The 144179-nt window shown below is 42.1% G+C and overlaps 1 protein-coding gene across 1 annotated transcript; it reads right to left on the bottom strand.

The window, feature by feature from the left end:
- Positions 1–592: 592 nt before the first annotated feature.
- LOC118795494 (collagen alpha-1(XI) chain-like) lies at positions 593–101919 on the bottom strand. The gene is made up of 67 exons (XM_036554018.1): positions 101622–101919; positions 92748–92912; positions 90639–90852; positions 86786–86948; positions 73246–73371; positions 70031–70135; positions 69262–69366; positions 65112–65417; positions 62920–62985; positions 62346–62387; positions 62036–62098; positions 58704–58778; positions 57996–58079; positions 57267–57323; positions 56096–56149; positions 55733–55786; positions 54908–54961; positions 54403–54456; positions 51904–51957; positions 51555–51599; positions 50725–50778; positions 50585–50629; positions 48754–48807; positions 48223–48267; positions 47542–47595; positions 47127–47171; positions 46705–46758; positions 46565–46609; positions 43932–43985; positions 43716–43823; positions 42904–42957; positions 40302–40355; positions 38528–38572; positions 38307–38360; positions 37893–37937; positions 36574–36627; positions 36244–36297; positions 33925–33978; positions 33186–33293; positions 31718–31807; positions 30018–30071; positions 28452–28559; positions 27739–27846; positions 27014–27067; positions 26214–26267; positions 24345–24452; positions 20980–21033; positions 20235–20288; positions 20047–20100; positions 17906–17959; positions 16445–16552; positions 14643–14696; positions 14094–14147; positions 12615–12668; positions 8841–8894; positions 7214–7321; positions 6457–6510; positions 6298–6351; positions 5351–5458; positions 4965–5018; positions 4826–4861; positions 4662–4715; positions 3787–4033; positions 3189–3301; positions 2672–2740; positions 1578–1811; positions 593–1062 (listed from the first exon to the last, which is right to left on the bottom strand). The coding sequence occupies exons 1-67, from the start codon at positions 101734–101736 to the stop codon at positions 916–918; spliced, it is 5475 nt and encodes a 1824-aa protein (XP_036409911.1). The 5' UTR covers positions 101737–101919; the 3' UTR covers positions 593–915.
- Positions 101920–144179: the final 42260 nt, after the last annotated feature.

Below are 144179 nucleotides of genomic sequence, written 5' to 3' on the forward strand. Positions count from 1 at the left end.
AGAATGTTACATGTTAGCTGGAGCTCAAAATAAAGTAAAGCAAGAATGAATGCCTTGATTGCTTAAAACAAGCGCATGACACTTTTGTGAAACAATCTGATTGGACCGTGCCAGAGTACATTTGTCTGTTGTGCCATGTGAAGTCATGAAGGCCATTGCAAATAATCCAAAGCTGTTTAGGTGGTCAATATATACAAGGGGGAGTGTATTATAATTAGAAATTAGGAATGGTTTGAATGAAAATGCTCATTTTATTTGCTTAATAACAGGTACACAGTATTCATTAACAACATAATTATTTACTTATTAGTGTATATAAATACACACTCCATATATACTAATATATACTAGTATGTAAAATACACACTAATAAGTAAATATATATATATATATATATATATATATATATATATATATATATATATATATATATAATATATAAAAACAGAATGAAAGCCAGATGCAATTCTGAAACTCATGCAAGTTTTGAAAGTGGATTCAGTTATCACAGTATTGTACAAAAAATAATTACAGTTTATCAAAATAACACCTTATTTAGCACCTCAGAGTTTGTGTTCAGAACAAGCACCGTTGTAACTTTCTCGTGCAGCACCTGGAGACTCCAAAATGGGGTGGTTATTCCCACTGATCTGGTGACCGCCATGTGTTGTTGCCCGCGCCCCTCTCTCTGCCACGCCATCGTTAAAATTGTCCTTTACAGGCTTCCATAACAGGTTTAAGTCATGTGATTCTGGCCCTACAAGGGCAACGAGTATTTTCTAGATAGCACGTACATACACGGCAAGACATACTCTCCACTCTGTTCTTATTCGAAACTTGCATGTGGCGAGAGGAGGGTCAGGGGTGGGTACCGCGTTCTCGGCTTGCTCGATGATCCCGCTGTCTCCACTGCATCTACCCGAGGAAACAGACAGGTCCGACCTCGAACCCAAATCTCTGGTTCGGATCCCCAAAGTCATTCAACATCACGTCGATGATTGGCACCTGGTCGATTTTCGGAGTGTTGATCTCCATTACAGTCTTTCCGTAGCCCTGCCTTGACTGCAAGAAAGAAATAAAAAAAAAAATGGCTTCAGTTGGGACAAGTCAACAAATAGCCCTTTGCACCTTTCCCCCATCAGAGATAACAAACTTGTTACTCTGGGGCTCATAATAGGTTCGAGCAAGCAACCAGCTATAATTAATATTGTCCCATTCAATTTTAATTACATAGATACCAAATTATTCAACATCTTGATTCAGTTCCAAACAGTTGTCCCCACTTCATTGGAATAACTTGTTTGGCTGTCTACATTCACTGCAGGAAATATTGATTGTTCTACTTATGATATGCAATTGACTCTTAATGATTGCATATGCTTGGAACTGTTTCGACATTGTGCACTTTAACTGGAGTATGTACGTATCAGGAGGAAGTCAATTGGTGGAATTGTAATGAGATCAGCTGCACACAATTATGCAATTATACACATCGATGCACATATATGGAGTTGTGTGTGTATTTTAAGCACAGCCTCAGCGAGGCCAGCGTTCAGAGCTCAGGGAAGCGTACGCACCGCGCAGCCGTCTGAGAGGGCGTTGATGTAGGGGTTGTTGTCGTAGGACATCTCCTCATCGTTGGATCCCAGGAACCGCAGCGCTTTGTCGTAGCTGTCCGTCCTGGCATCGTGCCAGGCCACCGACTGGTGGCAGATGTAGGTGAAGTTCTGTCTGGCTGAAGCGCTCAGCAGTTTGAGGAACGTCATCTGGACCATGTTGATGGTATTCTCCTCAACATCCACATATGAGAGCTGTGGGAGGCGAGGACAACAACATACATGGGAGCAAGTTCAAACTCCATAAACTGAATGGAGAGGAAGCTATGCCATTCATTTTAACTGGCTGAATGTCTTACATCCCTAAACTACGATGCAGTTTAAATGTACATATATGAAGAACTACAGGAACAATTTATTCTGTACATTTTTAAAATATGCAAAAAAGAGATGCTATAAGTGTCATCTTACAACATACCCCAACATATATATAAATGTCACTATATAACTTACACAGTTTTTCAAAGTTTAAAGAGTTTATATATAAAAGGTAAAATATTTCACAATGTTGCAATGTATCCTATAATATCCATAAAATAGTACAATAGAACAGTGATAATAACATATAGTTTTTACAAACTGTATGTATTAGGTATATACAATGCATGTCAACACACATTGCTCTTTCTTGTAAAGGTGGTCAGGAATCAAACAGCAAAGTATGAAGGGTGAACACACAGTTTATGCCCCAGACTCACAAATGCAGTACAATACTTAATAAATCCCGTTACTTTCCAGCATCTGCCGAGCGGGATATAAAAAGAACAGCACTGTGAGTGTGGCCAACGCGGCGAGAGCCGGTGAACGTTCAGTTCTCGCCGGGGCCGGCAGCCTCGGTTCACCTCCTGCGCCGCACTGGGCCACGTTCCACTGCCGCTCCGTGCTGCTATTTCCGTCCCGCCCGCCTCAGAGAGGTACTTAGAGATTGATAAAAAAAGGTGGCCCGCTGCGGCTGATTAGCGGCCGCAGAGACGTTTTAGCTGTGCATTGGGCGGAACAACCGGGGAGACTTAGTAGGGGGGTAGCGGAGAGAAGAAAGCCTGAAGTCCACTTACTATTTTACCACGTTTGAATTCGCTGAACCATGATCCCGGGGCCTCCTTCGGCCAGGAAGATATTCTGACCTATTGTGGCAAACAAATGACAGAGATGAATGGCCACACAAAGGGCGCGTTCCCTTTCATCCACTGTTAATGCTTTTGAAAAATATGGGAGACAGTCTATTGGTCCTAACTTTATAGGACAGCCAATATGCAGTAGGCGGCTAACACGAACAGTACATAAAATCATATTAGCGATGTAAAATTTACACCACTTGAATGCCAACATCTGTTTCTGATTAGATATCAACATGAATTTACCAAATGTTAAACATTATGCAGTTTAATGGTAGAAATTGAAAATGTGTAATCTAATAAATTAATAATAGCTCAATATGGGTAAACTAACTTCCATCAAAGTAATGAAAACAAAAGGGTTTTCCAATGCTCAGCATTCCTGGTAAGAAATATTTACAGAAATTTTCCATTTCCTTGTCCTTAAATCCAATGGCATGAAATAAATGTCACTTACTCCAGTGGACTTCTTATCTGGGTAGATGCAGGTCTCTCCACCCGCTGTGAAATTGCAGAACACTTTGAACGAGTCTCCTGAACAGCCCTGGTTTGGATCAATCCAGTATTCACCTGAACATAAAACCCATATTTTAGTTTAAAATGAAGTCCATTCAATGAAATGACATAGACATACACTATGAACCATTAATCAGGCAAACTAGGAAAGCTTAATTTAAAGAGAAAACACAACAGTAATAGGTCAGATGTTAGATGTTTTCAAATACAGTGCTTTAGATACTTTTACTAAAAATGTAACTGAACAAAAGTGAAAAAGCCATTTTAACCCCATAATGAATGGTGCTATCACTTAATCACAGATTTGAAACACAAAACAATGAGTGTTTTGCTATGGCGAGCAAAAGGTTCAAATCAGCCAGTGGCCAGGGGTTACATCACTGAGTGATTACATCTCTGGCATTTCCCCCAGTTGTCCTTACTGGCCATGATCAGCAAAAATTAAGGTACCACCCCTGCCCCCCCCCCCCCCCCCCAGACCATGATCAGAGCAATCGATCTATCTCATGGATCACTGGCCCAGTTCAGAGCTCACTCACCATCGGGGAAATCGGGCTGACTGAGCTGGAGGTCTTTGCAGGTTCTGGCCGGGTTATTCTGCGAGCCCACGGGGAACTTCAGGCGTTCAATGTCCTGCTTGAGGTTGTTAAGTGACCCGAAGATGTCCTCCATGCCCTCGCCATAGTCCGTCATGGTTCCGGCTTCGTCGGCCTGGGCGTCGGGTGAGCGGCGGGTCTTCTTAGGAGACTGGATGGGCAGGGGCTGGATGATGTCACCGGGTGGACCCTTCAAGGGAGGAGCAAATGATCAACAATAAACCTCTTGTGCTTTCACATGGTTCTGTGATCACCCCTGTATGTCTGACTGTCAATGGCTGACATTGATGAAGTTAAGAGGAAATAATAGCTTAGCAATAAATGGACTGCTAGGTGACCTTGACAACTATCATGGGTTACGGTAGTATGAACTCCACTGAATGCCCCTGTGGTATATACTGTATATAGGATGTACCAGGCTACATCATTCAGTGTTCAGTCCAAACAACGTCCTGGCTCCAGTCAGGTATAACTTGTGTTACTAATGTATTTATGATGACTGATACCAAGCAAAATACCCAGAAAGTCTGTCCACCTGCAAGTCAAGAACAATGGTTGAGACTGAAAAGCTGTCATTCCTATGTAAAAAAGCAGTTGCAGGCTGGAGTGACTACAACATACAGCAGCAATATCAGTGTGTGGAAAGATAAAAGCACACAGCACAGCAGTGGGAAATATGTTTAACGGCTGCTGCATAAATGTGTACGTAAGTATAAGGGTGTGGTCAACGGATGCAGAAGATACTTTTTTCCCTGGATGACTTTCCTTGCCTAAGACTCCACCTTGGCTTTGAAACAGTGATTAAAAGGGTCACTTACGGGTGGACCAGGTGGCCCGATCATTCCTGTGTCTCCCTTCTGACCAGCAGGACCCTGTGAAGGCATGGAAATACGTCATTAGTTCAGAATGGTGCTGGTGCAATAAAACACAGCGTGATCATTCGGGGATGCCCCCAATATCAAAAAATCCAAAGCGAACTCACAGATGAACCCTTAGAGCCCTTGGGACCTTGAGGACCCTAAAGAAAGGAAAGAGACAGTGATGAATGAGCATGGTTGCAATGATAATGTTTTATCACAGAGGTGAAAAACTGTAGCGAACAACAATTATGGTAAACTTACAGGCAGACCTGGAGGACCAGGTGGACCGAGAGGGCCAGAAGCTCCACCAATGCCCTGTGAACAGAGAAGACATCAGTGAGATATTGGTGAGACATCAGACAGGGCTGGGTCTTCATGGCAACTCCAAGGTCAACTCAAGTCTCCCACAGGATTTGCATATTAAATGGAAGTGGGAGAGATCCAAGGTTTTGGCAGAGATATAGCAGAACATAGAAAGGAAAGACAATAGATCCTTACAGTAGAATTCTTACACCTGAATGTTTTTGGATGTCATTGTGTCCAAAAAGCAGTCATACATTATCTTGTGGTGACAGAACATTCTTCCTTTAACTGCTAGGACAAAAGTGTTTGCGTTCAATGTCGAGGACATTTAATCCGTCACTTACAGCATCACCCTTGGCACCTGCAGAACCCTGTTGACCAGGCAAACCTCGGTCTCCCTTCTCTCCCTGTTCACCAGGTGGCCCAATTAGACCGATTAGACCTGGGTGACCCTGGAGGACACAGACACAGAAACAGAGATGGTAATCATATATCAATAATAATAAATAACAACAACAAGATGCATATTACTAACAATAACATTATTAGTGGGTAGGATGGGCACATTGACTTAGAACTCTGGAAGTGAGGTCAAACACACATATTGGTACAGTCATGTTCCGACATGCTGTGATAAGCTTTGTGTAACTATAACATATATAAACGTAGTTAAGTTAAGCAAAATGCATATTAACAAAAAATAATAATGATGCATTTAATACCCATCAAAGTTGACCTCAGAGGACATGAGCTACCTGCAACAAAGATCTGTTACAGAACATTTTATCACAAACCATACCACCGAAGTATTATATACTAAAGTAATGAATGATTGCAAAAAATCCTATTGTTTAATGTCATCCCCATCTGGTGCTGTACCAGTTTACCTCAAGATAACCCCGTTGCGTCACATGGACTGTCCTTAGCCATACCACTAAGAGTTGAAAATGACACCATCGCTGGCCTGATAGACAATCTGCTCTCACATGTATTATAGATGGTACTTGTGGCATCCCTCTGCCATCTTTGAATGAACAAATTGCATTTTTGTGCGTGTTACCCTTTGCAGGGAATTCAAAGTGCTTTACAGTGACAGACCAATGTATACTGTCCACCTGGGTGAGGTATGGTTGAGTCAGCATCGCACTTTATGGTGTCATCCAAAAGACAGTGTCTTGCACAGCATCACTGCAGCAGGGCATTGGTTTGTACTCAGCCCATATGGAAGACTACAGACCCACAGAAAATAACAGAAACAAAAACACACTAATCCTAAAATATGTGGTCTTACCTTTTCACCCTTGGAGCCAGGATCACCCTTCAAGCCAGGAAGACCAGGGGGGCCCTAAATATAAAAAAAAAAAAAAAAAAAAAAAAAGCAGACTGAGAAATCAGGGTGTCTAAACAGCATGTCTTCAGGGGGTCTGTATGAGATTGTCTCTTCTCTTACCATGGGTCCAGGGGGGCCATCTTGTCCAGAAGCACCAGGCAGTCCTTGTTCACCCTGAAAAGATCCATTCCATTTTATAATGTATTGCTTTTGGGCATCCTTATGAAAGAGTTATATGCTTTCATTGATAAATCAATGACAAATTGATGTGAATATGCTTTTCAAGATACATTTGGCTTAAGGGATTTTAACTTTTATTAAGCCTTACCCCTTAAATATGCTGACCAGGTATAAAATAATGTGTTTCTATTTTCCCAGTGGGATCAAGTGGGATATGACACTCTCTGGCTTGATGATTTAGTTACGGTGTAATGACAGATAATTTCACTGCTTGTTGATGTGAAATACATACCTAATACATACATGCAAACATTAATAAAACAAATACTTTTTGATGCACAGGACACAGCATGTCTGTTTAAGGACATGAACATACAACCTATTTGTCCTTTTACAAAAACAAAAGTGCAGTGCATAATCATATTTTCATATTGTAATGTAAGGACACATCAACGGTGTTAATTTGAAGATTTACATTGAGTAATACTGACAGAAACCTCTGTCAAAATCCCCAAAACATAGATATGGAATTTTGAATATACAAGGAAATGCATTCTCTCTTGAACATATACAGTGGTATAAACTTACCAATATGTTGTGAAAGGCTATACATTAACTTTTTTATCAAATTATTGTACAAATTATGTACTGTATGAATGTTAGTAAAAACATGTAGCAAATAGATTTGTTAACTTACAACGGGGCCAGGGATTCCACGAAGACCCTCCGGACCGGGCTTTCCTGAGGGGCCCTGGGGGCCAACTGGCCCGGTTTTGCCTGGTGGACCCTCAGCTCCAGCTTCACCCTGTGGTTAGGAATTCAATTACAAAACAATACAGAGCTCTCATAGGTCTTCCATACCAAAAGAAACAGAACTCTCATAGGTCTTCCAAACCAAAAGAAACAGAGGTCTCACTGACTTTCCACACGAGTAGTTACTTTATAGACAACTGGGCTCCCTGCATTTTGCAACTGCAGGAGGCCCTATATGACTTTCTGCCTAATGTGTAACTGCCCGCTGTGGTTCAAAGCGTACTGCATCCCTTGGTAGTTCCTACTCTAATTGACTGTTTATTTGTCAGCACCAGTGGACCAATGTATGGATCTGCAAAGACCAGGTAATCCCTGGCACATAATTCTGGTTTGTACAGATAATATTCAAGTTGTGACTGTCTTGAACTGTCACAGGCAAGATTTGGTTTGGGAACTGGGTCCAAATCCAAATCTTACTGGCCACTGTGATCCATTGATCTTCCCATGGGACAAAAAGAGTACCATAAGCAATATGCCTGCATAAGCCACTGTGTCACTGTAACAACATTCTCTTCCCAACATCATCACTAAAGTGATGGGTACACAAATCTGTATTAGTGACTGGGACTTTTCAAATTTTGGTTTTGTGTATGGCTTGGCTAAACAGTATCACTAGAAAACTTATGAGAAAAGGTTTTGAGACATATGAGACCAAAACTGTCTATTGTGCCTCGTCTCATGAGACCAGTGGTGAAGTTCAGAATTGCCATGGATTTTATGTCAATTTGAATGAAATAACTTGCGCATGTGATAAAATTGTCTTGACATTTAATTATGCCAACACTTTGCTCTAAGTTCTTTGGAAGTCGGATTCATTCATCTGAATCGAAACCTTTCTCACTGGAGACTTTGTACCATTAAGATGATCTAAGTGAGACAATAATATGCTGCAGCAACACTGCCTCATCTAAAATTGACACTTTTTTAAAAGAGATTTTACCACTGCAAGAAAGGACTGCTGGGAAACGGCAGGTCCCTGGGGACTACAGCAGGTTGCAGTCGCCTTGGCCAGCTATTTTCAACACGAATACACTCACAGCCGATCAGACGTTTCTTCAGTCATTCCAGATAAGGACATCTACCACTACAGACTCAATTTGAGGCTCTTCCAAGGCAATCCAAACGTGGTCAAAAATAATTTAGGTAGGGTGGGTTTGGTGCTGTTTCCATTTTAAGCTTTCTGTTTGTTTTGGCGCCTGGAAAAAAGCCTACGTGCTTTGAATTCAGCGAACAGAGACAAAGGCATTAAACAAATGTCAACACAGAAATACCTGCAGGCTAAGCTCCACTGCTGATTTTATATGCGCCTGAGCATCAAACAGACTGGTGGAGTTTTTGGAACATGGAAATGCATTATTGATGAAAAAGGGTGCACATTCATACCTTTCCATCTAACAATTACTGAGCTTAATGAATGAAATCTTCTCTAGCACATTAAGTATTTTGGCAGAAGGAAAAGCACAAATCTGTCATTTGTCTTGTAGACAGACAGTGATTAGACAATGTCTTACCTTGGCTCCTTTTTCTCCTTGCCTGCCTTCAGCACCAGCAGCGCCTGGGGGTCCCTGGACAAAACGAAACAGCACACAGCTCAAAACTTGCAGCAGTCCCCACGGGTCCTTGGAACCATTGCATGGAAGAGCATGCATACAAGCATTTTGCATTCGGGGGCAACACGCATCATGAGGAATGACAATAACCACATTAGGTTAATGTCGTACATTCGAGCTAGCGGAATAAACCGCAAGTGAACACCAGAGGCATGATTGGCCACTATTCTCCCCATGCTGCTAGGACTGAATAGCAATTAGCTGTCATGGGAATTACCAGTGGGTATAGACTTGTATGCATGCTGGGTGCCATTTTAGGTTCACTGACAATCTAATGGCTCTCACAATGGCTTATGTATGGCTTAAAAGTGAATAGAGGTGGGGGGTAGGGGGTTATACATTTGGTCATTAGGTAGAAATCTATGCCCTCTGTACTATAGCCTTTGGTGCAGTGTACATGGATGTGTTTTCAATGGTGATGCATCCATACAAACTGAATCCGAAGCTTGTTGTTTTTTTTTTATGTGTGTGTGTAGGCTATAGGCCTAAAAAGTCAGAGTAGTAGACACGAGGGTGCTAATGTTGTACAATTAATTCAAAACACAAAAGAGTTATAGATATCACAGAAATCAACAGTTTGTTCTGTCTGGACAGATAACTTTGCGGTCATCATCACAAGGAGAACATTTTCTCTGATTCCAAATAACCTCAAGCGATCATCACCGCTGAAATGAAAACCTCAAACGATCATCACCGCTGCAAAGTATATATGTGATTCCAGTTGGCTGTGTTTTGATACAGAATTCACACCCTCTAGTGCGCTCAGAACAAAGCAACACCACGGCTTTCTGGACTAGACGGTGCTAATGGCCCTCCAATTATTTTGAGGTTTCCAGGTCATTGGTTCTCCCAATCGAAACCTCTCGAGCCTAAAAGAACTCTTTCAACTCGTTGAGGAGCCTCTGCATCAAAAAAACACCGGCGCGTCAGGCAAGGAGATGGAACAGAGCAGTGTGAAAGGCCAGCCAGCTTTCTGATTTCACAAGGATCAGACAGCAGGCCCCCCTCATAATTGGCCGAAAACACCTTTTTAGGGGCACGTCGTCTTAAGAACAACTACTTATCAAGCAGTTCTTTTCACGTAGCTAACAAAATAACTGCTGCCAAGTGACAGGGAAAAAAATAAAGTAATAAATACGCTTAGAACTACTGAGACAAGAAAACAGACAAATGAATAAGGCATGCGCCAGACGCCTTCGGTATTCTGAGCTCGTGAGGGGTTTCGGCTTCATTTCAAATAGCTGTGGGCTAAATGCTGAGGTAGCAAAACTCTTTGCTTCTAAGGCATGGCTAGTCCTTATGTGTGCATTATGAATTCAGGGCAGTGAATTCCCTGAGACTCACAGAAATCATCAATCTATCATTTGCAGGGTTTAAACCAGTGAATGATGAAAAAGCAGCTTCACTAATATGTTCTATGTGACATTAGTGGTTGGACCAGCTGATACAATACCTTTAATATTCATCACGTAAATGCCACATGTTTCAGAGAGCCAAAATTGCTCCCTCCACATTGCTCTCACTTATACCTTTTAATGTTTGTTGCTGCGGAACAGTTCAACGCATTATAATATTGCCTTGACATTTATCAAAAAAAAAAATGCATGAATTGCAAATAAGAAAAAATCAATGAAGTGATCTAAATCATATAATATGTGATCATACATTTTTGTGTCATTTCATAGATTTCAAAGTGCAAAACATTCCTAATTAATAAAAATATCTGTCACTATCATTGTGTGGGCAGTTGGGTCCTCAAGGTTGGGAATACAAGTGCAACACAGGTTAATATGTTTTGAAGGGTAAAGATACTGACATCATTAGTACTGACAGCATAATACTGAATATATACATAATAACTGAATATATCCTTGACCCAGCTTGTATATTGTCTTGTCTCTTGTTGAACAGATTGCCGTTCTGGAAAACAGGCATAGAAGGAATAGCTTTTTGTCACTAAGACCATGTAAATCCAAGAAGAAGGAGATGTAAGGATATAAATGTTCTCTAATTGATTGCTGTACAATTTAAAATAGGGGGAGAGGGGGCGCTTGTGTGTATCTGTGTATGTGTTGTGTGACAGACAGAGTGTGTGTGTATGTGTATGACTGAGAAAGAGAGAGAATGGCAAAATCCCTGAATTAACATGTGATGGACTAACACCTATTCATTTTTAAAAGCTGTCTTTTTCCATATTACCCTAAGCTTTCATTTGACTTCAGCGGTTAAATAATTTACTGCTAACTCAACTGTGAAATAAAAAGTTCTAGCTTCAAGGTAGACCAGTCAAAACATGTAATACTGCCCACAGCTATATATATATATATATATATATATATATATATATATATATATATTGCATTATGCCACAATTTTGACTTTTCCGTGTTTCAATCAGCTAAGATCAATATTCTATTAAGAAATGATCTTCATATATCATCCTGAGTGCTCTACCCAAATACGTTTGGAGGAGAATTTGTCTTTTCAGCACATTTTCAATTTCACATATGGATTTAATATCAGCACTAAATTGCTTTCTCGCTGAACTTTTGATATATTTTTATTTCCATTTACCAGCCATTCAGCACAATGACCCTCTTAAATCTCTGCTGCCATTTTCAATCTCTGCTATAATGAGACAGTTATCAGTTATCACGCCTCTGTGTTACACAATTAATTGTATGAAATAAAGAAAAAATATATATCTATAAAAAAAATACACAATCATTATACATTATGTATGATGCAGGTTGAACAGATTTCAGTGTGCAGAAATGGATAAGTTCCACTTAAGTGTTTAGATTTCACACTACGAGACACCAACAGTGCGTTGGGACATCTAATTGTAAAACTTTTTCAAACAGAAATAACTGCCCAAAATGGTCTGGTAATGTGTTTGAACTCACAAGTCATGCTAATTTAGACAATGTCTCAATTGATGAATTCACACACACCATAGTCTTGATGCTCTAGCTTTGTACTGAGCTGTTTGTCACAGTCCTGAGTATTTCAACTGAACTCTCGCCACTGAGTTTCCATAATTGTGTATGCAGCATCTCATGGGACTGCCACTTAGCGCTTTGGAGATATGCTTCATCACTGTCCTAAATCCATTTTCACCCTGATGATAAATTTAATGTATTATCATGTTCTTGCTTTTTAACTTGGGGAAAAGAAAAACGTTTACAATGTATTGGTTCCCAGAAAATTCCGGAACATGAGTGATGAGCAACTGCATTTGTGAAACATTGTCAGGTATTGCATTCATATAATTTGTTACGGAGATGTAAGAACACCGCATGCAACAATTGCTATAAAGATCACTAAACGACTAATTTCCTGCTCTCTCAGACTAATACAATCCTCCCAATTCTCCATGGTTACAAGTGTTATTTCCACTGCACTTTTTTCAGATATAATGTTTTTGTCAAGTGGAGAAAATGGCAAATTATGTTACCCTTATTTTCCAGAATACTGTACCCCAAACGAATGAATGTTGACTTGAAAACATCTTGGCTGCTCTCATCTGATCCTTCCCATTATCTCTTACGAAATTGAAGAAATTGTGACAAGTCATTTTCAATTTTGAACACTGTGACTGATACCTCAGTTATATCTTGTAACAACACTCCTCTGATGTCACTTCCTGCGCAGAGTAATGACACAGGTACTCACTCTCTTTCCTGGAGGTCCTGGAGGGCCGGCTTCACCAGACGGACCAGGCGGACCCTGAAACAGCAGAGAGTTGTGAGCTCTGGGGGAGATGATCCAATTTTCAGACAGTTGCCCCCTGGCCTGACTATAATCATCTGAACAGCAAGATAGTGGAGTGCATGTCATAGCAGCCTCAAACGACAGAAACATTAGCAAGGCTGCTAATGCACTGTGTTGTGTGTATGCGTTGACGTATAATGCAGCTGTAAAAATGCTAACATTGGCTGTAACATGTGTTTCAGATTGACACAACAAACATTGCCTTGGTGGGATAATGTACCACATAGGCATGTCTGAAATGCTTTACATAAAACTGTATTTTACTCCAGTCACACAGCACTGTTTCTTGAAGTGGAGCTACTTGACTCTGCGTGGAACTATAACTTCTTTCAAAAACATAGAAACAAGGTTCTACCTGCATTTAGCAATACATTAAAATTACAGGCAGACCTATTCTCTGTATCCATTATCACTGCAGTATGTACTTCCAAATAGGGGACAAAAGGAGCTTACATTTACATTTATTCATTTGGCTTTTATCCAAAGCAACTTACATAGGTTACAGTTCTTTACAATGTTATCCATTTATACAGCTGGATATTTACTGAGGCAACTGTGGGTTAAGTACCTTGCCCAAGGGTACAGCAGCAGTGTCCCAGCGGGGATTGAACCGGCAACCTTTCGGTTACGAGCCCTGTCGGCCAAGTTATGCCACTAGCCCTGAATGTACACCAGCACTGTTTGTGAGGTTAAATTGGGTGTCTGAACTGTGGAGATAAACCTGTGAAACAACACAAACTGTGTTCTTTTGTAGCTCCTTTTTCAGATAAGCTAAATGATAATGGATGCCAGCCAAAACACATTAAGATGAACATAAAAACCACTAAGATGGATAGAAATGCACAAAACTATTCAGCTGTAAGATGGGTGGATATTGAAACTTACCACTGTTAATCAGTAATGAGAAATGCCCATTTTAAATCTACCTTCCTCAAACCATTAAAAAGTGCTTTATTTTAATTACTCTCTATAGCCTATATTCTCAGTATATCTGATTTTGAGGCAAAAGGCTACAAATCATTGTTATGATATTAAAGATATTGAATTTTGTGCTATGCCAGCAAGTTTAAATTATATTCAAGTTATTCGACCGAAATGTAATATATTCTCTAACTAGGAGCTGCCACTGTGTTGTCTGAGTTTAATATCTGTTAATAATATACTATGAACCAAAAAAAGAATCAAATGTATTCACATATGAATTGGTCACAAACTATGAACATTTCAGTTTATCATATTAGTGCATTTATGTTCCATATACATTTGCAGCAGTAAGCATAAAGTAACCATAATAGGTTACTTACTGTAATTATGCTGTGCAATGACTGCATGCAGTTATTGTTTTATACTTTACGTAGGTACTAACAAAAATAAACTTACAGGCTGACCGGATTCACCATCTTCTCCCTTATCTCCTGCAGATCCATCGATTCCCTGGAATAGTAATTAAGAAACGATGAGTGTGAAATCATTCAGTGACCCACCATCTCTGTCCTCCGTCTCAGCCTGCAATGCCCGAGACACAGGTCTCTCTCACAGTGATGCGATGAAAACACTGCCGCTACAGTAGCTCACAGCCAACTCATTTTCTGCAAACTGGTCCCATAATCAGTGGTCCATTTATTGTTTTAATCAACCTTTCTACCTCATTCCATACATGTCTCCTAAAGATAGCATGTTAGCAAGTTATCACATTTTAAATTCAGCCCATGTCTACATCATGTGGGCAATAAGAATGCCAGTTTACTGAAGGTGCAAGGATATCTTCCTCTTACAGTACTGTTCAGTAGATGACTGTAGTAGATTTATTTTCATCTCATAGACCACTTAGATACTGTTCCAAAAGTGAGCAAGCACATAATTATATTCCTCTAACAACCATGAGACAGCATGTGGGTTGATACCTTAAAGTTTATTTATTGTACTTACAGCAACGCCGGGCTCACCAGGAGGACCAGGGTCTCCAGGGAATCCGACAGGTCCCTAGATAGGAAGAGGTAAGATCAGAAACATAATTAAATGTTTGACAGTGGTAATGTCCTTGGCTAAACAGACCCTGCTTTATTCAAAGCAGGCCAAACTGAGGTTTTCATATGACAACCTTGTTCAATAATATTTCAGCATTATTCACTCATGAGATTATTTCCTTCTTTTCAAATTCCTAAACAGCAATGTCCACATTCAGGAGGTCACCAAGTTACTAAATGCGTTATATAGCATAATTTCTTAAAACCAGAGGATCATAACCATTTAGGGGTTTGGGTATCTTTCAAGTTCCCCCCCATGAAGTAGGGCTGGGCGATATGTATCTCTCTATTTTTAGGATGAATGGCAATACACAATATATACAGTATCTCGGTATTTTCTAGGAAGTGGGCCAAATGTTAAGTTGTAAGTCAAAGCCACATGTGAGATGTCACAAGCACTTTTATTAAAACAGACTGTGATCAAAATAAAATGCAAAGACAGGGATTGCTTCCTTTGAAAATATACAGCTGCAAAACATGTAAATGAAAATTATATAAAATCAACAGCCTATATTAAATAAAAATAGGCCTATCTCTGAGAATGTCCCTTCAGTTGTTTTCAGAAACAATAACAGACTGATTAAAATAGAGTACAATCACAGGTTTTCCTCTCCTGCTTAACAAAACACACAGCTGTACAAATAACAATAAAAATGTACACAGAACAAAAATAACAATAGGCCTACCCTGTTTGAAAATATACAGCTGCACAATATATCAACATGTAAATGAAAAAATATATAAAATAAACAACCTATATTAAATAAAAACAGGATTATGTTGGTAGCACTTTCTGATAAGGTATTTCAGGCTATCGAAATATGCTACCTGTAGATTTATGTTGGTAGCATTTTCTGATAAGGTATTTCAGACTATGGAAATAAACTACCTGTAGATTTACGTTGGTAGCACTTTCTGATAAGGTAATTCAGACTATCAGAACATTCTAGAGTTATACCCTGGTAATCCTTTCTGATAAGATTTAGAATATCAGTACATGCTACTTAAAGTTTTACGCTGGTATTGATTGGAGTGTGTTGATGGACAAACTAGAATGCCAGCATGTAAACTAGACTGTCAAAATACATACAGTTTATGTAATGGATAAATTGTAAGTATTATTCTTATTATTATTATTATTAGTATTATTATTATTCAAATTTACTTGACAGAATTTTCGAAATTGCTGTTGGGTGAATTAATGAATGCAATAATGTAACTAGCTTAGAACCATTTTCTGATGAAAAAGAATTACCGACTTTTTTGGCTTCTAAGGTAGCACAACCTACTTGTGGTAGTATTTCCCAATAGGGTAGCAAAGATTGATACATATGACTATCAATCTACGCTACGGTAGGACATTTCGAAAAGGTAGGACAAATCGACAGAACACTGGGTTTGCGCACAGACGCAGAGGGAGAGCGGGGGCGGGTGCGCAGAGAGCGTGAGAGAGGAGAGATGCAAACACTGGCACGGCTTTACGGAAGAAACGGGTTATGTAACACAACATCAAACTATATCTATAAAAACGGTATTGTCCCATGCTATATACCATTTGAAAATATATCAATATACCTTAAAAAGTCGATATACCTCCCAGCCCTACTGAAGTCACACTTACATGTAAGTGGATAATTTAGCCCAACCCCTCCCTCACCCCAAAGAGCAGAGCGTTTGAACAGAGGCATGTCTGGGGTGACTTACAGGGTTGCCCTTGGGGCCATCGTCTCCAGGGGGTCCCTTGGCTCCAGGGGGGCCAGCAGCCCCAGGTGGACCTGCCTCTCCCTTCTCTCCACGTTCCCCTTTGGGTCCCTGCAAAGGAAAACCACACCATCAGCACTTTATGATCAGCACTTTTCTTATATTTGATAACGGGACATTCCATGCTCTACTTCACGAAAAAGCTTTAAGTAGAGCCATGCAATTGTAACACCTGGCTAGAATTCCTGGATTGAATGGTAATGTTATACTGTTTAGGCAGATATTCTACCTCAAACACCCAAGGTAAAACTCCATCTTGAAAATTAAAATTCAAGATATTTTAATTACACAATGTTCATATGGCCATATGCGCAAGGAAAATTCCTGATAATGACCTTTTGCATTTTATCACCTACAGGTGAACTCATTCTCCTCAGAGAGCAAGATGAAAAAACACAAACTAAATCACAGGCCAAATCACGCAAAAAAAAAGGAAAAATTGGGTGGTTTCACTTTGTAATAGCACTTGCTCAGTATGTGTCAGACACTGTGGCTAGAACTGCATTAGTATAACCGCACTCAATTTTGATGCCAATAATTTTAACGGTAGACCTACTTTTGCAAATGTTGCTTCTGAATTACGAATACGAAAAACGCTACATGCACAGACCTTGCATTGCTGTATGCATGAAGCCCTTTTTTGTGAGGATGTACACACACTTGTAGTACACAATCTACTTTGGCCGTGTCTCTGTGTTGCGGATCTTCTGTGGTAGACGAGGCAGAATAAATACAGTGTCTAAGACGGGATGCCGGCACTACCATTAAGACAATGCTCTTCCAGTCAATGGCAGAGCGGCTGCTTTTCAATCAATAGTCCCGGCTCCACACGTCCATCAGTCAATTTAAACGATACAAATGAGGCAGACACCACATCAATAAGACGTGACAGACAGGTTTAAGAATAACCGGGGAGCCGTGGCGACGCCGAGCCGGCTACACAAGGGGGCCGTTCAACAAAACAAGATTAATGACAATGTCACGGTGAATTACGCGATGTATAGGCCTCCGCGCAATATGTGTAAATATTGATAATAATGTCTCCTCTCTCGCGGAGCACGCAAAATGCTACCTGGCTGGGTGAAGTATGCTTGTCTCAAAACACAGATGCTACAAAGTCCTCTTTTAAAAGGTTTCCTGGGCACTGTGTCAGGTGTTATGCAGTAAAAGTCTGGAGTGATGGCCCTTTAAAAGGTTCCAAATCTGGTGGCTGTTTGTGGGCACAGGGCCATAAACAGCAGTTCTGAGGTTCTCCTGCTGTGGTGGAGCTTGGCCCATTAACACGGGAGGTTCACAGGAGCATTTTAATATGTTCTGCAAAGCATTCGCACACACACACGCATACACACACACACACACAAGGACAAACAGACACATTAACGACATCAGCAAGGTAACACTCACTCCAGTGCCAGGCTCTCCAGGTGGTCCTGGGTTTCCAGCTTCACCGTTTTCACCCTGTGGGAGATCACATTGGTCACTTCATCATGGTAACTCAGCTTCATGGGATCTAACCTGAGGCCAGTGACTTAATAAAAACCCATTTTTCCTTACTTAAGTCATCATGGGAAGATCAATAAAAACAAAAAAAATAAATAAAACAAGTACAAAGGACAACCTCTAATCTTAAATGATTTGAACAGGATTTTGAAATTTAACAGTATCATCTGAGGTAAAGCAATCAAATACAACTGTACGCTTACAATGCCTATTCAGTTACAATTACTGTTGTTATGTTGTTATGAAGAACAGATGCTTTCAAATTATGGTATTACATAAAACATTTCACCACGGTTTACATTAACTCTGTTGAAACAACAAATCATAAATGGAAAAAAGGAAAAAAAAAAAACTATAGAACTGAGCATAGATTTGTCCTTAAAACCTAAGCAACACAACTTCTTGGAGCGAATTGCTCATGATTCCGTGAACTGTCCTGCAACAAGAACTAAAACAATACACCACATCTTGTGGACACAGAAAACTGCGTTTAAGCAGATGTCAAGGGGCATTAGCAGAGAGTAGCTAACGTCCACATGCCAGCATCAATTGGATTGAAAGTAAAACAATAAATTGGGCGTGGGGGGTGGGGGCGGCTATAATTAGCTAAGTAATCAGGTCAATGACCACCTCAGCATGTCAAACCTGAGTAGACTGACTATGACAATGACCTCAGTGCGTGACTAATTAAGGCCACTGCAACCACTGCAACCTGGTAGCTCAGGAGCAAACAAACAAGGAACTGAGAGGTGAGGATGATATGAAACACGACATCATTCAGAGAGACCTGGTTAGGATGTTCAAGGAGACGCACACGGCTATTGCCAATTTACTTCCCACACACATTTACTCCTTTTCACTGGCTAGATGAAATGGGTCAATTTCCCTCTGTTTTGGTTTCATTACACGCAACATTACAAAAGTAAAGTACATCTTCCCCACTGCCATTGCTGTATGTAGTGATAAAAAAATATTCCATCAAAAGTAATGTATGATTTTTTTTTTACTTCCAGAGTCTAACCTTGAAGCCTTGCTGAAAATCAGCACCTATGATGATTTTTTTTTATTATTTTTTACTTTTGTATATATATTTTTTACCAATATGCATGCAGGAATGATGCAGCCCTGAAGGAAGTGGAAAGTAATCAATCAAAGTATTTTTCTGGGGTCTCCTAGTCTCTGATTACTGTGCATCTCAGGATTTTCATGTTAATTTTGAGTGTTCTACTCTGAATGGAACAAAAAATCTGTCTTTGAGCAAACTCACAAAGTGACTCGAGGTCTTTTTGTTTTGGGCATTAATTGTTTTTTGGGAAGGGCTGAATATTTTGATTTCTCGGCTCCTTCTCTTGGCTTATTTGATTTTTTGTTACTTGCTGTCATCTCCACACTAGCTAATGAAAACAGTTTATCTTCAGGGTCAACGTGTATTCCAGATTAATCCTGTAGCTCTAATTGTGTAATGATGCTAGAGCTACTATCAACAAACATGCTCAGGAAATATGGCTTTCAGATGATCAACGTGATTGTAACCTTAACTTTATTTTGCAGATGCACTGCTACTGCTAATCACAATATGATGGTGTATGGAAGGCTGCCAAATGGCTAAAAAAAACTGAGACTGGCCATGGAAACATAGTGAATTACACATTAACAGCGCCTGGGATTCCACATCAGTTTCAGGCTGCCAGGTGTAATGAGCAGTCTGCACGGCAGAACTGGGCTTGCAACCAGCAGGTTGCAGACTCACTTCCCAGATGGGGCACAGCCGTTGCACGCGGGAGCAAGGCACTTAATCTAAACTGCTTCACTAATCGCCCAGCTGTATGAATGGCTGTGTATAAATGTAATCCTTGTAAATTTCCCAAAATGAGGGGATCTGGTATACAATTACATAGGTAGCTACAAAACTAGTCACTATGTCCTACACCATAATGCCAGTACACACGGACGTCTGTCAGTATGAATGGTTCATGTGCTGGCATGGGTGTGGTATATTACTGGAATGTTCCTAAACAGCAGACTCCTAAGCAGCGGACTCTCACCTTTTCTCCCACTCCTCCCATTGCACCCACGCCTCCAGGAGGACCTGGCGCACCCTGTCAGAAAACACAACAGCACGGCAGTCATTACAGTTCATCACAGGAAAATAACACTGGTACACCTGTAAAAAAAAAAAAAAAACAGAAAAGGAGACAGTCCTGAGGAGTGTAAATGTGGCTAATGTACTTACATCAGCACCGCTGGGACCCTGAGGACCTCTTGGGCCAGGGGGACCGGGTGGACCCTGTGGAGTGACAAAGGATTCAGGTACCGAAGAATAAATGCACCTTTAAATTCCCTGATGGTTCTATGCATACCAAGAACATCATGGAAGCACATAGCTTTTCCATCTATTTTTAACATACTATAAACTACTGATGTCTTCATTACAGAATAGCAGGATTGGTGACCAATTGGTGACTTAACTTTTTGTAAAGGAAACTCCTCTATTGACTGTAAATTTGGCAACAACATTTAAACATGACATGGACAAAATGTAATGATATTGCTACACAAGGATACGAAAGAATGGATATGATTCTAAGTAACATGCATATAGGTGAGAAGGACCAGGCAAAAGTAACCATGCTGTCCTATTAAACAGGGCTTATCAAAAGCTTGAATTTGACATAATCAGGCAAAGAACACAGTGTGAGAAAAGTATGAGATGTGCTGAAACAAGTATATACGTTTGTGCACCTGATTACGCAAAAAAAAAAAAAAAAACATTTTTACTAACCCTCATTGAAAGGAAATCTGAGAAAAAAAAATGCTCAATAAAGATCCTAGGTAACTGGTTACATGATGGCTAATGGCAACATTACCTTAGCTGTTAAGTACATGATGTGAACACTGTGTAAAACATGGTCGGTATGCTAGAGGTTTGGGAAGAACAGAAATCATTCTGTCAATCCCAGACAGAAAGGGTGACTCACCATCGGGCCAACATCTCCGTTCTCGCCTTTCTCGCCTGGTGGCCCAGGCAGACCCTTAGAGGAAACAGGAAGTGCTCAATTAGATTCGCTTCATTGAAGACATGCTCACGAGCAGCGTTGGCACATATCAGCACATATCAGGGGAAGAAAATGTCATTAATTGATCTTTTATCTGCAATCAGTGCCAATAATTGAAAAACCTGCCTTTGACATTGACGGTTGTTGGATTTGTAGAGGAATATATAGTTAATAGTGGAGATATCTTGAAAGAAATGAATTGATAATCCGATTTCTGAAAATTGTGGTATAAATGAGACATATACAGTAATAATAAAGTGCGTGTGTGTGTGCATGTGCATGTGCGTGTGCGTGTGCGTGCATTTGGAGTTACAAGCATATTAAAATGTATATCAAAGCAGAGTTGTGGTAATTCAAAACACACTTTGATTATAAAACATCTGTAGTTTGATTATGAACCATCTGTAATTACAAATTGATACCTGAACATTTGTTTATACCTATTTAAAAAACAAAAAAATATCTTTGTGATTATGTATAAACACACACTTTGGAGAATGTGCACAAAAGCATACTGTGGATTTAAAGCTCATTTAAAAATGTTTGGGCCTCAAGTACACAGAAACATAATTAATCAAACACTGCACTGAGGCAATTAGCATTAGCAAAGCTTTGTGTGCACAATTACTGTATTCAAATGAGATCGGAAAAGGAAAAAAAACTGTGAAATCAAAATGAAAAAGAAAGAAAATAATTATCAAAGCTGATGGGAAAGTTATTTGTTTTAGTTAATTGTGCATGACTAAAACAGTTTGAATACATCCGTGACAATGGATCCATTGTGAACTGCTGACCTAAGATCGGTCATCCAATATTATTTTCTCTTAGCTGTAATTAGTTGCTAGGTCACTTGTTAAACCTTTATCACTGCAAAAGGAATTCACTAAATGTATTCATTGGAATGGTCCTAACTTGCTCCTGCACTAGTTTCTATTTTCTATTTTTTTGAATGATTTCATAAATTGTAAGTCAACAAGTGGTGATGAAAAAAGTGATTCAGGAACACTAAAATATATGCTTGGTTATGACATCCTGTATTATTGCACAGGAACATTACGGAAGGAAAAACAGTTTTCTTTTTAGCAGTACATCAAATAAAAATGGATGAGGCCATGAAATTATTCTGCAACAAAATATAAAGGCCAGAACAAACTGGCCATAGAAAACTGAAATAAACTGATCAAGACTGAGTCACCGAAAGACAGCAGAGACCTTCCTCTAAAATTGAAGAGAATGGGAGGGCAAGCCATATGGTGCATGGGGAGAGATATATAACAGCCACAGCTTTATTAAATGTAGAGAAATACCCGATACAGGTGCTGATGCACAGACACACGGAAAAACACACCCACTCAGACACCCACACACACACACACACACACACCCACACACACACGCACGGGCACACACCCAAACAGACACCCACAGGCATACACACACCACAAACACATGCGCGCACACAAACTCAAACAGACACCCACAGGCATACATACACACACGCACGCACACACACACACACACGCATATCACACATACACACATGCAGTCTCACACATGCACACACGCACACACATACATCCCCACACAGACATCCCCAAACAGACACCTACAGACACACACCGAAACAGACACACACAAAAAATAATGTGCATATACACACACCTTTTGGCTTCTTGCCAGTTGTTGCCTGAATTCTGCCATTCTGCATATGAGCAGCAGAGAAATGGAAAATCTCCCCTCACAAAACCCCTCAGATACTGTACCTCCACCCCAGCGAGCATAATTACAGCACCACTGCACACGGACAGCAGCACGGGTAGAAAATTGAATTAGGGCTCTTAATGCCGCTCTGTAAAAGACCATTAATTGGAACAATAATTACAAGGAATGCTAAGTATCCAATGGCAATCTGCCGATTCAAGAAGGGGGTTAGCCAAGTCAATTAATAAAGCTGTAGCAGTGTACTTTCTGCCCAATTAAAAAGTCAGTGGCGGCAGATGACTAAAGGATCCGGTCTAGCGTAGACCGCGAGTCCTCCGTGTAATTTCATTATAAAAAGGAGTTAAGGCCAAATTAATGGCCACTCCACTCAAAAATGATGCGCTAAGTGTTATGCCTCCTCTCCTTCCCTCCCCTTCAGGCAATGAGATGGAGTGGTACACCTGCGCCTCTCGCCATCTTCATTAGTCAACCGCGTCGTGACCGCGGTTCAAAGCGCTCGTGCGTCACCGGATGCCCTGTCACCGCCACTAGCAGCCCCTTAGCGAAATTCCTCATTATCTTTCATCCTCTGTGCCCTTCGGTTTCGCAGTTAAGTGGCAAACTGGCAGCTATGTAATTTTCGCTGGCACCATCTCTTCTCCGGAAAAATGTACAAATAATGACGTGATAAGGATGTGACCGATAACTTTAGCAGATGATAATACGGTACGAAGAAAATTCCACTGAGCGGTGGATAGAGTTTGGAGGTCAGTCCTCAGTCCACATGGAAAGACTACACGAGAAGCCAGAGGTTATCCAAAGCATTTTTCTGGAAGGTAATGGATTAATCTCTGTGTTCCATTTGTGAATATTACACCCGTGTTCCATATCGCAAGACATCATGTCATTCACTGGCTACAAAGTGCTCTGTGCTATTCAGACAGAAAAAAAAAACACAATGTATTTTGTCCATAACTTTGAGCAACAAATCTAAGCAAACCTATGCACACAACGTTATGCTTTCGTGAAATCAAAAACATTGCGTAAGAGTGGAAAGAAAGCAACTCTATTAAATCATTACTCAGGGCTAAGGTTAATGCTTGGCTCATGTACAGTAAGTAAATCTATAAGAACAGGTATATCTTTTCATTGCTTTCATTCTACAGATCGTCTATACCACAACAGTATGACTGTCTTCTTTCCTCAATGGAGGTACGAAAAAATCTTGTTTTGATACCTCTTCAGACTGCATGCTGCTTTGCAGACTGCTGGGTATTCTTTACAACTGCAGGGTATGCATTACACTTGTTGAGATTTATTTTAGCACTCCAGTATTCATGACAACACTGGTCATTTTGCTTTGAGATAGATTGACAGATGTTCTTATGTGGTATTTGGTGTCACTGCTATGACTTCAGCACTTGTGTACCCCTGATTTGTAAGCTACTCTGGATAAGAGACTATGCCATGAGATTTTGTGTATATGTGTTCATGCATATGCCAGTGTGGGTGTGTGTATGTGGTTTACAGTGTGTGTATGTGCATGTGTTCACACATATGCCTGAATACGTGTACATGGCACTCACCTGCAGTCCGATTGGACCTGGGGGACCAGGGAACCCTCGGGGTCCTTCGTCACCCTTCTGGCCGAACATGCCCTGCTGACCGCGGGGTCCTGGCTCTCCATCGCTTCCCTAGAGGAGAGAGGTCACATGACCCAGCTAGGATTTAGTGCATAGTAACAGGAGGCTATGCAGTAATGTGGCTCATTTCAAAACTCATGTGGAGCACCAGCTCCCCCCACCCTGCTGATTCTGTAGTGACAGGTGCAGTATGTACCCAAAAAACACTGCTGTTTATAACAGGTTTTAAGCCCATAAAGAGCCAAGAAAGATAAATCAGTTTACCTAACCATTATCATTTAATACATTCAGGACATTTACTCAGAGTTGGAAAGTAATAAAGTTGGAGTCTGGAGCTAAGTCAGTAAGAACTTGTGAGTGAACATCCATGAAAGGATTTGGCAGGATGTGTTAAACGCACAGTAGATCAAGGTACTTGGGAAGGCTGGCTTACTAATATTCAGCATGCCTGGTGAAACGCTTGCGCTAACATATGCCATTTTCCCAGAGAGCAGCTGCAGGTGCTTCATGAAGCAGAGCGAACCAGTAAATCGACAGCCGAAATGTGACACCTGCTGATTGCACCTGACTCCGTTGGCCCCGCCCCGCAGAACGAACGCAATGCCTGCTCCGAAGGCCTTGAGCGAGGCTATTTTGCCCCCAAAACTCGAAGGCTGGAAGTTGCTGACTCCGTTCCTGACAGGCAAAGCAACGCGCCAGGGAGCCCCTGACAAAAAGCAGCATGCTTTCTGAGTTCAAACGCGCATCGGATTATCTGCATATGAAAGAGCTGAGAGGGGTAAGGTTGCACCCCGGGGAGCGTTGCCTGGGGCGACAGCTGATTTTTGAGGAAAAAAAAAATTCAAGGCTCATCTCGTTCTGGGTTTCACGTCAATAGTCCACCAATGGGAGACCTCTGTGGTGCTGTGTCACAAACAAGACAAGGACCATAGAGCACCTCAGACTTCCTATCATTCCCTCCTTTGCTCCTGATTGTGTGCTGGCTCAGATGAAACAGACTGTGTATGATTTGAAGACAGTGAAAATAGTGCAAATGTACAGTGCCTTGAGGCTCTCTTCCCATTGCTTAGCGACAAAAATGCTATGTTTTTTTCATTACTTGCTGATTTTTGTGAAAGAAAACACAGCAAGGTAAAGCAAAAGTTTTTCCTTCTGAAAACATGTACAGTTGTGTACCGTATGCGTTGTATGTGTAATCTAATTGCAGCTTGGAATTCATTCGAAGAATCCTGGAAGAAGTCAGTAACTCTTTGAAAACGACCCGGTGGAGCTGGGTGGTGGGGTGTGACGGGAATGGTGGGGGAGGAGGGTTTCGTATGGTGCTGCAGAGCACAACTCAAATCAATGGGGCTCAAAGGGGCTGATGTATGCATGCTCCATACATCCAACACTTTCTCTGGATTTCTACTTTATAACCACTTTAGGTGCCTTGTATGCAATGGCTTTTGTGCACTTGGGTTTTAGGTGCTACTTGAGCAGCATATTTTTTTTTAGTCTAGCTAGAGTATATAAGGTCCATAGACTTGCACTCTATGGAATTCATTATTGTTGAAGAACATGGCTTTGCCCTGTGCAATGCTAAATAGCAGACACGTTCAGATACACACATTTTCCTGTTGTAATGGTTTTTGTTCTAATTTCATAATACTTATGAATAAATACAAAGGGTACTATGCCTATGTACATACATACAGTAGCCTCTGTAGATATCCTCCAGGCAAAAAAAAATCTTATTTGCTGATGCTATTGTGACTCATTGTACATTTTTGGGGGGGTCACAGGAAGTGGTCTTGCATACGGGCAGATACTCACCGCAGGCCCGGGGGCACCAATGGGACCCTGGAGACCGGCTGGACCTGGAGGACCCTGGAGGTGACAACAAGATGGGACAGAGTGAGGGAAGAGGAAAGTTGTCACTGCACACGAGGGGTGTCCCAAGAGGCTGCCAAAAATCCGCTCGGCGACCGTAGTTGGCCTAAAGGCAGCTTGTATGCATCCACCCCTGGATTGCTATTTAGAAAATATGGCCTTGAGGGTGAAGGAACACAACCATTGTTTGCGCTGCAGGAAAAAAAAGGCCAGTTCAGCAAGACTTGCATTTCCATTTGCTATTAACCTCCTAAATAAATAAATCAGCCGGCAGGCCACTGCCAAGAGTGCGCAGTGCCCTGAGTTGGGCGTGCACAGCTTGAATGTCAAGTGTCTTCACATTTTAACTGAAAGCTCTTGCTCTGAGCACCAAGGACTAATACTGTATTTGCTGATATGGAAACTGTAACGCACTGGTCATGTAAGATGTACTGAGAAAGATTGTCCGATTGAATGTCATTTAAATGCAGGTGACCAATGGTGTGTGACCGCAATGGAAAGAGGCTCATGGGGAAAATAAAGGAATCAGAGAAAGGTCAACGGCCTTTTCTGCTGTTACAGCACCATGCTTCATTTTTTGATACAGTGTTTTTCCATGGCACGAAGAAAAGGGTTATTTTTAAGCCATTAAGATGTTAGGAAAAAAAAAAAAAATGAAAAAACAGCACTTCAGGAGGACCACGTGGCAGGCTGATTGCGTGATTTCGGCTACCAAATACAAATAAGGCATAAAAGAAACTCACTTGTTCACCCTTGTCAGCTTTGCTTCCTTTCTGACCAGGCTCTCCAACTTCTCCCTTGAAAGAAAAGATGAAAAGGACACGTTTTCAACTCACACACAGATTCCAGCCCTCGTTCAGAGCCTTAAAAGGACACCCTCAACACGGCCGCACCATAAGCACGACCCAGGAGGATTCTAATTTTGACCGTGCCGCAAACACCTCAGGGCAAGGTCTGCTATTAATTGATTTCACGGCTTGCTTTCTTTGTTTGATCCACGGCGGTATTGACAGGAAAGATGTGGTGCCGAAAACGCCAGCGGTTGCAAGCATGCTGCACGTCCTAAATGCATTATAGTACATTTCATTTTACATTAGCCAGGATGTGTTTTTTTTTCTCTTTTTCCTGGCCTTGGGCTGTAATAAACCAACACAGGCCAATACAGCTACGTGTCTCTGGCGAATCAGTTGTTGACCATATTTCACGCAGCTCATAACATGAAGACAGAGGATAGAACGCCAGCATCGTTTCATTTTTATACCTCTGCTAATGAGATTTTATGTCACATTTGGTTATGATGATGGATGGCAGAGGAGTGTGTATCTATGGTGCAGATGGTCCGAGTGTAGAACTGTGATGATGATTGATCGTAGAAGTGTGTTTCTTTTTTTTCCCCCTGCTCCGTACAGAAGCGGTTCCGCCAAGCCGTTCTCAGGCTGGGTGCGTGCCCTGGAGGATTCGGTCTCACCTTGTCACCATCCTCTCCAGGTGGTCCTTGAGGTCCAGCCGGGCCAGGCAGACCGACCGGCCCTTGGACGCCATCACGGCCTGCTGGTCCCTGAGGGCCTCTTTCACCCTGAACGATGATAATGAAATGAATGTCACATCGTAAGTAGGCAGGGGAACGGCACATTACCACCCTCACGGCAAAATCATTCTGCTCAATACAGCCACCCATTTCCACAGCCATTTGGGCACTCGAGGCTGATGGAAAGCATGTTAGTAAAAGCACATGTTTTGGGCTTAATGTGCAACCACCCAACAATATTACACAAATGAATATGCATGGTTCAAGGTTATTACACTGTGATGTTTTTTAAGTGGCTAATCTAGCACCAGTGGCTGGTACAAGCTACACAATAATACATCCCAAGGGTCTCTGATTTCCAAGTCATATTCTTCTGTATGAATAATGGAACAACTGATGCACCTAATTGTTTTACTCATTTTATTTTGTATTCGTCTACTTATGAGTCATAAGCTTCCTCCTTCAATGAAGTGAAAAACTCAATGACACATCAGTCACGCTGAGGTCAAACAGAAACATGAGACAAACAGCCCCAGCAGGAAGGAGGGGTCAGGGTGTAAGGGCCCACTTCTCATTGGTGAGTGAAAAGCAGGTGAGCCAATAAGGAAATGTGACTGCTGCTGTTGGTGTTGAACACAGAGGGCAGTACTCACAGGGCCGCCCTTCTCTCCAGCTGGGCCCGGGGGACCTTGAGGTCCTGTGCGGCCAGACAGACCAATGGGTCCTGCTGGTCCGGCAGCACCTCTTTCTCCAGGAGATCCCTATGACAGAGAAGGGGGGAAAATCAACCATCGCACACGCTTTTGGTCTTTCATTGAAAGGGCTAATGAAGTGAGATAATTGGTACAGCTAATGGCCTGTCCTAATGGCTAATGACCCAGGCTTAAATGTGGGTGAAGTGAAACAACAAGTGACAGTTAGCCCGCCAACACACACACACACAAACATCCATTCACACACTAAGAAATGGCCCGTGGGAGACCATCAAACGGCCCGCTCAAGTCCGTGAGTCAGAATCACATCTGCCTCTCAAGCCGCCACCTGGTGCTCCGCTGCTGATCCCAGAACAGATATCTCTTCTGACACAGACCTCGGGGCATAGCGCCAGAGCGACGCCTCGGCAACACACCGACCGCACGCACTGACTCAAGACCCAGCTCTCGCCTGCCAGCAGGACACCGATTAAAAAAAAACAAAACAGAAATAATGTTTTTCATGCAACCTGATATGCAACCTGCTCAATGGTGCAGAACCTCAGCGACAAGCAGAATGTGCCAAAGGGAATGGTACGTTTGCGATCGCTTACTCCATTGTGGCCCTATTCATAGCTTCATATCACTAATGACATCTGAGGTCTCCTGAATCACGCACACTGTATAAAATAACACAGTCCACACTGTGTTTCTTAGATCAGCATTAGGCTGTCAGTCTTAGCAAAGAGCCATTATATGAGAACGGAGCACCTCTGTTCCTGTGAAAAGGAAAGAGGGAGAGCGCCTAACTGCCATTTAAACCTGGAGAGACTTAAAGAGGTTGAACCTTTGTGAATTGCATTAATTCCTTCCTGGCAGCTAGAGAGGTTGAAATGTCAAGAAATAGCAATTACAGCTCAGCTACCTTATTCGTCCTGGAAGAGATGGCCTCTCAGAAGGCACTCGCACATTGTTGGAGGGTAATCAAGTGCCCTCTAGCGCTCGCATTTGTCATTGCAGGTTCCAGCAGATCTCCCAAAAAAACCGAGCATATACAGGAATTGCACCCAGAGGCTGGGAAAACAATTCCCTGCCACCCCTAACAAACACACACACACACACACACACACACACACACACACACACACATACACAGACACACACACACACAGATATGCCCAAACAAACCTCTTACAGTTCTGAAGAAAGCCCATTTTTTTGGGCTTGTTCATTTCCAAGTTAACCTAGAGGCACAGAGAGCCAGCAGATTCCTGCCGCCCAGTATGACATTGTCTCACACTCCGCGTAATGTGGCAACCTCACAGTACCCGCCCATACACTGGACAGGCAGAGCAACACTCTCACCCCAGGGGGGGTGGGAAAGGTGATTCTGGAATGATCAGCTGTCACACCTGGAGCAACCTGTCTGTTTTCCGCTGTTGGAGTTTCACAATTTCCCTACAAAGCCAGAGCATCGCTCTGATGAAGTGGCTGTTCGGTGGGTTGCCATGGCAACAGGACACTTACAATGGGGCCGGGTGGACCCTGTGGACCCTCTCCTCCCTTCAAGCCAGCTGGACCCTGGAAAGAGAGCAGAAAAACATTCAAATGGAGGGAAACGACACCGCTGGACCATCGTCATCACATCTGCTAAATTCAATCTGCAATTAGGATCTAAATGCAGCATACAAGAACATGGCCATTTTGGACTAGATAGGAATTTAATGCTTTCAAAGACATGTAGGGCTGTCCTAATTCTAAGCAATAAGGCTGAGGAAAAGGCTCAGTTTGGCGTAACAGGCATTTGTTAATCAGACCCCAAAATTCCACTGACTTGCCGTGCGCGCAGATCGTCAAGCTTATGACTTTCTGGAGGAGGAAATTTTCTGAAATTTATTCACTTTTTATAGAAAGAGTCTGATCTATTTCAGGATCCAACTGAATTTTCTTGATAAACGACAGCTAAGCATCTGACTCTTGTCAGTTTGTCAGAGGATGGCCCTGAGCGCCCTTCTTTCAGACCAGACACCGTTTTGCTGTCCACTGATTGTCCCAGCACTCTTAAGACCGCCACGGCCACTTCCTCTCCAGATGCTGACTCACTCTCCCTCTGAAGCTCTGCTTCCTCCCCTTCACCTGTGATTTGGGCCAGCCTTCCCACATGGGGAACCCATAAGAGCTGGAGCACCGCAATACTGATTTACATTTGGGATGGGACCCATTCGTTCTGTTGCGATGTGACAGAACCAAGAGCGGCTGTCTGTTCTCACCACCTTCAGTCTCCACCCATAAAAAAGAAAGGAAGCCAAACGACAGCTTGTTGCACAGTGCTGCCCCGGCATCTTTCCACAGTGATAAGTAATTTATGGGCAGATGGAGTATCAGAGCTGGGGTGGGGATGTTGGGATGTTGGGGGTGCCTTAACAGGATCTCTCACCCCTGCAGTCCCTTTTGGTAGCATACATATGTAAAGTGCTTGGATGGACTCCAACTCATGGCTACTGAGCTCGTATGTTTATAGGCCTGTGTACTGCCCCTCAAAGCTCTTCCCCTCCCTCCTCCCATCTTGCCAGACATTAAACGTGGAGCGCCGGGAAGGTCGGCTCCTCGAAGACACGCCGCACGGGCAGGTCGCGGTAATGAAGCCTCGCAGCGGTAAATTACCGTGACTCAGAACAATCAGTGCTGCCTAGCCATGACTCTGACCTTGGGGGCTCACTGAGGTGAAATCAAACACCTGTCCGCCATTCTAATAGGTAGCAGCAACAACATCCGATTGCACAGCGGAGCAGCACAAGAGAACTGTAATTGAGTTCAAATTAGAAAGTGGCACCAGCCATTCAGGGAACCTGGCTTTTTTCATGTTATAATAGCCTCAAAATATTTGTGTAATGTATTTATGCATACATATGAACTGAAACTGAAATTTTGTATTCCACATTCCAGTGCATTTCTCTAGAAAGAGTAAAGTGGGTTTCCATGTAACACCAGAATGCTTTTGTAATGACTTATATGTCATGTAAGAATGGTAAGCTGCCACATGCCAGCAGTTGTCCTGTTGGGCGGGCTCAGATTGTGGGTGAGTCACTTCTTAGTGTATGTGAGCGCCCTCTATGTATCAGATGAAGTCAAGGCACATATAAGCATTCTTTTGATGGGGAAGAACGCCTTCTGGATGAGCATGCATGCTTTTTTGATAGGGCTGTTTTTGGGGGAAAAAGTCTTACCATGGCTCCAGGAAGACCCCTCTCTCCGGGGAATCCTCTCAGACCAGCGGGGCCATCTTTTCCGGGGCCTCCCTGAGGACCTGGGTCACCCTAAAGGGACAGATAGGACAGTGTGAGCAGAGTCCACCTGGGTGTGACAAGAGGATGGACGTGGGACCAGGTCCAGAAGGGAAGCAACGGGAATGGTTACTCTGAAACACAGTGGCCATTTTGGGGATAGCAGACATCTTGAAATACCCACACCTGTTCAATTGCTTGGTTTCAATCTTAGATTGTCCTTACAGGGCAGCTGTGTGGCTATGGCTTGTTATGAATTAAATGTATGAAAAAAACATGCACTTAAATTGCAGAATGACAGACAATCCAACCAGGAAAAAAAAAAACAGGAAACACAACATTAAGACACTGCTACTCTGCCTCCATTCATTAAAACAAACCACAAACTGAAGAACACAATCAAAAATGTCTGCCAACGATTGCATTGCCTTTTATACTTAGAGGACTAATAGGAAAAGATGCAATGATACTGGGATACGTGAATTAAACTTCCTCATATTGAGCCATCTAAAATCGTTACTCGCCATCACACTGTTAATTATCCATTTATAAATATGAATATGTGCCACTACTCTTGCTGCTGATAGAAGGGATACTGACATTAATGAGCATCACTGATCTTGGGGCTCCAGTCAATCAAATTGTGTATGCAAATCTGACAATGGAGTATAAATGATGTAATAATAGATTAACCCAGCTGGAGCACTCACTCTGAAGGGAGGTCACGAGAAACAATACTTATGTGAGCAGCACAGGGTGATCTATAGGATGCACAACAATACAATCATCAACTACTTTATTCATGATTGAATAATTCATGATTCCTGTTTAATTTTGTATTGCATTGTAGTAATTTCAATCAATCCACCATCTTTTGCAAATGTGCAGTCAGTAAAACCCAAGTAAGATGCAGCAGGTAATTTTCCTCTGACATTGCACTCTCCAGTTTTTTGAGACAGAAATATATTTTAAAGGTAATGCCATGATAATCTCATTTTATGCAGTATTTTAATGACATGCAAATCAGGAGTAGGGGCATTGTGATCAATGAAACCATCCTCAAAGCAAATGCCAAACTGGACATGAAAACTCCCCCTATATATCTTTATGTATCAAATATTAATGTAATATAATATAATATAATATAATATAACATAATATATACCAGGTAATATATGCCAGGTTTGGCATCCCAATTTGCTGAATTGAATGTGACTGTAGAATAAAATCATATGCTGAACACATACTTCACATTTACAGAAGATGATCAGACATGTTGGCATTTACTTTAACATTTACTTTAGATTGCATTTGTTCTCAGCTAGTTAGGGTGCAGCTGGTTTGATAACATTAGCTTTAGCATATATCTGTATGCTCCAGGTCAGGACAGAGAAAGTCAGGAGGAACATACCTTTGCTCCCTCTTTCCCAGCAGCTCCAGGAAGACCCTGCTCTCCAGGGGGACCTGGGGAGCCAGGATGACCTCTCTCCCCAATAGGACCTGTCTCTCCAGTTGGACCCTGTTGGACCACCCCGATACAGCATTATTTGAAACTGAGGTATGAATACCAGCAAAGCACAGCAAGCATATCAACAAAGGGTAAAAGAGAGTTAAGTTTATGCGAAAAATACAACACATTCCCTACTGTGCAGTGAAGGCATATATACAATTTCATCACAATGTTAAGAGTTTAATCTCAACAAATTTAACAAGTGCTCTGTTTTCTCCATTAGTTATAGAAATATATTCAGTAATGTCTGAAATTAAACAACACTACTGGAAAAAAATACAAAAAAAAAACTTGCTTAAATTTCAGGACAAAAGGCATTGCGGTTAGTTTAGAATCTTGGTCTAATTAACAAAGGGATGGTCTTAAAAAGCATAGCCAACGATCGACATGAGGCAATTTAAATTAATGAGGTGGCTCTTGCTACCTCTTAGGTTTTTTTACAGCACAACATTGTAAGATATAAAGGTACAGTCTTTTCCAACTTCTATTACTTCACCTCATAAAGTAGGACACAACATTTGTGGTAGTTTCCATGCTAATGGACTGTTTCAGGTCAGTGTAATGCAGTAGTGGCCTTGGCTTATATTGTGCACACAGACCTTGCAATGAGGTGATGTTATACGGTGGGAGATAGTCTTACCTGAGGGCCTACCACTCCTCCAGGGCCTGGTGGACCAGTTTTTCCTTGGAAACCCTGGGAAAAGCCGATAAAAGATTAATACAGAATATTGAAGTAAAGATCTTGCTGGGCATTTAACAGGCAAGGAAGTCTGTTAAATTTCCCAAAATCCCCATAATCCCAAAACTGACCACATAATTTTAATTACATCTGGAATTAACCCTTACTCTGAATCAAAACATTTTCTAAGCATGCTCAGATTAAACTAATGCTGATGTGTTTAAGCTATATGCATATAAAGACACACATCTTGATGATTTTTTGAGTCTACCCATTTCATTCATCATCCATCCATATTTCATCCATTAACTCAAGCAGTTCTGTAGCAGTCTGAATCAGTTTCAGGGTACAACAATAGTATTCAGTTGTTTTATTCAGCAGTTGCACAAACCATGACAAAATTACACCTATGTCTCTGTATAAGACATTTGAGAAACCTCCTTAAACTCCATCCCATAATTTGATTCTTGCAAAGTATATTACATTTATTTTAGTGACTATCTTGTGTGGACATCAGAACATGTCAAATGATGCAACGCTTGTCCACGGTCATTTCTCAGAACTATGTATGAAACACTGCCACAGATGGAAGGTTTCTAGTTGGGGTCTAGCTGAGCACTTAAATCATAAAGCACTGTTAAATCATATTTCAGACCAAAATCATCCCTCACCAGTAAAGCCCACACCATTTCATGCCTGATGGCATTTCACGGCTTTGATCGATTCTGATATCCGAGGCTTGTTAAGTCGTTTGCCGCCAAATAAATTAGATGTTATAAACATTGATCTGGTGCCTCGTTAGCATGCAGGAAATGGGATGTGCTGGTCCTGAGGCTAACACATCGTTTGGGAGAGGGAAGGCTGTCAGAGAACTCCTTACATATTTCAGGACTTTATTAAAGCTTTTAGTGTGAGCTTTGGAAATGTTGGACCAACGGCGTGCAAAAAGGCAGATAAAAAAACTGGTCACAATGGTCAGATAGAACTGATGCTATGGTATACAAGACCATCTCTGTTGAAAGCTTGACCCTCTAAACTTCATCTTCACTTGAGTTTACACGCATTTACCATATGTTCATTACAATGAATACCAAATGTTCATTACAATGAATGTCTAATAGAAGAAGGTTAGGAATGTTTCTGCCAAGACATGTCAAATACATACACATGTCAAAATAGGCTGCGTATATAAGAAAACATGCATCAGAAGGTTCTGGTCAGCACCACTGTTGCTATATCACCCAGTGGTCCACCAGACACAGCGAGTGTTCTTTCATCAGTGTGTGACCTTTCATTCAGCATGACTATTGTTTCCAAAAGAAAAATAATAAACAACAGCAACAATGAGTGAGCTGGATTTTTCTCCGGGTCGGGGGATGTTATTGGCAACACGCCTGTCGAGCTCGGAAGAGATAAAGCGGAGGAGTGAGGGCGTGGAGCAGGATGCAGTGCTGAGAGGCTCTCTCCTCATCAGACACGTTAGGCCCTAAATATTACATCAAAAAGGAGGCGCACCTCAGGTTGCTCTATGAAGACATGAAAGCCAGGGAGAGGGGTTGGTTACTAACAGATTGTGTGTGAGATAAGCACACTCTATACTGTAAGTTGCTTTTGAGATCCTTTGAAAGCACTACAGAGATGTTATTCATTCCTTCATCTATTCTTTCATTGGTTGGAGGTTCCAGGAATTAAATTGTTGGCCTGGTAAGAACCCCTGACTTGATCTGTGCCCAGCGCAGCCAACCACAGATTTTCCCAGGGGTTCAGTAATTTTCATCTTTTTCCAGAAGGTTTCGAACTCACAGCTCTGATTAGATAAACATGAAATAATGACGCCATGGTAAATTACTGATCCTGGAAACAGCAAGCCCCAGCAGTGCTCTTTAAGACAGTCTCCAATTGACCTACAGCTGCAAGGACACCTATACACCTAGAACATCATCTCATTAGGAGATTCGATTTAACCTCTTAGTTGCTGCCGCAGTGTTGGTATCCCTAGGTTGGGCCAGCTGACTGGGGTTTGGATGCATGGCCGCTGATGACTGTGTGACACGTGGTCACAAACAAATGGATTTCTGCTGTACTGAAGGTGGTCAGGTTGGCTGTTTGACTGTCATGCAGCACAGGGGAGAAATGTTCACCAAGCAAGCTAAGCCCCCCAGATATCATTCACAGACACTGATCTGATGAATATGGATGTGGTTGGTTAAACAGTTTGGTCGGTAAAGGGGTTCGATGAGTGGCGTGGCACATCCAAGAGGCATGGTCCTGGTCACTTACGGTCTCTCCCCGCTGTCCTGGGTGACCGGGCAGCCCGTCCTTTCCAGGTGGTCCCTACAATTGCAGAGACAGAGCGTCACATGGTCACTCTCTGTAATAATCACATCCTATTTGTTCCTTCCATACAGTACACATGCCTACCAGAGTTACAGCACATTGCTAAAAGCATCCTCAGGAAATTCTACTAGGAAAGATTTCACTGCAGAAGGATTTTTTCTCCCTAAAGACAATGATCTGACTGCACAACACAGTGGGATTAACCTGAACACCAGCTGATATGAGCTAGACACAGAAAATGAGTATTAATGAGTATTAATTGAGGCTACTTACAGGGGGCCCCTTTGGTCCTGGGAACCCAACAGGGCCCTGTGGTCCTTGAGGTCCCTGGGAAACACAGGAAAGAAATTAGACACGGGGATGCAAAGAGCACGGCCATACTATGGACAATACCAGTCCCCTGCTGCCATAGAATATAGAATCTTAACAAACAACTACTGTCCTTGAAAAGCTAGAACACTGCTTTGAAGGGGAAAGGGTAAAGCAACCTGTAAAAACCTCTATTTCGGGGGCTTTCTATAATGAATAGAGCTTACGATTTGTAAAACTGCAGACGAGGAGAGATTTTTAATTAGTTTCTCATCTGCAGAGGGTTTTTTTTGCCAGCAACCAATCTTAGGAAAGGCAAAGTGTGGGACCTAAAATAGCTTTTACAGACCTTTTCCATTTGTTATTTCTTTCTTGACGTGACATGCTCAAATGCACAAAAGCAGATAGAGAGCCATTTAGCTTCTGTTCGGTCAAACATGTTTGAGTAGGGCTTGTCTTGGTCTTGTTGTCTTTGACTGCAATATAATATCTCAATAAAAAAGGACCCACTCTCCTTTCACCCTCCCTGCCTATCAAACTATCAGAGGAAAATAATCTGAAATTCTGAAGAGACACAAAGCCAAGATTTAAGCACCAGCTGTCTGCCTGCTGAAGACTACATTGATGGCCAAGCATGATTGTAGCCATTAAGCCCGACACCTCTATGTAAATATGATGTGAGATTTTGGCAGCGGCTGTCACTGCTCTGTTTTTTGCACCTGCCCTTAGACCTTGGTGACAGTCACATCACATGGAGGAGCTGCACAGTCAAATGAGGTCACGTAACTGACATCCCGAGGCCAGCATTTTTTGGGACCCAGTCGGCTTAGAGTACGAACCCATGATGTGGCAGGGGCTAGTTAACATGTTTATCCTTTTTTAACTAACACTTGACACTCTCCATTATCTCCAATTTCACACATGATGCAGTCTAAATCATACCTAATGTATGAGCTGATCTGGAATCCAAAACCAGAACATAACCAAAAAAAGCCATGTCTCATATGTGGACACAATGCGTAGGTGGTTTTTTGTTTTGGTTTTTAGCCCCAGGGCTCATGTTGTATTGCTGCTCAATACCTCCTTAGCTCTGCCATTGAACTGACCAGAATTCAGAGCAGAATTCTAACTAAGTTGGCCTTCCCTGCTCCTGCCAGTCACTGGCTCACCCCACATGGTGGGGAGCCGCTGGACTCCGCCCACATTTTAAGCCACAGCCAACTGCCACGGTGTTGAGTGTCAATCTCCTCCCCTCAGGCAAGTGAGTGGGTCACTGGACTTACTCTCTCTCCAGGGCCGCCTGGGGGTCCATCGTTACCCGAAGTTCCCTGCGCAAAGACACAAGATCAGAGTCGGATCCAGGTTATTGCTGCATTCCTTACTATCGTCATTGTTGTTTTTGATGTTGATATCTTTGTTAGTATTATTACTACTGCTACTCATATTTTAAGACATCCTTATCTAAAGAGAACATCACATGCAACTGCACTATAAAAACAGCAAATGAGTAAATGCAAGCACTACCAATATAATTCAGAAGAAGTAGCTTCAATATCCAACAAGAACAATTTATCAGGTGCAGGTGCAAGCTACTGACTCTTAATAAGCAGATCTCCATCAAGACAATACACATGAGGTATACTGTAACTGGGATAAACTACTGTACTCAGGGAGGTCTTGGACAGGAAGTTAGTTACCTTGGGGCCTGGCTTTCCAGTGGGACCTCGTGCACCTCGTCCGCCACGTGGACCCTGAAAAATTAGAAGAAGCACAACAAGAAAGTTTAGTCAGTTTAGGAAGTGGATCAAGGGGTGATAATATGGTAATGTCCAGATGAATTCAGAGTGGAATGGAATGGAATTAAATGAAATGGAATGGACTGGACCAGAATAGAAAGGAACAGAATCAAATTTATTACCGTTGGACCTCTTTGCCCCCTTGGCCCAGATTTGCCTGCGACACCCTATAAAAAACAGAGCGGTTGTTATAGCAGATGAAACATCCTCCACTCACCATCACAGAAGAAACATAGGTGCAGTACCCCATTTTAGGACTAGCACATTGCTTCAAAATCATAAGCGCTCACTTAAAATACAGGTAAGCACTGTATCAATCGTGGCCTCTAAATGTCTGTCACGGCCATCCCTCATGTCACACCGTACATCAAAACAAAACATTTGCTTCAAGGCTTCAGTCATCAAAAACAGCAACAATAACATTCAGTAAAAAAACACAAATTCAAAGAGATAATAACAATAGAAAGTGGAGTTAAAGGATCTTTTTTTCGTAGCTGATGGTTGGGCAAAGTATCGACAGACATGCCCCCCCCCACCCCCCTGGCTCTTCAAGTCTGAGGGAAGACACGGCCAGCTTGACAGAGAGCAGCGGCGTCTGCCCCACGGGATGCTGGTTAATGGGATAAATGGCAGATCTCAGGCCCATTTATATTACGTCTGGGGCTCAGGGATGGACATGCCGCTGAATGCTGACATTTCCTGCCATGCCCATCCGACCCTCCCCATCAGATCAGAGATTGATTCCAAAAGGTGCCTGGGGATGGCTCTATAGGAACATTCCCCCCTCAGGAAAAGTGTTTGGTTGGAACAAATGGGCAGTTATTAATCGGCCATGAAAGGGGGATTGACTTGATGTGTGCTCGGTACAACACGTCCAACAAAATATTTTCCCCGGGGTTAGTTGTCAAGCTTGTATTGGAGAAAGATATACCAGTTTACTTCAAGTTCATACATACATGTAAAAAAGATCAGTTGTAAGTTGAGTCACTGATATGTCACTAGGACTGACTTGCTACACATTTGCATGTTCAACAAAGACTTCTGGGATACAGCAAGACATCTGATGCAGTTAGATACATTGACAGAAGTATGCACATAATTGTGTGTCGTACATTATGCAAATAACTCATAAATTGATCAAAGAGATCAATATAACATTTTTAACTGTTATTATTTACATGATGTAAATTAAAAAAAATGTTTATTTTCATTCCAATCCTTCAATTGGAACTGTTTCTTTTACAGCAACTAACCATGAGTGAAGGATGACATCAGGTTGCAGTACATTTAAGTAAAGACAGGAAAATAGCTGAATGTTTAACTGAGGGAGGAGACTTCAGTAAATTTATTAATATTACTTCTTGATATTTCATTAATTCCATCTCCACTACCAATGGAAATAATTGGCTGGAAAGTTTTGACTGAGTACATGATAAATTACAGTATAATGTAAAGCCTTTTTGGTGCTGGCACAAAAAAAACATCCTTTAATTTCATGAAATCAATATATTACATTACGGCTTCATTATCTTTAAACATAACAGGCATTTTTTTTTTAATTTGCAAGCAATGAAATCAAAACCTTTCCCCATTATTCAACAATTCCCTTACAATGGAATATTAGCGTTAGCATTCTGAACTCAATATTCCATTTCTGAAGACAGCATCACAGCCCATATGACTTTTTTTTGCTCAGTGATTGAAGGCCTATGAGTGGATTTGAATAGCCAAGGCTGAGAACCCGAAAGCTAATCGCTGTGCTTACGATCATTAAAGCATCTGTTCCCCCAGCTCGCAGTACCAATCCTTTCATAATGCAATAAAAGTTATTTAGTTTGTTCCGCGGGCCTGGGTTTCCATACGTGAGGCACCAGGCTACAAAGCAATCGCTCTTACCCTGGCTCCTTTCTCTCCATTGGCTCCTGGGAATCCGGGGAAACCGGTTGAACCCTGCGGATCGAAGCGGAAGATTAAAGAGGAGGGTTAGAGCTGTGGTTGAGTTTGAGAGGTTTTCCCAATTTTTACTTTCACCAAGGAGACGCTGTCAGGTCTGGTCAGACTGCACTGGTCCAAACGCACTGTAGACACAGCGGATCTTTCAGAGAGCTTTACAACACTCAAAGCGTGCTTTATTCGCCATTAGTTACCTCATAATTGAACTTCTGTAGGGCACGAGTTTAAGAATTAAAAAAATGTTCACCTTTGGTAATAAGTAAATGTGATTCGCTGCTCATCAACAGAAGATTGTCACAGGCAGCCTAAATCAATTTCAGTCAATACATGAATTATCTGTCTATTTCTTAGTAGATCAATCTCTCTGTATTTCCACCCCTACCCCGACTCCCCCCAAATCCATCCAGCCACCCTTCTATCGATTGTGAACCATCCATAATTATTTTTGGCTAGAAACAATATTATTATAGGGAAATCTGTAGTGCAGTAAGATCCTATGCTGAAGCAAAGAAAACACATTTGATCAAAACTACAGTTTAAACAGTATGCCATCACAAGGTACCGCATATCCCATAAACCCTGTAGGTTATTACAGTGCAGACCAAATGAGCATCTTCACAGACAGCATGAAGAATCTTGATCTCGGCTTATTGGTGGAGGGAATCAAACACAGCTTACCAGCTTGCTTTTAGTCCGGGCAGCATTAAAAGCATTAACAGAGACATCAATGCAGAGCTTTACATTTTCCCTTTAATCTCATTTCCTGTACACAACCGTTAAGAGAAACACCAATTTAATGCATTGATCCTAATTACACAAGCCAAATGTAAGCAAACATGGCTGATGCTTTTTATGCAAGGCACTGTAATCTTGATTAATACTGCCACTGACTTAAGCAGTGCTACACAAGTCCAAAAAATGCAAGGCCAAGATTCAAAAATCATGGAGGCGGGACTTTTACAAAGCACTTGGTGAATAAAAGTGCTGGTATCTTAAAGCCACATGCACAGGATTTAGACAGGCAGCTGTGTGACTAATCCCGTCTGCGTGACACCCTAGTCCAGTAAGACATCATGACCTGACCTGTGACCTGATGACAAGAAGTCTGAGGAGACAGCAAAGGAGCACGGTGGACATGAAGATTTGGCTCGGAACATCTAGCTCCTGCAGACTTCCTCCCCCTTTGTAACAAAGGCACAAGAGGGTACTGCAGTCTGAGAGAGAGGCCATTGTCACGATCATTGGGCCATTGTCATTATCGTTATCATGTGTCATTTTCTTGCGGGTCATTTTCCCAAAATCATCTCCTTGCACATGATGGGAAAACTGAGCTGGTTTAGCCACAGCGACTTCTGGCTGCAGTCTCTCTGTCAGGACTCTTCATGGTGAGAGTGCTTCAGTATGCCACATGGGCAAGGGAGGGGGAACACTTCCACACTATCATCTCCCCTACATGGAGCCCAGAGGCAGACTCGGGTGGTGGTCGATTTGCCCTGGGTTTAATTTTGCTCCATCATGCCTGGATGTGAGAGGGACAGCCACACCCGTAGCCTGAGAAAAGGAGGACCAAAAAGGGGGGCGACATCACCTTGCAGGAAGACTCTGAGTGGCACAGGCCACAGCAAGCTGCCTTAAGAGTCTGAAAGCTTGCAAAATCTGACAACAAAAATGCTCAGTTGACAACCGTGTCATTACATGACAAGAGAGAGTACCCAAACAGAGACAGACACACCTGGAATGTGGCAGAGAGACACTTTCTCAGTAAACTGTAGACACACTAGGAAGCCAGTGTGATTATAAGAAGGAAACAGCACATCACTATCTAGCCAAAATGCAGCCAGTTCACCCAGACAGTGAACCCCATTCTTCCAACATTTCCCTTGTGATATATTTTTGTTCTTCCGCGAGATGCTGTGCAGTAATGGTGCTTTGAAAGAGCTTTGAACAATACCCTGAAATAAGGGAAAAGTTACTGAAGAGAAAAGTGAAAAGAAAAAGAATTAATCAATAATAGATAACAAGATTAGGAAGGAACAAAGTTGTTATTAAGAACTGCAGGAAGGAAGGTCTGCTGTAGTCTTATATTTTTCTCAGCTCAGAAAAGGGGGGCATGATGTTAGGCACTTGTCAGTGCTACACGATGAAAGAGAGACCCCTAGTGGTACAAGATTGTTAATGAATTTATTTATAGACGGCTCACCGCTTTTCTCAGTATTACTAATAAACATTACCCTTCCTTCACATGACATTATCAGCTTTAACAAGGCAATAAAGTCCCTATACAACAAGATCTAGGAAGCACAGACACAACCACAGACACAACCTTTAATAGCCAAAATTTGTCAGAAGACCCAACAAGCAAATTAAACAACACATAAATTCCATTTTCATAAGATTTTTTTTAGGGAATTACTAATTTGTTTGAGTTGTACTTTAAATAGTGTTAACATCAGGCTCATAACTGAGGAATGAGAATATTTAATGTCTTTGGTTTTGTACCTTGATCATATTTACGACACTGGGAGCTTCCCTTGAGCTTACTCACCTTTGGTCCCTGTCTTCCTGGGTAGCCGGGTAATCCTGGGACACCCAGTTTTCCCTAAATGACATACAAACAGCAATCACCACAATGGCCTTTTGCAACACCTTTCTTAGCATTGTAATGCTATACATTTCCTTATACCACAAAAGGACGAAGAACTACATGGATATTAGTGTGGCATGATGGTTAAAGAGTCTGTACTCTAAAAGGTGAAGGTTTCTCTTGAGGTAATACTGTTGTGTTTGAGTGAGGTACATTGCTTCAGTTCGCATTCCACTTTAGTATATGGATAATATGTCAAATGTAAGCTTCACTGTGGGAATAAGAATATCTACTATTTTGGCATTAATGTGCTTACACTGGTTTCCTACATGGCACCATTATCCTCAGTAACAGTAACAGTAACAGTAATAACCATGCAATAATGACAATACCTCCTGTCTAGTCAGAGTGGATAGTGGTGCCATATATGAAGCCAATGTAAGCAGTTTCGCACTTCTCTCACACACACACAGAGGAATGAAGAGAGGAAGACCATCGGACACGAACAGCAGCAGAGTCCCTGAGGGATGTCGTGAGTCACTGGGCGCAGGTTCCAGTGACAGTGTGCATGAGCAGGATTGAATGCTGCAGGCACATGTACCGCTGGAACACTCCCAGAGGTCTGATTTTCCATGAGCTCCATGAGGACCCTGTTTCCTCTGCTGGGTCCACTTCCTCTTTCATTCCTTCTTTTCTCATGGTTATTTTTCAGACCATTACCCACTCATGAGACATAAACAGAGGGGTAAAAGGAGCTGGTGTGAAAACTGTACCTTCTCCCCAGCCAGTCCCGAGGGGCCAGACTCTCCGTTGGGGCCCGCTCGTCCCTTCGGCCCCTCCGGCCCGTCTTCACCCCGAGGGCCCAACAGTCCGGACTCGCCCTGCGGAAGCGCAGCAAATTGAGGTTCGGCACCGAGCCGGAGCACATGCTGCCCCCAAGCCCTCCGTCAATGCTCAAGGGTGGGGTTCACCCGGGCGTCAGCACTCACCCTTTCACCTTTGAGACCCATATCGCCCTTGAAGCCAGGGAACCCGTCCTCTCCCTGAAAGCACAAGAGAACCGGCGATCAATATAAGGGGCCTTTATTGAGGCCTTAACTCCACTGTCACTGCCAGTGGCTGTCACTTGGACTTATGTCCAATATCGATTCAGCCTGTGGGATACTGCCTGAATGCACGACAGAGGTAATACATAAAGGCAAATGGGGGATTTTCTGCAAAAAAGAGCTTTCATGTAATTTCAGAAAATCAATGCAAAGATTCATGCCTTTATTACGTCTGGGCATCATGGCCATCAGGTAAATTGTAGGGTTTGTGATTCTAAGTAAAGGACTACACAGTCAGTGACACACATCTTTGCCATAAATAACAGTGATACAGCATGTTGTGAAATACTGCGATTACCCTTGATGTAAAGCAATGTAAAAATGCACACAACCGGGGTAGGTTGTGTAAACAAAGGAACACATCTGTTCTTTGTCAGATACATGCTGACACCTAGTGGTCAAAAGATGAAGTAAGGAGAAAAGCTGCTGGGAATGGACGTTAATATACAGAAAATAAATACAACGACGCAACAACCTATCCTTAGTATGTGGATTAAAATATATACATGATACTAAAATGAAAAAAAAATGGTTTTACAGCAAAGAGCCTTTAACTGTAATCAGAGTCTGATATATGAGATGCCTCATTCAGTATGAACTGAAGTAAGACACCTGCTGGTGGAATTTTGGAACTGCACAATTGAGGCAGATGGGCTTTTAAACTTGGTACTCACATGCAGAATGCAACAGTGACTTTATGTAAGCTAAATGTTTGCAGTGCTTAACATTAGCAGAATACTGCAGTGTGGCTGCAAAGAGACTCCACTGCATCATGTAACTTCACCTATTCTAGCAGCGAAAGAATGCCTTCACTTATCAGACATTTTTAAATCTGCTGACATTTCTCAGCAGCTTGTTAGCTGTATCATAAACCAGTGAATATTTGAGTAAATATTTGAGTAAACGTCTAATTGAGGCTTCATTGTCTAAATCACCAAATAAAAATCTACCTGTGGCATTTCATTAGCTTAATTTAGAACAGGATAAGTATATTTTCTGCCTATATTTAGTAGCCAGCAATTGCCTAACAATCCCTGTTTGTCTGTTTGGAGCCTCTTACATCCAGGTGTGAGGCTGGAAAACAGCGGTCACTTTTTAAGCAGTTGGGTTAGCTGTGGCTTTGCTCAAGCTTGTTTCCCAGACTTTGTTTTATGCTTTAAATTTAAATTATTTATTGATTTTTTTGTACTTTTTTTCCTTCTGTTTATTTTATGTATGGTGCATCGGCCAGCATCATTACAGTAACCTAAGAAATGTGCTTTAGGTTGATTACAGTGCCTTTTAGTGAACATAATGCGTGACATGTACAGGACTAGCATGTGAACTAGTGCTTACAAAAAGCTGATTCAAGACAGGCAAAGTAAATAGTAAGATTTCAAGACTGGTTTATAGAGTTGCTTAGTGATTATTCACTATAATTATTTAATGCTTATTATTAGTGATATTACCTTCCATACAAATATTGAGAATATAATTCAGAAGATATAGTTTTAGCTCAATCAATATGTTTAAAATACGTATTTCTGCTCTGCATGAATATATTTTACACATATTTACAATATATTCTTGGGCAGAATGACATATTTCTCAGTATATAACAATATATTTTATTTCCATATGGACTGGCAGGTATCTTCACATGCAGTATTAAGTAAAGATCTGTGATGATGCCCTGTGATTAACTGATCTCTGATCCTGTCTATAGGAAAGACATGCCTGGCTGCTTCCTTAACCAGCCTCCAACGGTACTTTTTAGACTGTGACTATTCAAAACCAGCCATGGATATATCACCGTGCGCACGATGCCGTGTTTTTAGCGTCAAATGTTGTCCATGAACAGAACCAGAAACTTATATTTCTGCCCCCCCCCCCCCCCCCCCCCCATTGCCCCATTGCCCCATTGCCTCATTGCCTTCTCAGCTGTGTGAATTTAATTTCAAGCCTCACTTATATAAACACGTATTCTCCCACACAAACACTTGCACAAATTGATTAATCGTACCAAAAACCTCCCCACACGGTGTGAATTAACTGCCAGGCACTTTTGAATCCCAGCATGCTTCATAAGTAAGGTGGTGACACACCACCAGACACCCCCTCCAGGCCTGTGTGGCTCACCGCCTGAGGCCTGTCTAATGCCACCGGAGCTTCCAGCTTCCACTGACTCCCGGGGAAAACTCAGCAATGCGCACGTTCACCACGGTGCAGGCATTTCAACAAATCAAACAGGGGAAAGGCAACGGGCGCAATATCCATTCTCCCCTGGAATACCTCTGGCTGCTCGGAGTGGGGCCTACTCCAGATGTAATGTGACACAGTTCATTTGGGCCTAATTGAGTGAGACTGCTTCAATTCTGACTGAAAGCCAAGTCTGTCTCCAGATATTTCCATATGTCATGTGCTAAGACTGAGATATCATTCTTTCCTCCCAAGTGACAGAAATATTCCATGTATATATAGTTATATAATATTATAAATATATATTTAAATATATAAATGATATAGAGTAGATTTACCTTTTCACCCTTTCCACCCTTGAGGCCGCGAACACCTTCAGTGCCCTGTTTGGGAGAGGACACACTGTTACCCATAGAAAAAATCAAGACCACAAAACAGCACGGTCATAAGAATAACACAGACTCTAAAAAGACTGTACCTTCACACCACGGGGGCCGGGATATCCGATGGGGCCTTGAGGGCCGGACTGCCCCTGAAAAACAAAAAAGCCATCGACACATTAGGAGACACCCGGGGGCTGGACTCTGCGGGCCCTCACGATCCACAGTTTAAACCACTGAGAGGTGACCGTACAGTCAATAGCTACGCAATTCTTTTCTTCCAAGGGGTCGGGAATCAATTATCATTCTTTGTAAAAAAAAAAAACAAAAAAAAACTGCTGCATATCTCATTAATATGCTATGCACTTATAGTTAGGATGTACTTTCTTACTGTTCCTAACAGCCGTAACGGATCACAACATGGGGCCTGCTGTTTTAAACAGGGGCTGCCGCCATATTGCACTGATTGAGGGCTGTTCTGAGTCACGCAGTACCTGTGTGAAATGGAAAATCCACTTACCACGGCTCCCTTCTCCCCAGGCGGGCCCTCTTTTCCAGGGTGACCCTGTGGAAAGAATTTTTTACCGTAATAATGAATTATAATAACCGTCACAAACCGCCACTCCGTTTGGGCTGCGCTTTTTTGTTCCACACACACACACACACACACAGAACCCAGGCCTCAGCTTAGCAGCTTTTTGGGGAATTGGGTAAAGAAACTCTGCATCACTTTGAACACCCCACCCCCACCTACTTTTATCCCTCCTCTCCGATTACTCGGCCCCCCACCTCTCCAGAAAGACGCGTAATGGGAACACGTGGATCGCGGTTGCACAGAATGCGGTCACAGTTGCAGCGGAAGCGACAAACACTCTGAGACTGCAAAGACAGCGGGGCGATTACCACACCAGCAGCAATGCGAACAGCACACTTACAGGGGGCCCATCCGCGCCAGGCAAGCCACCAAGACCAGCTCTGCCCTGGGGTCCCTGGAGAGAGAGAAGGCAGAAAGAGAGAGAGAGGAGTGTAGGTCAAAGTGCAGAGCAGGAATGCTAGGTTGAGTACAGGAACAGACGGGTCCTGTGGAACAGAATACAGCTCCCCACCTGAATACTTTGAGACTACGGTCCTCAGAAGACCAAAAAATATTCTGTATATATATTTATATAGCCACACAGGAAATCTGGAAGAGATTTTTGAACATACTTTGTATAAACAACCCATATTGATCACTGCTTATGCTATTAAAGTGCTTTGTAAAATTCCAGACTACACTTTATCCTATCCTGGCATGATTGCAAGCCAACAAAGAGACATAAAAATGTAAAATATTGTTAAACATAAAGTATGGGTCTGTATGCATGTGTGACTGTGTGCCTGTGTGTGTGTGTGCTGGTGTGTGTGTGTGTGTGTGTGTGTGTGTGTGTGTGTGTGTGTGTGTGTGCAGGGGTACATCCGTGTGCGTGTGTGAGAAAGCACGTGTGCCTCCCAGCCAGCTCCGACTCACAGCTTGGAAAGTGATGAGCCTGCTAAAGCACTTACAGAGCCGGCCTGCAAGCTGTCTGAAATAACAGAGAGCAGCCCGGGGGATCCTGGGAACTCTGCGGCCCACTTACTTTTTCTCCAGGTGGTCCGATGGGGCCTTGAGGACCAGGAAGACCCTGAAAGACAGAGCGGAAAAAAAACCCTGAGGTCTCCGTGCATCGTTGAGGTGACAGAGGCTAACACTAGCATGCTCGATGTGCGGATTGGGTTGTAAGGGAGGGGCCCTCGGGTCGACGCGGCTGGTTAATAAAGTGACGATTGTGCTGCCGGGTTTGGCCCAGGCTGCCTGGCTTTTTCGGGGGAGGGGATGGTGGGGGAGAGGGGTGGAAGTAGCGCACTGTCATGCGCAGGGGAAACCTGATACCCCTCTCTGGCTTCCCTCCAGGTGAGGGCTTTCTCTGTGGGAATTCCACCGGTGTGAAAGACACGCTTTCATAGGCTCTGAAAGCCCCCGGAACAGGCCAAAGCGGGAGGAAATGCGTTCCGAAAAGGCAGACCGGACCATTTGGGGTCATGGCAATTCCTCTCAAGAACGCACATTAGAGTTACCTGATTCAAATCAAAAGAGTAAAGTTTGAAAATACTTTTATTTTGATACTCACTTGAGTTCCGGGGATACCCTGCTGACCAGCTGGTCCTGGCTCTCCTTGAGGTCCCTATGAAGAAGAAAGGCAGAAGGAAGCCCTTCAATTCTCTGCACTTTCTCCTCGACGTATTCCATAACTCTTTCCAATATGAGTAAGTGCTGCTTCTGGGTGTGGATGGGCCATTTGGATCCAAAAACAATACTCCTTGTTCTAAATGAACAGCTCACGCCGGGGCCGTGAAATGGCTGGACAAGGGATCGACACCGCAAGAAGATTGATGCATGAGGAAAATTACAGCGACAACACATTAGCGTGCCACAGGATGTCTGTGTAATACAGCTAATGTAGAACAAGTAAATGTTATTAATCTGGTTTGCTACTTAAAGTGGTTTGCTACTTAAAGTGAGCTGGGAGGTGGCTATTCTAAAATTGGTAACTAAAACTAAGAACTACTTATTGGTAACTAAAACTAAGAACTACGTGTACGAACAAAAATGAAAAAAAAAGAATATGTCATGAGAAATTAAAGTGCAAAGAAAACACTCAAGTCAAGAATCCTACTATAATACTGACCTATCATATCTCTACAAAAATATGTCTACAGTGTTTTTTTTTGTTTTTAATGCAGAAGACAATCATGTCCACAGAAAGGATGAGTGTCACACTGACTCATGTGCTGTGTATTCATGGTCAATTCATTCCATTTTGAAATCATCCAATTCCTTATCACTAGCTCCCCTCACATTGCCTGTAATACCCAATCAAGCCATCAGGATCTTGTCATGGGCCTTGGAGAGATAATTAGCCTCAGCGCAGCTTGTATGACCTGTACAGTTACACTACATCAGAGGCATTTGCTTCAGTTCTGCATGATGGTTAGCGGTTGCCAGGAGACATCCCTCTGGCATGGAATGCCCTGGTGTCATGTTCCACCAGCTCATCCAATCATAGGGTAGGGAGACAAAAAACAAAACTCTGGTTCAAATCCACTGTGATGTCAGTGGTGGCACTAACCTATTAATGATCCAAATTCTTATTGACAAACTTCTGAACTAACAATGTGTAGTGTATGGGGAACTAATAACCTGTTACAGGAAAAATAATCAGCCTCTTATATTTCATACATAATAACATCCGGTAACATAACATACTCTTCTAATCATTGTTAGAAACCATATTCTTACATTATGTTGCATTTTGATTTACACTGCACACTCACTACAGCTGTTTATTGTAACTTTAACACTTGACACACTGTTTTGCTCTCTCAGTACGATTTCCAAACAACTGAATGGTCTTCGGAGTACAGACTCTTTTGCCACTTTTAAGCTCTTTAGTCATACAGTCAGTACTTTCTGTTCCACATGTTTCTCTTTGGCATTTAAAAAATATTGAAATTGGACAGGGGAATATTTAAATCTGCTTTTTGGGCTAAAGAGCTGTTAATCCCTCATTGTTCATCAGGTTGCACAGATACTGCATTTTTCTGAACTCTGCATATTTGATGATGCTCGGCACAGCAAGGATTACATTGTAGACTTCCACAAGGAGGAACTTCACTGCTGCCCCCTGCTGGTAGCAGCTCATGCACACATTGAGTTTTCGGGTTCTGCATCAGCAAGAACCCATTCACCTCAGTTTGCACGTGCCCAGAGGACCATCTGAACTTTGACCTTCCCCACTACATGGTTTGAAAGGGTCGAAACCTGTCAATCGACCGTGATTTTAAAAGCATGACGAAACCAGCACCAGCAGCCATGTGGCCTCAGGTAACTGGCCCTCTAAGCACTGTGAAATGAGTAAGAGGTTTGCAAAGCTGTTCTCTTCAGGAAAAAAATGAAATTACCATGTTTCCTTTTGGACCAGGAGGACCGTCTACACCAGCGATACCCTGTGGAAATGGACAACAGTTGACAGGTGTGTAATTACAACTGGATTAAGGTTTATGGTTGCAACATGAAGAGAGATGATCATAAATGCACGTACAGGCTGTCCAGGTGGACCAGCAGACCCTCTTGGACCAAGCAACCCCCTTGGACCCTGTGGAACAAAGAGACAAAATGTTTGTTTGGCTAGTTAAAATTATGTAGCCAAATATTTTTCATTGAAATACTGTAAAATAAAAAAAAGTAATAACTAATAATATCTGGATTGCTTGAAGCTATTGGTCATAGAGAGAGCTGTTTTAAAATATTTAACTATAAAAGACAGATCCATTAAGCCTGTCCTCTAGTGGTCTATAACCTGTAAATACAGTGATGCAAAAATATACCTGACTCAACCGAATGATATCAGCCAGTACTTTTCATGTCCTGTGCTGAAGTGTGAAGGGACATGTTTTGATATGATTATCTTGGTCATTTAAGTAGCATATAAACATCAATAATCCAAAAATAATTTATCTTTATCACTGATTATTCCTACATAGAAGCTGGTTCAAGACTCACTCAGATGTATTGTAAACGCTGAGGCTATCATTCATTTTAAATAAATATTTTTGAAACTGGTGAATCAAAGTGGCTAAGAGTAGTGTATGACAAGACCTTACATTATTTTAACTAGATTATTATTGAACTTCTGATAGGATTAATGCATTTTTCAGAAAATAATCATGAATTGCTGCTCCTGAGAGCATTTGCACATAATTTAATTACAAAAATGTCCTAAATCTAGAAGTACTTGTTCTGCACTGCCAGCTGAGTGTAAGCATGGAGGGTGTGTCATAGTGCCATCTAAATGGGCTGTGGAAACCGACACAGTGCCAGTCTCTCCCACCAATGAGCTTGCAGGTATATGTGATACAGAAAAAGGCTTACGCTCTCTCCTGGAAGACCTCTTGGCCCGATCTCTCCGTCTTCTCCCTACAAACACAGAGGGGATTAGCAGTCATTGCGTTGATATGAGATGGTGAGAGTGAATATAATAAGCATACGAATGAGAAAAAGAATAATAAGATTGAGACTGAGAATAAGACTGACAATAAGAATGAGGATAAGAATAACAATGAGTACAAGAACGAAAATGAGAGTAAGAATAAGAATGAGAATGAGAATAAGAATAATAAGCGACAATGATAATAAGACTGAAAATGACAATATAAATAAGAATAGAAGGAGAACATGAGGATATGACTATGGGTTCAATATAATTGAAGGAGGTACTCACTCTTTGCCCATCCTCTCCAGGAGGTCCAGGAGGCCCTATTGGTCCAAGTTCACCCTGTTACAGAGTGAAAGAGAGAACGACACAGACAGAGAGGACCACAGGTCGAAGGTCAGAGTAAGAATGCTAAGTTACAGGAACAGACAGAACATGAACAAGTCTGTGAAACTGGACATAACCCCCTACCCTCCCCCCCAACACTTTGTTCAGCAGAGGGTCCTCAGAAGAAAATAAGAAAAAAAACACACATAATCACAGCAAATCTGGGATGCTTTTTGCCTTTGACAAGCAATTCATACAAATAACTACTGATTCTATCAAGGCACTTTGCTGCATTTCAAATTATACTTTGCCCTGGCCTTACGAGATGTGTTATTACCATTGCTCCCAATTAGGCCTATGGTATTGTTTAAGATCATAACCACTATTTATAGTCCCTCTTTTTGCATGTCAAGCTGCCAAATCTGCCAAGTGGTGGCCTGTAATTACCCAAGGCCAGGATTAGGAACGAGAAACGGAGACTGGAAATATCTCCTCTCTGATCCGAGGCCCTTTTGCTCTTTCTACAGCTCAAACCCCAAATTAACACTCATCGCAGTTCAGTCTTTGTCCTTTATTTTTTAGATTGTGCCAACGGAAGCGGCTGCTCAGATTATTCTGGTATTCTGAAGGACACTTCTGGAGAAATGGCTGAGTTCTTTTCTCAGTGATGGCAGTTATCTAGCCATATTTCATGATTCATACAGAAAGGACAACTGTAGCTACCAGCTGCCATCACCCAGGGGTGCCCAAACCATTATTTTACTAGGCAGTCTTTTTTCACTAAGTAGAAGTATGTAGGGCGACCAGCTGAAAAGTACTCAGCACCCATCCCAATTTTGCTTTCATTGCCTTGCATGGGTAACTAGCTGCTCCTCCCTTCCTCTACTTAGAAACAGTTGCATTAAAAACTATTTTGGTTTTCCCAGGCATTCCAAAGCTCAGCTCCATTCTTCTGGCTTTTAAAAGCTCTTTAAACAGAGGCTGACCTAGTACTTTATTGACACCATTTTAGCTAGCAATAATGGCTCACTGGGTAGGTGTTTATGCATGTCAGTCCTAACATCACGTCTAAACAAATCAGGAGTAGAGGACAGTTCACATGAAGCAATGTGTGGCTAATGGAAAAAAGCACAAAGTTAGAATATTTGAAAAGGTTTGGAATTTTGTTTCTGTTCATATAAACATTTGTATTTGTAATTTTATTTAAAAATTATAATTTTAAAATATTGCAACAATTTCTTATAAATTTCATGTTGCACAGAAGATCCACCAATGGGATTCACTCACTAAATGAAAAAAGCTGCTTATTTACAGTATACCTATTTAAAAAAGCACATTTTCAAATTACATTTATCCCTGCATTCTAATTAAGATGTGCTCCAGTTAACCTACAAGATTCTTACATGGCTACAATTCCAATGAATTGCAAAAGACTTAATTTTAACAGGCTGGACAAAAGTGTTCAAATACATGATCAAAATGTACTACACACACCACTGCTCCTTATTATTGCATTGTTTTTTGCATTGCAACTTGAGTTTTCTGAAGAACTGTATAGCCTCTTGTACAGTACTTCTAAACTTGCTTCCATTTCTCAGTGAATTGAAATGCCTAATATCTTGATAGGATGCCACTTGGCTTTGCTAGTCCTGTGCCCATGTTTGGCCTCATTAACTTAACAATTAACAATTTGTGCTATTTCAGTTTATCTTTTAATTGACCCTCAAACTTGCCAATGCAGAAAATCACAAATTAAACTATTTTCAGGTTTAGTTTTTAAGTGCAAATTCATGGCCTGCAGGGCCTGTGTTGACATGAGCTGGCAGTTTTGGTTGGCCCATTTCATCAGTGAGAGTGTCATCTAAACCCAATGCAGTCTAAAAACGGGGTTCTTGTTACATGGTTGTCAACATTCTTAAATTGAAGGGATCCAAGGCTGGTCAGGGTGGTGTCTGTATTAAGGGGGGGGTACAGTTCCAGTAAGATGGGCATTAGTACTTCCTTCGGAACAAAAAGGCATTTCATAGAAAAAAGCCTTGAATATGGAAGAGGTGAATCAATGAGAGAGCAGTATTGTAAGGAATGAGGACCACATCAGCTGACATAACAGACAGGGGAGGGAGGTGAGCAGTTCCTATAAGGTCACCCAAGCTGATTATACAACATGTAAGGCATGTTCTATGATGATACAAACCAAGGGATAGCATTGGGGTGGGCTATTTGGGCTAAACTTTGAGTCAAAGTCAGACTGTCAAGGGCATTCCCTTAGTGTGTTATTGGTACAACCAACATTTTCAAAGATCAGCAATCAGCGTCCCCAAACTGCTCCTCACAGTCTCTCCCTGGTCATGCTTTTTGGCAGGTCCCCTTTACAGAATTTTGCATGCACCCATACATTTTGAGTTTAGATCTGCAAAGTGACCCCAATTTGGTCATTACATGAAAATAAACACTGCTTACCCTGTGGCCTTTCTCGCCAGGGAGACCAGGAAGTCCATCGAAACCTCTGTCACCCTGCAAGTACACAGAAAATTATGATCACATTCATAAAATCACAAAAGATGGGTTCCTCTGCTACTCTCTGACCTCCTTCTGTATGGTCCCATACCATTATCTGGCTATGCTAGGGTAACAATACTATTCCACCTCGGTTGAGCTTGGTAATGTAGTGCATCTTACTGTTTATATTAATCCACTACACAAGGTGGCATCACCTCCAAGAATCAAGTCAATAGCTAGTCTTCCCCAGCAGCGGACGTTAACTTGGAAAACTTGTTATTGTCTCTCTGGTCAGAAGGTTGTGTGGTGTGGTTGTGAGGACTGGCTTCAATGTGAAGGTTAAATGCAATTGAATACAATGAATAGGATGTCAGAATGATTTTTAACGCAAGTATGGGCTGACCCCTTTTTACTTGTGTAATATGCACAGCATGCAAACGCATCACATATGTGATGGAGATCTTACCTTGGCCCCAGACTCTCCCGGCATCCCTCTGGCTCCATCAGCTCCTGACCGGCCCTTCAGCACAACGTCAAAACATTAGAAAAATGCAGGAAAAGCGTGCAGATCACCGAGCACCATCCCTTTTAGAGATTTGCACTCCGAATCCTCATTTTTTAGACACATGGCTGTATAATATTTTGACTGAAACACAGAAAATATGGAATTGAGGATAGGTTTCATAAAATCAGCTAGTTTGTGTGGGTGGAGTTAACATAGACAGGGAGTGAACTGGGGGTCCACACGGTTGTTTCCCTGCTGTCAAATATTAGGATGTTTTAGTGGTTTGGAAATTCTGGGCAGGCTTGACCTCAGGGCATAATTAGCTGGTAAGCTATCCAGGGAATACAGAGCCCTAACAGAGGAATGTGAGTCCAATTTGAAGAGCTTATCTATTCAGAGATAAGTAATCCAGATACAGGCAGGAGAGATGGCGGAGCAATCGACAATTTCAATTCACTCAAAGGGATGATACATTTCCACCCAAAGTGACAGTGTGAGGCCCTGTTTGGTGCTCAAACTGGCAACACTATCAGTTGTGAAATGCACTATGCATATACACTACACACAGCACACAAAAATCATAACTTGGGAAAATTGTTTGGGTCACTTAACGACTGGGTTTAAAGGTTATTGCTTATCTGCAATAACTTGATAAACAGAACATTCAATGCAAGTGAGTTATGTTTGGTTGGTAAGATGGGACATTTCAGGTGCTGGTGATGTGATTCTGAGTTGCTTTTAACACAAAACAAAGGAAGATGAAAGTGAGATTAACAGAACACTTACTCTCTTTCCAGCTTTTCCTGATTGACCAGAGGGGCCTTGAATTCCTCTAGGGCCCTAAAACAGACAGCAAGTGAGAACAGTTCCCATTCCTTCTCAGAGCCTTCCTTTTACTGTTGTTAAGGACTGGCAAGTCTTTTAAACCAATTCAATTCATTAAAGCATTTTGCCAGCTCGACTCTTGATATTTAACAGTAGCAGGCACTTTGACTCTTTAAGACTACTCCACCTTATTTAGTCAGTTGGACAATATATTGAGTAGTAAGGAAGGACTATAATCACTCCCATATATGCAATATAGTGCTTTTTTTAAAATCAGGAAATCCATAGGTGTCACATGGTGCTTTGTCACATGGGGTGTCTCACCTGGGGTCCGGGGTCTCCTGAGTCCCCTTTGAGTCCAGGCGAACCGGGGCCGCCCTGTGTGGAAGAGACACAGCATAGCAATGTCTTGAAACCTTGTGCTCCAGTGTTCAGGTGCCAATCAGTTCAGGTTGATGAATGAGCAATGATGAAAGTGTGAACAGCGCCCAAGCAGGCAGCAGAGGGCAGCGTTCAGCTGGCTTGTCTGTCTCCACCGTCATCACCATGCGGGAAATACAGATCAATACTGCAGTCGCCCTTTCACTTTTCTTGGCTGGTATGTACGGGGCGCCAAATGTAACAGACCTTTTTTCGTGGACAGAATGCCTTCTGTTACAAAACGCATAAATTCATTACGAAACCATATAACACTGTAAAGTTCTGTTACATTTGGCGCCCCATAGGTACGACTACAGCACAAGAGAGGACCACTTTTGCTCGCTCTCCCAAAAGCATGCCAAACTAACTCTATAACATTCCAAAGGCGTAAATGTGACTCCTTGGGAAATCAGTTTGGTCCAATGCTGTGAATTCATGGATCATCATGCGTACGGCAATGTTCTAGAAGCTGCTCTGAATCAGGGCATACATGACTTTTTTTAAAATAAAATCTTAGCACTTTAACTTTGAATGACTAAGTCTTCCTTAGCTAATATCACTTAGTCTGGAGTGTCTCTTCTCTGGTTAAACTGAGGAGCGATACTCCAGAACCCAACAGATAGACTGCATGACTGTAAACTGGCTGTTAGCAGTGGGGTTGGACAGATGACTGAGGGTCCCTGCCATTGGACTCAGTGCCGGGAGCTACCGTGCAGGGCGCCATTTGGAGCAGATGGGACGTCCAGCAAAAGCTCAGGGAAGGAGCAGGAGGAACATCTGACAGAAATATGTGCTTGACCACTGCTACGGACCCAGTGTGTTAAAGGAATTACGCCGCAACCATAAATTCAGCAGGCATGGAAATAACACATGTTGCCATGGGCGCTGGGTGCCTCACCGCGGCGGCTCTGGGACGCCGGGCTAACTTTGAGGACCAGAACCCGCGGCACACAGGGATGGGGGGCAGGGGGAGCATTGTGGAACGGGGGGGGGGAATGGAGGGTCCCTGCATTTCTCATCAGCCTGCAATGGACAGATTTGCCGGGAGGAGGAGGAAGAGGAAGTGGAAACTTACCACGGGCCCGGCCCTTCCTGTGAGTCCCATCGGCCCAGGAGGACCTCTCATAGCGAGCTGTGGGCAGAACCAAAAACAAGCAGTCAGGACAACTGCATACCTGTCCGCTCTCCACAGTGTGAAAAAAAAGCGCTCCCTCATAAGCCCACCGGGAGCTTGGCGACCCCAATACCACAATCTCTTCCTTCTCCACGAATCTCATTCACCATCAACTCACAGAAAGCAGCTGGCACTAATTTCACTAATTTGCTAAACTAAGCTAAGCAAACCTGAGCTAAGCTAACACTGTTTTCATGTCATTGCTCTTCTGTGCTCTTCAATATTATCTCACATTGCTTGTAGCCATGTGAGATAGTATTGGCTGTGCTTGGGTGTTTGTATTCTTCTCTTGCACAGTCTAATACTGCATTAGTTTCCCTGGATAAGGTAGCTCTGCCTAACAGATGTATGGATACTTTAAGTAGGGAGCAGTGCTTGAACATTCAAGGCTGCCTTTCCCCTATTGCTCTCATTTCTGTCTGACACCTGTTTCACGCGGGCCAAGTGGAGGGTCATGGGCCCCCGTGGTGTTTTTTTAACTATGTCCGCTATATGTCCTGGCACGCAACCCACCCTGGGGGTCTAAGGAGCGTGCCCGCTCCCTGACGGGAGGCAAAACCTCAGCCCAAGGCTTTGTGAGGCCCCATGCCACCTTTATGCGAGTTTTACCCACGATGCATCTGTACTCACCCGTGCCTGAGAGAGAATGGCCTGGGCCTGGGCCTCCTGAGCGGACACAACTGGGCCCTTCTGCGCATCTCCGCCCATGCGGAACTGTCGACCGGAAAGAGAGAGGACTTTATTATTTCTTTTTCCCCCTGCTTTCGCGAAAAGCGAGGAATTTGGCGGAGCCCCATTACCCGTGACTCTCCCTGACTCCCCCCTCCAGAAGAGCTGCTTCTTTAAAGCTGTCGCCACTCAGCCTGGCAGCGTGGAGATCACTCACAGGCAGCGGAGGGGGTGTCGTTAACAGTCGTTAACAGTCTGTTTAAAAGGCACCTAGGGTGGCTCTATGAGTATATAAAACCGGCAGACACCGTTTGGTCAGACACACCAAATCTGTCCAGAGAGGATAAGCGATTGGCTCGTCCAAACAAACACTCTTCCTGAGGGTTCATTTAAAAGACTTGACTTTTTCCATAAAACTTCATGTGTGTTTCAAGTAAGTATATAAACAAGTTAAATGATAATATTAGGTTAACAACTGATGTATGACCCTAAGCACCCTTTGATGGCTCAAATATTTCCATCAATTACAAAATTTTATACTGTTAGATTAAATGGTGAAAATTGGCTATGCCTCTTTATTCTAGGCTTAATTAATTTATTTATTTCTGTTCCCCATGGACATCATGTGATCTGATCTAACATGTGACAGGAAGTAGAGGGTGGGCTTACTGGCAGCATCAGCATGGTGCCCGGAGGTCCAGGTACTCCGTCCGCTCCTGGAAGACCTGCCCGTCCAGCAGGACCCTGATAGAGAGAGGGAGGGGTGAGAGGGAGGGATTAACATCTTTAGAGAGATCAATCAGGCCTGACTACAGCCAAGTAAGGGGATGCCAGTTTTTTAGTGTGTGTGTGTGTATGTGTGTGTGTGTGTGTGTGAGAGAGAGAGAGAGAGAGAGAGAGAGAGATGAAAGAGATGAAGAGGCTAGAGGAAAAGTAATGCTTTCATTCAGGAGGTTGTCAGCTCTAACGTATGGATTGATGAACTTAGAATGCTTTAACGATTTGATTATTTTATCATATGCTACTGTGTGCTGTTGCTGTTGAGCAACAAGGAGTACTAAGGAGGGGAAAACAGACCACAAAATAAGCATTTGTTTCCATCCATTTCTGTCCATGGTACAACATCATGGAAAGCTCCAAGTAGTTATGAGAGGCAGCACTGGGACTACAAGAGCTGAGGAACAGGAGATGCAAGCTCGAGTGATTACTGTCAAAAGCCATCAGGTTTTCACATCTGTTGTATTAGTTTCACTGACAAATCCAGTGTTGTATGATGTCACTAAATCCTGCCCACAAAGCCGGGTTCATGGTTCATGGTCTTCGGCTTTACCTTTCAGACAGTAGAACGCCCTTGCCATGGTGGGTTGAAGCCATTTCTAATGGAGGATTCAGCATGGCTAGAATGCTGTGACAACCTTTCAAATAGACTGAAACGCAACCTCTGAACTGGCATTTGTCACCAGTGTGAAAGGGCTGTTAGTGATGCAGAGTTCTCAAAGAAACAATCCATGCAAATTTTTGTACCTTCTTCCCAGGCCATAACCACTTCTGCACTTTGTCTACCGTCACAAATGCATTTCAAATATCACTTTAAAATATTGAAGTAAAACTTCCCTCTAAACCATTCAGAAAACTGTTCAAATGTGGAGCCTTTCACTAAAAAACCTGAAACAGAAATTAGAATAGGGGGTGATTCAAACAGGTTCCTTTATCAGGTCTCTGCTAGGCCCAAATGTGTCTCCTAAACATCAAATAAATGTATGTCCAGGCTGAAGATACCATAGCGTCTTTCAGTATGTGGGGCAGCCAGGTCTGTTTGTACAAGCGCTGTTAGCATCATTTGAGGGCACGCCATGCTAAATGCCCCTGTTTGTGAACTGCACGGTGCCTTGGCTCCAGAATTAACACAAACGTGCCAGAAAGGGTAAAGTATAGCTATCCCAGTCTCTGCAAGAAAAATGAGTCCTGAGAAAATAAACGGGTACATATCCACCAAAAAGAAACATGGGAGTATTTTACAAGGGTTTCTAAAAAGTTAATTTCTTTCAACACGCTAATGCTGGCAGTAGTATTTTTTGTGGTATAAAACAAAATGAAGATACTTTTTTATTTTGGCTGTTATGCTCTGAAAAACAGTTCACCTCATGTTTTCATAAAGACATTATTTGATTAGTTTGTGAATTTACTTATTAGGACTCCACAGCACACCACAAACAATCACTAACACTCAGAAATCTAATTTGAGCTTCACTTTTATAAGGGCATTTTGTTTTAAAATATTATGAATGATTCTTAATTGATCTCACATGAAATATATATATACATTTATAAAGTAATAAATTTGTCCCCTCAGCTGTGGTGATTAAACCATTGAGATTACTGACACATGCCACAAATGCCCATCTACCTTTGTATTGATATGCAAATCATGAGTTGTGGTATGAGTGCATCCTAAAAGCACATGAAATGGATTTCAGCTAAAAACTGTTTAGTATTCCAGGCATGCTTCTTTGTCAGACTATTTCAAATCAAATTGTTCCCATGTGCAGCCTGGCTAGGCTATGAAAGGAAAATATTCTCCCTGAGACCAGATAGCAGACACAGTGCCATCTAGTGCATATGCGCTTTATAGAGTATGGGACAAACCGCAGTGCAGATCCAAATTTTAGGCCTGGGATGAATTTCTACCCGCAGTCAGCTGGACGGGCAGCAGCCCACCGCGCCGTGTGTCGGATTCAATTGCCCCGTCCACACCCTGGGAGGGGGGGGGGGGCGGTGCTCCTTCACTTCTTGCCAGCACGGAGCTCTCTGGATCGAAAACGTCTGCAGAACAATACGCCTTTTGTGCAATAGATGCAACTGCTTCATGTCACGTTGTGGGTGGACGCCCGTAAAGGGTTAACCGTTAGGGGGTGGGTGCGACCACAGTTTGGGAAAACAAACAGCGGCCCAGCTTTTTGGCCCACTTACGACTCTTCAGAATCAATCGACCGCATGCTAAGGGGGCCCCAATACGCTCCACTCGCGGGGGCTCGATCTTACGAGCCGGCGGCACGTGAGCCGATTGATCAGGGCGCCAATTAAGACGAAGTCCAAGGAATCAGCGTGGCGGTAATGAAAACCGTACTCGCGGGCTCCTCTTTTCACTGACAGCGCTGCTGACAGCCTCAGTAACTGGCTCCAGCTGCATGTGGTGTTCCACTCTATGGGGTCGACTTGTTTTCCTCACAGTGTGACACAGCACTGTCCCTGCACACTATCCAGCAAGGAAAGGAACAATACTCTCCTCCATCTTGGAGACTGCCATTGTTCAGTTCACATACCTGAAGCTAATCGATGCAGTACAGACACCCTATAACTATGCTGCATTGCACAGATTCTACTATCATTAGCACTAGGCTTGTTATTCAATCAGGTCAATGTCGAATGACCAGGAAAGAAAGCTGACACAGGGTAAAAATACGTATTTCCATTCAGTATAATGTCATACACAATAGAAAAGAACAGAATAGAATATAAGAGAATTAAGCAGAATAGAATAGAATAGAGTAGAATTGAATAGAACACAATGGAATAGCAAGAATTTTGTGGTATTGTAAATATAACTGAAAAGTCTGCAAAGCAGGACATGGTTATGAGATTTTAGGCTCATAGCTATAGGGGAAAAATGCATATTTCACATTACAAATTTATTTATTTAATTCCCAAGCAAACAAATGTCGACAGGGACCACTTCTTGTTGAGCAATATCCCCAGTATATTTCACACCCTTACAAATTGTGTGTCAGATTTAAAGAGCAGATGACACTTTAATGACTGTACAAACCTCTTACACAGTTGGGAAACTCTCATGGGGTTGAAAAAAAAAGCACCAGGGAGCTCAGAGGGGGGCTTGAAAAAAGAGCACCATTAGACCTCCATCAGCATAACGGGGGGTGGAGGGGGCACACTGTGTACCACATGCCCATTCAAGGTCCTGAGGTGACGGGAGTGACACTTACCCTCTCACCGGGGTCTCCAGGGGGACCTGGGGATCCTTGTAGACCAGAGGGGCCAGGAAGACCCTGATAAGAAAGAAAACACAGTCAAAACACACTGTCCAGACAGAAGACAATACAATTACCACTCGTTAGCTAATTACAGTCACCTAAACGCTCAAAACCACAGGACTGTGCACTGCCACAGTCGTTACTTGTTTGGGCTGAACCCTTCCCCTACAGTATTTTTTCCATAATGTTCCTCCATTTAAAGAAAGAGGGTCGACTCATTTTCCTCTCTAAAAAAAGAAGTTGACATGAACATGATACTCACGGCGGGGCCTGGTGGTCCAGCGGGACCTTCAATAAGCATACCCTGGAAAAAGTGCAAACGGTAGCGAATATTAACAGGCTGTAAATCTGCAGATAGTGGAAAAAGACCAGAGACCAAAGGACAGAGACTGAGAGACGGTGTCTGTACTTTTATTACTGTCTTCCCCCCTTCCTTGAGACATATGACCAACTGTACGTTAAAAACAAGGAAATGCATGAATGAACATGAATACTGTATAAAATAATACAGTGATAAAATAAAAACCGAGCCAAAAAGCAAAGTGAGTAGCATGTGAAATGACAATCACATACTATGTGTTCAAATCCTGACTTTCTTTATCTGTGATCCAGGTTATGTTTTATGATGATGATGACTAGAATGGTCATGTGACAATGACTAAGATGCTAACAACCAATATGATGGTCATGATGATGATGATGACGATGATGACGATGACGATGATGACGATGGTATTAAACAAAAGTAAGCCAGGGGCAAGATCTAAAGATTCCCGATCTAAAGTACGTGCGCATCTCTGTGTTTCCATTCTTTGCTACGGTGATGTCACACTTACAGGCTCGATGACGGCAGGCTCGCCCTTCTCGCCCTTCTCGCCGAAGTAGCCCACATCGCCCCCAACCTGCAAATGACGGCATAAAGGCAACCATCACACCAGCTCTTGCCCCCGGTAGTTTAGGGTTTGTCGATAAAGAAAGCATGCATTCATATTTGGGAAACTGCGGCATCTCTTGTACAAGCAGTAGCCAGAGGTGGAAAGCAGAATTAGCACAGGAAATGCCGCAAACGGACAGCTGAGAGGAGAAGTCAGGAAATCAACAGGGGAGACATGCCAGACGTGATGTACTGTAACCGTTCCATCCCAGCTTGAAACAATGGCGGCTCACACAAAACACAACACAATCACAGTGCATCGATGTTGCGACAGTGAACATCAGGATTCACATATTCACTCGGTAACAATCTACGTTATGCGTAACATATGTTAATCAACAATGTTATATGTAGTTTTATCTAATAACATCTTACTGTCTCCATCTTGATATTTCAGCATTGACTGCCATTCTGTGAAGAGCACCAAGGGTTGGTCTCCAAAGGAACTAAACCCCGGGAATGTGGTTAGTTGGACATATCAAATCCTTTTTAAGTACTATGCTGTGCTTAATGTGTGCTTAACAAGTTATTTTAAACTGTGACTATACTGTGCGTGCTATTCTTGGCTCGGGTATTTAACTCAAACTCACTTTACTTTTTCTGCAGAATACAAATAGCATCTTACTGTCTAGTTCAACATGCATGTTGGATGTCAGTGGCAAGGTCACATTTTGAAATGTTTATTTTTCCTGATCACGACCATTTGTTAACCTTTAGGATGTCATGCTAACAGTATGTTATCATCAACCCGTTGGAAAATACATTTGGCTCCTCTTGAAAAATTTAGCTTGAGGGCAAATGACTAGGTACCAACTACAATGACTGGTAAATGAATATGTTGCAGGATTTTTTAGTATACATACACTGTATGAGAAGCTTTGGTCCGTTATTAAAGAGTATTTTGAGGACTACAACACAGACGCAATGGCACGAAACATAAGCTGCCTCTGGATGCTGCTTTGATGATTCTCTCATAAGATTGGCACTTGAGAATCGAGCCGTTCAAGTGCAGAAGATCCTTGCCACCTGTCTGTCCAGGACAGAAAACCATAGACACGCATTGCGGGCTGGGCTTGGTTTGCAGCGGGCGGTGAGAGCTCGCAAGAGCTGACACAATGAGGGAGCTCTGCCTGAAATCAATATGGACTTTTCAGACAGACACTGACTAATTTCCTGTCCTACAGACACAAGAATGTCCATGGAACAGCATTGCTGGCAAAATGGCTGCATAGTGTGTTTCCTTCACCAGCAGTGGTGGATTGCCCTGCATTGGGCTATATAAACTTCTTTGTTCATTAAATTAAATGGCAGCCAGCATTGCTGTCTGGGCATGTGACCTGTACCTTCCCTTACCTACATGAAGCTTGAAAAACAACGAATTCAAAAAGGACACACACAGCAAAGGTTGAGGGAGATCTACAAATTAGAACCAAACACTTTCCCAGGGTTTTGTTTTTTTTTTTTTGTCCGTAGAAGAACCCTAGTGCCTTTTCAGTTTTGGACATTAAGAAACAAGCTGTCGGCCACACCTTGTTTCACCAAACCTTGCTCTGTGACTGCAGCTGGCTGAGCACTGAGATCTCAGCAGACACAGGGGTGTAACGCAGTGACTGAGACAGAGATCAACGATATACATGTTTGGACAGTCAGATGGACAGTCAGTTCTGGAGAGATCATTTTTGTCCATAATCACTTCAGTATAGACAGTATAGTATTTGACATTTAAATACAGGCCTTCCCTACCCAACCCATTAATGCACTGTGTAGTGCTGGTCTTCAGAGCTGTTCACACTTATTTTAGCCCCAGGCTAAGAGCTATTTACTAGCATGTAGTTTTTGTAACTGTGTAGTCTTCTCTCTGTCTTATCCCGCGAATATGTATAATATGTCACATACCATCCAGTATATTTGCATAGCTAAGTGTTAGATTGTCTGGGATGAAGAGACAACACACAGGGCTGATGCAGTGATGTGAGGGAATGACTCTAAAATGCTGCACAATGACCAACCACTTTAAGCCTTAGCTTTCTGAATTTGTGGAGGAGGTGGCGCTGTGGCTAGCGTCCTCCACGCCGCGCGCTACGCCGTACTCACGCTGCTCTCCGTGATGTCGGTCTCAGCAGGCTCGCCTGGCCCGAACTCATAGGTGCTGCTGGTGGGCTTGGGATCGAGCGTGCCGTACTCGTCATAGACACCGTACTCGTACTGCTTTTTCTCAAACTCGGCCCCATCATACTCCTTGAGGTCATACTCCTTGAGGTCATACTCCTTGAAGTCATATGAGTCGGGCCCGGGGTCCACCTTCTCCTCGGCCTCCGCGGTTTCCGCGGTTGGAGAGGGCTTCTCGCCCACTTCCTCCACTCCAGTGACATAGTCATCAATAATTTCCTCTTCGACAGGCTTATTTTGCCCAAGCAATGAAGCAATGAAGGAACAAATAGGATTGTTAGTGAAGCTGTTAAGGCATAGACTACTGGCATATTCTACAGCTATGCAAATAAAATGAACAAAGCGTGAAGTACTCAAAAGCAGACTGGCAGGCGGAGTGTGGATGGCAACACCTTATTTTAAGCCCTTGAACGGTGATCCTGATTTTATGCAGTGTGATTGAGTTATATATATATATATATATATATATATATATATATATATATATCAATGCCTTCAGATTACTACATTGGTTATGCCTTAAAAATATGTAGATTTTTTTGTCTTTATATGTCTATGATTACAATCATAACTTGCATTTTTCTTACGTAAGACAGTATTCTCATTAGTTTCTGGGTCTTAAAATAAAAAAAAAAATCTGATATTCCAAATCTGTTCATTTTATATTGAATAACTGTACATTGATAGGTACAATTTCAAATCAGGAGCAGTAAATCTCAAAGTAATAATCTAGGTTTGTCAGATTTCCTGAAAATTAAGAAAAAATACAATTTATTTCTTATTAAAGATTAAGCTTAAGCTTTGTAAGCACACCTTCCTGACTAAAAATATGTCTTCCTTCAGAATTTGGTTTTTCAGTGCTTGACTAGCACTAGTGCTACTGACAAATAAGCATTAGGAATCCCACTAGTCCAGCAGTAGTCAAAGGAGACCTAAAATATGGTGTTGCCTTGATGATTGTAACAGTAAATGATGTGTCAATCACAAAATCTAAGGCTAATCTAATCTCTTTCCATTAGCCATATACATAACTTTCGGCTGAAATTATGTATAGTGGGAAAAGAGACTCAACCAGAGGTCTGAAGCAAGTCTGAAATTACATTATGGCCCATTTTGAATGTAACTGAAATGTGCTTTGTCCTTATCTCAGACTAAAAGGAATTTTCCAAAGAAGATGAATTCAAAAGAACGTGTGAGAAACAAAGCACATCCTCCTTAGACATGTTGCTCAGATATAAGGACAGATCACATTGCAATCAGTTTGAATAGAGGCCTGAAAGCATAAATTATGGATGGTTCATGAGAAACAATTACAGCAGAGGTGTGTCAAATGCACATTGCACAGCAATAATTTGCGCTCAGACAGAATGGTTCTTAAGATAAATAATTTTAACATTCTAGCATACACACAGTAGTCTTAACACTGCATGCACAATGATCAATTGCTTTTCATTTTAGCAAAAACTATTCTGTTGTAACTCAGAAAATCATTAATAAATTTACAAAATTTTAATCAATACTCATTTGACACACCTCAAAACACACTTAAAGGCATAACTGATTTAGGCTACTGGCAGCGTGTAATGTGACAGGGTGACCTTCACAACTGCAGACGCCAAACGTGAGGGACGCCCATGCAAGGCTTTTTCACCGGCATACAAGTTGCACGGCAAATGGCCTTTCACATTACACCCAATCATAATCTATGGTGAGTGGCATACCTGTGGCACAGGTAGCTGCCGAAGCCTTCTGCAACACTGGTCATAGTTCCATTAAAATGACCGTTCTGTGTCAGAGCTATGAAATCAAGCTGCTATAGAAGATCTATGAGTTGCGACCAAGCAGGGACAATTGCTTTGATGCCACATCTCACTGGAGGATGGACTGCAACTTGACTTCACACCGCCTAACTTCGTTGCTGAGTAGCCCTGGTATTTCACTGACAGTGTTTCCTCAGCGCAGATTTCCTGGATAATCATGTCGATTATGGGTAAGGCTGCATTCAGCTAGATTTACGTCTTTTTTCTTCAAGCAGAGAACAAGTAAGCTCTTAATAAAGGGCATTTTTCTCTCAGTAATCCTGGAGATTGGAGACTAGTTTCTCCTTGAAAAACACAACCCCTTTTTTGCCTTTAGGTATACGATGGTTGGCTCCCTTCACATTCAAACACGTTGTTTTGCTTTCTAACAGAAAGGTTTGAATTACCGATCAATTTATGCGAAGGTTGCACACAAATTAGGTAAGGTGACTGCCAAATTCTCAAAGCAAACAAAGGGAGACCATCCAAAAGTTTTATTCATTCGGTCACAGACAATTAAACTGCTTTCAGCTTTGTTTTCTTTATTGTGGTCTCTGTGAAGCTCAAAAGTGACTTATTCACCGGTGAATGGTCACTGATGTGAATCGAGGGGCATACAGTCTGTCATTATAATGTTCAGCATTCTTCAATCTGACTTAGCAGGGAAATGGTTCTGATTAATTAAAACCCGCTATGCCACACGGGAGTTCCAGTGCATTCTGGGAGGGCTTGAATCCAGCAGGCTTTCCAGCTCTCTTTAAATGTCATATAAAAGATGTAACAGAGGCAGGCCCAATGCAGGTGTTCAAACTGCAGCCTTGGACCGTCTGCACGGCGCGCCAAGAGACTCAGACAGCTCGCCAGGCTAAAGACCAAGGTCCCTCCGCCAAAAAGGAGCCAATCGCGCTCGCCGGCTCTGAGGGGGTGATGTCACTCTCTGCAGCAGGTCCCTTGCATGCCAACTCACGCATCGATATCTCAGAAACTAGGAGGAGTGGAGAGACTGGAGGGTGAAGGTTAATTTAATCCTGGATGGGAAAGAGTGTTGGACCGCGACCCTGCTGGATCAGGACTGGGGGTCTCTGTTCCTGCATGTCATCATACGTCTAAGTTTACCTCCGTAAAATAAACAATACAATTGGAATAAGCAATGAAGTCCAATGAACACCAGCATTTGCACATATAATTGGGCTTGTCCACATATTCCAGTGCTTGGATTGCAATTGCCTTCATATATCCCAACTGGATAGGATAAGGCATCACTGTGAACAACGGATATGTGTGACAGGCTGAATGATTGGCCCAACTGCAGGGCATGTGCCTCCACAGCTGTCATATGGCTCCGCCCACCTGTAAAGACCCATTGGAGTTTCCCCAGAAAATATTGAAGCAAATTCTTAACAGGGAAGGCTGGCAGGGCATTCTCTCTCTTTGAGAATATTTAGTGAGCATTCCTCTTCCTTGATTGCATGCACTGTTGTCTTAGTCAATCCATTCTGTACTTTGTCCTTGACTATCATGTTGAATTTACTTTTTTTCAGCTCTACCATATGACCTTGGTTGTCTCTATAATTAACAAAAACCCACGTGTGAAAAAAAAAAACTAAAGCTCATTTTAAATCTGTTTCTCATAATTAAAGACAGAGAACACAGCAGTTCAACGGGATAAAAGCCTAAAGTAGCTAAATATACCATAACAGAAAAGTACACATTTTCCAGCCAAGTAAAATACAAACATAACAGCTACATTTAAAGAATTCAAATGGCCCATCTGACTAGTTTCACAGAATTGCAGCCTTTCCCATCATTGACATGTACATATAGCTAGTAAATGTTTTATGTCTATCTTGCATATTCTATTTCCGTATTTCCTAGGCTAAATGAATGTGGTAATCTATTTAAATTACAGAAAACACTTGAATGAAATGTGTCTTTTAGGAATGAACAGACAGCCCTAAATAAGCCCTAAGTAAGCAAAATGAATAAGGATGCAGCATTCACCTTGTTTTTGCTCTATGGTGTATAACACACAATAGGAATCTACTGTTGGAGCTGTATCCAAGACAGACATTTGATGAAAAATAACAAACATCCAAAAAAAAGAACAACACAAGTTCCTTGAATTGTTCTGTTTTTGTCATTTCATTCCACATACTTCCTTGGTCACATGACTGTCCAATGTTTCCTCCATGTCCTCCTGGGGCAAGTACCAGAGTGAATGTATTCATTGGATTTGAAACATAACACATGGCAAAGTAAAAAAGTGGAGCGTTTACCTGGTTTGGTCCAGTCGTTTCAACAGGAGTCTGTGTCTGAGTTTCATCTAATGTTGCGTAGTCAGTTTCGCTCTCTGTATAATACTCTCCGTCTACATTGTTTAGCTGAGTTCACGTCAGGTTGAGAGAAGAGAAGAAGAATAACAAAGAAAAGTGTTAATACAGAAAAACACAAGTGTTATTTGCTAGGGTCTAGTAGTGTTACGCTGGTCTACAGGGGGGTTGTTAGGGAACGTTGCGCTCATCAGAGTTTCCTGTCACTATTACAGGAAAGATCTCGATGTGCTCGTCTGGTCTATCGTTACCCTTAGGTTGCGCGGTGCAGTAGCTTGGGGGCCAGACTTCGTGTGCTTCTTCTTAGCGCCTAATTTTTTATCTGACGTGACCTTTAGGGGTTTGGCCATAGACTTAGTTGATTTAGTTTTCGCTCTCTTCACTTTCCCAAACGTATAAAGTTTCATCATCTGTGAAAAGTGCGGGGAACAAATCAATGACATCGAGAAAACATAAACAAAGAGGTGAAAACAGATGACGCAGACTGAGAAAAGACATGAATAAGGAAGCTTCCCTGGTGTTTTCCCACTTGAGAGATACAGAGAGGCTTTGTGGCAACCAGTGGGAGAGAGAGGGCGGGTTTACAGCCTGAAGCCGAGCGGTGACAGACACAGAGACAAACCACACACAGTGGACACAGGAGAAGGGGGAGGGGCCAGTGAGCCCCATGATGACTGACAGCAAAACACCACATTTTCTTGGTTAATATTTTTACCTCTGTTTCAGAATAGGCGTCTTCAGTTGGGGCAATCTCAGTTTGAGTTAGTTCTCCATCACTGTAGTCATAGAATTCACTGTACTCTAAGTCATCAGTAGTGTACTGGATTAGAGAGGAAAGAAATGTAGCATAGCATTGTTAGCACAAACCGAAATGTAATGATTGAAAATGTAAATGCAAACCCAACAACGGGTTGCTTTAATATGTCAACCAACCAGACATATTACAGACATTTACATTCTTTCAATATGAATTTAGTAAAATGTTCTGTAGAAAGCACAAGAGGCAACTTCATTGCATATAAAACATATTAAAAGGTCTCATGTATGCCAATATATGGTTAAATATGCATTCAAAAACCTATGCAAAATACATTTATTTTCTATATACATATAGACAAAAAGCTCATCAAATCATGTCTACACATCCCCTGTTCAAAGAATTCATTAAACTGCCCTCAGGAAGACCTTATAGAGCTGCAACAGCAAATAAGAATATCTACAAAAAAGTATTTAAAAATTATTATTATTATTATTATTATTATTATGTTTAAATATTCCAAATTTTACAAAATATATTCAATTCAATGTGCTAGCATAGCTGTTCTTGCTTCTTTAATACATTCAATATACAGATTTTTAAAAACAATTTATACTGAATTTTACCACATATGCGTGAAATACATATTTTCTCATATATGTTGCATACTTGATTTTAATCATCACACACACATATGTATGCTCATGTACTTATTTATGACAATCAAATATGTTCAATTTCAGAAGAACACTACTTTGCAAAAACAGTATAGTTTCTCAAAGCAGTACTTCACATACATACTGACATCTCAGTCATTATTATCCACCCATACACAATGATAACATTGTGCACAACATAAGGAAAATTCAAATGAGTTAGAGCTGCATGAGTTAGGTGTTAACGACATAATAAAATGCAAGAAAAAAAAAGCTGTTGCAAACGTGATAGAAATAACAAACTATTTCATGCAGGAAGATTTCAGCTGTGAATAAAGACTGGAACGTCACTCTTAAAAAGGGCTTGGTTTTTACGACCCGCGCATTTTATAGCGTTTGATTTCTGGGCTTCTGCGCGTGTAGTGTCACTGGATCCGCGGAAGGCCTGGTGCCCGTCTCCTCCCCGGCTGTCACCGAGGCCAGCGCGCGGAGTGCTGCTCCCGGCCAATGTTAAACAGGATATGTGGCGGGCGAAAATAAAAAAACAAAATGATGTGGCTCAGGCCAGCCCTTTAACTGAGACAAGGTGCCTGCCTGTCGGCTGTCTTTTAGTGTACCGTTACTTCAGAGTAGCTGCATTGCTGTTAGCTTTGTGGCAGAACCCCTATGGCCTCACAGGGGTAGCAATTGGTTAAACATGGCCAGCAGCTATGACAGCACATAAATACGCTAAAAGTACAACAACTTGCACAAAAGTTTAAAAAAAGTGCAAAAATACAGCTTTTAAATGTAGATTAATTTTGTTGTTTTCAATAACAGTAAAAGGTTGCACCAAAGCTAAACATATCACAAATGCATCATCTCTTGTTAGAGCGAAAGCCAATTTGTGTATTTGCGAAGAAGGAATGATGAAATGTTTTGCTGCAGCCAGACTAGAACGCCTTGTCTCTCTCTTTTTTCTCTTTTTTTTCATTTAATTTGAAAGAAAAAAAACAGCAGCAGTCAAAACAAAGGCGAAGCAGATTAAGTTAACAGGCCAACCCTGATATCTCCACATCCATCACTGGGTGGATAAATATTAGCTCCGATGCAGCAGCTGAGCTAATAAAAAAAAAGGGCCCAGGGTCCATTTTGGCTGGCCGCCTTCCACCAGCCACAGAGAGAGGCAGCCCGGCAGACCATGTCAATTTATGTTACTGGATGTGCCCGGCTAAGAACGGTCGCAGTGAGAGGCAGGACTGCTGAATGACGGTCATAAATATCAAACTGCAATAATAAGAGCTCCTCCTCCCCCAGTCTCCTTTCCCTAACATGTGTTAGCAGGTATATTGCTCCAGCATGTGGCGTTGTGCCGCAAGGCCTCATGGGAAGGCATTGGAGAAAGTTTAAGGCCGAGTCGTAAAAGCCACGGGAGACGTCTTCTTCGGTCAACTGACAAACTGCGCAGGGATCCTTAGTTCCTGAATAAACAAAAGGATTTTCCGAGCATGGGCGCGCGCCTCGGATTGCGACAGTGCCATGGATCTTATTTGGCGCTCTTGTGACGGGAGGTCACCTGTCAAAACCAGATTAACTTGTCACATCCTGTTACTTGCTGAGGTACACTGAGGAATGGCAGTTTAATCTATAGGAGTAGTTGCTTTGTACTGTAGCTATTTTTACACTCAGGCATTATCACACTGATTACCTTGAAATGCACTACATCTTGAGATGCACTTTTCTGGCAGTAATGAAACCATGCATTTGAGGTATTCTGATTTAACAGGGTTTGGAGAGCCATGGGCCACAGTTTCCTTCAGAGACGAGGAAAGAATCTGCAGAAGTCGTTAGTGGAATAAATCACGGGCGACTCCAAAGCGGGCTCAGACTTCACGGCAAAAAAATGTTTCCACAGTGAGCTCATCAGCTATTTAGTGAAATACCATAGGAAAATGTTAGCCTTCCAGAGAAATACGAATACCAAATGGATGGGCAAAATGTCCTGTATTTTGATTATGAAATCGGCTACTAAGTTAAACCCGCTGAGATCATATAACCTAAGCAGCAGGAGCCATCTGCCAGCAGTCATAAAATCATAGGTCTCAAATGAAGTAAAGGGCAAGGAACATTTGTTAAAATAATCAAAGCAACTTACTCCGTTGAACTGCCACACTTGGACTCTTCTCCACAATCAACACAATTTTTTCTCTCTCTTTCTAGATAGGATTTCTCTTACATTGTTATCTAGTATCAGGGTAACAAAATAAGGTCATCATAAAACAACAGAGGCCTTTTCTGAGTTATCAAATAGTGGTAAACATGAGTTGTTTCTTCTAAAATCTGACAACATAAGCCATTTAGAGAGAGAAAAATTCCTGCCACTGGCGATATCTGTGCTGCAAAGTGATTGGCTGAGAAAGTGCCTGCTAAGAGGCTTTGGGCCTATAGGGCGGCAGGAAACGGGGGGCCTCATGGGAGGTAGGGAAGGGGGTTTACATGGCAGCGCATGCAGGCCTCTCTTGGGGCCCGGATACTGACCTCGTCCTCTGGTTCCTGAGCCTGGGGAGTCTCTCGGTGGGGGGTCTCACAGTCGGGACTGTAGTGCTCACAGTAGTCGTAGGCTGCCCGGGGGTCGGCCACGATGAGCAGCTGCTGGATGTCACCCTACAAAAACCCCACATCGCATTAGTGCCTTATCTTCCATCGCTGTGGCAACACGGCTTTCAATGATGCTTGCAGTGGTATAGGGGGAAGCAATATCTATACCAATCAATAAGAGAATTGAATCTGAGCTCAGTGAATCCACAGAGTCTATCAATAACCCGTCACGCTCCTTATTGAACTGGGATGATATTGCCTCAGAAGACTGATGTTTATCTCAGTGCCTCTTCGGAAGACGGTACTGACCAGAAAATCTTACTAAGGCTATGGTAATCTTATACAAAGGTTTTTTCTTTATAATCTGTATTTATTGCTGCATCATGAATATTAATAAAGTCCATTAAATGTAAATGATGACAAATCAACCCACATTACATTTCAAGGCTCTTGAGCACAAACAGAATCAAAGCTATCAGCTGTCAGGTAACATGAATCTACGGATCCATACTACACATAAAAGCCATGTCTGCTCACATTACAGCATGTGCAAATATGAACTGGCTCTGAACTCAGTGATTTGTACCTCAATTCTTTAGGCACTTATTTCTCTCTTCCATTTACATAAGGAAATAAAAGATGTGGTGTAAAGATTGCCACCATATTCTGTTTTTTATAATGGACCCTCATGTTAAGATCACATGACCATCAGCTCCTGTTTAACCTGGGCGGAGACCACTCTTCCACGGAAAGAATGCGAGCTCCGGTCTCAGCTGAGAAATGTCCTCAAGTGTACACTTTGGGGGGGGGGCTGTCTGCAACTCAGAGGCCACTACACTGCGTTCGCCCCCACCACCAACACCCCCTCCCACAACCATTAACGACTCAGAGTCACATTTCACAGCGCAGTTGTGCTTTAATTGTAATGGAATGGCAAAGATAAATAACTGCAGCCATATTTATGTGAAAAATCCCAAACTGGTCTGGTTTTCATGAACATTTGGAGAGGAGAAATTCACCCCCACCACCACCCAATCCCCCCCACCACTTTAAAGCCGAGGGCTCTTTGTGCGGCCTTATCCCAAGGAATTTTTGCACCGGTCTCTTTTCCGCTGCTGCCGAGAATGTTAACTACTGCCGCAAGACCACAGGAAAACCTTAGCTGACCTGCATTCGTTATTTCACGCTATGGAACACCGTGCCATAAAAAAGACAGCGCCACAAATTGACACCATGTGAAGGAGACGGAAGACGAGCAGGGTGGCCCTATGGAAACAAATAAAGAAATGTAACTGATACAAAGCAACAGGGATTCCTTCAGCATGAGCGTATCTCTCTGGAGGATGTGTTCCTTTCCGCTACCTGGTGCCTCGTAAATAAACGCCCCGAGAGAGTGTCCGCTAAATATTTGTGCGACAGGCCAGTAAACAGACGTACATCACCCCAGTGTTTGTGTCCCCTATAGTCTCAGCCAGGGGAATGGCGAGTCCTTTTCTGCGAACCTCTATGTTGCAGTCCGCTTAGATTTACAACCTCACAATCTTTAAGAATAGAACCTATTACCTATTACCCTTACCTATTAGAAAAAATTGACCCAACAGTAGTTTCCATTCAGCTAAAAAGCTATTTCCCTTTTTTTCTTTTTCTCACTAATATTTTATGACTTGAGTAGGGGTCACAAATTTATTGACCGAAACAGAAAGACACCCTTTGAGGTGTTTCTTTACATACTTCCTAAAAAATAAAGAAGTACCTAAACTAGCTAAAATAGCACTGGCATCTTTCCAGTCTAATCTCAGTGAGCTGTTTTCTTATGGTTGAGTGTCCAATATGGGCATCAGTTCCAGTGCTCACCCTTTTCTTTTATCTTAATTCCACCAAAAGCTTGAATTTGGTGACAAAAGGAGGAAACAACACTTGCCCGAGTCGTGCTTGTAAATTAAAGACAAAATGCAAAGCAGTACAAGTGAGCGGAAGCCAAATTTCTGTACTTTATTGTGGAGTGGTTCTCAACACCGTTCTCCTCGCTCCTCTGGCCTATTTCCGCTCAATGGCGATGAAACCGCGCTGACGTCTGCTCTCGTTTGTACTGCAGTCTGCACTCGAGGACGCGAGGGGCGGCCAGCGTGCGGAAACCCAGTCCTCAGAGAAGATAGACCCAGAATGAAGCTCGCACTGGCCTCAGACGATTATGCAGCAATTATTCATACCGCTTTCTGGGACTCCAACCTCTCTGGCATGATCTGAGGACTCCTGAGAATGCTTTTGATGATACACTCACGGCTTTCTCAGCTACACTTTTGGCGGGAAATGCTAAGGAATAAATCTGCTTCCAGATAACGGAAACAAGCAGCCTTATCTTCTTATACTGTAAGTGCTGAGTGTGCTCCAAAAGGCACTTCACTTTAAATGGCAAGGGGGTGACTGGGGCCCGGGAGAGAACGGGAGAGAGGCGGGTTGCACGCTCCAACTTGCTGAGTGCTCTATGCGCGACCCAACCAAAAACATCTGTTTTTTTGAGGTCCCGACAGTTCGTTTTTTAAACAGCGGCTATCTCAGGAATGTCTCACATGCGTACAGTAAAGTACAAACGCCGACACAATGAGTAACAGCCCGTTGCATTGTGTTCTGAGGTTTTGGGTCTGTGTCTCGGGGGGCGGCCTCCCCACCCGCTGAGACGCAGAAGCTGGTGCGATTTCAGAAGCCTGACGGCCGGGTCTTACTTTAAATGCCCTGGCAATAGGCAATTTATGAGAAATAAAAAACGGCTTCAGAGAAACCCAGTTTCTTAATTTCATAAATGGTTATATAGTGCAGTGATTTTTGACTGTTAGCAATTACAGTTTCCCTCTTTTGATCACACAGCTCTTGTGGAGAACCCTCCCAGTTTCTTAATTTCATAAATGGTTATTTAGCACAGTGATTTTCGACTGTTAGCAATTACAGTTTCCCTCTTTTGATCACACAGTTCATGTGGAGAACCCTCTGTTCCCCTTCTTCAAAAATGCTTCTACATAAATATGTTTCCTGCATATTCATGTCCTTTTTTGATGTCCTTGCATGTCACCATTGATTTAACTACATTTCCCAACATTTTACATTCTTGGGAGTCTGAACATTTTTCTTTGCTTGGCAGGCTAGTGCGGTTAGGTTAAACAGCACAGGGCACATTTTGTATGAATTAAAAAAAATAACCCCACACGCATCAGTTACTCTTGGCAACAACTGTACATACGGGAACACAGAAATGCGAAAATAAATCACTGCCTGGTTGAAATCTTTGTTTGTATTGATTTTGGCATTATTATACGTAGCAGAAGTAGAAAATTACCAGGCGCACATGGCGCACATGAGAAGTGCTGGATTAGCACAATGGCTAGTGTTCACAGGCCCCACTTCAGTCGATCGCCTATAAGTGGGCAACATTTCAAGTGTTTATAAGACCATGAAATCCAGGGTTGGCACGGCACCGACAATGTTAAATACATGTGGCCTCTGGCGAGAGAGGCTTGGGGGGGAAATTAGCGAGATCAAACCCGAGGCTTAGTGGAGCTGACGCACGCTGCGTAATTTTGTCACCTCTACGTCCCACAGCGAGCACTTGACCTCGAACGGACCCCGTTTTACTTCATTCACCACAGGTTCGCGGTCATGAAGGCAGCACCATGGCAAATTGTTGATGACACGCAGTGACATTATGAAATACTGATGTAATTTCCTGCATCACCATAGAGTACAAAGGTGACTGTTTTGGCCCTACTTGTCAGGTGAGGGGCAGTCTAATGTGTTCATTCCGCGATAATGTTATTTTAGCAATAAGCTGTATCCTGGCCATTCTTCAAAGCTTTCATTTTCATATAAGACCCAATTACCCTGCACTGTGCCAGCCAGGATTTGAACCTCTAACCCTGTGACACTAAACCCTTCTACCTACTACACTAATTAAAACCAAAGCTAGCCAAAAATTAGCAAGTATTCAACATATACTGCACACCTATGGTCAAACAGCCAAGAAATAAACTAGGAAGAAACCCAACAGTGCGAAAAAGTGTAGTCCTTTTTTCATTCTGTAGTCTGCACAGCTAACAGTGATGTGACAGTATGTTCTGTAAGACAGTAGCCTTGTGTACATAACATGTCATGCTGCTTTGGGCCTTAGGCAGTTGCACATGCTCCTCAACACCTGGAGAGACTGTCCAGGTGGGACGCCTCAGTCATTGACTCTTTGTGAACACCTGGAAAGCATTAACGCTCCTCTGAAGTGCATCTTCAGCAATAAGCTGTGGGGTCGAGGTCAGGGGAAAATACCCCCGCAGTCTTACAGATGGAGAGCTCCACAGTTTGTCAGGTGGGCCGAAGACGCCAGATCAGATGCGCGATAAAGGGCACCTGGGGATCTTCACTGGATAAAGGTAAATGCAAACTCAGTGAGCGTTTGATTGGACATAACAAGAGCTTATAATCCAGCCAGGTAAAGGCTGCATCCTTGCTGGGATGTCCAATGAAATGTTCTCCATTGTCTTTTTTTTCAAATATGCCATTTTGGTATTTACAAGCAGTTTCAAGCTCTTGTTGATACATGCATATGAAATAACAAGTGGAAGGTAAACTAGTGATAACTTTTCAGACCAACACCCTTGGGGAGTTAAAAGAGCAGGATGGTCTGGTTCTGATATCAGGACTCAAATCACATACCCAGGAGCCACAAGATATTTATCGTGAAGGGAGGCGAAAACAGACACAACATCGACAGCTACTTTGTTTGGAGCCAGAGTTTCATCACAGCCATGAATGTTCAAAACCACATGGCATTTCCACTCATCTTTATTAGTGACATTAATATGATGAACAAGATGACCTTTTTGTGACTGCAGCGCTCCATGTGGTGTATTAATTTGACCAGTATGAGGTCGGCGGGGAGGGTGGAAGCATTAATTGACCATGTCTGGTCATGGAAGGTTGCCTGACACCAAGGTCGACAGACCACAGCTCAGCAAAGCACTGTTTCCACGTGTGAATAAGGAAATGTCATTTGATCTTACCAATTGTCTTAATGCAAACTCACAGACATTAATCACAGCAGTGTTTTCTCTAACGAAACCCCAATGTGAAGCTTTGATTTCAACGTTAAAGCACACTCCAAAGCAATAATTGGACCACATGAAACAAAACAGTTGCTGTGATGAACACAAAAAGATTAAAGGCCTAAGTCAGTGTGGGCTCACCTTTGACCTTAAAAAGGTCCTGGGGGTACTATGAGAAACTGAAACCCAGGGAAAGTATTGGATGCAGCAGGGCTTTATAAATTAGCTTTTTAAGACCCATTGTGCCTGGTAAGATTCAATTAGAGCTACATGTTAAATGAGAATCATAATTTATGCAGATTCTTTAGCAAGAGACAGCCCTGAGTGACCTTTAAAGATTTTTTTTTTACGTTTCACACACACGTCTGTGATTCATTTTCTTTGATGTGATAGATCATTGCTTAGCACTGAGTAATTACTTAAGCTGCCACTTGTTTTATAGAACATCAGTATAAAGGAATTATGCTGTGCTGAAGTATAATTGTTAGGCACATGTTTTTCCTTATTTTAGCACACTTTTTCTGCTGGATATACCAGATGTTGATGTTGGCTGATTTGTGCATTGTAAGTCTGATCACATCTGTGATACGTATTTAATGAATCATGCCATGTTAGCCTTGTATGTCACTCTCAGTAAGACAATCCGAGAAATAAATAATACCAATACTACCGCTACTAAAAATAAGAAAAATAGTAATAACAGTATTAATACTTATTATTATCATTGTTAATATTCTGGACTTGTGCATAAGAATGATCACAGGACTGATTACAAATGAGTAAAAAAATCTTGTATGTTAAACATCCACCTTTTCACGGCTGCGAGACAGCCATCTTGGAGACACACCCCTGCGACCCAGACAGAAGGCGGGAGCACGCAATCAACCGATCACTGTTCTCAACCTGTGCGAGAACGCAGAGCAACCCCGGTGAATGCAGAAAAAAAGCGCACTTAATGCTCTCCAGATTTCCAGCTTTTCATCAAATGCGGCCTTTGTGGGCATAGAGGGGATAACGTTTCTTTTTAAGTATTGAGGGCAGACAAATGCCATCTGCGGGCTGAATATTAATGCTGTTTCCAGGCAGGCTCACACAAAGCAATACCTCCATAGCCAGTTCTGACTTTAATATCTCTCCACATCCTCTCTCTCTCTCTCTCTCTCTCTCGCTCAGTCTACCTCTGTCTCTCTCACCCTCTCTCTCAGCCTTCCTTTCTCTCCCTCTCTCGTCTCTTTCTCTCATTCGACCTCTCTCTCTCTCTTTCTCTGTGCCGTCCTTGCTCTTTTCCTCTGTCTTTCAGTCTCTCTCCCTTGTCTCTCTCAGCCTTTCTTTCTCTCTTTCCCTCTTTCTTTCAGTCTTCCTCTCCCTTAACTCTCTCTCTCTCTCTCTCTCTCTCTCTTTCTCAGCCTCCCCCCTCTCTCTTAACGCGGCTACTGAATTCCACCAAAAGGCCCTGGTGAACATCCCCTGAAAAGAGTCAAGCGATACCTTATAGTTCTGCTGGGACCCCTTAAGTAGTAAAACATGTTTAGCAGGAGGGTAGGAGACAGAGCAGGGGGGAGGGAGTGGGGTTGAGGGCGGTGAGGGTCTGGGGGGGTGTATAACATCTACGCGTCTGACATGAACTGTCAGGGACTGATGAATAGTCAGTCTTATGGCTTTGGCTCCATGGGGCGCTGGTGTAGGGGGGACGTGGGGGAGGGAAGAAGGGAAGAGCGGTATAGAAAGGCTTTCATTCATGGAGCACAGTGCAAGGCTCGCGCTGTCAGATGTACTTTGAAACCAGGACCTGCGCCATGCACTGGAATTTTTTGTTCCAAAATAACAGAAAAGTGGAAATAAACGAAATGTTTTTTTTTTTTGGAAACGTGTAAAAAATTATCCAAAAACTACACCACTGATCGACGAAAGCATGGCTATCACTGCAATCGTCCCACTCACAACAGCGCAAATGGAGTTAAAGTGCCCCCACCGTATGGGCCTGACGCTGAATGCGATAAGTGGTCCCGACCTGATCCCGGGCCAGACGGCCATCATTTAGCGAGTGCTATTATTTTTCTGGTGAAGACATTAAATGCAGCTGTGATTCATTGCTAGGCTGAGTACGCCGGGGAGGGGTGCTGGAGCCCATCCTCGAGGAGAGAGAGCTAGCTGAGGGGGACCCACACAGACTCTCTGTTTCCAATCTGGATGCGCTCTCAGAAACGGGACCCCTTCGAAACAGAGAGAGGAAAGGAAAACGGTACGTCTCGTGGGTTTAATTAAAAAAAAGAAAAAAAAAACAATCCAGGTCCCGCATCAGTCGCGGTATCTTTAAAACAGCCATGGGCCTCTTAGCCAGAAAAGAAGTCACATTGCAATCACATTTTCCTCTGCTGCAGCCACTCCCACCATACCGACCAGACACCTGGTTATCCATTCAGACTGTCAAGAAACATTCAATTATAGGGCACCTCATGTCCTTTTCCAAAAAAATTACCAATAGTAAATCCACAGTCATGTATGATATGCAATTAGGGTTTCACATTCACTTTCAGCTACCTCTAAAAGTTTTTTGAATTAGACCTAGAAACCTAAAAACTGACACCACGCCCCAAAAACACTAACGGGGTTCAGTGAGGGACAGTTGCGTCACCAGTGGTGTGGGGGAGGGAGGAGGGCAGACTCTTACACACCACAACGGATTAACGATCATACCTCAATGTCATCGCCCGTGTGCCTGCTTGACCCGTCGGGCCACCGTTAGCGGCAGCGATGACGCGGCCGCGCCACGGACCCTGGTTTGAAGCCGCGAGCCTGTTCAGCCGAGCCGAGGTGTCACAGTGGGGGAGCTAACTGACAGAAATTAGCAGCCCCCAACAAACAAACAAGCTGTCAAGCGCTGACTGCTGGTTCCCAGATGTCTTTGTTCTGCGCCAGTATGTGGAGGCCTTTCCCTGTCATGTGGCAGACTCAGTTTCGTCTACATGAAGGCCGCGCCAGTTTCACCGAAAGCTGAGCACCTAGAGCTTTTGTGCGGCAGGTGAAAGTGCTCACTGGAGAAACAATCCAGAGACATCAGACATTTTCACTTCTTAAAAAGGAACAGGTATAGGAAAATATAACACTACTACAGAATAATAACAGAAAAAAATATGATTGTGGGATTATGGTGTCACGAACATTCCTGCATGGATGGAATGGAAAACCATCGTCTAATAAAAAGCAAATCCTGGCAGCGCTCTCAATCTGGGATTTTTAGACCCTGCAGCGCCATGTCCGAGAACTGGAGCAACACGAGTAAAAACGTGTTACTGACTATCGTTAATCAAAACTGACAGCTTTGGAGATTCCCAACACAATTCAAGACTGTTTCCAACCCCCGTAATGTGTGACAGATGTTTACCCGGCGAGTGCTAATTGGTGATTATCGCAACGCTTGCGGTGATCGAAGATGTGACTGTCGTGCCGGCACCGCATTGCGTGCAAACGCTTCCGAGGAGGGAGATGTCTGAGGCGGCCCGCTGGTGCAACGCGTTCTTGTGTTACCACAGCTATTCGCCTCCCTCAGAGCTCGCTTCTCTAAATGGGACCAGGTAGCCGAGATGTGGTGTCAGCTCGGATACGTTAGACTGGAATCGTCTTCAACTACTGGGAAGCCATGTGGTGTAGTGGGAAGGAGCAGGGCTCGCAACCAAGGGATTGCTGGTTTGATTCGCTGGGGCACTGCAGCTGTACCCTTGGGAAAGGCACTTAGTCAAAAATTGCCTCAGTCCATATTCAGCTGTACAAATGGACAAAACTTTAACCTGTGCAAGTTGCTCTGGATAACAGCATCTCCTAAACAACAATACAACAAGAATCTTGCTCTCACTTTTGTATTGAGTCTGACAGAGCCCTTCGTTTTGAACGCTGCCCCTCCATGTTGAGTTACAAGCAAGGACAGAGTGGAATAGGGAACTACAGCCTTTGAAGGCTTCAAGAGTGGTTCTGTGGGGGGGGGTTAAAAAAACAGTTAAACGGTTTGGTTGACCTCATGCAAGCATTTATAAATCTGCTTTGTAAGGGCCATTAAGTTAGTGCTGGCATGTTACATCTAGCCATATCCCCAGGGGTTCATTTTAATTTCAGTTCATTAACTCAATTAGCCTGATATGTTATATGGTAATTGTAAGGTAAACTGTTTGCCATTTACTAGAGAACAGTTCTGGCTACTGTCTGAGGTATTAAAGTTCAAATTTGGACCCACTTAGGCGGTTGCATTTACAGGGCTTCGTGGACCCTGGACACAGAACAAGACAATTTTAGGTAATAATAAATGGACAGCAAACACTCGAAAACTCTGCAATTTTACAAACAGGCCTTAGTCCGCTACCCACAACACGACATCTGCTTCGGTATTTCATTCCCCTGTAAAAAGACTTCATTTTTCCAATACTTTTGGTAGGTCACAATTCTCTTGCAACTACCCAGACTATGACCTGCAACAAATAAGTCAAAATCATTCATGCTTTACAGGGGAAAATAATTATGGCTTAGGAAAAAAGACTTTCTCTCTAGGAACCACTGCAGTGTCAATCCAGTATGCACTGATGACCACCTGTAGTCGTCTAAACAAGGGCCTAAGAGGGGCAAATAAAACAATGCTCTCTTCACTCTCTTGCTATAAAGAAGGGGCACACTTCTTACACTGGCAGATTTCTGTTTTAAATAAATAAATAGCATGTGCTTTAGCTGAGTGTGAAACTCCACTGTAGTTTTACAGAACTCTTTGATTTGGAAGTTCCCTTATGGTGCTAAGATGAGAGTATGCTCAGAGGAGAGTAGGCCTCCCCCAGCCTTCAAAGGTACCCTGAGTTTTTCAATGACGCATTAAACCCCAGGGAAAATGTTTGGACAGACTCGTTTATAAATTGGCCTAACTGGAGCCCTTGGAGGTACGAACCCAACCTAGATCACGTCCTGAGTCCTGTTAAGGAGAGCTCATGCTTATTGGTCGGTTCAGAGAGATGATGTCATATGGATGAGCTGGCAAAATGACAGATGCTGGGTGCCCAGGAGGGGCTCAATTCTGGAGCCTTCCAACCCATTGTAGAAAGAAAGAGACACTACATTTGAACAAGGCACAGACAGTAAATGTATCAGAGAAGAAGAGTAAGCCATTCAGCTGATAATTCAAAGACAAAGTGACATGAAATCATCACTTTAAGAAGACCAGACACAATAAATTCTACTAAACAGACTTTAGGCAAAACCTGGACTGGGTTATAAATTTTGCATAGCCTTAGAGTGCACGCATCTGAATCCATTCCCTTAGGCTGAGTTCCCAGTACTTACTGACTTCTTCCACAAGCCTTTAATCTCTCTGAAGCTCTGATCAGCTACACATGCTAAATGCTAACAGTAAAGTAAACTGCTGTTTCTTCTTTCTTTGTCTTTTTTTTATCAGAGGACAACTCTTCAAGTGGTTTTAAGTCTGTGATTGGGGGAGGGGGGGGCTGTCTGTCGAAACAAGCCAGACACAGAAAGCTGAGTCATTCCTAAGCAGCGCTTCATTTGCAGGCGTCCAAGCCCCCTTCACCTTGGGGAGTCCACAATATTTCATGCCCAGAGACGACATACCTCCCAACAGCTGAACTGAAACGGGTCACCACCACGGAAAAATACCCACGGACACCAAATCTCTGAGGGACGCTCAGCTCTAGAGACAAATGGTTTCCGGTTACACGTCGCCGCTAATGCACTGCAATTACTCAAACCAAGGCAATAATATAGCCCACTTTTGACCCAGAAAAGATTTCCCCTCTTTCCACGTTGCATACATTGCCCTGTAAGCCCATATTTTTAATGTCATTATTTTCACTGTAAACATTTGATAATAAATACTGAGAAGAAGGCTTAACATTTTCCCCATCTGTTTCAAACCAAGGCCCTTGTTCAATCTAAACCCATTGTGTCCACCCCATTGAACTACTTCATTTTTTGATAGACTATTTTGATCATTTTGCGTACCAAACTCACAAGGCTGATTGCAATTTTAATGTCCGTTAATAATGCAGTGAGTTTTAAAAGACAGTTTCACAAGGACACAGATATGAGAGCTCAGCCAGATAAAAACTTAATTCCTGCAGACATGTGGCTGCTAAAGTAGCGGGTTTCGAGACATCTACGACCCGCAGGCAAACATTTATCAGCCTGTTCTCATTAGTCTGAATTCCTCCTCTGTGCTTCAAAGCAGACTAACAACATATTGTACTGCAAGTTAGCATTCAGCTATGCTGAGCGTTTTTTTGCACATAGTTTTCAGTGCTTTAAAGACCCCCAGCACAATAGTGGGAGGGTAAGAGTTATTAACTGCGTGTGTACATTAAAACCAGGTCCTGTGGGCAAGGTCCTGTTAAATACAGAGCTGGAACTACTAAAGGTATGCTAGGAGTCATGGGAAGTGGTTTACTCTAAAACATCTTTGGCTTGAACTGAACTCTCTGCATGGCCTCTATTCACTAATCGATTTGGACTAATCAACCATTTTAACCCAAAGCGTTAAAAAGTTAGGACACAGTCTATTATATAACTCTCTAGTTTAACAATGCATCTTACTAAAGCATTGTATATGTACTCTTTACAATCCCAGCATTTGTCTTGTCACATCAAATTTCAGTGCAACTAGTTTCTTTATTGTTGACAGAACTTGCAGCAAGTAACAAATCACCGCCTGCAGGTAATGGTTTGTGGGGCATGAAATATTTTTTTGTGGTTTACGAAATGAGGTGGACAAAATCTGCCTGTAAGTCTTCCACAACAACCCTCAACAACCTCAACAGTGGCCTGCTAAGTGGTGAACACATTTGTTTGGAAGTGAACCAACGTAGTGCGCTTTGCTGCTTGGCACAGCAGCACGCACAGGAAAGCCTTGTTAGAACTTAAAGGAAGGGCCCTTTTAGTATGGGTGTTTGGGTCCTAGTGTTTGGCTGCTGCTAATAAGAGGCCCCTCCTGCTACATCATTTACCTATTATTATATACAACCTATTACTATATACAACCTACTACTTAATACCTATTACTCCTCTTCCAGTCTATTTGGTATCAAACACTAGCACCCACACTCTGTTGGGGGAAATTTGTAAGTGACTTTTGGGATGAATTTGCATTTTAGCTTGTGAAACGTTGATTGGAAAGCATGTGACATGAAGCACTTTTTTTCTCTGGTTAGATGGTCATTAACGGTTAACCATTAACACTATTAGTGTATTTCCTGCTAATACAGTCATCTGTTATTATATATATATATATATATATATATATATATATATATAATTCAGTTTATTACAGTAGGATAGCATTTCTCAATGAAAAGCATATTTTCTTCAAAAGCATTATGGCATGAATAATACAATAGGATCACAGTTTAAGTTAGTTCTAGAAGAAGAAGAGGAAGACTAGATAGTACCTCATGTTCCTGATCAGCTAGCTAATAAATTCTGTACCATGCTGCTGTAGTTGTTTAAACAAAAGGCCTTAAAGTAACAAGTGATCTGTATTCAAAAGGAAGTACTATATTTCACATATATTTCTATGTCTGCCTTTTTTCCCCTGAAAGAGCAGATGTTTGTCTCCACCACTACCACATCTCAAAAAATGGTTGAGTCATTTGAAGCTGGCATTTTCATTTACGGGCTGGCTGTTTGACAGCCTCAGAATCACAGTGTTTAAAGCTTTACTGTAAACTTTTCCTTGTTATTATATTGTGTCTATGCACGATAAAATAATATTCCGTTTTTCAGTGTAGCATTATATTGAGTTACCACCAGGCTAGCAGTTGGTGGTGATAGAAAAACAAACATCTGAAATGATGAACTAACCAGAAGCAGCACAACTTCTTCCACAAACCCAAAAATTACTAAATGTCCAACACAAGCAAAAAGCAATGAACTGCATTTAAAACAGAGTTTACAGTGCTGTCAGAAGCTGTATTCTTATAAGAGTCTGTAAATGTATATGGTCAATTGTCGGTTCTGCTGTATGTTCTATAGTTACAAAAAGCAAAATTTCACCTAATACTTTAATGCATTCAAGATTCTGATTGGTTGATCTTGAAATTCAAGTAACACTTATTATTGAATTATATGTTCATAAAATTATCTCCCAAGGTCTACATCATTCGATGTTCAAGATTTGCGTAAGTGCCACACCCATTTTATGATATTACGGTGGCTGGATTAAATGCCGTAAAGCTAACTGGAAGTGGGGGTAAGCTCACAGTAGAATATTCATCATGCCTTCTTTGTTCTACTGCCATCAGACTGTGAGTTCAAACGTCTGCATCTGAATTCCTTCAACACACCATGAGAGGGTGAATTTCCGTGTGACATATTTGAAAATGGGCAGAGTGCGAGTGGAATTTGCAGGGTCTTACCTCGAAGACCTCGTCGTCCAGAATCCTGGTCCCGAACACGGTGATCCCGTTGGTGTTGATGACAGCGCGGTCGCTTCGGTTGAGGGATTTGGACACTTTCTTTTTACAGTCCACGATCATGGTCACTGTCTTCTTGTGGACACTGATGGCCACCCGATGCCACCTGTTTCAGAACGGGGAGGGGAGAGGAGAGAGGGGGAGAGAGCGGTGGTGAGAATTTCAGGCTCTGCAGGAACCTGGGACAAAGAGTTAACTAGCCCCACATGTGATGCTAGCACATTACTGGCCAGGGCAACTGGCCACCGCGCTTACGTGTTACGCTCCAACCGGTGGTATGCTGTTGCATTCCTGCCCTTGCGCGCTGGCCCTTTGTAACACTAGATTAAACACATTACATGCGAAAATAAATCCTCCTTCTGTGTTATTATGCATGACAGATGCAGTAAACATTGTGGTGAGTATGTCAGTGCATGAGTCTGAAGAAATACATATTTTTAAAAATCACATTACAGGGTAAACCTGGCACGCTCACTGCTTTTGAAGAAAAATCTTTTTAAAAGGCCATGCCTACATGTTTCTGTTTATTTTATTGTATAGTGTGTTATGGGGGAGATTTGAAGTGGTTTGGTTCAACAAACATAAGGACTCCCACTCCAGAAATATCACAACCTTTCATACATCACCTTCAAATAAAACAAAAAAAAATGTTTTGAAAGACAACCCACTCTGAAATGTATATACATTTAGTGGTTCTATGTGCAAAAGCACAACTACAGCAAAGTGTTCAGTTTGTCACACTAAGGAGTCACAAATCTGCCTTGTAGGGCCATGAACTTGATCTATGCTTGGTTGACTGGATTAAAAAAAAATCCCTGGGTTTCTTTTCTAAATAGCTATTGCCTTTTCCCAGTAATGTAAACTATTCATGCCAAACTGCTACGCTGCTCGAGAGAAATGCCGCGATGATCTGTGGCAACTCCAGACATACAACAGTCCAGGTGAGGTTTTAACAGCTTAAAGGATTAGAGGTCATCCAATTTACATGAGAAACAAGGAGAGCCTACTCTGGGAATGAGTGTTTTGGCAATGGCTACAGAAAAGGAAAAGATTCTCAGACTGTTCAATTGCAGCTTTTTATCTCAGCACAATAAATGCATTGTATTTAACAGCACAGCATCACACTCTTTTCTAATTAAAGGAGAATCGGAGACAGATGAGTAAGATTATGATCTGACAGTTTAATAAATTACTGAACTGAAACTGTTTCTCATGTTTGTTTTGCTTATTGCACGCTGTCCTCTAAAATGTTGTAAATTTATGTTGAGATGGGCTGTCACTGTATAGCCACACATAATCGCCTTGCCACATTAAAACGTAGCTGTCTGGTAGATTTAAATACAATGCTTCAAGGGCACTCCCATACCAGCACAGTCAGTAAGAGCACGAAGGACACTTCTAAATGGTCCATTTTCATGAAAACTGTTTAGCATTATTGCACCAATGGAAAACACATGTGCGATTACTGCCCATTGTTTGTTTGTCTGTTGGAGATTTTCCCTCTTGTCTTGCACCAAAGATCTGTTACTGACTTGCTATTGTGAAGGCATTTTGGCCTCCCCACAAGAACAAGAGCAAGGCCGTGAGTTCTTGGGTTCTGCCTTTTCAGTTTTCTTTTGTTTGTTGTTCTTCACTTCACAGCTCAGGGTAGACGGGTAATAATATGGTAAAGATGTGTTAATGTAAATGTTTTTATGCATTCACCACCGTTTCTTCCAGAGCGTGTGGCTCATTGCACAGAAATGAAGAACAAAGTCGCAGCTACTTTGAAATTGTGGTATGAAAGCTTTAGGGTGTTGCACCATCATACACACTGAGATCAATGTTTCACAAGCGAGAATGTAGATCATTGTCTTGTGAAACGCAAAGGTATGGCAACCTGCTACGTTCATGTCATGTATGCTAGCTGGACAGATTCATTCAGGGATGAGGATTACTTTGGCAGGGAGGCGGGCAGTTTGGCATGAGAGCCTCATGCTGGAGTTCAGCCACATCGCAACACTGCGGCTCGCTACATAGAGCAGGGCTTTATATGCGGCAGGTCAGGGCAGCGCACAGGGGTAAGAAGATCGCCCCAGTTTTCAGAAAGTGCCACTTCAGCTGGGACATGGTGTGTGCCATCGCCGCCCAGGCGACGATACACTCTTAAGAAGCAGGAGACGAGGAGCCCTGCAACACGTCGCTGACTTTTTTTTTATTTATCTTATTTTGGGACCCACTGCCGGATGGTAAATATAAAACAGGAATGGTGGTAAATGAAAAGAATGGCACAAGTTTTCAGAACTGAATAAACTACAGCTCGTGCATTTTATAGCCTTTTAAAATGCTTTTATGACCCTCACCGGGACGGCTGGAACTACTGGCCAGCCAACAGGCAGCGCAGTACAAACAAACCAGTTTGTCTCAGAGCCACTGTTTCAGGGTCCTGTGAAATTAAACTGCCCATCTCCTTCATTCTCTATCAGGTAATAAACATTAAACACCGTGTGGTGCTTCTGGATGCCAAAACATGCCTGAAACAAAATTATTGTTAGCACTCTGAACTAAATTAAGGCAGAGTTGCAGAGTTATTGTGGAGATCCTGTCTTGAATTTAAAAGATGTCTTAAATGAATGTTTCTAATTTGATGTAAGGGGTTTTTTTGCACAGTAACACAAACTCGATGATAAAAGCAATGCTTTTTCCAAATATCTGCTACAGCTTTTTCACTTTATGTAACTGAAATACCGTATATCAACAGCCCAAGTACAAGTACAACACATGACATGGTTTTGGAGCAATCAGAAATTTCAGCAGAGAATATTAACAAAGAAAGGAGGCAATGAATGCTGACAAAAACACTACAGCCTGTTTGATCTTGCCTGTCTCCAGACTTCCAGTTTTTATTACTAAGCTTGTGCCTTGAATGATAAATCCAGGATTTTCAAGGCCCTGTTGCTTCAACTGACAGGAAACAAGAAACTAGACATGGAACCATATTAGCTGTGGTAATCCAGGAAGTGACTAAGTTCAGATCCCCTACCTCACTTCAGAGCAATGGAATGGAAACTGGTCCTCTGAGGTCTGTGGCCTACCCACACAATGCTTCTGTCTTTTAAATGCAATGTGACAATCCCATAGTTGAAAGTGTCCTTGCAGCAATCTCTTATTATTGATGATTTTAGGCAAGGAATCAATCAGAGGAGCCTTCAGTAGACACATAAGAGTTGAAAGGAAAAAAACGTATGGGAGTTGACCCAATTTAAGTGACAGATCTATGATGAATGACCCCATCCAAAGAATTTTTTCCATCAAAAAAAAATTTGCAACAATCTGTATGAATTTTGAACTTAACGACAATAACCAGCAACACCCACGGAAGTGAAGCTAATGCTTTCATTGCACCATTGCATCATTGCATCGTGGCTAGAGGAAACGAGAGGGCATAAAGAAATGTTAACATTTTGGCAACTTCACAAAGTGGCAAACAAATTGCAGGAAGCAACTTGGTGCTTTGACACCGCTACTGTGAAGGCACCCAGGGTTGCCCTATGAGAAAGCCATCATGGCAAAGTAAGACTTCATGAACCTCAAAACAGATAGCGCTAACATGTACATCAGCGGCTCAAAGATGATACTGTTCTGAAATGGATAGCAAAGATTTCTGATTGATTTGTGACACCCACTATGAGGTTCATAAAGCCTCACTCTCCCAACCCCATGAGGAAGCATGACCCAGGTAAAGCATCTGACTGAACGCCATTTGCATGCTGGCCTTGGCGGAGGCTCCTAGCGGGCTTAAACCGTTCTTACTTACTTCCCATCGGCGAGGTTCAGGGTCCGAAACAGAGGGTAATCCTCGGGGGCGGGCTTGCCGAACTGGTCCTCATACAGGAAGACGGGGGATCGCCCCACCTCCACTCCCAGCTGCTGGATGCCTTGTTCATTGTAAACGGACAGCAGGAAGGACTGGATCCCTGCCTTGGGCTTGATGGTCATAAGGATGGAGAAGTCCTCAGGGAACACTCCTCCTGGGACAGGAAAGAACAGCAACCACGTCAACGTTCCGATGTGGGAGGGGACGTCACCTGCTAGAGCTCGGTGCTGTCCCAAATGTCTGCGCTTATCTGAATACTCATTTGAACAACTGCTGTTCCTCAACTGTGAATCAACACCCCTTACTAGCCCTAACAGCACACACAAGTCAAGACTAAAAGCAGAGCATTGGACCATTTGAATAACTAATTTCCACTTTAATACATGACATTGGTTAACAGACTATAGTATAATATGACTAATTTTGTGATCCATCAAAAGATTCTGTTGCTGTGTTTCAACTTCCTTCTGATGTAGAGATCCCTCTGATGTAGGCTTTCCAAACATGACACTTTTTAAATAATAAAAACAGATTTTTTGACTCTACTTCCATCATCCCAAGTGTTGCTGAACTTGTGACTTTTTCATGTCGAAGGGGGTAGAGTGTGGTTCACAGGGTGAGCCTATTAAGAAATACAACTGTTCTCTGCTCTTTTGCTTGCTTATTTAAAAAAATCCCAGCCAAGCAAAAATCATTAAAACAGCTTGTTTCATCCAAAATCAAAGAATAGGCCTAGTAACTGGCCAGTCCTAAAAGAGGAAAAATGAACTTACCATGTGATACCGCCCCTTTTATTTCCTTATAGTTATTTTTATTTCTGCACATTTAAAGTTTACAGTGCCTCTTGCAATGAATGATTTCAACAGATGTTATGTATACAGTATACATACATACTGTATCCACTGTTGGTGTCTGAAGAATGGAAATTAAGTAGGAATATTGGAGAGGAAATATTCCCCAGACTCTGCAACTTCTGGCACCTAAGGGAAGGGAAACTTTTTTGTTGTTGTCATTGCTGAGAACGTATTAGTTACTGAAATTTCCAGTCTTAAAGGCACACAGGTTTGGGGCAATTGCTTTGTGCCAAAAATCACAGAAGTGGAATTGTTAATTTAATCTCCTGCTATTCTGTGTTTCAATTTTCCTTTGCAGTCTGGCCAACTTGGAAGGCGACCAACAACACACGCTGAGAAAATTCATTTCGTGACACTCTTCTTCTAGTAATCATGCATTAGCCGCTATTATAGAGAGAGGAGACCTTTGCTCTGCTATTAAAAATATCAAGCCTACAACTAACAACTTTAACAATCTTTCCTGCCATTAAAAACATACTTAAAATGTAGGAGACTCAGTTCTAAAGTTAAAGCCTCCTTGGAGACCTATTCTAATATTACAACACTGCCAGACAAACTCTGATAAAACAATTGGTCAAATGTCATTGGTCAGATAACATAAAATATGCAATCACTGCAGCAGACCATCTTTAAAATACTATTGTAACAGCACTGGGAAATGAACTTGGTTAAATAACTCTGCAGTGCCTGATACAGTGTAATCAAGACTGCATTGTTCAAGTAATGAGCAACATCCTTATTTACCCTCTATCTCCGCTTGTTTATTATACAGGCTGCGTTTGGCGGAAAGCAATAAGTAGCTTCAGACAGTAGCTGACCCAAACGAAACATTATCAAAGACCTTTCCGTCCCTCCTGATGGACTCCTTCCTAAAACAATAAATATCAGCTCATTTCTAACATCAAGAGCTGGGCACTGCATCCCCACAGCTATGACTCAGACATTGTGTATTCAGAAAAAGAAGGAGAGAGAAAAAATGGGAGAGGAAAAGGAGACTCAGCTGTATTCTGCATTTCCTGCCAACTTCATAGTTCTAGGTCATGAAAACTTCACACTGAAACACTATGCTGACAGAAAGGGTAGCACTACACAGCAAGACAAGGGCAATTAAAAAAACTAGGACTCCTGTAAAAACATCTCGCTGGGAGCATCTCGCCAAGGGGGGGGGGGGGGGGGGAGTGAGGACGAGGTTTACCTGGGAAGAGCTGCTTGGTCGGGGCGCTAATCTGCGCCTGCTTTCCCACTCTGAAGGCTGTGTCCGGCCGCGACGCTTTCCTGTTTATGCAGAACCCTGTCGTTTTCCTCACTCCTTCAGGGGCGTTGTGAAATTCTAATACTTTGAGCACGTCCACTGGTTCAGCTGCGGGAGGAAGGAGCACACGCAGAGGTTTAATGGTCAACTAGCATCCCTGCTGGATGCACAAGCATGTCAGCATCCCATTGCAATGCATTTCATTTACACTTAGCATGTGGTCTTATTCATTAATGCCATACTGGCTCTTTCTTGCTTTCACTTTTGACCTGTTAGTTGCTGTCAGTACACCTGCCAGATGCATACAGAGCAGCACCAGTATAATAAACACACAGTACCACAAAGAGCCCATAATGCTAATTATATAAAGGGTAACCATGAAAACAACATGTAATAAACTGTTAAAAAATATGATGCACGCTTAGATGCACGCTTATGGTGCATTGTTAAGTATTACTCACAATTATAAGTCAAAGGTACCATTATAAAAAATATTACCTAGGAATGAGGAGTGAATGTTAGCATCATGCTGTAAGACTGTGGGCATCAGTAAGGTGGAGTGATTATGGAAGACAAGAAGATGGCAGGTTCAAACAGGCTGGGTGCTGTTCATTCTCCTTATGAAGGGTGTTTAACTTGAATTGCCCAAGTACATATCTAGCTGCAATAGTGGTGTATGCAAGTTAAAAAATGATGTAGCTCACTCCGCCATGCGAATCATTTACAACACTGTTACATATGTGTTCTTAAAGTGTGAGCAATTGTGTTTGCTGTGAGACAGGATCAGCAGAGCAGCAAAAATGAAAAGAGGCATGTAGCCAGGAAAATCAGTTCACCTGCGTCTAAACACTTCAAAAAACCGAAAGCCAAGGTGGGGTTGGCCACTTGTCCTTTGGTGTCAGACCAGCACAGAGGGACACTGCACAAATGTCCTACATTATGGCCAGATACTCAATTCCTGTGGACCTCCAGACTTCCAAACTTCCTCATCTTTGAAGATTTGACTGGCTACGGTAGCCTCCAGTGCTGTCAGCATTACTGGGCTAGCTATGGCTGTTCTGTTTTAGATGTCTGGTTTTCTGTATAAAGAAGACTTTGCCATTTAAGGTGGGCAAATTCGGCTTTATGAATGTCTAATGAACTAAAACATTATGTTCCTCTACTAGGGTCTACTACTGGACACTCTGTTCTTGTATGCAGCTTCATCATTATTCTTCCTTTGCTATATTAGCGTGTCCAGACACAGGTGACTAGGTGCCTCAATTCACTAGGTGCCTAAGTGCACCACAAAATGCTCTGTCCTTACTTTCTGCAGCCAAAATTATATAAGGCTTGTTTTTTTTTTTCACTTATCACATGACATTGTTAATTTGGCAATGGCTGAAATTAATAAAGATGATGTTCTGCATGTTACTAAAGCCTCTAAACCTGCCATACTACTGTTGTTTAATGTAAATGGCACATGTGATGTGGTTAGACTGACTGGAGAAGCAGGAGAGTTTTCCTACCATTGTACCTTGGAATTTGTAGCACAACCATTCAGTGATGTTCTGTAGTACATGCTGATTTGTGACAGTATTTGAATGACATGATCACTGGAGGCAGAGTGGCATAGAGATTAAGGAGATGTAGGTTCAGTTCTAAGGTGGGGTACTGCTGTTGTACCCTTCAGCAAATTATATTGCATGGAAGTACTTCAGTAAATATGGAGCAGCAAAAATGAATAATGTAAAATGTAGACTGTGAAAGTCACTCTGGATAAGAGTGTCTGTTAAGCACTTTAATAATAATGAAAAAGAATCAGCGCAGGTTATGACTCAGCAATGTTACACAAAACAATACTGATCGATTAACACTGTAATTGTAGTATTGATAGCTAAATAAAGGTTTCCCTCAGCATGCAAGATGGGGCTGATAAATGAAATCACAGGAAGATACACTGGCAAAGGCGATCTGTGCAGATCAGATTTCCGGAGCCCCTGCGGTTTACGACCCCAGGGCTGCAAATCCCCCCACCATCTCACCTCCCCCCAGGACCAGCACTGGCTGGCCCGCTGAGTCGGCGCTGCGGAACACGCATTGCATCATCACCACGTCACCAATCTGCATGGCCCAGTCAACCCGCTCGGGTCTTTCCATGACCATGTAAACTGCGACTTTTCAAACTTTGATTATGAGCATGCCTGTGCAAGTAAGTGATCCAAATACTACAAAAATCCACCAAATGATACAAAAATGAATCTAAGCAAGGTCTGAGACACCTAAAGAGGCACATCAAGCCATCTTGTGTAGAGCCACAGAAAATGCAGGACCACAGGCAGGCAATGGTTCACCCACCTATGTTTTGTAGCCAACGGAACACCAATCATTTAATTTGCAATTCCAGAGGCCAAAATATGCTGTTTTCATTGGAAAACGTCTGATCACCAGATCATCCTGACAAAATCCTTCTATAGGTCTGTAGATGGCTGTGCAAATTCCATCACTTATGCATGACAACGTGTCTGATACCAGTCAGTTTTAACTGGAATTCAGGCTTGTCTCTTCCTCCCCTGTAAAATGACACTGGTGACCCCCTGCCATACCACCAGGATCCCCCCAACTGTGGCAACAATTTGACCCCCACCCCCGCTTAGCAACTTCACTCCAACATCCACCACCCGTCCACTCTACGACAACCCCCTACAACTTCATTCATTCAACCTTCTTTCCCAACAACCTTTGTCTCTGAATCATAAAACACAGCTCCTTCACTGGAGGACAATGGGCAATGACAATTGGACTAAAATAGTAAGAGGAAAAAAAAAAACTGCTGGTCTCCAAGAAATGGAAAAATTAAACCCACACAGTACATAGTGGAATTATTCATTGGATAAGTGTTCCTCTAGAGCTGTCGGTTGACGTCTACAGACAAACTGCACTGGTCACCTGACAGGAAATATCACTTTCAAAGGCATATTAATAATAAACAATCTGCCCACGGTTGGCTGGGTGTCAGCCACATTACTGGATTTTGGCAACGACAAGCAACGCTGTCAGTTCTCTTACAGTATCTGATTTATTTCACTGCTTTTCTGTCTGATCCCACTCAACTCCAGAGGAACCCTTGGGAAAGTGCTTTAGATGGGTCATAATGAGTCCTTTCTTAAAACACATCTTACACATCTACCAGTCTCTAATACACAACAAAGCACACAAAGTCTCAGTAGAATACATTCATGTTTTTATGCCAAAATACACCAGACCACATGCTGGACTCGCTAATCCAGAAAAGGACCAAACGTGCCACAAAAGACAATTCTTAACAGACATCAAATACAAAAATAAACAAAATTCTATAGAACACACTAGCTTTCCAGCTGTGCTGTTCTCTGTAATCATTGCTATATATTGAAAATTTTGAAAAGTCTTGTCCTTTTGGCAAATGTGGGATGACATGTTCAGAATGAGCCTTTGCCAATTTCGTCCAACTATCTCACAAAATGTGCCTGATCTCCTTCTAATTACATTACCAAGGACATTCCAGCTTCACCTTGGATAAACAAACTGTAACCTAGTGATTTACTTTCATGGACCATGAAAGTGGAATAGAACATCCTAGTCCAACATGAGTCTGTTCCAACTAAAATAAGGCCTTAATTCTTTATAAGGCAAAATAATGTCTCCATACATTAGAGACAAGAGACAAAATTTAAGGCATTGAAAATCCAGGCAGTCCCTGCTGTTATAACAGATCTCATTCTTGCAAACTCCATCGCAAACCAGGATTGTCAGGAATTTAATCTAATTTTCCCATCCACACAGTGTTATAAGGTGGGGTTGTTCCCATTTCCTGAACACAATTTTTCACAAAAACGTACGATAAATATGAGATTAAGTCAAACAGTCATACAATATTGATACTGCATAAATATTCATACATATAAATACCCTTACGCATGGTGTACGGTGTAAATATTTTCCATTGTGTGGCAGTTCAGGAATGACGGGTCACAGACAACAGAAAGATGCAAAACATGGTCTTGAGCTGGGTGTTTATTTAGCTACAGGGTGAGCAAGACAGCACATACACTCAAAGGATTAAATAAATAAACCTTCAGCTCCCCCTCACAAGTTCTCTGGATGAAAACAACAAACAGACATAAGAAAGACAGCACAATAAATTCAAAGAACAACCCCTGATGGGGGAGGGAAAAGTCTTTGCTTTCTTTCAGATCTTTTTAAAGTTTCACTCTCTCTTGTTCTCACTCCACAGTCTCTTCCTGATTGTAAATCTTGATTCTGTGGCGTAAAACTATGAATGGTGGTATTATTATAAATGCCATAAACTTGGTCCGTCAATATGTGGACTGCTGTAAAATAGGGACTACCTGTGCTACGAACTTTGAATTGATTGAAATTGCTTGTGTAAACGCACAATTTATACATTGGCAAATTGTAAGTGGACATTCTAGGCTACACTTAACAAAGTCTCCCATTTATTTCATATTCTCATATGCCGGTTGTTTTAATTTCTTTAATTTTGCTATCAGGCAGTGGTGTTGAATAGAAATGAAGGCTTTCAAGGCACTGCTGCAATCAGAAAATACCTCACGTAACTATAACTGACATATTGCTTTTGTCAAGTGTTACTGGAGATCCAAAATGGGCCAGTGCCTAGCATCTACCATATGAATGCCGGATGGTTGACATTTGAAGGAAATGCTGATCTCATGGTTTTCCGGTTCTCGCTAGTAGCCAGGTGAGGCTCCGCCCTTTCTCGCTTGTATGCATGTTGAACGTGTTAAGGCTGCAGCCAGTGCCTGCATGAACTCCTACTCGCAGAAGTGATCCGCATGTAAAAGACCACATGGGCCGCTTTGACATTAGCCAGGATCTCAAAGCCACACAGCATACCTCTACCTTGTCAGCTGATGAATCTGATTTTAGCACCATGTTAAAAGTCTCCACTAAATGCATCAAAGCCCTTGTCCTCGGGCACATAACAAATTTATGAGCCCTCACCCCCTTTGCAGGTCTGTTTTCTGATAAATTGTACATTACAAATTGATCATTTTAAGTTTATCTTCTTTTCTTTTTTTTCTTTCTTTTTTCTTCTTTTTGAGCGATATTTTTGTGGCAAAATCCGCATAAGAAAATGACACTCAGAGAAACTGTTTGGTTGGCCAGAGCTAACATATGAATGGTTGGTACATCCAACCAGACACTTTCCCTGGGTTTCATTTTCTCATAGGTGCCATTTACATATTATTAATCTACAGGCTTGCCATATCCATAATTCCATCATGTTAACTAGCTTGTCCACTTACTGCAAGACTTTACCTTTGGCTGACAACCTAACATATCAACACAAGAGAATACTGTAAGTTAAAGGTGAAATTGGAGACAAAATAAACCAACAAAAGCAGTTTAAAGTCTCCAAGAAGGAGAGAGGAAATTGTCTCTGGCTACTTGCTCTTTTTTGTATATTGCGAAACTACACAGCTACCGGTTTAAAAAAAAAAACACTGAACTAAGGATCTCTTTGTGAGTTTCAGAGATCTTTTCCGCACACTGCATACCTCCAGGCCTCATATATTCCAGATGTGCCGACTTGGCCAGGGTACGACCCCCCCCTCCCCCTCACTACCCCTAGCACCCCCTCCTCACAGAGGAACAAAAAACACCAATATCACAGATCCTTGGAAACACAAAATGATTAAGTACAGTAGAGTTGTTTAAACACTGGTTGGACATGCCAGTTCTTTCACACCTTTGGGGGAAGATTAACATTTTTGGTGGAAGGTGTTCTAGAATAAAAATGCGATGGTGGTCCAGACAGACGTATCCACGTTCGCTGGCAGCCATTGGTTGCCTGGAAGCTGCAGTATGCATGCTGGGAAAAAAAGGGTACTAAGCACATTTGTACAGTGCTCTCTGCTGTCTGCTCTCCAAGAGCTGATTTACCACCTGTCATGTCAACAAGGGTACACAGAGGCAACACAAAAGGGGCTGGCATGTCCCCGGAAGTGCAGCACGCGCCAAAGTGAGAGTCATCTGACAGCCGGGCGAGGGGCCACCCTCGCCGTACAACATGGTGTCAGAATGGCCACGGCAGGACACTAGCGAATGACCGTCTCTCCAACCCTTATGGGGACAAATGCACAAAAAAGGGAGAGAACCTTTTCACCTGGTGGTCCCTGAGTCTCTGAACATCTGTTCACCCAGAATCCCGCTCTTCGCAGGACCTTGGGGATGCATTCTCCCTCTCAGCTTGGACTAAGATCTTCTTCCGCCAAAGCCTTTTGCTCAAGAGATGCCCAGGGTTTTGCTTTCCTATTCTGCAAATTACTGGGTTTTGACTTTTATTTCTGTGCCCTACAATTTGAGAGTGAACCCAGGCACAGTATCACAGTAGTGCTGGCCCTCACTGGCACTTACAGAGAGTTGGCAATATAAGACATAATTACATGTGAGGCCTTGTAGATGTATGCTTGTACATCATGCAATTATGGCATCTAAATACCAGGCATTGAAAAAGACAGAGAGTGATCAGCAGTTTCTGAAATTAAGGCAAGCATCTATACTCTGCATTTATTCAAATGACTCACTGCAGTACAGTGGTTAATCAAATCTCAAAATTTTTTTTGCAGACTGAAATACATTTGTAAGCAAATAAGTTGTTTTTGCTCCGCAGAAAGCAAAATCTCTAAAATGCCAACATTGCCCCTGAAATTGTGAATATGCGATACCAATGCCACGACGGATGAATATGCTTCAAAGCTGTGAGCTCAAGATGGCCCCTTCCATTGTAAACCCCAACTGACAACCACAGATCCAATGTAAACATAGTATCATCAAAGTCAAGCACAGATCAGCTACAATTAATTTAAGGTATGGGTAGGCCATGATAAAGAATGTGAAACTGATGATCCCAGTACAGCTCATGCTGTAAGGTAACTAACTAAATTGCAACAGAATGTCTTCATAGCACAACTGCCCAAAAACACAAGAAATCTACAAAGGATTACAAGACATCTTTTTATAAATATTCTACATAATGGCTACCTTAGGCCATGGACAAAACCAGCTATATGGCTCATAGCTAGATTACTAATTGACTATGCAGCATTTACAGCATAAATATCTAAATAGGGCATATTTAATGGCTTTCTTACTTTATTTGATGACCCAGTAAAGAAAAAGAAAACCAAAGACTGGTAAGGCCCTTCCACCAGTCAGCCAATTGGAAGCACAAAAATAATTAAATAATATGAGAGTAAAAAAAAGTCTACCATTTTCCAATATCAGTTTGCTCTAAAAAGAAACCCAGCTGTGGAAAATGCATTTCCAATGTGAGTTACAGAATACAAATAAATGCTGATAATGTGTCCTGGTCTAAAAAACTGTATATTTTCCCGTAAGAACAGCCCACAGAGCCCCCCTCCGAGGCTTCAGTGGGAACCGGGATAGTGTGGTGAAAGGGTATTCCTTCTGGTCAGTAGAAGTACTGTCGCTTTCAGACCGTCAAGGTGTCGCCCATCCAAGAGGCTTTACATCTGTCAAGTTTAGCAATAGTTACCAGAACAGCGTACTAAGCCACTGGGAAGTGAAATAATTAAAGTGAATAATAATTGGAATAAGGCCAAATAAATTTGATTGACACGTCGTCATAATCACCACTGCGTATGTGCGTAATAGGAGGAGGAGTAGGTCTAGTTTAAATGATCTGTCCTCACAAACCGCACCTCACGCAAAGTTCGGTGAATGCCGTCGTTCCGTGGTCATCAGATGCGAAATGCGGAACAGATCATTCGACTTGTATCTAAATAAACGACCCTACTAAAATAATGATATGCAAAAATCCATTAAAGTACGACCAAGTGATAGATGTCTTGAAATATTCACATCAGAAAATTAGACGTTATAGCACTGGGTTATAGCGTAGTTTAGACAATGACTTAAAGAAAAGCAACCGAAACGTTTAATGTGACACAAAACAAAGGTGCCTATAATTACTGTACTCCAACTATGCCGACGGAGCGCACGCACCATTGTCAAATATTATAATTTAATTTATAGTTATCGAAATATCTCATGAAGTCAACGATAAACCATGGACGCAGATTTTTTTTTTTTGTACCGTGAAACTGCTATCTCAAACTCAATGAAATTTCACCCCGCTAACCGTGTCCACACACACCCAACGGACCACCAGTTTAAACAAGGGACTTTCTATGGGAAAACCTTTTAAAGTAGTCCTCTAAAAAGCGCCTCTGTGCATTTTGAGTTTGGTTCTATCAAGGCATGCCACGAAGCAAAGCTCTTAGCATCTGCTTAAAATCCTTCTACACGTACAGTTGATAAATAACACGGCAAGTGATGGGAAAAAAAAATAAATAATGGTTAATAAAACAACTTAAGCAATTCGATATACAGGTCGTGATGTATTATATTATTCAAAAAGTAAATAAATTAGTTTGTGGATAAAAGGGAGAGACAAAGCACAACATAGGATTCTTAAAAAAAATGTTTTAAAGGTGTATTTGAGGGGTTCACATGAATTCCACGAAGATACGAATTCCACTTAGTGCACATTTATGTCAGTACCTGTGTTCATTCAGTGAAACACTTCGTGAGCTTCAAAGACCGCTTTTATGAATTATCTAAAGGGAAGGCGCATCTCCGAGAGGCGCTTTGCGGTTTGGTAATCTTTAGCGCGTTAAACTCGAAGCAGTCGCCTCCAGAACTTCAGGTGCGCGTCACTGAAACTCTTCATCAAACGAGTAGCTTTCCAGTATTTAAAAGAAACCTCTATTCTCCCCTACCATTTCTTACCTGCTCTGACATTGGCAGCTTGTAGAAGGAACATAAAAGTGATGATTGTGGTTAAAGTGGAATCCATGAGCCACCTTTTCGTTTTCCACCTCGTGGACCACCTTTGCATCTCCATGATCAGCGCCCACGACAGTGACCAAAAAAGGGCGACCTTACACGAAATTCAGTCCCTTCCACAATCCCAACAAAAAGATGTGACAAATGTGTGCTATGCAGCCATAAGTGAAAAGCAATTCGTTTTCCTCGCGCGGCCGGTGCAGGCCCCTCCGTTCCTCCTTCCCTGTGCCCAGCCTTCAGACTGAAGGTATTTGGGCTTTTGTCAAAATGCAGAGACCATTCGATTTCACGAGAGCCCCACCGTCAGGAGGGCCGGCCGAACGGCGTAAACCAGACCCACGACTGCAGGAAAGTGACAAGGGAAAATCCTCCGATTAGCAAATCACCGGCCTTGAAATTTGCCTTGGGACCCGCCCCCCAGTGTGAGGGTTTTTTTTTTTTTTTTTTTTTTTTACAAAACTCTCCAAGTTTCCCAAATTTGCTCGATGCGCCCCGGGGGTGGGAGTGGAGGAGATCGAAGGAATGACGGGGCAAATGCCAGACGGGGGGAGCATTATAAGCAATCCTTAGTGTTTGTCAATCTACCGAACGTGCACGCTGAGTAGACAACCTTTCCCTGCATACCGATGCTTGTTTGACCCGCATCACCTAGGCATCTCCCGGGGTTTCACCCAAGAATGAAACGCAAGTTGTTTACTTCCCCATAGGTCGCAGCATCTTCCTCCCAGCTTATGGTCGTATTGTGCCACGAGGATTTGACATCCTCGATTGTACAACAATGCGAATGCATCTAACTGTAGTCATCCTCACGTGAACATGGAAAGATACCCAAATGGATGAATGCAGTTGCAAGTAACGCTTATTATTAAAGTGATTATGCAGAGGATCAAGATGTGGTCAATGCACGGACCAAACTGAGAGGGAGGATGTAACTGCAGGAACAACTTTTCAACAGCAAACCTTTTTGACGTCATCGTTTATACAGTGAGTATGCAGTTTGACATAAAAGAAGGACAAGATCCATCGAAATGAAACTATTTTTGCTGTGTGTATGTATTTTAATATAATATTACTGTTATAAATATAATTAATACTATAATCGACATAACTGACAAACTTCAAATCAATCACAATTGAAATACATGAGCGGAGCGTATGCGATTGGTTTACGAACCAAATTTGTTCCGGTAAGCCAGAGGGGTAGATTTGTGCTAAATAAAATGGTATTTTTATTTGTTCATTATTTATCTGATTTTTCAGTATGGTGTGATTTCTGTGTGCTTGCATTTCTGAACACAGACAATTGTCATACAGAACCTCTCCATACTATTTCATTGAATTAATCTATTTCTACATTCACGTGTACATAGGGGGTGCAGTGGTACCTACCTACTGCTTTATCATATTAATGTGATATTAATATTCATGGCTGAACGATATACATGATGTCTGAATTTAATGCAGATGAACAAATTCTAAACCCATAAAACTTTGGTGAGGGAATCGATGCGCTCCTGAATTTGAGCCAGAATGTGTGTTTTGTGCGTGGTCACGTGGTTGCACAATCCTCGGCAGGAGCAAAAACATCAATTACATGTCTGCTGTCTCCCTGCCACGTGTATCTGGTCGCTTCCTTACTTCCTTACTCCCTACTTAGTTTCATTTGATTTTACTGCCAACTCTTGTGCGGGATAGCCCTTGGAGCTGGTTAAGGATCATCAGGTAGGAACACTCTGAAAATGTAATTTAATTCAAGAGAAATTAGGAGTGGATTATATACAGGCAAAATTGCTGATATTTGGAGAATGTACAAATATTTCATGCAGACAAATTGGATTTATCATTACAGTAATGGTACCTGGTAGTGAAAATTAAGCTTTTTCAGTAACATAAATGTAGTTATTTTAAGGAATATTGTCTGCAGCTTAATTAAGATTCTTCTGTCCTAATAAAAAAAGATTATTTTAAGAAAAAATCAATTTGGTTCTGAAAGTCACAGCAATCACTTTTGAAGAGGACAGCCCTAATGCCTTGCTCATGCAATTATGAGATTTCCATGTGAAAATATGTGTTTCTTGAAAACCACAGCTGTCTGTTTTAATCCAGCAGATCGCAGACTGGCTGGCGCTGGCCGCTGCACGGGATTGCACGACATCCACTTTACCGCCTGACATCACCTGGCGGTACTGCCGCGTCACATGACATAACAAGAGGGGCTTTGTTGTCCCCCACACCCCCCAATGCCCCTCACCCCTCCCCACCCCACCGTTGGTCGGTCAAGTCAGAGATCGTATTCCCACTGACCTCAGGTAATCCATCCAGCAAGGTACAAATGCTGGCTCAATGTCAGATACCTGATGTGCAACTGCAATGTTTGGACTATTTTGGACAGCAATAGGCCCATCATTCAGTTATTTTACTGTTTTCCCCCAGTATTGAACTGGTTTTTTTAACACTCCTTTATTCATTCTTGTTTCATCTGATGCTACTTTTTGTCCACCAAATGTGAAAGGAACAGAAAAAATGACACAGATTAGCACAGACCTCTGGTTTGTTGCCATGAGATGAGCTCATCTGATAATCCACTCCAGCTATGTTAGCCAGTGCCACTGGCTGTCCTGAGCACTGCTGTGTGGAGGACTCCTGGAGATTCATATTCTGTTCAGTAATCAGTATTTGTGTATCACTCAAGAATGATAGCACATGCTGACGACATACTACAACCTGAGTCAAAACTGAATTTAATTTTTATCTGTGACCTACTGTTCATACAGTATCTTCCAAGGGGTCGGTTTTGAATAATAACTTTGGCTATAAGCATACAGTATGTACACCACATCAGATGCTGCATTTGTGTTTGTACTAACGTATCTTGTACTCATCCCTCACAAATAAACAAAAAAAGTGAAATGTTTAATTTGCACAATGAATCAAATCCCCTGTCAAAAGAGAATGATGCAGCACTGAAGCACTGAACAACAAGACTTCAGATCTGTAGCAGGAACCGTGTTTATGGCTTTCCATGAGTACTGTGGCATTCTGACCGCGCTTGGGTGGTTGCTCGCCCGGCCACGTTTCAGCCCATCTTACCACTGTAGTGGTCACAGTTGCCTCTCAGTGTTCTACAAAGCCAACTGGCAGGGTGGCACAGCCATTATGGAAACAGATTCATAACCAAAAACCTTTGGGTTTGAATCATAGATTGTCATACCCTTCAGCCCAGTAACTGTTGTGAATCATTTCAGCACATATCTGGCTGGTCTAATGGGTAAACGGTGGCAAATGAAAAGCAAGCGAATGAGAAATAAAGCTGGAATACCTGTAAAAATGTCACCGTGTAATGTGCTGTGTGAATGCCAGTGACACAAAGAAAGGTCTGGTTTTCATTGTGTGTTTTTCATGGCTAGGAATGTGGGAATATTGAGAGTTGAGAATATTTTTTTGTGTGTGTAATCAGTACAAATATGTTTTGGAATTATGGCAAGCATAACTGGACTGAACACTGTCCCCTGAAGAGTACAGCTTATGCCTAAAAGGAAAAGCAGGCAAGTCTTTTCCATGTAAAAGGTATCAACAGTGTGATGGAATTCAAGTGCTCCGTTCTAAGCCACCGAATGGACGAAACGGATATTGCAAATAAACGTTTCCTCTTGTCCATGAATGAGATCCTTTTTAGCTCAATAAAGGACATATATCTGATGAAACCAAACTGTTGGTCGTTATTGTAATTTTAATTGTATGGAATGGTGCGCATTTCTCTAAAATATTTCCTGAAAGCGTATGGAATCTGAAATAAGGTGGGAAAGATGGGCCGTGTGACGAGGCCCACCAGGCGATCAAGCAGATATCGGCCTCGCCAAGCGAAAAATACTTTCCACATTCTCCAAGCTTCTCTTTTACAGAGTCTGTATGTTTTGGATTGCAGCGCTTGTGCCGTCTGAAAATAATTAATGCAAAAAAAGAGCTGGTTGGCTAACGGCAAATGGAAGTGCAGGTGGTAGCCATATAATTTTGAGCTTAGTGTAGTGCTTTTTGCAACATTAAAACTCTGTGTGACTGTGTAATTGAAATAATTGCGGCACAAATTTTTTCATACGCACATTTAAAAGAGCCGCGTCTTTGAATGCAGTTCAGTTACTCTCTGAACTTTGGAGGAGGATGATAAGAAGTTTACAGGAATGTACTTTTTTGCTGACATATCTCGGGGATAAGAGTAGGAATTGAGCCTCTCTGCTTACTCATGATAGTGTCGGAAGTGGACAGAATGCCCAACCCCGCTCCAACTGGTTTGTTCACTCCTAGGGATCCGCCTGCCACAAGGACACCAGGACAAGGTGAGTAGGAACACAACACTCTATTTCACTAATTAAAGAAAAAAAAAATTACCACACAAATTCATAAACACATAGAGACGCTGTTACGTTTCCCACCCGCGGCTGATCTCATACCCCTGGCCTGCTGTCCACTCCTGTCCTCCCCTCCCCAGACCCAGATGAGCAGGTACACAACCCCACACACCACACAATATCCTTCTAAACTCGTGCCTCACTGCAAAAAACTCCATGATCTGGTGCCCCCACTGCCCGGGCACAGGGAGAAAGAGGACCGCCACGGGGGAGGCTCCACATGCGCACACATGCACACACGCACGCACACACACACACACCACGCACATAGAACAGAACGGAAATATAAGGGGGGACGTAGCTCGGTGTGTGCCACCATCCCAGGCCTCGCCTACGTCCCAAAAAAAAAATACCTCAAAAGATGAAACCCTCCACGTCGCTCCCAGGGAGGGGCTGGCAGCTCCAGCGGCAACCCACATCTTCTCCTCGCTAGCAACTTGCACTGGCTCCGTGAGATCACTCTGAGTGAGACACAGTTCAGCAGCCGGTCAGCCCTCTTTCCTTTCCACCCAGTGCCGGGGACTCACATACACAGTTGCCGGTTTGCGGTGTCACCTCCCTCACAACTGGGGGATCCACCTCCCTGGCACGCACTTTCACGGGGTGGAGTGGGGGGTCTCCTCGGTCCTTGCTGCGTCCTGGAACTATTGATTGCTTCCCTCCTCCCTCAGGGACTCGCCGCATAAGCTCTTCTGGTCGCTGCTTTTCCTGGAGCCGCCTAAAATGCACACCGGCAACCTCTAGCCCATGCATGTCAAAAGAAAAAAGGAAGAAGAAATTAACTAACTAAACGAAACTCCCAAATTCCGCCATGGGTCACGCCTCCTAGCGCCCAAACCAAATGCAAAAGAACAAAACGAACCAAAAATAACCAACTCAAATTCCGCCATGCCGGCACATTTAATGAAAAATAAATCAAACCGTAATTCCCACTCTAAAATCCCCATGTACTCGCCCTCTGTCAGCATCTCTCCTGTGCTGCCCCCACTCACCTGCCTAAATAGCCCTGGCGTCCCCTTAACCAGATAGGTAGCAGGTGCGGAGCACACACCAGGCAGCAAACCCCGTCAAAAAAACAATAATTCAATCATTAGGTTAGCCCTGCTGCACGCCCAAGCCCCCTCGCTCTCCTAGGGAGTACATCGCGACCAATTACCGCTATCAGGCGAAACTCCTGACTATAGCATAGTCAGCACTCAAAGGGCTCTGCCGCAGAATCACCTCTTCAGACTGCACCTTGCTTCATCTGGTACAGATATGCCCCAAGGCCTGAGGCGCACCCACTCACACTGTTTTCTTCAGTTGTGCTGAGTGACGACTAGTAATGAAGATTTACATTGGAGTTGGCACGCTCACTGATGTTTTGCATCGTGTAGGATTGCTCTGGGTTGCCATTCAGGTAGTCGTACAGGTTGTGTAGCACCTGCCTGTTGACGTTTGGTATTCAGCACTGTATTTTCTAATGCAACATAGAATGGTGTCTGCTAAAAACATCAGTAATGAAGTAACATACTCAGTTCATAAAATCATAAAATGACAAGAGTAGGAACTTTCATTTATTCATGAATGGCTGTTGGGAACCACCCCCACCCCATCTAAAGACCCATGAAAGGCATTCTTTCAGTTTCCTATTTACCTACCCCACCCCCGCCCCCCCCATCATTGTATCCATTTTCAGTACACAATAAAAGTTCTTGTCGTGGTTAGGGAGAGAAAAATGAAGATTGCATAAAGCGATAAATCAGTCCAGTGCTGAGCACACTGGACCATCCTCTTTTTTTTATTGTTTAAACTGGATTAAGATCTAACGATGTGTGCTCCCCCGCCAAGCCTGTCTGCTTTGAGCGCTGATATATTGTTGAATCTCTCAGTGCATTATTTTGTTTGACTGAGCGAGATTCCCTAAACTGTGCAACGGGACTGTCTCCATATGGCACGGAATTAACTGCCAACGGATGAGCCCGTGGGGAAAGTGCACTTGAGTGATTACAAAACAAAAACATTTTGGATAAACTGTGCCTACAAGTGCTTAGGTGGATGTATCCAACAAATGACCTATTGTCAAAGCTGATCTGAAGTTGTTCTGAGTGGTTGTTTCTATGTGTGACAGGACATGCAAACTTCCATGCCCAGTAGCCTTGCTGCGCAGAATTAGCTCACTCGTGCAAGGTCCCCCTCCTCACCCCGCAGTACGAGGTTCTGCCTGGCTCCAGGAGCTTATGACAGAGCTATTTCATGTCTGTAGGAAATTGCTGATCTGTAGCTCACGCTGTTAGCTCAGACGGCAGCCAAAAATAATTACTTTAATTTAGCAGCTGCCCACACTGACACAAAGAAAAATGCAACTTCCCCCTTCAAAATACGACTTTCCTTTGATTTCACCAGGTGGTTGGTCAACACAGTAGACAGAAGGTTATAAGAGGAAAAGAGCACACAGTCAAGTAAGAAGGGCAGTTGTCAGCCAGACTGAAATTGTGAATTTTCTCTGCAGCCTCAACCATGAGAAATGTGAAAGAACCAAAGCGTTCTGTGCTAAACGGCACCACAAGCGTCTTGTATAATTAGTCTATTATAAGTATGGAAAGAAGAAAAAAAGGCCAAACAGAAACTGTTAAGAATCGTGGAAACTGGAAAAAACGGTCCTCTAAATGTGTTGCTAATTGATGCAAGGTCTCTATTTTAAGAAAACCCCCTATAGCATGAATAAATAAATAAATAAAATACAATTTTAAATCTCCTTTTATCAGCTCCTTAAGTAATTATGGTAAATTCTAAAGCATTGTATACCGTGAAGATGCCTTTGATTGATGCAGTTCTACAATAAAAACAGTGAACAGTTCCTGAAACTATACTCACATGGCACTGCAAGCTGAGGGATGTGTTCTCTAACAATGGTAACATATGGTTTTACCATTACATAATGCACAACACAAAATCAATAATAAACATCATTGATTCAATAATCATTGAGTCATCTATATCTTCTGTGATTATCAGGTCATCCCACTGCTGTTCCTTTGCACAGTTAATTTTACACAGTTTTTTGCGCTCTTAATACTCCTTCGTCACTCCCTGGTGCAATAAAATGGCGATCCTGATCTTAGGCACTAAGAGCCTTTGTGTCATATCTATTGCGCTATTGTAGTTTGGCAAAGCCAAGACTATTCATTGTAGTTACACTCAATTCCTCTTTTGCCTCAGTTTCAACTTAAAAAATAGACCTTTACTGTTTTGAAAATAATCATGTGTTATTCAATTCAATCATGTGTAGATCAGTTTTGTCAAACTGGCTTCAGTTAGCTGTCACTGAACTGAGGTCTCTGCTCTGTATTCATACAGCAGAGAATTTTTTTTAATTTGGTTGAATACTGGCATGTGCTGATGAAAGGTCCTTGAGTTTGGAACTTTGCCCAAAGTTTTTTTTTTTTTTGATAATGGTGCGCACTTCACTTCTGCTCTTCCTTGCCACAGTGTTTTAATACACTTGTCTTACTGTATCTCTGAGCGCACATGAGTGCTTTTTTGCATCCTGTTCCTGTAAGGTTCGACTCCACCTCACTGCATCCCCCTATAGGATGTCACCAGTACTGACAGTAGATGCATAGGTGAAACAGCCGTAACTACACGGTTAAAATCAAGTAAATGTTCTTTTTGCACAAGAACAGCCCAATATATCAGTATATAAAACAGCAATGTACTACTAACTGTAGTCAGTTTTACAAACAGCAATAAAAACCTTTGAAAATGAATAACGGAAATACTTGTCAATGTTGCAGTAATTATTATATCTGTGTGAACATACCAATTTTAATTGCATACTATATGTCTATACAAATGGATATTTATTGATGTAGTTCAAGAGAGGTACCTTGTTTAAAGGTGGAACAGCAGTGCTCCCCTGAAGTCAACTTTATGACAAGGTGAGGTCCCTAACTGTTAACGCCACAGCTGTTGCACACTGCCAGCTCCACTGAAAAGTGCACCGGCTTTCTGTAAATGCAATATTTCATGTGACTCAAACCAGGAGAAATGAACCCAGTTCAGCAAATAAATCCTGTCAACCATACCCACAATGACACAATGGTAGATGGCCTAAAAACAACGGGCTTTTTGGCAAATGACGCATGCACACGACAAATGTGGCAAAAATCCCTCCTCGTGTAAACTACCCCCGCCTCCAGTTCCCCACTCGCCCCACAAACCCTTTCAGCGTTACGGTAACATTAAGCAAAGAGAGCAGGTCACATTTCTTTCCCTCAGACCATAGTGACAGAGTGGATTTTGACTCCTTTCACAGAGAGGTTGACTGTTTGACCCTGCTCTGGGAGGCGCTAAGTCGTTTCTTTTACGGCTTTAAAATTGCCAGGTTCCTGCCTCCACTCAGAACTGACACAGGTAATGGTAAACCCAAGAGAAGATGAGCGGATGTAAAGATGGCCTGTGGTTGCACTGCACTTGGATCTGAAGCAAAAAATGGTTCTAATGCAGTAAAATATCCCCCAATGTTAGAATCAGGCTGCCTTGAAAATAACAGTCAGACATCAAAAGCTGTGTGACGGCAATATAAAAACATCTGGGAAAGCCAGTATTCCCATGACACACTGAATTTTAAAGGCATTCACTGGACATATCAAAATCTATAATTGCGAGTTTTTAAATAGAGTTTTTGCATTTTATCACATCGTTAAAAAAGGACCAATTGTTCTTTGTGGTGTGGTGCGGTCTGTTTACAAATCAGATTTTTTTTTGCCATTGTATAATCCAAAAATATGCCCTCTGAAAAAAAAAACAGTCCGGTGAAATCTGAGTTTAAAAGGGAACACTTGCTTTTTACACATCTGCGAGTCGAGTTCAACCCAAACTCCTGACTCTGAAGTAGCATGAGAGCAGTCCTTTTCACAGATACACTCTACCTCACCCCCAGCTAATCTGTCAGTGTCCAAACACTCAGCTCTGTGGAGAAAATATAATGAGGTCTTTCTCTGGAATATTTTCTCAGTATAAATTTGAGCTCGCTTTGCTTTGGCAACCTTATGATTTTTTAATGGACCTTTTGACATTCTTCTTGTGATAAGAAAAAGCTGTGAGAAGGAGAAAAAAGGGTAGAAGTCTTTAAAGAGTAACATTATTATGTAAGATTATTGTAGGTAAGATGCAAAAGTTGAAAACTTTATATTTGCATGGTGATATTTCACCCAGAATGGTGGAACTAATTAACTAATTTTGATCTATGGGTCTTCCACTTTGTGAATACACAGATACACTTTATGCTAAGCTGAAGCCAACATGATTATCAGTGCCATGTTTGTGTAAACCTAAACAAATGGAATATTCATACAAACACACATGAGAGAAAAGGAAAAGAGTGTGTGACTTTAGTTTGTCTGGTAAATGGTTTTAGTGCTCTGTTATATTTTGCCAAGCTAGAATGGTCTGCTTGAATTCGGCTGAGTTCAGAGAAATGGTTAGCTAGCTGGTGTGGTAGGAACATCTTCCTGTTTTTGGAACATCTTATGGTCTGTGGTTTTGTGTCTTTGAGTGTGTGACAACATTTATCTCCTTGTGAAGAGCAGCAAAGAGTAATTGCTTTACTTCAGTGCTGTCAGATCATAGGCAGATGAGCTGCAGTATGTAACGATTGGTTTTGAATGTGGGAGCAAGTTTCTAAAAATCGTGGAACCTTACACTAGGATGAATGAGCACAAAGTCCCTCTGTTCATAAGGTAAACAGAAATTCTCCTTAGCCACCCATACAGTTATTAGACCCACAAGAATTCCTCAGTTGGAACCCAGCAAATGCTTGCTGACATCATGATTTTTGCTGCCAAAAGTTTGAACAGACAATATTTGTTTTATAAACTGGACATCTTGATGGGTGTTGATATTGTTCAAACCAATGGTTCCCAGCCCTGGGGAACATACTGTGTATACAGGTTTTTGGTTCCAGCTGAGCCCTCTGTCTGAGGTGAACTGTTAGTCGGATGCTGATATTTATCTGACATCCATTAATGAATACCTGCTGGTAGTACTGTATTACAGATATGCATTGTTGGAAGTAAGTTTGTTCAGAGTGCTACAAGTAAAGGGTTAGCAGGCTTCGTTCAGTTATTTACATTCATTTGCCCATTTGTTTCAATAAATTAATAATTCTAACGATTATCCCACTTCATTAAGAGTAATTATTTGATCAGTGTAGCTGACTGGCAATTAACTGAGCCAAAAATTACACTTGATTGACACAGCTGCATCAGAAAGCCACCTCAGCAAAAATATGTTGAATAGAGACCTTTACTGTATATTTATATTAGCACTGAGACATCTCTGACAAACTGAAAATACAGCAATGAAAACCAACATTTTTGGGCACCCCCAAAACCAAGGATGGCTTAAACTATTACCTCAGTTCCTGGAATCAGCACCGAATTTTCCATTTTCGAGAGGAAATATTTTACCTATAGTTCTCACTCATGACACATTTAGAAGTGCTTCAGTCTTTAAACACAGAACTAGTTATGTGTTCTTAACATCTCATACCATGTTTATGAATATGTATTTATTTGTAATGAACAGGAATGTTTAACTCATTAACAAAAAATACAGTATGCACATACAGCATTCTTTTCCATTTCTGCCAGATCGCTGCTTTGGTTGCTAAAACTGCATCATACCCTATGGCTGGACCTGGCTCAACTCCCAGTCAGTTCAAAATTTTACCTCTAAAAAAATGCAGCTCATAACTGAAACATTTTGCCATTATTTACAGTAAAAGGAAGGAAAGCAGCAGTTGTCCTTCTTCATTTAAAGTGCCTTGCGTGTTTTATGTGCTGACATAACCAAAATTGGAGTTGCTAGAAAAAGGGAATGTAATAGCTGGGTAGCTGGTTTCCAGTGTGCAGTAGCTCCCAGATACTGCACAAGCCAAATCATTTTAAGCTGACTTGACATAAATAGTTGTGGGGTTTGTGAAAAAAAGCATCCTTTTAAAATGAGAAGTGATTGTGCTACACAGGCAGACAATGGGGCTTCAGTTCAGGCTGGAATGCACATTTGTCTGGGCAGGTTTACGATAGCTACAGGGTATATAACCCCCCCCCCCCCCCAATTAAATCCTCAATGAATTAATGAATTGTGCTACAAGGTTTCTCTTTTAGACGTCAACAAGAAGTTTGTATTATTTCTTCTCCAAATAATTATATGAGTCATATCTTTCAGGGATTCTTAAATCTTCATCCAGGAAAATAAACAAGCACAGGGTGTATGTTGCCCCACAATATTAGTTGTAGTATAATCGTCCTCCTTGAAGATATTGTCATGATTGAACTTGAGCTTAGGTGGAATCAAAGAAGAGAAATCATGGTTGTATTACATTTATCACAAGCTGCCATAGCTGTCATTTCTGGAGGGGATAATTTCTGGCCAATCACATGCCAGGGTACAACCTCACTGAGTTAAGCAAGTAAAGACTGCATGGCATCGGCTGAGAAGCCAAAAACTCCACCTACCACATGCGGACCCTCATGCAAGAGTGGTCTCAGAGTTAAGCTGACCTGAGCTGATTTGGGTTGGACTCTACTGTCATGCTAAATTCAGACATGACAGCCATCATGCACAAAGAGTTGAACATATAGTAGCATGTAATAGTGTGAAATCAAACATCATCTCATCAATGTCATATCAATATTAGAGAAAGTTCCACAAACCTCCCCTCCACTATGCTTTTGAAACATGTGGGTGGTTTAGTGTTGTAAAAATATGTTAGGCAGGAGAAGGCCCAGTGGCACCAGAGGTGGCTGGTCACATCTCCTGGGGCAATGTCCCACTTTTAATGGGATAACTACAGCTAGGGAAAAAAAACAAAGAATGTCCAAAGGCTCAAACAGATAAGTTGGACTTTCACCTTTGTTGCAGCTCTTTCAACCCTTTTCTGACGCGGCCTCACACACACTCATGCACAAATGTGTATGTGTTCTCCATTAGGGGACATGCTGTCAAATGTCTTATTCTGCAATGTTATTGTTTTCAGATCCCTAAGCTAGTTTTGTAATGTAGACTCCAGCACTACTGGGGATGGTACTTGTTAAAACTTCATCAAGCAACAATAGATCACTGTCCAGTTAGATCAGTACATTTGATAATTATGCATCGCAGAAAGGCTCTTCAGTCCCTTCCAAAACTAGAGGAATTTTACTGAACTTGTGGTGTGGAAGATGCAGTCTTTGCCATGGGTATATTTTCTCTCTTGTTTTTAATTCATGATTGTAAATATATTTGTATTCAGGGCCCTAACTTTTCAAAGTTTGCAAACCTTGAAATATAAAAGCAAATTTTGTCACCTTCAGCAGTTTAGAAGCATGAGAATGTGTGTGTGTGTGTGTGTGTGTGTGCGTGTGTGTGTGTGTATGTGTGTGTGTGTGTGTGTGTGTGTGTGTGGGTGCTAAGGCATGGGATAATTGATTAACTGCTTAATTGATTAGCCACACCCATCAGGTGATAAAATGAGAAGTTTGGAGAGGAAAGAGAAGAGCAAGGGCAAAAAAAGAAAGTGGTTGGTTTACATCTTTAGTTGTAGGTTTTAATTCTTCTTTGAACAACAGTTGCTAGACAGGCCTTTTACACAATTAAAATGAGGTGGCAAGTGGTGATCAGAGGTCCTAACTATATTTTGTGTGCACATTTATGATGACATGATCAATAAGAACAAAGCTGGAAATCTACACCAACATGAACAAGCACTGCAAGCTTGCAGGCTGAGTGCTATACCTTTAGAAGGGACACAAGCTGATTTTAACCATTGTATTACCTTTAAACATGTATTATTATCCATTTTAACCTGTGTTATTCACAATAATCATGCATATTTTTGGATATCCATTCCTGTGTTTAAAAAAAAAAAACTTAAGTGAGAAGCTTTGGTAAGCTTCTTCAGAGGGATTTGGTCAACCTTTTTGCTGAACTTTGACTACTGATAAATGATTTAAGTATTAAATATAAAGATATTATACAGATTTATACACAGACACCGCTATGCAAGATCACCAATAGTAAAGAAATAAACTGATTTAATGGAAAGTAAATGAAGTACTTGCATTTATTTTCTAGTCAGCATTAAGGATGTGTTGACTGAATCCAGGTCTCAGACAAGCATCTGCAAGAGTAAGGTATACCATTTGTGTTAAAGTGTATTTAATGATCTCTAGATGTCCAAGCACGTTTCACAGTGAATGTGCAAAAAAAGAGGAAAAAAATCCTGCCAACGTTTTCCAGGTCAGTCAGAGCTGCCCGCATCATATTTCACAGTGAGGTCAGGGGGCGGCCATAATCACCCCCTTGCCTGACAGCAATCCTGCCGTTTAACAGGCATTCCACCAGGAAGGGGCCCTGCAGCCCCTCCCAGAGCCAGGCTTCATCTCCACAGTGCCCTGACACCACAGACAGCTCACAGAAAGTGCTACACCTCTCACTGGCCACTGATTAAGATCTCACCTCTGCTAAAACTGGTCATTGTCATTCCTCAGAGGGGCACGGAGAGCATGGTGAACCATCGGCCCAAGATCATGGCGAAAGTGCGACTTTTTAAACTGGCTGGTTTATGGTGCACCGAGGGTATCAAAAAGTGATTTTTTTTTTCATTCCACAAAAGCACCAGATTCAAACCTCTTATGTGCTTTGTCCTTAAATATGAATTACAAATTATTTGCTTTATGTTCTGATAGGCCCGGGGGCACAGCTTCATACAATGTGAGATTTGCTGAAATATAAAACTCTAGAATTGGAATAGTTTTGAATGTTTATGAAAATAGACTTCATATACTGAAAAACATTACCACTACATTCTACGGCTGCTTATATATTCTACAGCTGTACTGTTGCAATGGAGTGGTGAGGTGTGGACCTGAGACGGAGCCTTATATACAGTATAAAATTTTGTCATGTACCTTGTTTGATGCTTGGATTGAACCTGGGGAGGCTTCTAATGAACATTTATGGGTAATAAATTGCCCTTTAGACCTTTCAACAAGTTGATGCCTGTCCCTCACAGGAATCATTGCTTTTACTCCAAGATTCCACTAATTATCCACTAGTTCATTATGTGCTCATACATCTAACATCAGCTGATATAACATTACAATGGATGCCTTGTATGCTGCATCATCCCAATCAGCAAACCAGAGATACTGTAGGAAGGTGTTGACATTTAATCAAAGGTCATACAGCTGTCTTTTAAAAATTATACCTTTTACATCAGATCACAGAAATGGCTTGCCCTTTAAAAATGTCAAGTTATGAAAAAGTGCATCTGTTACCAAGAGTAATGGATAACACTAAGAATCTCCTAAATAAAAAAGACCATCTTCCCCCCTAGTCAGCCTTGTGTTTTTCTTAAAGGGTCATTTTCTGGCCTGAGAACACACATACCTGAAAAAGCACACGCAACTGATATTCCATCCCCTTTAAGACCCTAGACAGGGCAAATCCATAGACTAAACAGGAAGGCCAAGAAAGACTTCCACCCAAAGTAGATACTGTACTTACGCCTCTGTAAATGGGGTTAACAGGGGAGGTATGTGCTCCTTTTTTGTAAGGCACGTGACAGACTGTCTAGCCCTCTACATGGTTATTCAAACTTAGAGTGCTCATTGATGAAACCTTTCAAATACTGAAACATGTTGATGCCATCAGTTATCTCTTGTATGTCATCTGTTTGGCAGAATTATACACTCACTGAGGATTTTATTATGAACACTATACTAATAGTGGGTAGGGCCCCCCTTTGCTCTCAAAACAGCTTCAATTCTTTGTGGCATGGATTCCACAAGATGTTGGAAACATTCCTTTGAGATTCTGGTCTATGTAGACATGATTGCATTGCACAATTTCTGCAGATTTGTCAGCTGCACATTCATGCTGCAAATCTCCTGTTCTACTACATCCCAAAGGTGTTCTATTGGATTCAGATCCGGTGACTGGGAAGGCCACTGAAGAACACTGAACTCATTGTCATGTTCATGAAACCAGTTTGAGACGACTTTTGCTTTGTGACATGGTGCATTATCATGCTGGGTGTAGTCATTAGAAGATGGGTAAATTGTGGCCATGAAGGGATGCACATGGTCAGCAACAATACTCAAATAGGCTGTGGCATTCAAGCGATGATTGATTGGTATTAACGGGCCCAAAGTGTGCCAAGAAAACATTCCCCACACCATTACACCACCGCCACCAGCCTGGACTGTTGACACAAGGCAGGTTGGGTCCATGGATTCATGCTGCTGGCATTAAATTCTGACCCTACCATCTGTGTGCCTCAGCAGAAATAGAGATTCATCAGACCAGGCTACGTTTTTCCAGTCTTCAACTGTTCAGTTTTGGTGAGCCTGTGCCCACTGCAGATACAGCTTTCTGTTCTTGGCTGACAGAAGTGGAACTCGACATGGTCTTCTGCTGTTGTAGCCCATCCGCCTCAAGGTTTGACGTGTTGTGCATTCTGAGATGCTTTTCTGCTCACCACAATTGTACAGAGTGGTTATCTGAGTTACTGTAGCCTTTCTGTCAGCTCAAACCAGTCTGGCCATTCTCTGTTGACCTCTCTCATCAACAAGGCGTTTCCATCTGCAGCACTGCCGCTAACTGGGTGTTATTTTGTTTTTGGTACCATTCTGAGTAAGCGCTAAAGACTGTTGCGCATGAAAATCCCAGGAGATCAGCAGTTACAGAAATACTCAAACCAGTCCGTCTGGCACCAACAATCATGCCATGGTCGAAATCACTGAGATAACATTTTTTCCCCATTCTGATGGTTGATGTGAACATTAACTGAAGCTTCTGACCCATATCTGTGTGATTTTATGCATTGCACTGCTGCCAGACAATTGGCTGATCAGATAATTGCATGAATAAGTAGGTGTACAGGTGTTCCTAATAAAGTGCTCAGTGAGTATATATAATGTTAAAATAAATCATTTGAAATATCAAGACTGAAATGATTGCCTTTTTAATTCTTCTTATTTGCCAGTTTTGGTATGTTTCCAAAAGGTTACACAACATTGTGACTGGAATTCAATCAAAAACCTGAAAGCCACCTGAACGGAAAATGCAATTCAATGAAAAAAACAGTTTAGCCATATCCGATCAAATCAGTCTTATCCCTGTAATGGTGCATGCCATGTTCAAAAGGGCCCAAAATCAAGGAAACATTAAACGGAGCGGTCTACATTTAAGAGGGCCTTTTCAAAAGACAAACGGTGGCATTTCTCCAAAGAATTGTGCTTTTTTCTCCAACCTTTCAATGCTGTTTCACCTCTAATAAAATGTACCATGTAACCATGAAAATAGAATAAAAAGCTTCTTATTAAATAAATCATGGCAATAAAAGGAAAAAAAAGAATAATCAAATGTTCGAGTTGCCTTTCATTCAGTTACCATGCCATGCAGTCAGGTTGAGTCAGTGTGAGCAAATCCGTCAATCAAACATGTACCACCCCCGGACCTAGCATTGAGGGGTCAACTGTCACTGTAAGTTGCCACTTGCCTTGACCTGTTGAACAAACCAGGAACAGCCCAGTGATGAGCACAACTTCGTATTGGTGAGCCAGATCAGAGGAAAAGCTACAATTGGCCAGACCGTAAAGGCCTCCTGGAGGCATAGTACTTTTTTTGCTCCTTGCATGCAGTCGGAAGACCCACCACATTTTTTCTGGATAGTTCTCTGTAGCTATCGCAGTTGGGTTTATTTAGCTAACCTGTGAAGGCTGTTGATTTCTGTAGCACAGGAGGAGGAGTGGAGCCAGGCTCTGCATTTCTCCTCTGGCATGGGGCCTCAGCAGTCTCTTTCCCCTGTGCTGTGAACAATCTCTACTCAAAAAAAAAAAAAGATAATTTAGTTGATTCTTTCCCAGCACCACATTCCTCTGAGTGGTGCTTCTTAAAATGTGCAACCTTAACAAGTAATGATTAAAAATAAAGAACTTTTTTCATTAATGGTAAGAGTACAAGGGCAACAGTTTGGTGCAGCGGTAAGGAGCACAGCTTGTAACTGAAAAAGCCTGTTCACTTCCCAGGTGGGTCAATGCTGTCTTACCGTTTCACAAAACCAAAACTTCTTCAGTAAATAGCCGCTCCATAAATTGATGCAATGCCACATAAGTAGCTTTAGGCGGGGTTGTCTGCTAAGCACACAATTAAATAACAGCAATCTCTTTGCTTGTTTCTTTGCCATTTGACTAAACATGTTTGGAAACACATTATTCCTGGTAACTTTGATCCAAGTCATCAGGTATTTTGGCTTTGCTCTGTACCTGTGCCAGCACTGGAAATGTGTTTTTTATGGCACTTCTTTTCTGCCAACATAGTTCTTGGGTACATAACAAAAATTATGCTTTAACCACTGTCAGGCTGAATTTAATAGGGTCTAATGAGACAACACAACTCCTATTACACGTAGAAGACACATGCAGTACATATTGTTGAGAGGGCTTATATTCAGTCTAACCACAGCATATGCTGTCCTTAATAAATTATGTGAGTGCTATTTTTGAATTTCAAGTGTCATATGTTTTACCACAGAGTGCTATTTTTGATTTTTTTTGTGCATATTTTTTTTTTTGCCCAGAAATTGGGCAGTTATTAAAACTGAAAAATGTTTGACAAGAGTACAAAAGCTGACACTTGCTTACATTTATCACTCAAATTAAGGACAAGGCAGAGTGTGGTTAGATTGACTCTGGGCCCTGCTCCTAATTATAAAAGTGGCTGTTGAATGACTGATGAAAAAATTAACACGCGATATGTGATGTTGATAGTGGAACGATAAAATGCGCAATGCATCAATCTCACACTTCTCGTTGAGAGGCGTGCCACAGTGACGTATTATTGCCATTATCGTATAGCTGAGAGATATGGATACATGTCACCACTCATCACAACAGCAGAAATACAAATCCAGAACATCTTGATGTGATTCTCGGGCTATCCATGTGAATTGAATCCGCGAACCAAAGAGGCCATTTTGGCTGGAGGTTTGGAAAAACACATGAACTCGATTACGAGCCACAGTTAATCATATCGCTTACAATGGGACGAAAATCAATGATCTCTTTTGTTCTACCTTAGGTGAATCCTATTTCATGCTGAAACCCCATTTTCTGCTCGTCCAAGTGTGCACGCTTGGATGACAAATAGGGTACGCTGCATAGACAAGGGAATCTGAGCCGAATGTTTTCCAAAACATAATTTATCCGCGGCTTATCAGCACAGGAGATATGTGATCCAACGGCAATTACACACAAAAGGATTTGTCCCGTGAATCAAAACGGCGACAATCTAAACCTCCCCTTGTCCCTTTTTAAAGAGCTTTTGGAGGTTTAAGTGCTTTGTTCAGGAAAAAGGTGGGCAGGAAAAGTTGCTTAATGACGGGTTCGCGTAATAGCCTTGTCCGGTGTCACACGTTGATGGCCGGGTTGCGATGGTCGTGGTTTTAAAATCACTGTCTCCCATAAACGCTGTCTCCGCAAATGCATGGTGTGGCGTTTGTTTAATTATAAATCCCTTCCACAAAGCACACGCCAGTATTGGGCATCGCTTTAAATGGTAAAGTAGAGGAGCAAAACGCGACATAAACAAAGCCCAGTTTTATTTTTCGCTGTCTCTGGGCCACAGACGGCTCTCATACCGAAGCGTGCCCGTAACAGTTCGTTCGCGGTAGCTGCAGTTGCTGTTGACACAGCGCTGAGGGCCCGTACCCAGACTCCTGCGGCTCAAGCGGCTTCGGGGGCGGGTCGTCCACGAGGACAGAACGCATTCCTGGAAATCAGAATCAGAAATCAAGCAACCAGACTGAGAGAAAGTGACTGAAATCAAGCTGATCTGGGTGAAGACGCGCCAGGGGCGAGGTTGTGACGCTACAGTAGCAGGGGGAAGGGGAAAATGAGAAAGACGCCAATGTAAATGCATTTGTTTTTTTAACCTAGCGAAAACCACCAGCTGCTGTACAAGGCATGGCCAGCCCTCAGTGCTTGCTTTAGACTCAGACTTAGACTCTTGCTAAATCTTGCTAGCGTACCACATCTTACTATCGATAGGTTACATCCCTGGAGACAGGCCAGTAGTGGCATTCAAGTTATGTTTACGGCGATGTTAGATGTGATATTACTGTTGATCAGACACAGTGTACCTTAATGTCTCATGTCGATTATTATAAGATATATTATGATATATATATATATATATATATATATATATATATATATATATATATGTATATATATATATACATACAGTATATAGATAGATAAATAGATATGAATGATATATGTCAAACAGTGCTCAAACAAAAAGCTTTATGAATGCTCTACGAGGCATGATGAATATATTACGAATGTATTTATTGCGTGATATGTAATGTTTTACAATCACATGCAATGCTTTACAATGTTAAAAGAAAGTGTTACCATACCAGTCATAAATTTGCCCAGTACAGTCTAGCTAAACTTCTGGCTCCCCTTAGAGCTATTTATTTTGTTTTCTTCAGTCATGCCTGACCATGCATGTAAGTTATGATTTATCTTTAATTCAAGAAATCTCTTTTAAAGAGAGAAATCTTAAATCAAATAATGCCCTCTAGGTAAAGAAACATTTAATCACATGTTCTGATGACTAGCAAGGTAGCTAGCCACTTATTTAACAAGTAACAGTTTCCACAGTAATGACAAACATATGTGTCTTTGTTTTTTGACAGCTGGAGGATGAGGGGAAGGGGAAGGGGAATCGGGGGGGGGGGGGGGGGGGGGGGGAGGGGTGGATGGTTGAGTTAACCAGTTCAGGGGCTACAGATGAAAAATAGGTCATGAGCTAACCCGGGCATGATAAACTGTCAGCTTTAATGTTGAAAGTCGTACATTTACTCTGTCAAAATAAACACATAAAATACGGATGTCATATACCACAGCACTATAAGCAAACATATTTCTCAGGGTCACGACCTTACCAACCCTGAGGAGGAAGAGATGGTGGACAAGCTGAAGACAAAAATTGAAGGCTCTCCCACTCCTTGTCGTTGGCTGCCTGATCTTTTTGCCTGCACATGTCCACACCCATGCTCAGCTCAGTAGGAGGGACTTCCTGTTGTAATATGAAAAATTCTCTAGCGCTCACCCTTGCAGACTCTGAAATGGTGCAGAGGTGGTTTTGATCCATAGCCACACTTAGTCACCTCTTTGCAGTGGACTCCACAGTCACCTGGCTACCTGGTTGACTATGTATGGGACTTGCCTGCTAATACTAGCTGAGTGAATTTATGGTCTGGAACTTGGCCAGCACTGTGTTTTAAATCACTGTGGCGGACCAGTTCCAGCCATGGGTTTTCCAATTAAATTAAGGCACTTAAGCAGGAGTGTAATGTAATGTACATTAAACTAGTGTAGTTTGTCTGTTTTTCTCTCTCTCTACCCATTGGTTTTGCTTAAGCATCTCCAAGGAAGCCCTGTTTCAAAGTAAGAACAGGCCCCAGGGTGCTGCATATCGGAAGCATTAAAAGACAGATGTAATCAGTTAGAGTGTGCTGTGACCGGTTGGGGTAAGGAGGCAGGAATGGGGTTTACAGTCCGAAATTCAGCCACGTGGGGGAGCAGAGAACCACAATGAGCAGGCCAGGCCAGAGGGATGCATGCATTTAACAGCCTCTGTGGGTGGTACCCTGGGAGAAAAACTCGGGGAATGCATTTGATTAGATGTACCATGCATGGAGAAAACAGGCCGCTTGCAAATATGCATTGTCTTTACCCAGACATGTTCAAATGAATTTCAAGGCTGATTGGATGGTTATACACATATCACTTATCAGGCACTCTAATCCAGTGCGATGTACAAGATATCAGGAAGATATACGTGTTGATCATTGACCTGCGATGATAATTATGAAGTCAAACAGTAACATTTTAGGGAACAGCTGAAAAAGATCAACATATGAATATGCCACTTTGAATGCTAGTGTCACATGTTTTACCACAGAGCATCATATCACATGCATCTAAACAGACATCCAGTGGATAACCATTGGGAAAATTAAGTGTGTATTGAGCATGGTGTGCTGAGAACTGAAAAGTTACTTTTCCGAACTGGTTGCAAAGATCCAATCATAAAAGAGCTGCAAAAATTACACACAATCCAACATCTGGCTGGCAAAGGTCCTTCCTCCATCAGGGGAGCTGCAATAATATTTAAGACCATCATAAACATTTTTGTCTGACGTTGATACATTGCCATCCAATGGAAATGCTGTTAAAACATTTCAAAAAAGATGGGAAAGCCAGAGGATTGCTAATGCACACGGCCCTTGATGCGTTTAGGCGGCTTGGCACGTAGCCATGGCGATAAGTCTTTGACAAGTGTCAGATAGGACAGAACACCCGACACTACAAAAACAGTGTGCATGTTCCAGTTTAACGTGGCAGTGACTGACTGTGTGAAACGCATGGTGTGTCTGGAATCATTTAGCAGTTTGAATGGCTTCTGCATGTGGAGTCATTTCTTCCTGAATGAGAGCCATTTTTTATATTTTCTAATACTTCAGGTGTTTTTTTTTTTTGTTGTTTTTTTGCTTTTCCATAGATTTGATTTGCGTGTGCTTGCCACAAAAGGATTGGAAGGTTTCCAGGTAGATTGTCTGAGGAAAGTGGCGTTGAGGATGAGTCCGTGTGATGTGTTCGGGTGACAGATGTAAGCACACAGAGGAGATCGGAAATGACGGATCTCTTTTTTCGCCTGCCACTATTTTGTTTTGCTCTGTCATGCTGTGAGCACTCGTTTAGGCCAATGGCAAAGCAGACTGAGCGCATATGTCAGGCCCCTGAGTGTGGTGCTTTCACTCCTGTCTGTCCCAGCCTTACATTTATCCGGTCTTCACTACAAGGATGTAATTACCTGCCTAAACCGAGGTCCAGGCTTTGATCTTGAATCCCATTCATGAGACAAACACTTTTGGTCTGAGCCTCGCTGTGCGTGGCTACAGCTTCTGAAGGGAGGTGGGGACGGGGAGGGGACATGGGTGTCAGCCCTGAGTGTGAGGAGGCTGGTAAGGGTGCCTCGAGGCGGTGAAAGTCTCCAGAGAGCTCATTCCATCACTTTCATTACATTCCTATCCGGTTCCCTTATCTGGTGAGACGTAGTGCGTGGCTTACGTTGCTTTCTACACCTCTTAACACAGTGGGATCATTAGTGAAGCAGGTCAGGAAAAACAGCACCCCCTACTGAAGGGTTCAGTAGTACTGCCAACATCGGGATCCGATCCTGCAACCTTCAGGTGACAGGTCCCACTACCACACCTGCCCCCAATACCCCTTTCTCATGTCTTCAGCCTTCAAATACCTTGAAACACTGGCACATTAAAACTGTTACTTGACAGTATGCGTATGCCGCGTATGTGTATGGTTCAAACCTTCACAGCAGTAAACAGTAATCCTGAAGTGGGGGATGGTTTAACAATGAAAAAAATTGTCAAAATTATGAGATGAGACAGAAGGGACTTAGCAGACTGCCAATCTGAGGTCAGGAAGCACCAAGAGACAGAGGGGTGTGTCAGGGCCTCACAGAAGGGAACAAGCATGCTGTCCCCTTCAGTTCACCCCCAACCCCAGCGGAAGCTGCAGAGACTCAGACATATAACCCACATAAAATGAATGTAAGAGCAGAAGAGTAAGGGCACTCTTTGGGTGAATCAAGTATCAAGTGATAAAGTCAATACAAGTTAAATGCTCCACAGACTCAGGAGACTCCATGAAACAAAAGCAAGGTGGTGTTTTGAGTGGAAATCCAGATTTTCTCCCAAAAGTTTGAGGTGCTTTTGAGGGTACTCCAAAATTTAGCTTCTTTTCTATCTGAGGAGTGGTGTTTGAATGTATGTCAAAACAGATTCCTCTATATCTATATCTATCTGTGTGTATGTGTGAGTGTGTGTGTGTGTGTGTGCGCGCGTGTATTTTCAATAGCTGGAGGGTTGCGAATGCTCCATCACTTTGACAGTCGCTCAGAAGACACTGGCTGCATGGAAATGCTCTGCTCTGGAGAAACTGTACTTTTGAAAATTCTGAAACTTTTTCGGAAAATAACTCATTTGCGATTCCAGGCCGCCATAGCAGGCTGCTCCTGAAAAAATCTTCAGCACGTAGATAAACCTGGGTAAAATGCGTCTCTTTTTCATGGACATATTTGCACATTTTTTCGATTGATTGCAGTCGTCTGTAAGGCGGGGCAGGCCTTATGGAAAAACCCACACATGTTAAAGGAGTCAACATCATCTGTCTGAGTGTTCATACACGAAGGAGGTCTGACTTCAAAGACCGCAGGATCAAAGTTCCCATCAAGGACAGCCCTTTTAAGGACAGAAGAGGTCCCACCAGTGTCTGTGGACCTGTCTGTGGTCTGCTCTCAGCGTATAAAGTATCTCTTATCTTATCTTAACCTACCAATAAAACTTATCTTTAAAAACAAGAAGAATGTCAGCTGTTCGTGAAGAAAAAAAACAAACAAACATGTATTCCAGAAATTGACAGACAAATGTAAACATGTTCTGTGCCATTATAATGCATGCAGTGAGGTATAGTGGTGAGGAACAGTGCCTGAAGCCCAAAGGATGCCAGTTCACTTCCAAAGGGGACACTCTGCTTGTGCCACATCCCGGGGAAAGGTATTAAACTCAAACTGCCTCAGTAAATATCTGTATAAATGGGTAACATATAAAAACTCTAAAGCTATGTTATTCACTTTGGATAGGAGTGTCTGCTTATCAAAATGTAATATACATTTGATAAAAAGAAATATTAGTAACTGGAAGCCTGTGGTATAGTAGATTGCTTATTTTTTTGATGGTCATTTTTACTTTTTTGGTCGTTCCTCTGCGTTCAGCATATTCTTCCCTCACTGTAATCTTTGATGTAATGTCACAGACAGTAACATTCCTGTAATTGGTGGTATGAAACCATAGCTGCAGATTCCAGCCTCATGCGGTAGAGTTCAACTGACCTGAAATATGTAAAGCAAAGACTTAATCATAGGTCAGACTTGGTGACGAGCTCTGGTAATCGCATTTTCAACATGCGATTCACTCCACTTTCGGTGATGCAAGAAGGTGGCATTGCTGTTTACATTCCTGTGTGTGCATATAAACCCCTCACATTACACCATAATCTCAGTCACTTTATTACGGATAAAAAAAAAAATGGTCTTGAATGTTTTTCCTTTATCTTGCTGCTTTTTAAGTAAGAAAAGTTCAGTGTGTTCCCGTTGACTGACAATAGGGAATCATGTCCAACGGTGAGGTCAGAATTGGCTCTGAGTCTCGCTTGGATTGAAGACTGAGCCATCAATGGACAGCTTGGCACGCACTTGGAATGCCCAGCCAAGGGCGAAGGTATTTCTAGGTTCAAGACCAACATTCCTATTGACCTCTTCTAGAGAAATAGTGTGTGAGGTAGTAGGGTATAAATGAAAAGCACTATGGCCACTGGCATAGTTTGTTTCTTTTTTCAGAAACAGCAAAAGAGTGACCTTTCAGCCTACAGAAGCAAGAAGAAAAATATGTATATTAAGATCATGGTTTCAGCCTTCTCTTATGCCTTTTTCACAGTATGGTGCCAGTACAGAATGTCACATGGTGGACAGACTTTCATTTTGCTAGATATAAAGAACACATATTTCATGCAACAGCATGTCAAAAGAGAACACACTCTTTTTAAAAGAAACATTTGCACTTATATAAGCTACAGTACAACTATTGATTAAAATCACTTTTATTTTACATGAAGAATATACCTTCATAAGAACTGCATAAACATTGTGCGATATCAATATCAAGTGCCAGATCAGACTGTGAAGTGAATACCTATTATGACATGAATTGTGACCTATCAAGTGTACGTCTTTATGAATGCTTATGGAGTGCTTATGAATGTTTTATATCATGCATATGAAGGTTGTGTGTAATTCATGTTTACAGTAGGACCCTTTGCAAAAGTATTATTTATAAGAATGATAAGAACTTCATTCATTCACGCTTTGTTTTGGTCTTCTCTCATCAGAACTTTGCTGGTTGTCCAAGTTTCAAACTTTTTTATCACATTCACAAACGCCAAGCATTAGAAACTGTCTGAGGAAACTTGGCTTCCCTCTCTGGAAAAGTGCGGTGAGCCTCGTGTCCTACTGTACCTTCTTGCATCTCTGCGGCTTTCCATTCAATTTGGCAAGAGACTGATCTTTCCAAAATGCCTTATGAATTCCATCCAATGTTAACTTCCTGGATATTCTAGAGAGTCCCTTTATGTGTGCATACTCTGTCGTCATAACCCGCTAGCCAAGTAATATGTGTGTACTCTATCTACAGCAGGCATTTTTATAGGCAAGGTGTGTGTGTGTGTGTGTGTGTGTGTGTGTGTATAAGTACCATATTTTCAGATAAGCCAATACATAGTTAGTAGAGCCTTATGTAAGGCATGGTATTTTAAGACAGCATTGTAGTCCTGCAACCCACGAACACCTTAGACAACAACAAGTCTGTAGACACCAAGTGAAAAATACTGTATATGCCCGCTATATATGAGAATTTTACATTTTTTTACATTTCTTGAATATATGGATGGCAACCTGCTTCAGTTTACCCTGCCTTGCTCTTAAATCTCATACAAAATGTCAAGGTAATCGGTGAATTTCCTGGGTATACCAGTGATAACAACTTAATGGTTTTTGGAGGTGGGGTTGAAGAAATAATTATTACACTCTCTAATCCAAAACAGGGTTTTGCGAGTTCACTGGCTTCAGGCAACATTCTCTGCATTTTACTTCACACTGGATTCTTGACCTGCCTCCACCCTTGGTCTCATTTAAGCATGTTTAGGCAACACTTGCTGGTGCTATCTCTCATTTTGGCCTAGGCTTGGAAACGGCTCTCACAAACAGACACTTAAACTGCCCCCATGTCTGCAAACTGCAACCAGTTAACCAGTCAGTTGCATTCAAAGAGAACGAAAATGGATGGCCATTTCATCAGCTCAGTAGTACTCAGCAGCAGCTCAGAGAGAGCTTCCACTCACTGAGCCTCCACGTGTGGGGAATGGCATATCTCTGGAAACGACAGAGGAAGTCTTCGCTTTATTGCCTTCCTGTCTTGTGTGCCAATGAATGGACCTGCCTTTCAGACTAAGGGCCTCTAATTGCGGAGACAGGCAGGAGTTACCAGCAAGACCAGGGTGCACTGCTGAAGACCTCCCCTCTTTCCGGAAACCACTACATGAGTTTAATAACTTATTAACAGATTAACACATAGCAGCCACTTCCATTAAAATGGTAGACATACAACTCAGTGGTATCTAGATGTTTGGAAGTAATCCTACCAACCAAATGCAAAAAAAAACAGCAGCATGTCATGTTTCAAGTTTTATCCAAATCTTTGATTCATTTGGATGTACCATCAAATTCATTCCCAACATTCATGTGTGATGGCTGAATATCTGGCTGATATCTAGCTGAATAAATACTCCCCCTGGCCCAATAATCCAAGCAACTGTAAGATGACGTAAGCATTTCTGTGTAGACTCCTGCTGGCTACTGTTATGGCAGAGAATTTGGCAGCGCTGCCCGCAGATGAATATACGCCCCTAGAAAGTCCCAATGCAAATGCAAGCGCAATTGCAAATACACAAATCCGCTATTGAAAAAAATGCAGACTAATTATTGAACCAAAAAACAATCAAGTATGATTATATGTAATTTGGATTAATTTTATATCGTTTCTCACATGGATGGTAAAGGGTTTCAGATTTCTCAGTACTGTGTGTTCCAAGTTACCATATGGTGAACTCGTTGACCGTGTTCTCTTGTTTTTTTGCTGCGACAGAGGGAATTGTCTAGATTTTGAAAAGGGTCTTTTTCAAGGGACAGTTGCCTCTACTGTTTCTTGCAGACATCTGCATAGCACACCGCTCTGGCAAATAAACAGAAACCCTTCCTTTACATCTGGACTATGTTTTTGGCCTTCTGCTGGGATCGCCATTAAAATGGTTGTGATCGTGACATTTCTCTGTAATTAAGCGCTTAATAAGCCATTCGTGATGTTTCATAAACCATTGCAGGATATACCTCCAGCAGCCCTGCAGTAACTGTTTCACATATGGTTCCTTTTCCCTGTTTGCATATTCAACCAGGCAAATCGCAAACCTAGAATACTGAGCAAGAGAGAGAGTGACTGTGTGTGTGTCTGTGTGTCTGTGTGTGTGTGAGAGAGAGAGAGAGAGAGAGAGAGAGAAAGAGAGAGAGAGAAATGTATTTTTTTGCGGAGAGGAATGTTGTATTTTCCTTTTTTCAGAAGCTCCTGAAAAATCTGGATTCATTTAACAAATTAATTCAATATTCATTTAACAAACACCAATCCCCCACTGTTCTCATTAAAAAACCCTGCAATGCCAAGAGCTGAACACAGAAAAGAGTCCCCTCATCCAGCTGGTCCTGAGGCTGACAGCACTAACACCTAATAACAGCAAACAGCTTCAGGACAGCACAACAACAGATACAGCTCAACCCGGCCAAATAAGGACATGAAACAAACGTGACATCACTCATTGGAACGAATGCACAAAAACACCCCACAAATTGACATGCTATCTGTCCCCGATAAAAGAATACACCGCAGTGGACCATCTGACCGTGGTGAAAAACCCATAAACTCTGACAGGGTGGAGACATAACTGGCTGTTGGGACTGGAAGACACCAGCACACATGGTTACCCAGACAGGACCGGCTGTGCTCGCTCTCTCATTTTGAAGAGGTGGAGACAGAGCAACATTTCCTGACCAAATGTGAGCGCAGGAGATTGTACTTCCCCCGAAATTAGGGAAGGCTGCCCCGAATTCAAGAGCCTCTCTTGAAGAAGAGCTGCCATTCCTCTCGGGAGAGAGGAGGGAATGTGTGGTATTGGCAGCTCAGTGTGGTGCTTCAGTACAAAGAACAGAGAAACAAAGTAAAGATGATGAGGAACAAAATCCTACTACATTTATGGCCCACTTTTTTTCAATGGAGATTTTTTTTGTTCATTCCATTTGTTATTTGTTATTTGAGCATATTCTTTTGCATGTGTACTTGCCAAGTCAGTAGAATTGAAGCTGAGCTGAAACTGAGACAGAGAGAGTCAGACAGAGAGAGAAAGAGAGAGAAAGAGGGAGAGATGGAGAAAGAAAGTGAAGGAGGGAGTGAGTTAGGCAGAGAGACGGGGTAGAGAGCAGAGACAGATATAGATGAAGTGAAGAAAACAGAAAAAGAAGGAAGGAGAGAGATGAGGTTACATGCTGAGATGGGGAAGAGAGCAGATAGAGGGATAGAGATGAAGGGAAATTAAAGAGAGAGAGAGAGGCTGTTAAAAGCAGAAAGTGAGTGAAGGAGAGAGACAGGGCAGAGAGCAGAGAGAGGGAGACAGATGAAGGGAGAGTGAGAAAGAAACAGAGAGAGGGAGTCAGAGAGAAGATCCCATTGATCTCTGTTGATGCTGGCAGTAAGCGGGAACCACCCCCAGATGTGTTTGTTTTTTTGGCCTAAGCCCTGCGTGGAGAAAGCATCGACCCCCCCCCCCCCCCCCCCCCCTTCCAGTTATCACTGGGCTCTCGCTTTCAGTTTCTGAAGTGACGGCACCGAGCAAAACAGCTGTTCCAGGGCCTCGTCGGTGTGATTTACTGGAAAGGCCAGGCAGCGGCATAAAACAGCGTGTCACGGTGCGGCGGGGAACCAAACGGACGGGGAATCCTCTGATTTCAGGCAGGAAAGGTGCAGCCTGCTCCCTTCAGTTGCTTTCTACTGCACCCAACTGTAAAACCATGTCAGCCCAAGGCAAAGCACAGCTGGACTTAAAGAGCACATTGCAATGGCCTTTACAGTGCAGGGTTATAAATACATCAGGCAGGTCAAAGGAATCTTGGCATGTCCAGCCAAACACTTTCCCTGGGCTTGATATCCTCATGGTGCCATTTCAGGCGCCTTTAAAGAATATTCTAAAAATTATTCTTGCAGTAGCAGCCTGGGGTGTAATTCTCTTAGGATTTTGTTGTATGTCAGTTTACATCTCTTTAACATAAAGCGGAACTTCATCTGTTTAAATAAAAATGAAAATGTTCTCCTCATAATACCACATGGCTTAAACTGTGTGGACTTACAGAAGCTACAAGTTCTCAAAACTTGCTGGGAGTAGCTTAAATGTTGTACCCTCAAGCAATGTGCTTAATTTGAATTGCTACAGTAAATATCCAGCTATATAAATGTATAACGTATAAAATGTGAGCTGTGTAAGCCACCCTACATAAAGACATATGTTAAGTAAGTAATTATACTACTTACCATGGAGAATTATGAGGCCTCTGAAAATGGAAAAGCTCGCAAGTGAGGAATCGTTAAATATTGATATTGCACTTTTTTGTGAGATAGGGCAGTTTTTTTCAGGCAAACATTCAATAACATTGAATCAACACCACTGGAAGGGTTTTAAATGGTGCCTGATTAATATGTATTTGATTTCATTCAGACATACTCTGCAGTGTCTTGCATTAGCAAGTTCTGAATTGAAGTACCCTGACATTGCCATTAGTTCATTTAATTAGGCCTGAAATTTTATGGATACATCATCATGGTTATTCAAAAAATTAAATAAGTCTAGCGCTCCTTTGATAAGTCTAGCCATCTGATTAAAATCAAATAAGACTAGAGCAGGATTTTAGTTAAAGTTTGCATGTAGTGACAATGGCAAATGTGTACAGATGAAATAGGGTGACAGAACAGCTCTCCCTATTACACAAGTTCTCCTGTCTGGCTTCTATGAGAGATAGATATTGTCACATGGAGGAATTTGTTTCCAGGCAGCTATGTTTCAATGCAAGTGTGGTGTGAGGAACCAGTACCTTCCCTGGGCTGTTACAGCTTCCATTCAACCGAGAGCCCCAGCGGAAACCAAGGTATGGCAGGAATGAGAAGGCAAACGAGACGTACACACACGCACTCACACACGCGTGGTGAGGATTTTGCTGGTATCTCCAAAGACTCCTCACAGCTCAGCTTTTCTGGGCTTGCGACCATGAAAACGAAAATTTTTTTTTCCTGCTGAGCACTGCAAAAGAGGATAATAAAATTGCCTCCATCTGTATTTTTACAGTCAACTTTCCAGGCCGTCCAATGCAATGCGGCGTTCCGGTCGGGGCCCGGCCCCCTTCTTCCCCCCCTCCCCTAACCTTTTTTTTTTTTTTCCTCGCAGAGCATCTACTGTCATTACAGCATTTGCCACATGTATGGAAAAGTAAGTAAAGATAACTGACCTGAGATCAGATTTTTTTTTTCAAGCTCGAGCTGCATCTGGAATCACTGGATGAAATGTTCTGAGATCAGCGGCACAGAGGCTTGAACCCGTGCTTCGATTTTCTTTTTTCACCCAAAGATTGACATGATTAATCAGGCAAAATTGGTGTGCTCTGCGTAAACCGAGCGTAATCTCTTCCCTGGAGTGTCAAGCTGTCTGGTTGTTACAGATGTTCCTGTCAAGCCATTTGTTTTTAATATGTTTTATTTTTTTTTTTCAAGAACAAAGACCAGATTTGTCTGTCCCTCAGACGCGTCGGCTCACAGTCATAGCACCGCCGTGCATCCACTCTGTGTAAACAATTAAACCACGCTTGTCTAGCATTTGTTTCTCACATGAGTATTGTTTTCTTGATGTTTTCAACAGCCTCTGATCTCTCACTGTGGGAAAAAAAAGAAGAAAGGAAAAAAAATACAAAAAATAATGTGTTATTCAAAATTAAAGACAAACTGTACAGGGTTTGCCTTTTATCCGACCCTGACTTGTTTGTTTGGGGTGGAATGAGAAAAAATCAGAGTAATGTCAGGAAATTCATATGAACATAATGCTGTTCTCTTCCAAGGGACGAGTGTCTTGTGTGTCTTTGTGCTCCCATGAGCTGGTCCAGTGATTTAACACTGACCCTGCACTACCATTAACTTCACAGTGTCCTGATACCTGAGGAGGTTTGAGGCTTTCTTTTTGCCCCTAGCACCCAAGCCTCCGCTAAACTATGTAAACATCAGTGGCTTGCAAGTTGGCAGCCTCTGATGGCTGCGTCAAGAATGCTTTTGAAACCGCTCCTGAAGCCACGCCCCTCTCTGCTGATGAAAGGACAAAGAGTTCTCCTCTGGAATTGCCTGTTGCTCTCTGTCCATCCATTCAGAAAGCCCTAACATAGAGTGCTGCTCCATTCTACACACCAGAGTCAAAGAGCCTTTTTAGGTCTGAGTGGGAGAGATATGGCTGTATGAGTGAGAAAGGCCATTCCCAGTCAAGGTAGTGTCTGTGTGTGCATGCATGTGTGTGTTGTGTGCGTGTGTGTGTGTGAGAGAGAGTGTGTATGTCTGTTTATGTGTGTGTGCATGTGCTGATATGTGTGTGCGTGTGTGTGTCTGTGTGTGTGTGTGTGTGTGTGTGTGTGTGTCTGTGTCTGTGTGTATGTGCTTTGTGTGTGTGAGTATGTGCGTGTGTGTGTGTGTGTGTGTGTGTGTGTGTGTGTGTGTGTGTCTGTGTGTGTTTATGTGTGTCTGTGTGGACTCTGCTAAGACCATGAGACCTTCCCTTAGGATTTCCTCTCAAGCTGTTATTCTTTGCAGAGAAATGGAGCCGTTTCCCCACATCTGTTGAACATATCTCCATGGTAAAATGAGATTTCTCATTAAAGACTTCTATCGGCAAAGTCAGAATCTTCACCCTATAAAAGAGGCTACTGGTGTGCCACGTTAACATACACTTTTTTATAGTAAGGACTTGGAAGCAATGGGGGCCCAGTTGTTTTGTTTTTTTAGATGAACTGGGCTTAAATTTTCATAAATATTTTTGTATGAAAACAGGTAAAACATATGAGAGGGCAGCAATGTGTTTTGTAGCTTCATCCTCTTTTTGTTGCTCTTTCTTCTTCTCCATCTTAACTTTTCTGCTGCATTGCGCCATCACAAATTCTCCAGTGCCCCCAACAACGCTTTTCACTGTTGGTCTCTGCTCAATTTTGAGCCAACAGCCACATCTGTTCATTGTAGCCAATTAAAGTTAAAGGCAACATTAACACTTGGACTCACTCTGCTTTCGTTCTGTCCTTGACTACAGATTTAAGATCAACTTTACCCACCACAGCCCTACCCCTCACGGTTTTGTGCTGCGATGCTGATCCATGATGGGGTGTTAAGGGCAGTGGGTGGGCCTTACATTCTCAGTTGAACAACCAATGAGGATGTCCATATATAATGCTATGTCAGCCAACAGAAAACTACGTCCACTATCTTCTTTACACATTATATTATAGCAAGCCAGGGCTAGCTACCTAACAATCAAAATTCTAAAAATATGACTAAAACAGCAATATAATCTTAACAGCTGGCAATATTTCTGAAATACATTTATTCAGGGAATTGTGTCACTTTGTGTGATGTAAGAGTTGTGGGTGGGTCAAGATAGCAAAGTTGTTTTGTGATGATGTGTCGTCCATTTAGCTGCTACTGACAGAAGAAAAACTGAGCCCCAGGAATGGATGATCAGAACCTCCCTGAATAGCCTGCTGTTGCTTTACAATTGAAAGCACTGCTCCCCGTGCTTCACTGCAGCAGGGGATGTGACTTGCAAAGTCTGAAAGACCACATTCTTTTGGGATGATGAGGTGAAAAAAAAACATCGCCAAGTTGTGCATATGAATTTAAGAACCATTCAAAAGCATTGCATCCCAAATAGTGCTTGCTCAGCTTGTGTCATCTAATGTGGGCTGACTTGTTTAGTGTAACGTGGCTTCATTTTGAAATATAGGATTTTATGGCACATCAGTTTTTGTTTCAGACACTCTTATAAAATGTCTTAGACAGAACTCGTAGAAAGAAAGTCCTCTTTGCGAATATGAGTCGCTTGGAATTTTAGTTTGCTGAAACCTTGTGGAGATTTGTATGTAATACGCGAGACCTTTGCATCTCAGACTTGGACTGGCCTCTGAAGTGTTTGAAGATCCAACCATTTCCTTCCTCGTGTTTTCATTGGGAGCGGCTACAGCGCACGCAACCACATGATCAAGGCCTGGGTTTGCATCCGATTCCATACACATTCACTGCTGCATTCAATCCAAGCATTCTGAAGACATAACAAATAGGGGAATGGTCAGTAACCTACATGCAGCTTCATGAGGGGGTAGTATTCTTCCTGGACTGAGGCTATTGACAGCAAAGTCAATGTCACAAAAACATTTCAGAACATGGCAAACAGTTTTGGCTGAAAAGTAAACTCAAGCCACGGACCTTTCTCTGATCGTATTGTCACTTTCTCCTCTGTGGAGTCACTTAACCCATTTAACTTTTTTAGTTTTTAGTGATGATATAAAAACATTTTATTTACATTCATGTTTTACAATTCACAAACACTTCCATTCATAGTTTTCCATAGGTGCATTATAAGTTTTCGGGTAGTATTTTACTGTCTTTGTGTATTAATTTTCTGGAAGCAGCTCCAGTAATGCCCACACAATGTAAACACACCAAATATGCCTCCAGGCAACAAGGAGCTTGCTGTCCTAAGTGAGATGAAGTGCTCTGTCTGGGACTGATAACAGCATGAGAATGACAGAGGCAGTCAGGGGACAAAGTGCTGATTCAAACAGAGCACTAAAATGTGGTCGGGGTTGAACAGTTAAAAATGATCAAAACCTTGGTGTCCCCACATACACACTCCTCCATTCATAGTGTGCAAATGAAGACAACAATTAAGAATATATAGTCTACTGACCTAGCTCAGTTTACAATTAGTGCAGATGTTTACATACATGAAGGCTGTTATGACTGAAATGTAACAACCTGACAGTAACAAGTCTTAAGTCAGTAGCAAACTTGGACCAATGAAGTAATACCAGATCACTAAAGAGCTGGGAAGAAAACTTTGGTTTCAGTCAGAAACTTCAAATGTTTCAGAGGTTTTTGATATTTAAGTGTCAAAAGGTGTTTTTTTTATCCAATGTACAAAATGTCAGTGTCTTGCTTGTGCTTATCTTGCTCCTTATGGTGTAGGCTTATATACTACATAGAAACTACCTATTTTATGACATGATCATTTAATTGAGTGGGAAATCACATCTCTAAAAATGTTACGAGGGGATGGAGAAGTACTAACTCTGTCGAATCAGTCACATGATCTTTTAGGTTGCATGATTGGTAGTACAGTGCCCCATGTGACTTCCACCACTCAGGGACCCTGCTGACCCACATTTTCTGTGCTGGTTGGCAAACAGACAGGCTGCAGCCTCTAGAGCTTCCCTTGCTCACTTTGAGCCCCTCGCCTCGGGGGCCGGGGGTGGGATCAAGTGACCATGACTCTCCCTTCACCTGCGAAATTTTGAAAGCGGACCTGAAAAGGGACATTGTCCGCCCCTCCAGAACCTCCCTCCCAAGGTATGCCCCACGCCAGTGAAAAAAAGGCCCCATTCCATCAAAAATGTGGAACCTCTCTGAGAACGCCTGTGAGGGCTGCTGTGAGGATCTGCCTACCACATCGCTGCGCTCGTCCTCAGGATTGGTGCATGTGCGTCACATGGGGCAGCAACCACTCTTTTCTGCAGAAAAGGTACGCGCAGAGAGCTTGTGTGAGAAAGGGGAATGAAACATGAAAAATGACTTAAAAAAGATCAAAACCCACTACCACTGATTAATCCAACTGCCTTTGTGACTGATGATATTGATATACCTGGGTCTCTGTGGTTGGGTAGAATTGTAGCCAGAGCCCATCTAAAGAGAAAGATGAAGAGGAAGAAGAGGAAAAATGAGAAGTGCTTTAATGGACTACTAACCAGAGGACTGTGGGTTTCATTCCTGTGTGGCACAGTCCTGCTTAAGGCACTGAGCCTGAATCCCTTTAGTAAATATCCAGATGTATAAATGGAAAGCATGTGAAAAAAGCTGGTTGGTATGAGAGAGTTTGTGAAGCAAATAAGTGATTTCATGTTTTGACCTTATGCACACTGGTACTGGTGTCCACTGAAATTCATCTTCCCCAAAGGTTGTGCACCTTTGAACATTTTTTTTTTCGTCACAAAACTTGCTTTCAGACTGCTTCTGTACTTCAGCCCAACTGTATCTTTAATGCAATTCACAGATGGCTGGCAAACTCACCTTGGTAGGAAACTGAATGATTTAAGTCAGGTGTCTGTTGGACGTGAACTTCATGGGAAACCACAAACACACAGACGGCAGTAGTTCACCAGGTAAGTTATGAGCCGAACATGATCTGCTACAACATCTGAACATGGCCACTGATATCTGTATCCATTTAATTCTGTTTAGTCCAGGAGTAGAAATGTACCTGGGTTTTTTGTGTTAGCACACCAGTTGTATTTAGTTTAACTTTGGCTGAATAGTGTCACCTTTCTGCTGTAAGATTAGACTGCCAGAATTAGCACTAAACATTCATGGCATTGTTTGCAAGTATATGGCATCACCTTTACTTTTACAGCGTTTTAAGAGTAAATAACCAATTTGTTGGCCTATTTTGTTGCTTAATACCGCCCTCTATTGGTGTAACGCTGTAATGACACAAGGGACTAATAAAAGTCTGAGGCTTCCTTTTCTCTGTTCACTCCCTCCATAGTCATAGCCATACTCACAGCTGGACAGTTCTATTAAGACGTTTAATACACATGAGCAGTGCAAGGAACATGATACCTTCAGAGTGTTAAATACAGCAAATGACACACCTTCAGGATGTTACTGGAGTCTGGCCTGTCATTGATTAAGCATGCCTTGAATCTACTGCCTGGCATCTTGAGTAAATCTATATGGTTTTATTTCTTGTTCTACATACCTGCTCGGTATGGAGGGAGTAGTCTCAACCTTATAACAGAGGGACCTCCCGTTGAAGATCAAAAAGTTCACTGCACACACTATGAGTGAGGAGATGGTTAATGTTTATTCACTAAAAAGGACACGTGAAGAAGAATAACCATTTGTGTGCTCTTTGTAATTTTTGTTTGTGCATTCATTTGCTCTAAAACAGAGGAGGAGATCAGATGAAACAGAAGAAATTTAACTAACAAGCTCAAACAAGCTCAGATGTTTTTCTTTCCTGTATTTTATCTGCAGTGTTGCATAGGACAGGTTACTCACAGTGTCCTTAACTTTTTTTTGATAAGAGTAGGCCTACAATGTTCCTTTTCCTTTGTGTGCGCCTGCAATTGGTAAGCCTATTGTTACTGGTATATCAGAAGCACTACCGCAAAATTGAAAAAGGCTTTTTGATTTGGGCTGATTATTTGCAGACCTCAGGAAAAAAAAAAAAAATCTGCCTTTGACAATAGCAGTCGTCCGCTGAAGACGTGCAGTGGTGCCGAAGGCGGGCATATGGAGTTACGTAAAGGGATTTTTCCATTACCAGTCCATACACAACAGGCCACTCTGTTTGAAATCAACCCCAAGTCTGCGCGACGATTGCATCGCTCACTGCGCATTTTGTAGCAATTCCGTCATTGGTATCGCATCAAAGAAAATGCTTTCTTTTTTGGAAGAAGCCGTGGGACCACATTATCACTCGTGCCATTTGTTTTTATTGTCTCTGCATCACTTACAGATGCTTCTTCTGAGTGCTCGCCTCCGCATCTTTGAAGAAGAGTCTTGACGAGCCGCGAGAGCGTCCTCGAGCGTGCAATCGGGCTTTCATGTTGAAGCTAATATGTATTCTGTTGATGTCCTCCATTTCACCCTGTTGTTTTATTTGGTATCTAATGCAGGGAGAATACTCACGGACAGACGTTTCCTGCCTGTGTCTCTGTGCATGTATTCCTTTCAAAAAAATATATTTCACTCTATGTGAGGAACAATCCAAGCAAAAAGACCACTGTGATTATTATTACAATTGTTGTCATAGTGTGGGCCTCACATACAACTAAAACTCTGACCAGATTCTTCTTCTTCTTCTTCTTCTTCTTATTATTATTATTATTATTATTATTGGTGGTAGCAGTAGTATTAATGTAGTTGTTGCAGTTAGGTGTGTGAGTGTGATTAACACCACTGTATAAAACCAAACCTCTGACCCAGTCTCCTCGTGTCATATTGCAGTCTCTGCATTCCTCTCCCCCATCCATCCACATCCACACCCCCCCTCCCCCCAAATTTTTGGGCTACTCTCTGGAGAGGAACTGGCTGCGCTGCAAGCTGTTGGAGGGTCTTCCTGACACACTACCGATGTCCTTGTACCGTCAAGTACACAGAGAATGAGCACTGCTTATAGGTTACTGTGGGAATGTTTTTTTTTCTTATCATGCTTTCCATTCCGAAGTGTGTTAAACACCTTCCTGCAGGAATCGTACTTAAACTCACAGTATGGAGGTGTGCTCTGTACAGAACTTTGTGAATTATTAGTAAAAAGAGAGAGAAAGGCTATGGACATTGACCTTGTGCCTTAAATCAAATCCAGAGTCAGAGACATCTCATAGCAAACATTTACTTTGTACCTGACAATTTTAGGAGAAAAATATTAATATAAAATCATAAATGGGAGCAGTGATTTATTGCTTTAACATTTCCCCCTGAAGCACTGGTTCCCCTCTTTGAAAAATGATTTATTGGAGATTTACCCCCCCTGTTGCCTTTAGGGGGCGCTGGTGTCTTAACAAAAAGGATTGGCAAGACTTGGAACATGGGTGGTTATGAACCACTTCCTCTGTATAAACAATGTGATCCTACATGCTATACAGTTCTCTGTATGGTGTGTTTGGACCTGCTACGCATATGGATGCATAAAATATCTCTATGAACAGCTGAGAGATGCTTTACAATGGAAGGGAAAACCAGAGTTAGAATTTAAATGTTCTTTTATATTGAAATTTATGTTCCATGTAAGCTTTACAGGATGCCTCCAACCTACCTTGCTCATAGAACATGGTGATGTAACTACACTGCTTATAAAAACTGTGTTTTGATTGTTGACTGCACAATGTGTATTTTCTTGGCTTGTTATAATGTACTGCAAAAGATTGTTAGGGTTTTGTCTTGTTGATTCCTGCCACTATATTCTATCACTTCTCATTTCCATCGATGGTGGATTTGTCCCGATGGTTGTCATGTCTTGATTCCTTTCTCAATCATAATTAGTTCTCTGTTCCCTCTTTCATTATGATAAGAGATCATGCTAAAAGAGGTATCTTACATAAGACTTTGCTGCTCGCATGCGCTCAGTGCATCCTCTCTGTTTAGGGGCACGATCTTTGGTTTCTGCCTCGTATATCCATCCACACACTAATCCCGTTCCCAGCCTCCCAATGGGAGTGGGGGTGAAAACATGGAACAAGAAAATAAGGAAACATGCAAGTAAGGAAACTTTAAATGTGATGAGGTTTCCAGCCAGATTACTAATCTTTATATTGCAAAGCCTTTTCAAAGGACTCATCATTTCACAGCAGAGGCCATATAATTTATGATCATTTGTACCTTTTCATCTCTATTTGAAAGTAACGTATACGTTACATTTATATCAGGGTTTCCATTATCCGGTAAGTACCAGTTTTTTGCCTGGTAAAATTTATTTAAAAAAAAAAAAAAAACCGATAAATTAAAAACTTGCCGGTCAAAATGTCCGGTAATAATGCTCATACAAAACGTAGCTATAACGAAGGCTATCCCTAAACAGGACATTTGTGTTTTGACAGCGAAACAGCCTATTAACAGCCTACAGTACTTTTTTCCCCAAAAGGGTGCGCGATACTTGCTACTAGGCCCACTACTATTCAACTTTGAAGCAATGTCTGGAGGAGAGTGACGCAGTTTATGCGCATTGCAAGCTGCAAAGACTCATTGGACATGATTGCTTTCAGAGGACTTTGCTGCAATGAAAAAAAGGAGAAAATAAAATGTTACCTGGTAGCGTATACGCTACATTTGATGCCATGTAGGCCTAGCTTTTTTTTTAATCAGGCTACAGATTTTACAGGCTACAATGTTTTGTAGTAGCCTACATTTTAGCAGCTAATGTTGAGGTTTTGCTCAATCGTTACTGTTCATTTTGCTTAACCCTTTTGCGTGTATACGTTCACAGTTTAGTGCGTATGCTAAAACCAGTGCGATTAGAACGCTGGATTGGTAAAATTCTAGCTACTTTTAGCTAGAAACAGCGATTTAATGTTATAAAATATAGCAAATGCTTAACTGAAAACTATGAGAAACTTAATAACGCTAATGAAAACATAACGAACCATGTAACAACACGCGCCGTACATAAAAAATAAGTTTCATGCGAAAGGGTTAATCATTACCATTCATTAAATACTCAAACTGATTTGAGGTCATTGTCATTCTTTCGTCAACCTATGTGTACATTATATTTGCGTTTGTAACATAGACTGTTTTTGAAACGTGACTGGTAAATTTCAGATTTGTCCAGTAAAATAAGCAAGAATAAATCCTAGCGGAAACCCTTATTTATATGTTTTTACTTCCGCACAATGATGTTAAATAAAACTAGACCTACACTTTACTAACTGTGAGGCCTTCTACTTTACCTGCTTATCAGCTTATCACAGGAGGAAAAGATACATTCTGACGGATTTTTGCAAAACTGTGAAGTTTAAATAACTCATCATTCCAAACACAACAGACAGCATTAATTTCTTGCAGAACTAAGCTCCCAAAAAGCATATTAACATGACATATATAGAGTTCGTAATCCTCAAGCACAGTGCAGTCAACATTGTGGAACAGACTGTGAAAGTGAGGGAAGGTGATTATAATGTGATTGTATTATGCATTCTGAAACGTGTGCCTCTGGGTGTGATGTTATGGGGACCGGCCGTCCGTCGGTGGCGGCTGGGCTTGTGGCTGTGTTTCTTTTGACATGAGGTAATGCAGTGAATGCGATGATGCCAGACGAACAAGCTTACCTGTCAGAGGCACAGCCATCACAGCATATGGTAGAGCCACTCAAAACAAACTCAATTAACATCTGAGCTAGGTGAGGAAGACGAGCGGCTGTGGGCTGGGAAGGGAAACCACACACACACACACACACACACATTAATAAAAATACACACATGCACCCACCCACCCACACACACCCCCACACTCTCTCTCTCTCAAACACACACACACATGCACCCCCCCACCCACCCACACCCCCACACACTCTCTCTCTCAAACACACACACACACACACACACACACATTAACAAAAATATACACATGCACCGACCCACACACACACACAGACATACATACAGAAGGAGAGCGAGAGAGTCAATGCACAATGCAAAACCTATTTCTCCCTATGTCATAACCACTATTTTGTATAGAAAATTGCTTTTGATTGTTTTCAGTTTTCCTGATTTTACACTGTGCTATCAAATAGGAAAGCCTAGAGCCTCCTACCATATTTGAAGTGGTCATAGTGGCTCTGCAAATAACCACTATCAGCAAAGAAGTTAACAGGGGGTGACAAGGCAATTGCGTCTCTCTGAATGCGATCGCCTGTCAACGTCTTCGACTAACAGCAGCATGGGGTGGTTGTTAAGTACTGTGTGTTGAAAAAAAAGAGATGAACCCACATGTGCCTTGTGTTTGAGTGAGGTTGTCATCAGTGCGGAGGAGTGTCACACCCCTTTTGCACCTGGTAGATCACATCCAGAGTGTTACTGGAAATATATGTATACAGCATACAACATCCAGAACCTAAAACAAATCTGCAAAGCCAAATGGTCAAAAATTCGCACTCAGAAGAGCCTGAACCTCATAAAGCACTACAATAGGTGCGCTGTCAGTGTAATCCCTGACATGAATAAATGTCAGCCTTATGTATTCTGGAATAATTTTCATTCTTTTTGTTAAAAAGACTTGACTTTGCTCAGTACAGGTCTATTAGGATAGAAGTATAACTGTATAAAACTGAAAAAGGAAGAACAATCCAATGTGAACACAAACACACACACACACACACACACAGAGGTACATATACTGTATACTCAAATATTGTACATACAGTTTCATGTCTGCTGTCTTGTGCTACACACTTATCATACTTACCATACCACTTATCTAAGCAGGAAACATATTTATCTGTTTTATCTGCTATTTCTCTCATGAATACACTTTATTCTAAACAAATGAAAAAAGTATTACTGAATCAAATGTAGGTTTCGATATGCAATGTTTTGTAGAAATCTTTTTTTTTTTTTTTTTTTGCACAGTTGGTAAAAAGCACATTTAAACAAACAGCAGTGAAGAGACAGATAAGGCGAAGGCTAATGCGGAAAAAAAAGTTTAAAGTTCTCATATGGAGAAGTTATCAGAGCGGAGCTCGCTCTCTGCTTCAGCGAGCATGGATCGCAAGGTTCAGGCGACAAGTTTCCAGCGGACTGTCTATGCATCACGATGCTGTGAATCTGCGTTTGTGGGTCAAAGCCAAATGTTTGATAGTTGTTCTTCAAAGCCAAATGTTGGATAGTTATGCTTCGTAATCAAATGTTGGATGTGAATGCTTCATAATTACATCGGATAATTCTCAGTCAAATACTGGACAATGTCTCAACTGTTTTGAACGGTAACACAGCGTGATTTGCCATGCTGAAATACTATTGTTTATTTGCCGTATTCCTCTTCTTTAATGAACCAATCATTGATCAACTATTGCTGATAATCTTGCTAACAATAAACATTTATAAAACAACTTCTTTCTTTGTTTAATGCAAAAACGCCTCCCAATGGTGTCTCCAGATACTTTTAGCAACAAATTTAGGGAAGGCATGACCTGCACGGTAAAGGTGAATAGCAATCTACCATTTAATAGCAAACACAACAAATAACCAAGGATTGCTTCACAAGAATATTCAATTCGCGCAGATGCATTCTGGGAATTGTATTTCTCATTCACTGTTACCCGCCTATATTTTAAGTGGGGGTTTACGCACTGTAGCTAAGTATCCTATGGAGTGCGCTGGCAGAAATGTAACTTCCGTTGCACTGAAGAACAACGTTAACATGCAGGTTAAGGGACAGACTCTGTCAGGAGATATTACGTTCCATAGAACAAAAAAATAA

Source organism: Megalops cyprinoides, chromosome 20 (genome assembly GCF_013368585.1).
Source record: "Megalops cyprinoides isolate fMegCyp1 chromosome 20, fMegCyp1.pri, whole genome shotgun sequence".
Classification (NCBI taxonomy): Eukaryota; Metazoa; Chordata; class Actinopteri; order Elopiformes; family Megalopidae; genus Megalops; species Megalops cyprinoides.

Bases quoted from the DNA above. Each gene is read 5' to 3' on its own strand.
- LOC118795494 (XM_036554018.1), bottom strand. From the start codon at position 101,736: ATGGAGATGCAAAGGTGGTCCACGAGGTGGAAAACGAAAAGGTGGCTC. The intron at 65,418-69,261 runs GTAAACGCTCCA...GGGCAAAATAAG, and splicing joins AAACGACTGGACCAAACCAG to CCTGTCGAAGAGGAAATTAT. The intron at 14,697-16,444 runs GTAAGTCACCCC...CTTCCTATCTAG, and splicing joins ATGGCCCCAAGGGCAACCCT to GGACCTGTCGGATTCCCTGG.